This window comes from Acomys russatus, chromosome 31, assembly GCF_903995435.1.
Source record: "Acomys russatus chromosome 31, mAcoRus1.1, whole genome shotgun sequence".
In the NCBI taxonomy this organism is placed as follows: domain Eukaryota; kingdom Metazoa; phylum Chordata; class Mammalia; order Rodentia; family Muridae; genus Acomys; species Acomys russatus.
This window is the reverse complement of record NC_067167.1, coordinates 21,665,722-21,809,900: the sequence shown is the minus strand read 5'-3', so window position 1 is coordinate 21,809,900 and position 144,179 is coordinate 21,665,722. Positions and strand designations below refer to the sequence as shown.

The 144,179-nt window shown below is 44.0% G+C and overlaps 2 protein-coding genes across 2 annotated transcripts; both read right to left on the bottom strand.

The window, feature by feature from the left end:
- Positions 1-26,815: 26,815 nt before the first annotated feature.
- Positions 26,816-124,857, bottom strand: Poc1b (POC1 centriolar protein B). The gene is made up of 12 exons (XM_051139952.1): positions 124,613-124,857; positions 123,901-123,985; positions 105,418-105,589; positions 100,814-100,993; positions 82,054-82,161; positions 81,787-81,902; positions 74,723-74,856; positions 72,352-72,420; positions 71,111-71,263; positions 61,691-61,771; positions 32,411-32,626; positions 26,816-27,409 (listed from the first exon to the last, which is right to left on the bottom strand). The coding sequence occupies exons 1-12, from the start codon at positions 124,799-124,801 to the stop codon at positions 27,305-27,307; spliced, it is 1,608 nt and encodes a 535-aa protein (XP_050995909.1). The 5' UTR covers positions 124,802-124,857; the 3' UTR covers positions 26,816-27,304.
- Galnt4 (polypeptide N-acetylgalactosaminyltransferase 4) lies at positions 121,192-123,626 on the bottom strand. Its single transcript, XM_051139951.1, has one exon. It carries the CDS (start codon positions 123,334-123,336, stop codon positions 121,600-121,602), a length of 1,737 nt encoding a protein of 578 aa, XP_050995908.1. The 5' UTR covers positions 123,337-123,626; the 3' UTR covers positions 121,192-121,599.
- Positions 124,858-144,179: the final 19,322 nt, after the last annotated feature.

Genomic DNA, 144,179 nt, shown 5'->3' with positions numbered 1-144,179 from the left:
CAGAGCCAACAGAGAGACTCTGGGTAAAATCTGGTCCGAGGACCGCTAGCCACCAGCTTTCCCTCTCGTCTTCAGCTATGAAAAGAATTGCATGGGCTGGATGTCCAATCTAGAATTCACTGTGTTCAGCCCTTTAGTTGTCTACCTTTCTGCTATTAAGCCCATTTCTCACCAATCCCCCATACCATGTTCTGTGAGGGCCAGCCACTGCAGACCCTAACATTTCCTATAAACGCATACTTGGTCATTTCCCCACCAATTCTATTAGTTCTGATTTCTGTCTTTATAACTCCAAACTCATCCTTTCCTGTGACCTCACCAGCCATCCCCTGTCACCGCAGACCTTCAGCACTGATCTGTCAATTAATTGCTCATGATGACTGTGTGTTTACTTGTGCTTGGCATTGGGTTTGGTTCTGAGGCTACGCAGGTAAATCCCAGTCATCGCCCTCATGGAGGAGGTCACAGTTCACATGGAAAAAGATCCCATCAAACTGTGGCAAGGGCATAGGTCAAGGCAGGCGTGTGGGAAGACAGTCATCCGCTGGGGGGTCAGAAGGCTTGCTGCAAAGACTGGTGCCAGAGCTGAGCTTTCTGGAGAGGGGAAACACTGAGCAGATGAGGGAAGGTGGGACATACCCAAATGGCATGTGTCCCAAACAACGTTGGTTGGTGACAGGTGGGATGAGCTAGAGTGCCATGTCCTGCTGGAGTATGGAACCTTCACTTTATGAAAATGTCTCTGAATATGGCCATCTTTCCCTACAGTTGAATTAAATGAGCTCTCCCAGGGCCTTTGTTTTCCATTTACTTTTTTTTTCCCCCTGTCTTTGTCCTCTGTGGACCTGTTCTAGTCCCCAGTGAGTTTTCAAGGAGTACTTCTGAGAGTGCTTTGCCAGCTCACTGACCACCTCTTGCCACAGTGCCCTCCATTACCCTCAGGATCTTACATGGCCAGAGACAAATGTATTGTGCTGTCAGCTGCAAGCCTTCCGTCACTGTCAGATGGACCTGAGACCTCGTTCTAACTAAGCACAGGCGTGTGTGGCCGAGTGGGAAAATCATCCAAACCTCACATAGAGACTCCACAAGTCCCCACAGTCTTTCTGCTACTCTTGACTTTTGCCTTTGTTATGATGTGTTACATTTTGAGTTTTAAAACCCCACTTACCGATATGATATTCCTATTAATAGTTCCTTGGGCAATAATATACCAAGCAAGTGTAGAGTAGGAGTTCTAAGTCATCCTGTAGACAGGAAACAATCACTTTTTTTACTAAGATTTAAAAATTGGTGTGGTAGATGCATTTTATTGATTTTTTTTTTCTTCTTCTTCAAGACAGGGTTTCTCTGTGTAGAGCTTGTCCTTGAGCTCACTCTGTAGACCAAGCTGGCCTTGAACTCACAAAGATTCACTTTCCTCTGCCTCCCGACTGCTGAGATTAAAGGCATGCGCCATAACCGCTTAGCTTGATATGGTTTGATGTTTTTTGGTTTTTTTTTTTTTTCCTTGATATGGTTCTTAACTCCAACATTGCTAACCAACACTGGGTGAGTCACTGTCTTGCTGGCTTTAAAGATGGAGACCTTGTGGGCAACAGACACTGTGGTCTGAGCCTTTGAGAGCCTGCTGATTCCCTCTGCTTCACAAAGAGAAGGCTGGGCTCCTGAAATGAGGGTTTAGACATGTGTGCACCTTCCCTGACCTCATATTTCCTGCCACCTAAGTAAACAGACTCCATATATCCCAGTGCTGCCAAATTGCCCTTATTCATGCTCAGTTAAGTACCAAATGCCTGGGCTCAGAAATGGAGTGAGGGAGGAGAGGTAGAAAAACAGGATAGATTCAGAAAAAACAAAAGACGGAGGCTAGCACTGGGCAAAGCTGTTGCAAGGTGATGGCTTTAAAATCACACACACACACACACACACACATACACACACACACACACACACACTGGAGAGATGGCTCAGAGGTTAAGAGCACTGGCTAGTCTTCCAAAGGGCCCGAGTTCAATTCCCAGCAACCACATGGTGCCTCACAACTGTCTGTAACTCCAGTTCCAGGATCTGACATCCTCACACAGATATACATACAGGTGAAACACTAGTATACATTTAAAAAGTTTAAAAAAAAAAAAAAAAAAAAAAGGCACAGAGACTGCTCTTCCAGAGGTCCTGAGCTCAATTACCAGAAACCACATGGTGGCTCACAACCATCTATGTGATCTAATGCCCTCTTCTGGTGTGCAGGTGTACATGCAGGCAGAGCACCACTGTATACATAATAAGTAAATCTTAAAAAAACAAAAAAAACAAAAAAAAACCCACACACGCACACACACAAGGAAGGGAGAGAGAGAAAGAGAGGATGGGAGGGAGAGAGGGAAGGAGGGAAGGAGAAATAAAAGAGTCACTTTCTGCCTCATCTGTCTGTGGAGACTGGAGTTGAGGGGGGAATTGGTTGTGGGGGGAAGGGTAGTGGGGGAAGGGGGTTAGAACCTGTCTTTGGAAAGAAGACAGGAAAATCCTGGAGCTGAGAGACAAGTAGGGAATTTTGGTCATTGAGACCAGTGCTTTTAGAACTCTCAAAACAGCAAACATGGGAACTTCGTTTCTTATAAGTCAAGGAAAGACCTAAATAATACTGTACTATAAGGCAAAACAAACAAACAATTGACCTGCTTTAAATGCCCCAAATCCAAATCTGTTCCAAACATTGATGGTATCTTGATGAGCAAACACCCCACCAAGGCAGCATCACTGAAGACTGAGAGGACAGTGATTTCTTATCCTTAGTAACCAATCAATCCATTTCAAGCATTTTAGAAGATGTATGTGAGGCAGGCATATGTCTGTAATCCCAGCACTCAGGGAGGCAGAAACAGGCAGATCTCTGTGAGTTCCAGGCCAGCCTGACCTACAAAGGAAGTCCAGGACAGCCAAGGCTACACAAAGAACTTCTGTCTCAAAAAAATAAAAAAGCATGTGAATACTTTGAAAAAGTAATCTGCCCTTTCTGTGTTGACAGTTAATATATAACTCACATGAGGCATTTTCTTGTTCATGTTTTCCTTTCTGGAAGGTTCTGGAGAACTCCTCAAAGACAGACACCTTGGCAGCCATGATGTTTTTTCCACCAAGGACTGCTTCGAGGAGGTGCTCAATTCGTGCTTGTTTCTGTTCCCTAGGTGAGCTGCTTCATTCGTTCCCAGTCTTGTCTCCCTCTCAGTCACACGCCCGGGATGGTGGGAGCACCTGAAATGCTTTTGCAGACTTCAGTGGCCTTTCCCACCTTTGAAGACAAAAGGGATGGAACCGGAAGCAGGAGTGCTATTTCTTAACACACCTTGAGATAATTAGAGGACAATGCCTGCATTTCTCAACCAGATGAACACCACTGGGGAGAGTACCTTCTAAATGCCCTTTGAAACACAGCTAAATCCAAGTGGCTAAATCCAAGTCCAAAGCAATTATCCAGCCAAGGTTGTATTTTACAGATAACTTTAAAGTGTTGTTGAAATACTTCCTTAATCTGTTACAAAATACCAATACTCTTGCAGGAGCTTTATTGATATCACCAAACACCACAAACAGAGAAAGTTTGGGAACTCCTGACATTCTTTGGGTAGGTGAATCCTGCAGACAGATACAGGGCATTCTAAATTACCCACTGTTCCATTTCACAAGTAAACACACTGAACGCTGTGCAACTGTGATCGGCCCAAGGTCACAACGACAGTTAGAGGTTAAGTAGCTCGAGTGAACCTGCATCTAGTGGTCTACGGTATAATGAATGTAGGTTTTTTTTGGTTTGGTTTGGTTTGGTTTGGTTTTTCTGTTTAGCTTTGGCTATCCTGGACTCACTGTATAGACCAGGCAGGCCTCGAACTCACAGTGATCTGACTGTCTCTGCCTCCTGAGTGCTGGGAATAAAGGTGTGTGCCACCATGCCCAGCTGAATCTGATTTTTAAAAGAGTATAATTAAACGCCTGCTACACCCTTAGTGTGTGTGGGACACAAAGACAAGCTTTATGAGATCCCTTGCCTAGGAGCAGTCATTCAAATAAGCAATAGGAAACACGAATTAGTCTATGTGTGTAACAGTGTAGACTGGTAGACCCAGTGCCAAGACCCTGGTAGAGAGTGAGATGTCCCCTTTGAGTCCAAAATTTGAACACTGATAACTCAAGAACCAAATAATATTTCCCCAATAGAAATAGTATCAGTCTTTCTGAATTGTTTTCTTTTGACTCAGTTTCCCCAATGGCTTTGTTCATCATTGATTCTTCCCATTAATTTTGTTGCCTAGAATATCCTTTATCTACTGGATGTTCCTCAAAATCTAAATTATATGTATAGCAAAATAATTAACTATACGACTTCAGCTATAGCTATGTGGACAGTTGTGGCAAATAAATAAATATAAAAAAATCAAAGTAGATTTAAAAACTGTATAAATGAAGTCCATCAAAACTAACCTTTGGATCCCTTTCCCCTAGCTGGACTGCCTTGCCTGGCCTCAGTGGGAGAGGATGTCTTCAGTACTGCTGGGACTTGATGTGCCAGGGTAGCTTGGTACCCTTGTGTGTGTGTGTGGCTCCCTTTCTCAGAGAAGGGGAAGGGAGGGGGGAGGAGGAAGGGAGGGGGAAGGGGGGAAGGGGAGTCACTCATGGTTGCCCAGCAAGGCCTTCATGCTTTGTTTGCAAAAGGCCTCCAGGGCAGCACGGCCTTGATCTTTGATCCTATGAGAGTAGGTCTTTGTGGTCAGTTTAAGAACTGTTTAAAATATTACAATCAAGAAGAAACATGAAATTAAACTACATAAAGCCCGTGTCAAATATCGCTAGATGGAACAGCTCAGGCCCGTCCTGGAAGAGCTGTGACAGATGCTTTAGTTTCACAAGTGATCTAATCGCTACAGAGGGTAGCTAATTCTCTTCCCAAAGATCTGCTCCAGAGCTGTTGGCAAACAGCAAACAGTTGACATGTTTGGTCGTTTTACTTGACAAATGGTTTGTATCACACTCCCCCTCCCCAATACCCCCCATTCTCCCCATGCCCTCTCTACATCTCACCCTCTTTGGTGCCTGTCCCTTTTATCCCTCACAGAAGGGTACACACATTCTAAAATCTGATTATCATGAATTTGTTGTCTTTGGACAAATGCCTAGCTGTGGGGAAGAAGCATAGAGGCAGAAGAAGAGAATATTTTACAAAGGATTGGTAAAATTCACTTCATCCAGCCAGTGAGTGGTGCACTGCAGAGCCAATTGATGAAATATCTATGGCCCAGCAAATGGTAGGCTGTGTCCACAGCTGGCTAATTCACAAATCCAAATTCAAAGCACTAGGCTTGCTTGTTTTAGCAACCTGCCTTTTCACGTTCAGGAAGTTTTTATCTAGTATGGGTGTCCAGTTATCTATCAGCCAGGAGAGTTTTGTTTTGTTTTGTTTTGTTTTTCGAGACTTGGTCTCTCTGTATAGCCCAGGCTATCCTGTACTTGCTTTGTAGACCAGGCTGGCTTCAAACTCACATGAATCTACGCCTCTGCCTCAGAGTGCGCCACCACACCGGGCTGAATTCCTACCATTGTCAAGGAAGAAGATGTGTGTTTATGAAACTGGGACATTCAGGAGAGTAATGGATGTCAAGACTGCTATCGAAAGGGGCAAAGTATCAGCGAGAAATGACACGGTAATGTGTGTGTGTGCAGACAAGTGTGCAAAGTCTAAAAGATAACACATGAAATCGGCTTTCAAAAATTATATATAGAAGGTCACATGTAAATAGAGGGAAAAGAATAGCAGCAGATGAGCTTTGGGCTGTGGAGTTCAGAAACGTAAGTATGATGCTAAAGCCAAGGTCCTGGGCTGGGGATCTATGGTAATTGGTAAAGGCCATTCCTTGTGTGTTCAAGACTGCTGGATTCGGTTTAATAATACATGGAAGATACAGCAGACAGTGAACGAGACAACTTGCTCCCAGAGCTATGCTAGCGGGGGAAAAAAATGAATCCATGTTCTGAAATGAAAATGGGACCAACAGAAGGAAACTGTCTACCCCATTTTTAAAAATATTATTTTAATTTTTTTAGGTTTTGCTTTTGTTTGTTTGTTTGTTTGTTTTTGTTTTTGTTTTTTTTTTTTTTAAGACAGGGTTTCTCTGTGTGGCCCTAGCTGTGATTTGTAGAGCAGGCTAGCCTCAAACTCACAGTGATCTACCTGCCTCTGGCTCCCTGAGTGCTGGGATCACAGGCCTGTGCCACCCGATCCAGCGAGTATCTGGCCTTTTTTTTTTTTTTAAGGAAGGGAAAAATAAGAGTTGTTAGAAGGCTAATGAAAATGATCCACTGGGCTGGAGAGATGGCTCAGTGGTTAAGAGCACTGACTGCTCTTCCAGAGGTCTTGAGTTCAATTCCCAGCAACCACTCATAACCATCTATAATGTGATCTAATGCACACTGTATACATAATAAATAAATCTTTAAAAAAAAAAAAAAAAAAAAGAAAGAAAGAAAAGAAAATGATCCACAGCAAAGACAGGAGAAAACTGATAACGAAGTAGACGTAAGCGATTTTGCACGCAAAGCAGTGTAATTGGACAGGCCAGGGCAATGGCCATAGAGAAGCCAGCTTTCCTGAAGCCTCCAGAAAGACTGAGTTAGGGACCTGGCCACACAGAGTGTAAAGTGGGTTGTGGAAACTTCCAGTAACACCTATTTTCTCACAGAAATAGGAAGCACTGCTATCAGTTGAGAGTGGGGAGACTGGAAAAGTGGCAGGAGGAGTTGCCCAAGGAAATGCGATATGATTCCTGGGAAGTGTGAAAGGGGGGAACAGACATTATTCATGACAAGGGGGCAGGGCGGGGAGAAAGAAAAACAGTGTGAACGTTCACTTGGCATTGCTGTGCCTGGGAATTTTCCTTAAGGAAATAATCAAGAATCTTTGCCAAACTGCTCACCAGCAGGATTTTCCAGAGGAGAATGGGTTTCAACTAATTGGCTCTGGCAATTGATTGATTAATCAGCACGGGCTCTCTGCGTAAGCGGTGCACATATTAACATAAAAAGGCCTAAAATGTTGTGGGCCTATAATCCCAGCCACTGAGGAGGCTGAGGTAGGAGGATGGCACAGTCAAGGCTTATCTGAGCTGCAGAGTGAGTTTAAGGCCAGCCAGGACACCCTAGTAAGGGACTGTCTCAAAAATTAAAAAGGAGATGAGGGGCAAAGCTCACTGGTCTCACAGGGCTGGCACACAGGCCACCTGGGCTCAAGCTTCAGTGTAAAAGAAAAAAGATGGAAAATTGACCCTGTATTTAGGAAAAAAAAAAAAAGAAGAAGAAGAAGAAGAAAGAAAACTTCACATCTGTTAAGTGTCTCCATGTTTAAATTTGTTCATCTTTCTTAGCGTGGATGATAGTAGTAGTATGCCCTTTTCTTCTTTTTTTTTTTTTTTTTTTGTGATATATTCTTCTCTGATAAACAGAATAAAAATGTGTAAAGAGACAATATTAAAAAATATTTTGTTTCGGCCAGGCGTGGTGGTGCATGTCTTTAATCCCAGCACTTGGGAGGCAGAGGCAGGCAGATTGCTGTGAGTTCAAGGCCAGCCTGGTCTACAAAGTGAGTCCAGGACAGCTAAGGCTACACAAAGAGACCCTGTCTCAAACAACAAAAAACAAAACAAAACAAAATAAACAAACAAAAAACCCAACCAACCAAACAAAAACCAGATTGTCCAAACTAACAAATGAATAGTAGATAAGTGAAATGAATATAAAAATCACAAAGAATTTTGATTTTATTGGTCAGTTGTCTCATAATCTACATTTATGTGGTGTGTCACCTCTGACATGGCTTTACACAACCCTTGGCCATATCTCTTTTATTTATTTATTAGATATTTTTATTAATTTCTTAACTTATGTGCGTTGGTCTGAGGGTGTCATATCTTGGAGTTACAGACACTTGTACGCTGCCATGAGGGTGCTGGGAATTGAACCCAGGTACTTTGGAAGATCAGGCAGTGCTCTTAACCACTGAGCCATCTCTCCAGCCCAGCCATATCTCTTTTAAATGAATTGGTTACTGAAGTTCGAATCCATGCCTTTTGGTGCAACCTCTTCCACTGGGGTCTCAGGGGTCTGCCGAAGACCATGAGCATGTTTCCAGTGAGCCACTTGCCCTGGAAACAGCTCCCCCGGAATTCACAGTTACGGCACTGCACTTGTATCTCTCTGATCCCCTCCCAACTGCTGTTAATGATTGGATTACACTGGGCACATCTGAAGTTTAAACTCCTCTAGGGTTAGGGTTGGCTGCAAGAAGCAGTGTGGACCAACGAATACATGAGTAGGCCATAGACACACAGCCCAGGGCAAACTCAGGGTTGGATATCACGCAATCACACTGTATCATTTGTTTAACAGCAAACTTGGTACTTCCTGAATGTGTCAGCCGCAACACACCCTTTTCTAATAGGAGAGGAAAAAAAAAATTCCTATTTTTCTTCCTACTCCTAATCAAGGAAATTATTAAGCTGAGGAAATCTGGTCACTTCGGTACTGTACTTTCTCGGAGGTATTATTTTTTTCTTGTTTCTGTTCAGGGCTGGAGCAAGGGCAATTATTACACTGAAGTGGTGACATTTAACCTCGACTCTATTGTGTTAGACATAACTGCTTGGTTTTGATGAGAGAGCCAAGTGAATACGGCCACCAATTCGGGCACAGATTGACCTTGCATGTTCCATGAGATGACATTCTGAAGAGACATATGACTTTTGCCATGTACCTGGCCAAATACATAGATCAATCAAAGGGACATATTGCTGAAACCCAAATTCTACAAAATAATGGGTCGAACCTACAGAGGTCATGAAAGTAAACTTGACTGTAGAATTACTGCAGATGGAAGAGACACCACAAGCAAGTGTAACACATAGTCTCAGATTGCATTCTAGAAACAGAAGGAAAAAAAATATGTATATATACATATATATATATATATACACATATATATTTATTTACTTTCCCCTGTGTATATCAGACCAGTAGGTGAATGTGAATGAAATGGTTGGGTTAAATGGTGAGATTAGGTGACTCTACCATAGGAGTTTCGACTTCCTGCTTTCATTGACTTCCTTTTGGCCTCTACCCAAGCTAGCTCCTGCCTCCGCCTCCCAATTGCTGGGATTATAGGTGTGTGTCACCACACCTGGTTATGTGCTGCTGGCTTTCTGCCAACTGAGGCCCATCCAGGCCTAACTTCTTGCTTTCATAACTGAGCTGTGGTTATGTAGAGTGCTTTCCTCTATGAGAAATGCACATCGACAGCTCCAGTGGCCAGAAGCACCATGTCTCAATTTTCTAATTTTCTCACAAAGATAATGATTGACAGTTCCTCGATACTGGTCAACCAAAGCTGACAAAACCTTAGCATAGGGGAGTTTGGGTAAAAGGTATATAGCAATCCTTTTTATTATTTTCCACCTTTTCTTTAAGTTTGGGGTTTTAAAAAAGAAAGGAAAGGAAGTAGAAGCACTAAGTGTATTTTTTTTTTTGTTTTGTTTTTCAAGAGAGGGTTTCTCTGTAGACCAGGCTGGCCTTGAACTCAGAGACCCACCTGCCTCAGCCTCCCATGCACTGAGATTAAAGGCATGTGCCACCGCGGCCGGCTACTAAATATTGCTGCTTTTTTTTTTTTTTTTTTTTAATAAATGTTCAGTGATTGAAACAAAAATATACCTAAAAACGAAGCTTCTAGAAAAACCATTTGTTCTTCCCTGTCTTGTATCATTCCTCAAACTTGACCCTGGCCTCCCGCCTGGCCTTGCGTTTCAGGGCTGGGTCTCTAAAGACATCCTTGTTAACAAGTCTTCTCCAAGGGGCTATCCACACAGCACCTGGTCGCACGAGGTGACTGTAGTTATAACCTTTCACAAAGGACTTGATCTTTGACCTCTGCATTTTTCTTCTCGCCCATAGCAACTGCCACTTTTCGGGGATAGCGGTCAATTCCAGCCACCAGAGCATGGCTGTAAGGGCGGTCTCAGGTGTCATCATCAATATTCTTCACAATGACGGCTTTGCTTCTGGAGTAGCATCCAACCAGGACCAGCACTACTTTCCCAGGTTTCCACAGCAAGCAGCTGGTACCCAGCAAAAAGGAAAGGCAGACACTTCCCACTTCCGCTAACCGTTCACCCTGCGGAGCCTATTAAATATATCTTAAACACAAGAAATGAGGTGACTTACCCACTGCTGCTAAGAAGGTGCTCACTGTGTTGGGTTCATAAAACCCGCGGCAAATATTTGTCTCCACGGAGACAGACACGCCCAGAAGTGTAGCCGAGTAGACTTTAGGGTAACACTTCTGTCTCAGACGTGTGTACATATCATACCCAGCTGCAGATCTTGCTGAGCTGGACCGTGGCCCCGGAGGCATGGTGGCATGTGTGCCAGGATGGTAAGCCACCCTCCAAGCCAGCCTTCCATGTTCCAGAGCCCAGGAGTGGATCTGGGAGAAAGGAAATTCGAATTCCTGTTCTTGTTTTCTTCTCAAATTCTAATCCCAGGATCTCTTGCTGCTTTTCTTTTTTCTTTCTTTCTTTCTTTTTTTTTTTTTTTTTTAAGATTTATTTATTTATTATTTTGTATACAGTGCTTTGCCTGCACGTACAGCTACAGGCCAGAAGAGGGCATCAGATCACATTACAGATGGTCATGAGCCACTACGTGGTTGCTGGGAATTGAACTCAGGACCTTTGGAAGAGTAGCCAGTGCTCTTAACCTCTAAGCCATCTCTCTAGCCCTCTTGCTGCTTTACACACACACACACACACACACACACACACACACACACACACACACACACACACACACACACACACGAAGGTACAATAATTCTTGGTGTGGCATTCCAAACTCTGGTCCTCATGGGTCTTGGGTTTAATAAGTCTGTATAAGGCTTTGATTCACAACGGAGCTTCTGGTGGGGGAACTTATAAATGTTTCTTATGTTTATAAATGGCTTTAAAATAGCCAATTTGGGGGGCTCAGAGGATAATGCTTGCTTGCCACCAGGCTCAATGACCTGATTTTGCTCCCCGGAACCCACATGGTGTGAGGAAGGCACTGACTCTTGCAAGTTGCCCTTGGGACAACACGTACTTTATCTGCAGAGGGTAACTTTTTCTCCCGAGACTGTAGGTACCAACAGACTGTCCTAGAACACATTTATGTGTGTTACACTCAGAGTAGCTCAGATGTAATCACCTGATACAAGGTAGGACTATCCCGCTTGCTGCGCTCACCTGGGCTGACCCCAGTGGCCTGCTGGGTCTCATTCCTATACTTTGCAATGGGCAAATGGGCGGAGTGGTCTTTGGAAGACCCTCAGCATCTGTATGTGGAGCCAGGGAGCTCTGCACTGTTTTCTATCTCTGGCAACTTGGTCCAGGCCATGGAGGGGTTCCTTGAGTGTAATTCTTGTGTGGGATGGAGAATAAAGAGCTGGGTGGCCTGCTAGGGCCCGACAATGAGCAGATGTCAAGAAGACAAACACTTAGTGATAAACAGTTGTGCAGCACGTGGGGGCCCCACATTCCCCTCCAACACCACCCACAAAGGGAACGAAACAAAAGAGCCAAAAATCCAAGAAGAAGTACTGAACAGGCTTTCCCTCCCTTCTCTTACTCAATGCTTTCACACACTTGAATATATTTTTTTTTTTTTTTGGTCTAGCTCCACCCAAGTTTCCTGTAAATCCTGGCTTTGGCGTTCACTACTTAATGCTGACCTACATTCAGGACACTTCTGAAAGGAACAAAGTTTCCTCACAGCTCCCTCCCTGGAGCTTGAATTCCAAAGGTTATTTTCTTTAAGCCGTAAATCTTAACCTTTTGCCTCATAATTCTGAAGTAAAATCATTTTCAAGACAGGTCCCCACAAAGGGCTAACAACTGAACAATGTATCATTATGACATGATTTCTGAGTGCCACTGGCCAATTTAAACATTTGTAACTTTGCAGGGGTCAGCCAGACTGCAATCACATTTAGGCGTTGGAGTTGATTCTAACAGTAGGCAGAAATTAAATCAAGTCATATATTCCCTCTTTCCCTGCGAAACAACTACTATTAGAGCCAAGCGTGGTGGTGAACACCTTTAATCCCAGCACTCAGGAGGCCAAGGCAGGCGGGTTGCTGTGAGTTCGAGGCCAGCCTGTCCAAGACCCCCAAGGCTACACAGAGAAATCCTGTCTCAAAAAACCAAAAACCACGAGGCCAGACAGTTCTTTGACACATGGGGTTGAGTAGTACACTGGACACATCTGTGCCCTTGGCTCTGCCTACACTCCGAGGAGCTCCCATCCACCCAGGACACACTGCATCCTCATCCTGCGCATGCTCAGGACTACTGCACCACCCATGGACGGTGAAGGTTCCCTTCCCTGCTGCATGAGCTCAGTTCCTTGCCACAGCCCATCCTGGCCTCTCTCCTCCTTGCTTCTTCTCTCCCTGTATCTCCTGTGATCCGGAACTTCAACTTAATCAAACATACCTTTCTTCTTTAGTCTGGGAAATTGAGTTCTCCTTAAACCATTGTGCTTTGAACCCAGGAGTTGGCTTTCCAAGAGGGTTCCGCGATGCTTACGGGCAGCCCTTAGAAGGAAAACGCCATACAAAACTCATTGATTTCAACCTTCATTTTATAGGTGATCAAATAGAAGTTTAAGGACGTGCAAAGGCTTGCCTGAGCTCTCAACGATTTGAGAGTGAGCGGCAGCCTCAGGAAAAGAACTCGGATGGCTTCCGTAACTCTGCCCCATACTTTGCCTTGAATAACCCCATGTGTCAAAGAACTGTCTGGCCTCGTGTATAATTTTCAGATCCCCCACCGGATATACAATTGGGTGAAAAAAACCTACTTGGCATTATGTAAGACTGTATCTGTATTTTGTATAAGTATGAAAACATTTTATTCTGTTTTTAAACTCACCAATTTTTTTCCAGTGAAACATCAGTTTTACAAATTGACAGAATCTACTATTTTATTGGAACTTTGCTAAGAGATGCTAATCAGTTATGAAAATATGTCATTAATGGCAATGCCATTGTATTATTTGAGTTACAATAAAATATATCAGCATCAAAAAAAAAAAACAAAAACAAAAACCGAAACAAAAAAAAAAAGAAACAACTACTATTACCATCACGAGTACAGTGCCTTTTAAGGATTAGATGACTAAACATGGCCCATTCATGGTTGTAGATGTAAAATTTACAGCTCAGTCAGTATGTCAAGAAGTTCCCGGCTTGGGACGCAGGTGTCTGTTATTTCCCTTCTTCTTTTCTCTCTTCTCTGTCTGTCTGTCTCTGATTCTGTCTCTGTGTCTATCTGTCATGTCAGCCCCCTCCCTCCCCCTGCCCCCCCCCCCCCCCCTGGTGTGCTTGTGTGTGTGTGCATGTGTGTGTGTCCATGTGTGCAGAAGCCTGTGGACACCGAAGGTTAACTCATCTCAGATATCACTGCTAAGGTGCTGTCAAACCATCTTCCTTGCTTATTGAGATAGGGTCAACCACTGGCCAGCAGCTTATCCATTAGACTAACCTCACTGGCCGGCCAGCTCCAGAGACCGTTTCCGCCTCCCTCCCCAGTGCTGGTATTATAAGAGCTTGCCACCATGCCCAGTTGGTTTTCTTTGTTTTGTGTTTTTTAATGTGGATTCTTGAGGTTGAGCTCAGGCCTGCAGGCTAACCAGCAAACACTTCACGGGGAGAACCGTCACCCATCTCCCCTAGGCACACCTTTTTAAATGTGAGCTTTTCTTTCTTTTTCTTTCTTTCTGTTTTTAAAGATTTATTTCTTTATTATGTATACAGTGTTCTGCCTGCATATATGCCTGAACACCAGAAGAGGGCACCCAGTTCCCATTAGAGATGGCTGTGAACCACTGTGTGGTTGCTGGGAATTGAAGTCAAGACTTTTGGAGGAACAGACAGTGCTCTTAACCTCTGAGCCATCTCTCCAGCCCTAATGCGACATTTTCAACACCCAACTTTATAACATTATTGAAAACTGGTACTCATATTAACCTAGAACCAAATTGGATTAGCGACTTTTGAGGTCACCTGTGAGCACTAGTGACCTCTTAAAGCTTGTCAAAAGTTGTCAGACTCAGCTGCCTGCAACTTGATGACTGTAATAATTGATTTTAGGTTCATCAGGTAGCTCAGCCTAGACCGTAACTTCTTACTTTTCTAACCAGCTTCCGTTCTGGTTGGTCCTAATTTCCTGGGTTGACATAACTGATCTCTTGCCTTCCATAGTTTTATGTACGTCCCTTAAAATGACCTGCTGCCGCTGAAATAAGCCAAATACATCCTCAGTCACCAGAGTTTAACTGTTGTCAGAGCCGCCCTGTCTCCTGTTCTTCTGAGAGCTGCATGGCATAGCCCAGCTTCATGAGGTGACATCCGTGTCCTCATCCCTTCCACAAGTGCATCATCCCAGTCACACTTCTAAGTTCCTGTCTCAGCTATGCAGCGTCACCAATAAAGGTCAAAGGACAATTTGATTTTTTTTTTTCAAGACAGAGTTTCTCTGTGTAGTCTTGGCTGTCCTGGACTCGTTTTGTAGACCAGGCTGGTCTCGAACTCACAGCAATCCACCTGCCTCTGCCTCCCGAGTGCTGGGTTTAAAGGCATGCAATTTGAATGGGGCGCTGTGCTCTCCAGCAGAGTGCTTGAAAAGTTGAACACATCCCTTTCCATTTTGAGAATGATCAGACTTCTCTACCTGATCAGCCACATGGAAACCCAGCACTACCCAAACATACGAAAATGGACAATTATCAGCATGATTATAGAGGGAATGTAGTGTGATTTCCTATTGATTTTTCTCTCTAGCCTTTTCCATTGGAGCAGATATCAGGAATCTAGCTTTCATTTCAAGTTATTGAGGGAGTGCTGGCAGAACTAAAACCTAATATGTTTGAATTTACTTCCATATATGTATGTATGTATGAATACACACACATGTTATTTCTAACCCAGGACAAATGGCTGAGTTGCCTATTTCGCATATCAAAGCAGACCTCGCTGGCAGGTTCTCCCAGCATCCCTCAGTCCCTACCTGTTCCCGGGTCTGGCTGGCATACCCCACCCTCTCCAGCCCAGGGGCTGGGCTGCCCTTCCCCCAGAGGCTCTTCCCTATGTAAACCAGATGTTTTGGTTATCCTTACTTTTTTTTTTTTTTTTTTAACCTTTGGCCTCCTGACTGCTGCACCTGGCTCCTCCTTTTCCCCTCTCTTCCTGTCCCTCTCCCTTTCTCCACATGGCCCAGCTCAGTCTGGTTATGTCCGCTTTGGACTCTTTCAGATGTCTCGGTCCTAAACTCTCCCTTTTATCTCTAATGAACTCTCTCCTCCACCATACCTAGGAGCAGTCATGTCCTTTCCTTTCCTTTATTTTTTTCATTCAATGTTCAACACACACACACACACACACACACACTCGGCTGCAAGTAATTGAAAACCTCACAGGGCTTAATCCATGGGGACAATGTTTAAATTAATTAAAGGCAGGGTTTTGTTTTCGGTTTTCTACCACAGTCCAAAAAAAATCTGTAATTCTTCTCTAGGGGTCTGCCTAGCATTTTACACAACTCTGCTTAAGACCGAGGGTCCTGAAAATCTTGACTGGCTAGAAGACTTCCCCTCACGCCTCATTAGTAAGCACAAGAGCACAGGGCCTGTCTGAGCCTCAGGGGAGGCTGGGAAATGAGCATCTGGCAAGTGGAAGTGGGTGGTCACAACTGGGCCATGTGTCAGTTTCACTGGTTCAGAATTTTTTTTTTTTAACCACATAAAGTTTTATTATTAAAATGAATGGATTTTCTTTTTGGAGAGAGGGGACAGAATCTGGCCAGCCTTCTGCCTCAGCCCCCTAAATTCTGATATTATAAGCGTGTACCACCTTGTCAGCTTAATATGAAGTTATTATAGTTTGGGAAAATACGAGGAAAACTTCCCCTCATATTGCTATCCAAAGACATTTCTTTTCTTTCTTTCTTTCTTTTTTTTTTTTTTTTGTTATTCAAGACAGAGTTTCTCTGTGTAGCTTTGGCTGTCCTGGACTCACTTTGTAGACCAGGCTGGCCTCGAACTCACGACGATCTACCTGCCTCTGCCTCCTGAGTGCTGGGATTAAAGTTGTGCACCACCAGGCCCAGCTTTATTTAAATAATTTATTCAGATTACATCTCAATTGCTCCAAAGACATTTCTTAATCATCATTTTAACTGTTTTACTCAGATTGCACAGAAGAGGTGGTTTTTTTTTCTTTTTCTACTTAATATATGATTATTAAGACTGGCTTTTTAGCCGGGCGTGGTGGTGCACAACTTTAATCCCAGCACTCGGGAGGCAGAGGCAGGCGGATCGCTGTGAGTTCGAAGCCAGCCTGGTCTACAAAGTGAGTCCAGGATGTCCAAGGCTACACAGAGAAACCCTGTCTCGAAAAACCAAAAAAAAAAAAAAAAAAGACTGGCTTTTTAAAATTGATGATGCCTTTTTATTATTATTTTTTTTTAATGTGCATTGGTGTTTTGCCTGCATGGATATCTGTGTCAAATCCCCTGGAACTGAAGTATACAGACAGGTGTGAGCTGCTATGTAGGTGCCAGGAATTGAACCTAGGGTCCTCTGGAAGAACAGTCAGTGTTCTTAGCCTCTGGGCCATCTCTCCAGCCCTATGAGTCTTATGATTTCTGAAATCCCTTTAGTGTGTTGAAAAGTTAAATATAAACTAGAGATGGCAGCACAGAACGGTGGTTGGAGAAGCGAGCCTGTGCCTTCCTTTGGTTTAAAAAAGTCACTGGCTCTCAACCATCACTGGTTGAGAGCCAGTGACTCTCCTTATCATCATTCTCCTTAAAACAAAGAAGCCAGCCTCACTGGTTGTGCATTTTCAACTCGGTGAGGTGGGGAAAGATGAGCCTCGGAGCACACATGTCAAGCTGTCTGGATTCAGACCAATACTGCAGGCGTGGTCACCGAGACAAGTAGGTCAGGTGAGTTGGAAGTGGCTGCCCATAATATCTCATATTTACTAAAGCTCTAAGCAAACTGTGACATGCAACACCAGGCCTCCCAGCTAGTGACAGAAGGCAGAGATCTGGCTTTCGATAGAAAATGTTTTTTGGAGTCTTCACACTGATTTTTTAGAAACAAACGAACAAAACGGGAACACTAAAGGCCAAATCAAGTGTGTCTACTCAGTTTGCAACTCCAGCTACAGGACAGCTAGGTTGGTCATGCTTGGTAAGGGATATAGGGAACAGAGGTTGAGGAAGTTGCTTGTGGGGCTCCTTGCTGTATTTATTATCTGCTGCACGGTGGGCCTCAGACATTTCTAGCTTTTTTTTTTTTTTTTTTTAAACGTCTTGCCAGTCATTACTTACTCTCCGGACCACAAAGCCCTCTGTGGTCTGAGCTGAGCTTTGATTCGCTAAGAAGTGCCTAGCACCTTAGAAACAACAGTCAGGCCCCTCCTGTTCCTTTCATATGTCTTTTTCCGGCTCACATCTGGATCCACATCAAATCCCACGTCTTTTGCCTTAATCGCTGTTTAAGGCGAAGATGAAAATGATGAAAGTCACAGACAGGTGCTGCCTTGTGCGAGAATGCCACCTGGAGCGGCTGACGCTCTCCTCCCCATCACTCTCCCCTCTTCACACCAAAAACAAGACTCTCTAGTCTTCGCAGGATGAAAGTGGTGCACAGAAGAGGACTGAGCTTTGAACTCTCTGTGTGATTTCTGCCTTTGACACAGTCATTATTAGAAAGCCCCGAAGCAAAAAGCCCCCTGCAACACCAGGGTTCGAAATGATTCATCCGCAGAGACCTTGATATTCAATCCAGGTGTAGGAATAAACACCGCAGCCCTCCTGCTCTGTCCCGAGGCTTGGAAAAGCTTCAGTGAAATTCAATAGCGAAGGCCGAGGCACTTCCCTGACTTTCTCTTTGTTCTACTAACTTTTTATCTCTGAAAAGCAAAGGGATTTCCTCCAGGGATTAAGTAGAGGAAACAACCTGAGGTGGGGTAGTGTTTCATTAGCACTAATTCAGGCAAAAGTATGCTGCAGCCACCTCAGCAAAAATGTCCTTCCTTCCAACCTTGGACTGCTCCCCGAAATCCAGCATGCAGACGCACAAACACAGCCGGCTGACTGAGGTCGCTCCGGCTTTCCTGTCTCCTCGCCCCCCCTCCCGCCCCCAGGAGGATCCTGGGCAAACAGAATAAAGCGGAAGAGAGTCTAACCGGAAAACAAGCCCCCCCCGCCCCCATTATTATTATTTTTTCAAAACGTTTAACATGTACTATTTTGTGGATACTAAATTGTTTTTGAAATAATTTTAAAAGGAGTATGTTTTGGTTTAAAGAGACAGAGGGGATAGACCTGCCTCTCCCCTGGCCCCTCGCCACCCCCCCCCGGCCCCCCCTCCCCGCCTCCTTCCCTCACTCTCTCTCTCTCCCTTAACCTCAGCCCCGGTTCCCGATTTTCTTAGTGACAGCTCATAGATGCAAGTGAACAGGGACCTGAAACAGCACGGGCTGCTATTTGGCGATTTATCGCAAACCTGAGGTCAGGGAAGGATTATGTGTGACAAAAAACGGATACGAATTTGTGTCAAAGAGGGTTGGGGGTTTAACTCAGTGGTAGAATGCTCCCACAGCAAGCGCAAGGCCCTAGGTTCAAAGGTGTCTGTGTGTGTGTCTCATCCATCCCTTGTCAGCCTAAGACTAGATGTTAAGTACGCACTCAGCCACTAACAATTCCTGAAACAGTAACAAAGTACATTTTCGTTGGGGGGGGGGGTGGTTCTTACATTTTACTGTCCAATTTGTCACCATGGACTTGGAAATCTTCGATAATAACTGTAATGGCCGGGTCTCTACCGTAGCCACGTTTTAAACTCTTCCTGAAGTGAAACAAGTTTTTTCTCTTTTCATCAATGATTAATATTCAAGATTTCAAAAAGTCAATTATTCTACTTTTCTTCCATTTTCTTCAGCTCCTTTTTCGCTTGTAGTTACTCTACATTTTAGAGAGGTGCTTGCTTAAATAAATACTTTGGTGACACCCTAGCTAGTTTTATTCATTACACTTCTAATTTCATTTACTCTTTAATACATTTTGAGGCTTAAATATTTACTACGACTTGTTTTCTTCCTCACATCTCCTGTATTAGACATTAAAAAAACTTTGTTACTTACTCTTAGAATATATGGCACATAGAATATTGACTAACATTTTATATCATGTGGTATAGAACACAAAAGTGGTCAATCTATATTTCCTTTGGTAAAAAGGCAAATTAGTTTACACAGAAATGGCTTTGCATAATTTCATATTATGTGCATCAACTAACCTCTACTTTTAAAGATATTGGTAGCCCTAATTTTGCTATAAATTATATTTCTACCCATTTTTTTTATTCATGTACTTTTGATTTTGAAACTTACAAGTTTTTCAGCGATCACTTCTTATTGCCTGGTTACGGACTGAACTTAATTTTGTAAAAAGTTTTGAACCAACCAGGGCTCACTACGGAGCGCTGGCTGGCCTCGAACTCAGAGATCTAGCTGCTTTTGTCTTTTGAGTGCTGGGATGAAAGGCGTGGGTTAGCACACAGGCTAGGGTGTCTTCTTAATACCGCCCCCCCCACACACACTTCCCCCCCTTTTTCTCCACAAGCCATTGACCTATTTTCCTAGGAAGCCGAGGCTGCAACTGTTTGAGTCATAGTTGGGGACAACCCGGTAATCATGCTATTTTCCTAGAGTTTGATGTTCAGTGTACAACCATAAACCCTCTGGTGTGCGAAGTCAAAGACCTGTGACTTGCTAAGCAAGCATAAGCCATCTGGGAAAACAAGCACACCCGGTGCTGGTGGCATACGATCACAAAATCTACTGTAGATCCAGCTAGTTTTTGCTTTATTATTAAATTGGCTCATGGGTTAATTACAATTAACTTGTCCGAACACTTGACTCACCTTTGCTTTCTGGTAGTTAGATACTTCTGTGTAGAGACAGATGGTTTATCTTCCAGTCCCCTTGTATGTGTGAAATTCCTCCCACCCCGGGAAAGAAATGTGTGGTAAGAATCTGGCCTGGCTTATCTTTAGAGAAAAAAGCAGGAGCAAATACTACTTGTTTTATCAAATAACCAAAGGGCTGGGAAGAAGAGTTCCAAGCAAATCTTTTTCTTAATGGTACTTCCTTGATTCGCAATCCAGCTCCCCTCCTCCACTTCCTGTGCCTGCCAAGCTTTCAGCTGGGAGACTACATGGCATTAGTATTCTCAGGAGTTCCTCTGGAGTTCCTCAATGGCTAGCATTTGGCCAGCATCCTAAGGTTTTCTTTGTATGAAATGCTAATTTCTTTTATGTACTTATTTTTGTTGAATTAAAAAAGAGAAACATTAATACAGTATCAACGATCGCACTCCCATTCCCTTGCCTCTTTTTTTTTTGGTTTTTCGAGACAGGGTTTCTCTTGTGTAGCCTTGGCTGTCTTGGACTCACTTTGTAGACCAGGCTGGCCTCGAACTCACAGCGATCCGCCTGCCTCTGCCTCCCGAGTGCTGGGATTAAAGGCGTGTGCCTGGCTCCCTTGCCTCTTTAATCTTGGTCTCTGTTCCTTCCAGCGACAAGGAAATCCTATCACTTGTAAATGGAGACCACAGTGACAGGATGGGCAAACAGCAGAGACAGTTCACAATTACTGAACACTTGCTGTGTGGCAGCTACTGTGTAAGACCATGTCACAAACAATGCATATGACGGCTCTCACCTTTCAGGAGTAAAGAAACTAAGCTCTGTGGATATTTCTCTGCAGGTCACACTCGTAGAGAACGGCCCAGGCTGAATCCGCTTCCCAGATTCCTATTGAGCTATGGAACAGATAGCAGGGTACAATAACGCCCACTCTTTCACAAATACACATAACAATTTTTTTTAACATCAGCTGTTTGTTCAAATTCAGGTCCTCTACTTTTAACTGCTTTGACCCTAAGAGAAGAGCTGTGTTTTGAAACTACCTAAAATGGTGACACTGCTTTATTCACCAACCCACTGCTGAGCTGCTCCTATGAACCAAGTGGCAAAGTCTGCCTTTTGAGAAAGTCAAACCACAGTGCAGAACTGTGGGCCACATTGCAACCTATGTCAGAGACAAGACGCAGAGAGAATGCCGGGGAGGCGCAACCCAAGGGGAAGCCCACGGAATGCAAGGCACTTCAGGGCTTTTGTGTGTATATGGGTGTCTGCAGACGCTGGCTGACTCTCTGGAGCTACAGTTGCAGATGGTTGGGAGCCACAAGACATGGTTGGAAGAGCAGAGAGTGCTATTAACTGAAAAGTCTTCTAACTCCCAGGTGAGCTGCTTTTTTAAAACGTGAGTGTGTGTTTCGCAGCAAAGAAAGTTGGGTCAGTATAGGCGAGGGTAAGAACAAATGGTGAAAAGTTAGGCAAGGCTACGGCTAGGGCTAGGGCTATGGCTAGGGCTAGGGCTAAGGCTAGGGCTAGGGCTAGGGCTAAGGCTAAGATGCGCAGCTTGAAGTGGGAGGTAGAGGATATGGAGAGAGAGGCGAAGCATAATTGCAGAAAGATAAAGGATGGGTACAGATGGTGAGTGCCTTGGAATACTATGGAAAAACCTGAATATGGAGAGTCAGATGATAGTATTAAGTAGTGTGCATGTGTGTGTGTGTGTGTGTGTGTGTGTGTGTGTGTGTGTGAAGTATGTGTGTATGAGTGTGAGTTCGTGTGTGTGTGTGTGTGTGTGTGTGTGTGTGTGTGTGTGTGGCAACAGGAGGAGGTGTCTTCTCCCATAAAAGGAATCCCTTCTCCCCAGTTAGAGGAGGAAACAGGTCCACTATGGGCAGGTCTTCCAATACAGCAAGACAAGCTAGGATCTAACTTTTATGAATTACTAGAGAACTCAAGAACTAGGGGAAAAAAATTCTGTGAACCATGGGAAAGGACTGAGCAGCAGCTGGCCCTGGGCTCTCCCCCAGGGTGAGTGGCCTATCTCTGGAGGCAAGCAACAGCTCTAATCTGTCCCTACACTGCAGATCTTTGGGAAGCCAAACAGTTAATCCTGAAGGTTGGATTGTACCATGGTTCTCTTTCTCCGCAGTCATTATGTGCATTCCCTACTAATTAGCACAGAAATCAAATTTTACCCAGAATTGTTTTTCATATATTCCACCAAGTTCATTAACCCAACTTTTTTCTTTTCTTTTTTCTTTTTTTTTTTTTTTTTTTTTTTTTGAGGCAGGGTTTCTCTGTGTAGCCTTGGCTGTCCTGACCTCACTTTGTAGACCAGGCTGGCCTCAAACTCACAGAGATCCACCTGCCTTTGCCTCCTGAGCGCTGGGATTAAAGGTGTGTTTAAGTCATCTCTCCTTGCTTTGTTCGGTGTGTTAACATAGGGCTTCCCTACGAAGTCCATGCTGGTCTCAAACCTGCAACTTTCCTATCTCAGCCTCCTGGATGCTAGAACTCCTGGAATGGCTCATTAAACAATTTTCTTCTGTACAGTTTGAAAACAAAAACAAAACAAACACCACTAGCTCTAAAAGTTAAAATTAGGAACACTCTATCTGGGAATGAGAAGCAAACTAATCTTTGGCATGCTGAAATAGGTGAGAAGCCATTAGCCTGAGGCAGTGCTGGTACCCAAGCATCTCTGAAATCATACTCCACAAGTTTAGCCAATCAAAAGCCACCTATAAGTGGCAATTGTATGTTACTATTTTCTTTCTTGTTTCCTCTAATACCTTGTAAATGTTTTCTCTGGTGCTGCAGGGTGAAACGCACACATTTTATAGTTTCGTGAGGCTTGATTCTTGAGTTTCTGTCCACTCAAATAAATAATAGCAGTGGGATGGGAGGATGGAAGGATGGAGAATATGTACAATATATATTTGTATAAAAATGTCCTTATATAACATAGTACCATGGACAATGAGTATGCAGAATGCAAAGGAAACCAAACCAATAGATGCTTAGGTGATGGAAAAGCTAATTGACTTGATTTGAATATTCTATATTATACACATGCACTTTTGTATGCCTCACACCTCCTGCCCTCAGGAGGACAAGACAGGGGGGAGCACAAATTCCAGTCCAGCTGAGGCTACCTAGCAAAACTCTGTTTCAAAACAAATAAAAATTAAAAAGTAATAAAAAAAAAGACCAATAAAAAATTTTTACTATGTTCCACCATAATCATTTAATGGGAACATCAAGCTAACAAGAACTTAAAAAAAAAAACAAAAACCAACCTTGAAACCTTCAACATCTCTTAATACAACTCGAATGCGTCCACAAGAAGAATTTATATGCAGCAGAAAGAAAATCCTCTGCAGCATCTGGGCAGGAAGGTCTGAGCACCGCTAGAGTGACTTACGATGTATTTGGTTGAACACTTTATTAAGGAGAAAGAGATGGTCTTAAACGACATGACAAGTTGGTCCCTTTGGTGGTTTTTCCTTGATCCCGGATATCCCAAGGACTCGGGGCCTCTCACCTACTCACATAAAATTTTAGACTCTTGCAATGGTCTGCTCAGGCATTCTCAGCAGCTACTGCACAAGTAGAGCGGAAGGAAACCCCTAAGAGAGTAGCTGTTTTCCTATATCACAGAACGCCTGTGCTGGGCAGGCTCACTTCAATCTGGGCATTGTTCTCAGCTCCAGAGTTCTATCAGGGAAAGGCAGGCCGAATTCCTGCCTGAAAGACAGGTCTGAAGGAGAGACAGGTAGATCAGATAGGAGGTGCTTTGGAGGAAGCCTGGTCTGGGTGTGTGGTAGGTATGTCAAGTGTAGGGAGGGCTCCTATTTCGGTCTGGGAGTCTGGACAGGAAGCTGTTAGGAGAACGCTCTCAAGGCAGAAGATTCCAATGAAAGGAGGCAAGGAGGCCCTGTGGACAGACTGGGGTGAGGGGTGAGGGACATATGCAGATGACCCAGAGAGAAGGACTAGTAGGGTTTGGGGTGGGCAGACAGATGGTGTGCAGTTAAGACTTGGCTTTTCGCCCCGCCTCCCCCCACCCCGCCCTGCCTAGACAGGGTTTCTCTGTATAGCCTTGGCTATCCTGGATCCACTTTGTAGACCACGATGGCCTCGAACTCACAGAGATCCCTCCTGCTTCTGCCTCCTGAGTGCTGGGATTAAAGGCGTGCGCCACCATGCCAAGCAAGACTTGGGTTTTTTAACTGTTCGTGAGATGGGACCATGTTTTGTTGCCATTGGTTTTTAGATAGTCTCTCTTGCTAACCCAGTAGGTCCTCCTGCCTCAGCCTGGTGAACACTCCTGCCACCATGCCTTGATGCTTTGTCGATTCGGGCTTTTCCAGAGCCATGCTAGCCAGCTGTGTGACGGTGAAAAACGGTGACAGGAGACAAGTTATGGGTCACCTGAGGCCATTTATGCAAGAGATGACAGTGGCTTGGATTATCTGGGTGATGGAGGTGGTGAGAAGTGACTGGGTGTGTGTGCTGAAGGGATGAACTGTGTGTGAGATAAAGGACTTAGGATGACTCCACGTGTTGGATGTGAGCAGTGAAGGAAAGGTGGTCACTTTTGAGGTGGTGAAGGATAGGGCTGGATCTCCCAGCAACAGGGTGACCTAAGGTGACATTTGGTCATGCTTATGATAAGGTTGTTTTTGTTTTTCTGGATGTGGTGACTCATGCCCTTTATCCCCACCCCCCCCCCCAAGATTGATTTATTTATTTAATGTATATGAGTGCTTTGTACCTAGAGGCCAGAAGAGGGCGCCAAATTTCATCATAGATGGGTGTGAACCATTATGTAGTTGCTGGGAATTGAACTCAGGGCCTCTGGAAGAGCAGGTGGTACTCTTAACCTCTGAGCCATCTCTCCAGCCCGACTCACACCTTTATCATCAGCCCTTGGGAGGCACAAATCTAAGTTCAAGGTGAGCCAGGACTGCATAGCAAGTTCCAGGCCAGCCAGGGCTCCATAACTGAGACGCTGTTCCTAAAAAAAGGTTTTGGCTTGTGATAGGGTCTCAGGTAGCCCAGGCTGGACTTGATGTGCTAAGCCTCCTGTCTCCCCATTGCCAGGGCTGGGATTGTACATGAGATAGCCCAGCTCTTATCATAGCATCCAGAGAAGGTATTCAAGTCAGGAAGCAGAGGTGCTGATGAGGGAAGGACCAAGAGCTGGGAAAACAAGGGTGGGGAGACCGTAAAATGACCCTCTTGAAAAAGTTTCAGGGTATTAAACTTTTTTGGGGGGAGGTTCTTGTTTGGTTTTTTAAGACAAGGTTTCTCTGTGTAGTCCTGGAACTCACTCTGTAGACCTGGCTGACTTCAAACTCAGAGATCTGTTTGCCTTTGCCTCCTCAGTGCTAGGATTAAAGCCAGGGCACCAGCACTTGGAGGCTAGTATTTCTGTCCCTATCTTTACCTTTTATCAAGCTTCTGTGATGATGAGGGTCGTGTATGGCCACCTCAGCCTGTCAAGAGCAGCCAGAGCTGGCTCAGTGATCTCTAAATGGTGGCCCGAAGGCCAGGAACAACCAGATCCCCTTAAGGTTGTTACAGACACAGGGCACAAGGCCCCTTGTGGAGCGGGTGAGAGCCACATGCCCTAGACATAAGGCCCTGATCACCACTGCACACTGTAGCCCAGGAGAGTACAGGTCAGCATTTCTAACTTCTAAATATTTAAAAGAGAAGACATTAATTAATTATATTTTTTAAAAAAGAGAAGTGTCTTTATTGTTTGAAACATAAAAAGGAGTAAGCAAAAATTGGTACTACATTTCATTTTTTATGTAGTCTTCTTAATGAAGGCATAAAAATAAATAAATGGCCACTTAGTTTTGTGAATACACTGCTTTTTTTTTTTTCCCAAGAAAACTGTCTTTATTGTTTGAAGCATAAAAAAGAGTAAACAAACATCAGAATTACATTTCATCTTTTATGTAGTCTTCTCAATGAAGGTATAAAAATAGATGGCCACTTAGTTTTGTAAGCTCGTAAAAATGTCTAGAGGATCACACTTATAGAGAAGGCACTTACAACATACTGTTTTATCTCATCTTCTAGAAAATAAAACAAGCTCGTAGGCACACAACTGAAACCAACTAGAGAAAAACTTCTCCATGCCCACTTCATTTTTTTTTCTTTTTTTTTCAATCTGCAGATAGAATTTGCCCCTGTTAGACAGATGTGCCTGGCCTCTGTTCTTGATGCTCACAGTCTGCTGCCTTAAAGTGCCTCTTTTCTACTTTGATTTCCATTTTGTTGAAGATAAAGAAACATTCTTGTAAGATCTTTCAGAATGCCTAGCTTATCTTCATTTCAGACCACAATTCATCAAAATAAAATAGATGTTGCAAATTTCTTCTAGCTAATTATAATGTACTTATTCAGCCACCAGTATCCCCCTAGGCAATAACATATGTGACTCATATGCAGCTATATGTATGTCTACTTTTCATCATTTGGCTTTGTAGCGCACTGAAATTGCAAACATAATCTCTGTGGAGCCAGACCACTCAGTGGGTCCCCCTTAACGGAGGAGATACAGACATGCCTCTTGTGGTTCCCACTCCCACAAGACAAGGAAAACCCTGCTCTCTCATGTGAGCACAGGTGCTCATTAAAATAAGTGGATTCTTGCTGCAGAAATTCTGTGGGAGCATCTTTTTAAGGCAGTAAGAGTGTAGTAGGTTTTTTTTTTTTTTTTTTAACCTGAAAGAAACATGAGCCAGCTCAATAATGTGTTTTCTATATTTCAGGTGCTCTTTGAAAGCAAGTGAATGATTTCATCTCCAGGATGTGTTCACCTAAGAAATACACTAATTACCTTCAGGAATTGCCTGAACACGGTCAATCTGAAAGGATTTAACAATAAAATCTAGAGGTCTGCTTACTTTCCTCCTGGGGATTTACATGTCAAATAAAAAGTGACATTTCAAATAATATGGGGGGGGGGATGGGGTGATTTAAACGTTCATAACTTTATTACTGCAATTATACCTGGGAGGAGCGTAAATTGATCCTTGACATTGATTTATGTGTTTCAGTCAGTCCTCAGAAATGACTTGACCCTTTGGTGCTGTTGCTCACCCTCTGAAGGAAGTACGGTAATTAGTGTGTGGTGTGGGTGTGCGGACCGCCTCTGCTACCTTCCTGAGTGTGAACACGTCCTCCTCCACTGGCCGGCGCTCACACGCTCTCCTGGTCAGCTCCTCTGCTGGATGACACTGAAGAGCTTCTGCTGGTTCTCAAGGCAGTCCCTCAGCTTATCTTCTGTTAAGGTCAGGCGCTGCTCCAGGATGGAGACGGTCTGCAGGGAAGGAGACATGCATCAGCGCCCTGGAAGCTCGCCATTGGCCAGGTGAGGGGGCAGCTCCGTGGGAGATCCTTTTTAGGGCTTGGAGAGGCATCATCTGTCCCCAGATGGTTAAAAAATGGGGGCCCAACTTAGTGTGCGGCTGACACCACTGAGAGAGCAGAGCGTTACCAAGTATCGAGGGACTGAAAAGAAAGAGAGAACACCTAACCCAAACCAAACAAAACAACTGATGCCTATGAAGAAAAGGGGACCTAAGGCCAGGCCTCTGGAGAATATTCTTCTTTAAGATCTTCCTGAAGACATAGGGTTAGGGACAATGTCATCTACAGTACTCTAAGCCATAGGTGAGGCTACACATTCCCAGCCCAGGCACTGCAGACATGTCCCCACTGGCCATTTTGTCATAGTCCATCCCATAGTGTGCCGTCCCTACAGCACTATGGACAGATGACTGACGCCATGACTGCCATCAGTTGCCACATCCAGTTAAGGACTCGGCAGCCTGGTGGGAGGACCGAAGGGTAAAGACCATCTAAGCTCTGCTGCTGCTGAGCACACCACGGGACCTGCTGGAGTCTAGCCCTCCTAACGCCTTCAGTGTATAATACATGCCCTCACAATATAGTCGTATGCAAACTATACTAAACAATTGTGATAATGTCCATCTTTTATAACTTTGTATATAATAAAACAAAAGCAACCCCCTTTTTATTATAAACTAAAATGCAGACGAGGAACCCACACAAACCTCACATGTTGCTTAGTAAGTTCCCATGAGCCCAGCTGTCACTACAGCCATGATCTAGAACTTTTCCAGTGGCTTCCAGGGTTTTGTCTCTTACCCTTCTATACCAGCCTTTACTCCTACCGGCCTGAAATCACTTTTTTATGTTACCTTATGATTTTAACTCACACACATCACACCTTTCCCTTTCTTTTCCTGACAGTCAACATTAGCAGGCTCAGGCCATTTGTCTATGACCCAATTAGCACACAGCTCAGCCTACACTTTCCTCTTGTGCAGTGGCCGCAGGGTCCTAACCCGGAGCCACTGGTGATCTATTTTCTCATGAGAGGGCGCGATGGCAATGCTGGGTGTCTCTCCTTCAGTGATATTCAATGGTACTCACTAAAATTCTTTTCTTAATTGGTACACTTTTTAAATAGGAAGATGTTTTTGTTTGTTGGTTTTTTGTTTTTCTTTTATTAAAAGACTTTTTAAAAATATTTATTTATTTATCATGTATACAGAATTTTGACTGCATGTATGCTTGCAAGCCAGAAGAGGGCACCAGATCTCATTATAGATGGTTGTGAGCCACCATGTGGTTGCTGGGAATTGAACTCAGGACCTTTAGGAGAACAGACAGTGCTCTTAACCTCTGAGCCAGATCTCCAGCCCCATTTTAAAGATTTATTTATTTTATTTATTGTATATGAGTGCTTTATCTGCTGAAGAGGGCATCAGATCACATTATAGATGGTTGTGAGCTACCATGTAGTTGCTGGGAATTGAACTCAGGACCTCTGGAAGAGCAGGTGGTGCTCTTAACCACTGAGCCATCTCTCCAGGCCTGTTTTTGTTTTTCTAGACAGGGTTTCTTTGTGTAGCCCTGTCTGTCCTGGAACTCAATCTATAGTGGGCTGGCCTCAAAATGACATCTGCCTGCCTCTCCCTCCCTAGTCTGGGGATTGAAGGCCTGTGTCACCATTGCGGCATAAATAAGAGTTGTTAAAAGAAGGGGGGTTGGGAGCACATTCCCTTATTGACTGACTACTTGGTTATCCAGTAATAGAGCTCATAGAGGGAAGGCAAACAAGCTTAACTGTCACAGCAAAGAAGTGCCTTTGAAGGTAACAGTCATCATTTGAAAGCCTTTCATGTTCCACAAAAAACAGTTTATCATTAAATAAAAGTAATCATGATGCTGATGATGTTTTCTTAAATATTTATTATGTGCCAAGTAACCTTCCAGATACCACACATCCGTACACGCAGGTGTGCACACAGAGAGTTATACATTCTAAAGTTGCTGGTGTGCACATTAGCAATATCTTTAATACTAATTCCGTTATCGGCTACCAAGTCCACTTGATCTTGCTTCTCTCCTCTCTCGCTGTAATAGCTATAAGCCCTGCAGCTCAGGTGCTCACTCAGGCTGGCACAGACTCGCCGCTCTTCTGGAGGCATGCTCTGCCTTGCCTTCACTTCTTTAATATATAAAAGGAAACGACCCCCTTCAAGTTAACAGTAACACAACCATAGAGGAATTTAATGAGGCATAAAGTGATGCATTAGCTGTGAACCAGGTAAAGAGGAGGAAGGAGCCACAAAGGTGAGGAACGGTGAGGGAACAGATTCATTTGGAGAGACCTAAGGAGGACCTGACTGACAGGTGACAGGGAAGAAAGTCCTGTCAACTAAAACTGATCTGGCACCTGAAAGGTCAGTCGTGTCTAAAGGAAAGGAATATCTGGTAAGCACAGGGAGGTCACCCGTAGCACACAATTTCAAAGGAAAAATGCAGGAGTTTAGTATGATTTTTAGTGAACAATTATGACTCCAAAGTCTCCTGTAGTTCTTTCTCATGGTGTATGTCAGAACTCCGAAACCACAGACATGCCACTTAACTTCAAGGGCCCCGAGATGGTGTGTGCATGACAATATGTGTGCTTAATTACCGGTCCTAAACACTGGTGACAGAGGGAAACGGGCCCTGTGGCAGTGGAACTAGGCACTGCACAGTCCCGAGCAGCCCGGTGACAGGCAGTGGAACTAGGCACTGCACAGTCCCGAGCAGCCCGGTGACAGGCAGTGGAACTAGGCTCTGCACAGTCCCGAGCAGCCCGGTGACAGGCAGTGGAACTAGGCTCTGCACAGTCCCGAGCAGCCCGGTGACAGGCAGTGGAACTAGGCTCTGCACAGTCCCGAGCAGCCCGGTGACAGGCAGTGGAACTAGGCTCTGCACAGTCCTGAGCAGCCCGGTGACAGGCAGTGGAACTAGGCTCTGCACAGCCCCGAGCAGCCCAATGACAGGCATAGCCAGCAGTGAGAACGGAGGTGATGTCTATGCAGGAGTTATTTGACACTGAAATAGTCACTCTGGGCAAGAAGCTGACCTCGCTCTATCTCATACCCAAGAGCTGGAAGATTTTTAGTACTATATTTAAGATCCATTATACTTCTTTTTTGCTGTGGTAAAATGGCCTCAAGAGACTGGCTAGGATTTTTTTTTTAAGATTTATTTATTTTATTTATTGCATATGAGTGCTTTATCGGCTGAAGAGGGTATCAGATTACATTATAGATGGTTGTGAGCCACCATGTGGTTGCTGGAAATTGAACTCAGGACCTCTGGAAGAGCAGGTGGTTCTCTTAACCACTGAGCCATCTCTCCGGCCCTAGCTAAGATTTTAAAATAGGAAGACAAACCACCTGCTCTGGAAGAAACTCTGGAGAGAGACACCACACACTGGAAGGCAGAGTATTTTCAGGGAAAACTATAAACTTCAGCAATATTTTGTACTACAATGGAGTTTTTACTTATAGTAATCTATTCTTATGCCATTAAATATTTCTTTATAAATGACCTAATATAAAAATACTATATCATGGGCTGGGCATGGTGGTGCTCACCTTTAATCCCAGCACTCGGGAGGCAGAGGCAGGTGGATCACTATGAGTTCGAGTCAGCCTGGTCTAAAAAGGGAGTCCAGGACAGCCAAAACTACACAGAGAAACTCTGTCTTGAAAAACCAAAAACCAACCAAACAAACAAACCAAACTACATCACAAATTCAAAGGATTCACTTAGAACCAATGGCATTTTTAGCACTGAGTACCACTGTTGTTTGCACAGATGACACAGAAGGCCAGAGAGGAGACATGAATACACACACACACACACACACACACACACACACACACACACACACACACACGGGGCGGGGGGGGGGGGCGGGAGAGAGAGGGCTTCTAAGATACTCTGTACAGGACAACTTAGTTGTTGCTACTCTCTGAGCATCTCCATGCCACCCAAGAACAAGAAGAAGGAGGAGGAAGAGTGAGAAGGAGGAAGAAGATAAGGAGGAGGAGGAGAAATATCTCCTCTGCCCAGCACTCTGGAGGTAGAGGCAGGCAGATCTCTGTGAGTTTGAGGCCAGCCTGGTCTACAAAGGGAGTCCTGGACAGCTAGAACTATAAGAGAAACCCTGTCTCAAAAAATAAAAAAACAAACCAAAACCAAAAATAAATAAATATCTCCTCTGTGAGCAAAATTGGAAACAACCTAGTGGCAGTAGCCACACTAAAACCTTTACTGACATCCTGGAATAGTGTATTCATTACGGTGTAGGCTGCTGTCTCCTCTGTGACATTAGAGGAAGAAAGGAGGAAGAGGAGGAGAGGTCCATACAGTCAGCCAAAAAAGACAAAAGCCCAGTAAATAAGTCTGGAGGCAAGGCCAAAAAGAAGTGGTCCAAAGGCAAAGTTCGGGACAAGCTCAACCATCTTGTCTTATTTGACAAAGCCTCATATGACAAACTCTGTGAGGAAGTTGCTAACTGGAAGTATATTACCCCAGCTGTGGTCTCTGAGAGACTGGAGATTTACAGTTCCTTGGCCAGGGCAGCCCTTCAGGAGCTACTTTAGCAAAGGACTTATCAAGCTGGCTTCAAAGCACACAAGCCCAAGTAATTTACACCAGAAACACAAAGGGTGGAGATGCCCCAGCTGCTGGTGAAGATGCAGGAGCCGATTCGATCAGCTGTACATTTGGGAAAATAAAACTTTGTTAAATGAAAAAAAAAAAAAAAAAAAGATACTGTGTACAAATTAAATTTGCTCAGGTAGCTTAGCCCTTAGTGTCTTGCTAATGACTCATTGTTTGAGTATGCCTTGCCAGTAAAATTCCCCTGCTCGGTTAGTTTCACATCCCACTGTCCCCAGGACTACTCTCTGTATCTCAGCCTTGAGGCAGAAGGTCAACCCACCTGTGTTAAGATGTTGAGCTGTTCCATGATGTGCTCTAGAGCATCAGTCACGGCGAGGGGCACGCTCCTCTGGGTTTCTGAGGGCAGGTCACTGACGTCTTCTGTGTTCTTTTTCACAGTGGCTGATGAACAGTCTAGCATTAAGGAAGGATTCAGGAAATACTCACAGATGTCTTCACCCTTGTCTGGCATGGCTCGACTGGTGTAATCCGTTGTCTTTAATGTCATGGAAATAAACAGAAAGAGTTTGAGTTTTACTTATTTATTTATTTATTTTATTTAGTTTTTCAAGACAGAGTTTCTCTACGTGGCCTTGGCTGTCCCAGACTTGCTTTGTAGACCAGGCTGGCCTCGAACTCACAGAGATCCATCTGCCTCTGCCTCCTGAGTGCTGGGATTAAAGGTATGCACCACCATGTCCAGCAACAGTTCAAGTTTTAAAATGTAAACATATACACTCATATGCATACATAAATATATATCTAACAGTTCCAGATTTACACCGAATCATTTATCTTTTTTATATAATAAAATATATAACTTACATTTACAATAAAGAAACAAAGCTAACAGTAAAGAAAATTTATAAAGTTTCTTCATTTTCTGTGAAATACTTCCTAAATGCCTGTCTGGTTAGGAGTTTTACCATTTTAAAAAATTGCTAAATGAACTTTATTTTCCTTCTGCACCCATTAAGATGACTATTAATGCCCCAAAGGAAAGTAACAAAATACAGCATTACATTCTCTATGATTATTTGTTCATAAGAACGGGCTGCTGACGAGTTTCCTAACTCAGTTGAGCCTCCTAAGCTTAAGCCACAGTTAAGAAGCTAGAGAGCAAGGCTAGATAGTATTTAACCATTTATATAAACAACAATCAAAATGGGGAAATGTGATAACATACTAAAACCACTGGGTGCCAGAGGCTGAATGTGAGGAGAGTAAGGAGACCCTGGCAACGCACATGAGGGTGAGGAAAGCATCCTAAAAGCCCCTCGGGAGTAACAAGTATTCTAAAACCTGTCACAGGAGGGGTTCAAGAGATGGCTCAGCGGTTAAGAGCGCTGTTTCCCAGCATCCACATGGGGGCTCACAAACATTTCTAACAATGCCCTCTTCTGGCCTCTGAGGACACTGCATGCGTGTGGTGCACATTCTTATACAATGCCCATACACATTAAAAAAAAAAAAAAAAAAGTAATCATATAGCATACCTTTGTGAATTTATTAAATAGTAGCAAAGTGTACATGTTAAAAAGTCAATTTAATAGCACATATATTTCCTCACTGAAGTTATTATGAAAATAGAACCCACATGCCTCAGAGGTTTGTTTTGTTTTGTTTTGTTTTTCCCTATTCTTAAAATTCCTGGTTATTGCTAGAGGTCTGGGGGTTTGTTTCTGCAGGTATTTCTGCTGACAAAGTGACTTGTGGGGCTCCCTGACTTCACCCTCTCAGTGATTCTACGGGGAGACCCTGCTGGGCTCATGGCCTCCTCTAGTGTCTGTCCTAGCGAGGCTGAGTCCCATTTGACCTCCAAAGTATATCTGAGTTTTCAAGCAAGGAAACAAGTGCTGAGCAGAAAACAGCCTGTCCAAGGGCAGACATGATATGTGTGGGAAAGAACCAACGTCAAGTAGAAAAGCTCCAGAAGTCCTCTACGTGCAGAACTGAGGGGCAAAGCCGCCACTTTTTGTGATACTCTCTACCATCTTGTAGGAAGGTGAAACTTTCAAATTTCCCTGATACAAAGACATAACTATTCACTGTTTGTCAAAAATAATGAAAACAAACTGAAAATGCACTGTTATTATTATTACCAGCTAGGGTGAGGCCAAGGGCCTTGTGTACACTAAGCTTTGTCTCAGCCCCAGCTCACTACTCTTAATTCCAGCTAGTTTTGAAAGTATGTAGAAGCCACAGCTTTGTAATCTCACTTGGCTCAGTGGACCTGGCTGCCCAGAGTCCTCGTTCACTGAGCAGGTGTTTCTAAAGCGGCCCTCACCTGGAAACAACTCCTCCTCACAGATGGCCTCTCTTCATCTACAACTGGCTCTGCTATCCTGTCTTTTTCAGCCTCCAGCTTTCTGCCTCACTCACTTGTAGTCAGAAATGCCTTGGACCCCTGTGAAGGCCAGGCCTTCCATTCACTGGCATGGAGTCTTCTTTTCCTCCATGGCCGTAAACATCTGTATGTATGACTGCTACTTGTCTATTTCCTTTCCTCTCCAGGCCATCTCTACTAATTGCTGTATCTTCTGGAGCGAGCACCATTTCTAACACTAGCAGTTCTTGGTGACCTCTGACAATGTTAACCTGTCACAAGTAGTTTTCAGTGCTGTCATCAAAAGTGGAAAGCAAACTCTCTACAACCAAGGCAGCTACTTACAAACAAACAAACAAACAAACCGGGGATCATAACATGTTGAAGTGTTTACACAGCCACAGATAATTGTGATGATAACAAGTCTAGCCTTTCGTGGCAAAAGGTCCCAACTTAGGGCTTGATTAATGAGCTTAGGCTATATCACACTGGTTATTAAAAGGAAAACAAGCACCAGGCGTGGTGGCGCAACGCCTTTAATCCCAGCACTCGGAAGGCAGAGGCAGGCGGATCGCTGTGAGTTCGAGGCCAGCCTGGTCTACAAAGAGAGTCCAGGACAGGCAAGGCTACACAGAGAAACCTTGTCTCAAAAAACAAAAAACAAAACAAAAAAAACCAAAAAACAAAACAAAACAAAACAAAAGAGTAAAACAGAGGGTAAAAGGTCATAGGAAGTCAAAGTAATAAAGGAATTCCAATTGAGTCTTAATATCTTTGTTTGGGGACAAAACCCCACCGGATTATCACCACAGAATACATGGTTATGGTAAGAAAAGGAAGCATGCAGGCAGAGAGAAAGAACCACCACTCCATACCCCAAACAAACGTCAGCCAGCCGATGTCAGCCTTTGTGTCAAAGGGACTACAACCTACATACTGGCTGATTCATCTCTACCAAGCAATCCTACCTTTGCTTTTTGTCTGTAGAGAATAAAAATGAGACACACACACACTACAGGATTAAAAAGAAGCCATGCTATAAGAAAATTGAAAAGAAACCATGTTTAAGATTCTGTCCTGGCAAAGTTCACCAAATGGGTGTACAGCACCACCTCTTCCCAAACACAGATGCTGATGCTGGGAGCAGATGCTTACAGGGCTCCACATCATGCCAAGCATCTGCCAGGGACAAACGTGGACACGATATGATGCTTGCTCTGGTGGGAGCACTACAGGCATGGCTGGTACTAAGTCAGCAGGAGAGCCTGCAGACAGAGGACTCTAGAACTGAAAAAACAAAACAAACAACACAGCTGTGGTAGGTTCAAAAAGGAAGGTGCCACACTGCATCCCTTGTATTGCTGACATTTGAGCAGCAGGGAACAGTGATGCATTTGTTGATTCAGTAAACAAGGTCTTCCCATGGTGGGCATCATGAGTGTCGCAGCTAGGAATATGTCATACATGGTACTTCCTTGTGACATCTACAATTCTCCTGGGAACCGTTTACTAAGAAAACATCAGGGCAATCTCCACCTAACTTCTCCTTTGCTGTCAAATACTAAATCTATCACTGTTGTCAAAAACAAGTGGAAAACCAATGCAGTCCAGACAAGGCCAGAATGAACTGGAGTTGCTCAAAGGTCCTTTTCTATAGGTTAAAAGATCCCATTTTTGCTGGGCGATGGTGGCGCACGCTTTTAATCCCAGCACTTAGGAGGCAGAAGCAGGTGGATCTCTGTGAGTTCGAGGCCAGCCTGGTCTACAAAGCGAGTCCCGTACAGTCAAGGCTACACAGAGAAACTCTGTCTCGAAAAACAAAAACAAAAACAACAAAAGTCCCATATTTCACTTAACAAAAAATAGAGTCAAAGGACAAAGCTGCTTGATGTAAGCAAGTCTGAAAGTCACACTCTATAGACAAGTGACCCAACCAATTCTTCAAATGTCACATTAATTTTCATGGATAAGGTATTATCATTTACATTAGAGGATACAAGCTAAATATTTAATTTTTAAATATTTATGTGTATGTGTGTTTGCAATATTTATGTGTGTGATGCGTGCAAAAGCCTAACGGAGGCCAGAAGACTTCAGACTTCTCAGAATTGGAATTACAGATGTTTTTGAATCTGTGTCAACTGCTCAGCCATTGTTCCAGTCCCAAAATATATTTGAATTTTAGTTGGCCTGAAGTTGGCATCAGGAGCCATCCTTATCACTCTTTACCTTACACATTACGTGGGGACTCCCACTTGAACCCCGAGTCTGCTGGTATGGCAATTCTGCCTAACCAGCTTGTTCTAGGGGATCATCAGTCTCTGCGTTCTAAGTACCTGAATTATAGAGAGGGGCCGTCACAACCACCTGGCATTTATGTGGGTTCTGGGGACTCCAAACTCTGGTCTTTATGCTTATACAGCAAGCGCTGTAACCCTGGAGCCATGTCACTGCCTTGATGGGAACCATTAAGCAGAAGGAAAGCACAGGTATCACAGGATGGTAAGGATGTACTGACTCATCAAACAGGCAGGGTAGGCACTAGCAGACCTTCCTGTTAAGTGAGACCAGCCAACCACCTATCTAGTCAAACAAAGTCAGGGACTCTGGTGTTGGAAGAGTAGGCAGAGGGACTGCAGCCTAGCTGCAGTTTTTGTGGGTAAGCACAACTGAGGGACAAGGGGTAAAGAGCATGGATGTGAGGGACCAAGACATCTAAGCTACCCAAAGAGAAGCACAGACGTGGGGGACCAGCAATGGAAAGGCCTGGTGGCTGGGGTCTCTTCTAGGGTTTATGAATCATCAGCTGGGAGGGACAGAGGTAGTTGCCAGAGTGCGAGGCACTACGCAGAGTTTATCATCAGCACAAAGGGTTCAGCCTGTCACTGAGTCCCTCTGAGAACCCTGACAAAGGAAGGATGACTATCCTTCAAAGGTGAATGAGTATGGTTCTATGTGTTGCTCTTTTCCCAAGATCAAGGCCATCTTGACAGGAGTGGATGGGAAACACAGAAAAGAGCAATAGCTTCCCTTGATGAATCTGCACAGGGCTGCACAAAAAATTCATGGTCAATTTCTAAAACTCTTAGACTCCCTAGACTATTTACTTTGAATGAAAAAATCACATGATTTATATGCTTATATCTATACAGACCCATCTGATCAAGTTTGATCGACTTCAGTGCATTTCTAGAATAAAAATTAGAAAACGTTATGTGAATTTTTTCCTCTCCAAAATTAAGTTTACAAAGTTTAGAAAGTCTCCCCCCTCAACTCCAGGTCTTCAGAGTTCTGTGTAGCCCTGGTTGTCCTAGAAGTAACTCTGTAGAATAGGCTGTTCTTGAACTCAGAGATCTGCCTGCCTCTGACTCCTGAGTGCCCGGGTTAAAGGTGCACCACCATACCTGGCTCTCTTTGCCCCCTTTCTCCACAAATTAACAAGTTAATAAATTAGCTAACCAAAAGCCCAAACAACCATATCCAACCATGATGGTTAATTTTGAATGACAACTTCATAGGGTCTAGAATCACCTAGAGATGGGCTCTGGGCAAACCTGTGAGGGATTATCTAGATAATGTAGTTAAGGTGACAAGACCCACCCACTGTAGGGGCAGCACTCAATGGGCTGGAGTCCCAGACTGAAATAAAGGGAGAGAGTGAGCTGATCATAAGTACTCAGGGTTTCTACTCCAGGGCTCTCTCTCCTGAATCTATACTGAGCCTGAGGGGCTGCAGATGTATGCTTTCTCAGTATCCTATGCAATGTGAGCAGTCCCCTCACACTCCTCCTATCATGACTGCCCTACAGCAACAGACAGGCTATGCTCAAACTCAAAGCCAAAATGAACTCTATCCTTAAGTTGTTTTGTTGGGTATTTTGTTTCAACAACAAAACAAGTTAACTAAGAAAATATACCAATAAAACCAACCAACCAGCCAAACCAACTAATCAACAAACCAACCAACCAATCAACTAACCAAAGCAACCAACCAACCAACAATCAACCAACCAACCAAACCAACTAACTAACCAATCAACCAACCAACCAAACCAACCAACCAACCAAACCCGCCAACCTACCAACCAACTAATCAACCAATCAACCAAACCAACCAACCAATGAATCAACCAACCAAATCCACCAACCTACCAACCAACTAATCAACCAACCAACCAAACCAACCAACCAATGAATCAACCAACCAAACCAACAACCTACCAACCACCCACCCAACCAACCAACCAACCAACCAACCCATCAACCAACCAAACCAACTAACTAACCAATCAACCAACCAACAAAACCAACCAACCAACAAACCAACGAACACATATACAAAAGCAGAACAAAGCACATAATACAAAAATGCAAAAAACTTTAGGTATAAAGTTTCACAGATGTCTTGAAAAACACATCCCATAGGGATATCAACTAGGATATCCAAATGATTTGTTCCTTTGGAAACAACAGCTGAGGACACAAATCCAGCATTACCATTGTTTCTAATTGCTATTTTTGTTTCTATAGGAACTGATCTGTTTTACAGGTATGAGTGGGTAGAATACTAGGATAAATGAGATTTATACAAAACTGTTCTTGTACTTTCACTTACCACTATATGATTAAGAAAACAGACTCTATTGTCAGTTACTCAATGGAAGATCCTAATGGCCACCTGATCTAGAAACCTATGCCACAGTAGAGTTATCTTAATTAATAATTTAAGCACTGACTACAGCCATCTGTAGATTGGGAAAGAGGCAGAGTGAGACAGAATCAGTGGCGCTCTCTCTTCTGAACGGACACTGAGCTTCAAGGGCTGCAGATGATGCTTTCTCAACATTCTGGGCAAACACAACACCAAGAAAGCTTCTTGCCAACTTAGCAGGGAAAACAGATGAGCACTGTAAGTCCTGTTGTTAAACCTCAAGGGATTCAGAGTACGGAAGTCATACTTAATCTCTTTTACATGGAATTCCACAGGAACCATGTATGTACCATGCTAATGTATAGGGCAAAAATCTAGAGTTATCATGAACTGTTTTTAAAAGGTATGTATACATGCACAACGGTGGAGTGCTTGCCTAGAACTACTGAGGTTCTAAATTTGATCCCTACCACTGCAAGCAATCAGATAAAAAGGTTCTTCCAAAAGATCTGAGGTCAGGTCCCACCACTCAAGTCAAAGCCCAAAACCACCTGTAATGTCAGCTCCAGGGGATTTCATGCTCTTTTTTGTCTTTTGCTGGCTTGTGCACACATATATGCATAATTTAAAGTATTAAAAACAATATATTTTTACAAAGATATTTTATATTCAAGTACTTATATACTAGAATAGAAGGTGGTGGCGGCGACAGCGGGGCAGGGGTAGGGTGGGGGTGGGAGAGTTGCAAAGCCACAGGCGATTTAGTTCCATTCCTATCACATCTCAGGGATCTTCTCTGTCCATCATTGAGAATTAGTGCAAACAGCAATCAAGCAAGAGTAATAACTCAAGAGATGGAACAGTGAGCCCATTGTGGCACCAGCATGCCCAAAGACAGCACAGAGCCTTGCTGCTTCCTATCAGGTAATACTTGATTTCCTTTTCAAGTCCCAACTATGCTTTTAAAAACCCAGTGAAAACCATACAGAAGCTAGCTGCGGCGGCACATGCCTTTAATCCTAGGACCCAGGAGGCTGAAACGGCAGCTCTTTGAGTTCGAGGCCCGCCTGATCTCCTGAGTAAGTTCCAGGACAGCCAGGACTACACAGCTAAACCATGTTTTGAAAACAAACAAACAAACAAACAAACAAAAAAAAAAAAAGAAAGAAAAAAGAAAAAAGAAAAAAGAAAAAAAGAAAGAAAATAGTATGGAGTAACAAAGCAACACCCTCTTCTAGCACAGAAAACTACGTGTACCTTCCTTGATCTGTGTCCTTTCCTCTGAAATTACTACATTATCCTAATCAGCCCCTTTACTTTTGTCACTCATGAAGACATCCCTGTTAGAACTTCCCATAGTGCTCCATGACTGCTGTTGGTTTTGGTGCTTTTTATTAGTTGCCATCCACAGCAATGAATAAAACTCTGTGACTGTCTGTCTTGGTTACTTTTTATTGCTGTCACAAAATGATCAAGGCAACGGACAGAAGCAAGGGTTTCCATCACTCTCTCAGCAGGAAACAGGCAGCAGGCAGGCAGGAAGCAGGAGACAGGCAGGTAGGCAGCAGGCAGGCAGGCAGGCAGGAGGCAGGAGGCAGCAGACAAGCAGCAGCAGGCAGGCAGGAAGCAGGAGGCAGGCAGGCAGGCATGGTGTTGGAGTAACAGCTGAGAGCTCACATCTCAATCCACATGGGATCCACAAGCAGAGACAGAGCATACTGAGAAAGGGGTGAATCTTTTGAAATTTCGAAGCCTGCCCCACTGACATACCTCCTCCAACAAAGACACCTCCAGATTCTTCCTAAACAGTTCTACCAACTAGGGACCAAGTTTACAAACATATGAGCCTAAGGGGGCCTTCTCATTCATATCAGCACCAGCCCAAAAATTACAAACACTCATAGAATAAAAATGAAAACAGCCAGAGTAATAAGTGCACTGTGCATATAAAAAACAGAGCAGACCAGTACTGGGGGGGGGGGGGCGGGGGCGGAAACCTCATGTTACAAATTATTAAGTTTAGGTAAAATGTATTTGTGAAAAATTACTTCCCAAGCTTGCTTATTCTCTGAGAAAAGTAATATTATTCATTGGTTATCCTTGCAAGCCACTATTTGCTGTTTCTCAAAACTTCTTGTGCCAAAATTAGCAGAAATGAGCTGTGTATTAGAAGTAATTCATATAAGCCACATGGAGCAACTAAACCAAGGTCTGCACATGTGAAGAGACTATCTTCCAGGCTGTACCCGTGTCAGTGCTAGAAGAGGCCGTTTTAAGGCAGGAAGTCATCCAGCCATTTAACAAGGCCACAGTCACACCTGGCAAAACTGTGGCTCATCACTTACAGGACACACATTTTATTTATTGTTCTAGTCACCAGTAGGCACAACATGAACATTCTAGCAGGATTAACAACTCTGTGCTGACTGGCAACAGTAACGTGTATTTAGAGTGCGGTACTGAAACCTTTCCTTCAGTCTATTTATTGTCATTAGGCCACCCAGGGAGTGGAAGCACTCTGTGCGGCCTCAGTATATACAGGGTGCATTATATTAATCATCTTAATTTGCATTTATAAAACAATGAAGTCTTTACCCATTTTCCAAAACCGATACACTCTGGCCTTACTCAGTCACTATAGTGCCTCCATTTTTCTTAAGACAATCAGTAGCTTTTGCTTGCATTTCTGCTAAAGGTGGTATCACCCAATTGTGTGTTACATTATATAATGTGGTGGTTATCTATTTGGAAATCAAGTCACAAGCCTGATTTTACTCCTTTATCTTCTGTGTATTTGCTGAATGACCTAGGACAAATCACTTGACCTCTTAAGTCTCAATGTCCTCATACCTGAAATGGAAATGATAAATTTGGGATACAGTATACAGCTGTTGTGGGAATTTAGGATTATTCTGCAGTTTGTATTAAATTGTATAAGCATCAGTATAGTCATGTGCACGCCCATTCTAAACTCCATCTTTACAGAAAGTGGTTGTTGTACCCTTACCTCTTTCACACAGTTGACAGCTTAGTAAACACTTGCTGTCAAAGTTCTTGGTTAAATGATTACTTGAATGATGAATTAAGTATTTCCTTATTCATTATGCTCTATTTCCCCTCCTTCTTTTCTACCTGTTATGCCCAGCTTCTCAAGTCACAAGCTATTAAAGGGCATGTGGGAGTTTAATACTAAACTAATGGACCAAATTAAATAAACATTATCTGAATCATAAATGAGGTAGATGCTAAGTACATATATTTAAGATGAAAATCCTTCAAGCAAAAATGAAGACATTTTAATTATCAGTTTGTCTGTCACAAACACTTGTGTGTTCTCGCTCACATATGGAGCTTAGCTCAAATTCACTAGTTTTGGGTGTTTAATTCAGAGTTCCAGTAAGTCCACCCATCTCAAAAGAGGCCATTGGGAGAGGGATATATTAAAGGAGGGTGGATAGTAACTCACAGGTAATAAGAACAAAGAGTGTAAAAACTAGGAGTGAAAAGGCTTGAGTGGGGCTGGGGGTGGGGAGGTAAGAGGGAGAGCCAACTAAAATGAAAGGAGTAGGAAAGAGGAATACAGAAACCCACAATCTTCCAACTAAACTAAGATGAAAATAATACATGGCAAATATTTCCCCCTTGGAGCTATGGGTAGTTAAACAAAACCACAATGCTAGGGATGGGATAATGCCTTAGGAGGAGTTGGTCAAGGAAGTCCTAGAAGCCCACAGAAGAATACAGGCTGTTGCCATTGCTTCCGGTGCCCACCAACGATAAGATCCTATGACTGAATATATTACACACCTTGGTTATGTGACATAGAAAAAAAATCAAGCTGAAACAGAGCCAGAAACCTCCTCCCTGATGACTTGCTTTCAGAAGGTGCTGCACAGGTTGCTAAAGGAGAAGAGTCTCCACGCATCAACCTTCCCAGTAAGATGTGCCCATTTGTGTAACAGTGACATGATTGGTACAGGGTAACCAACTGTTGTCTCATTAGATTTGAAGCCCATTTCACAGGAAATAATCCTTATCTGGTACTCAAAATGAAACGACATACGACCTGGGGGATGGGAACTGAATAATGTTGTTTAGCTAAATTGACATAAATTCAAATCACCATATGCACATATACTTATTAATATCTAGTGACAATTACCACTCTTAGCCTTAATTAAAGCATTTATTACTAGTGAATTAAGACCAAATCAGAGTCAAATTCTGAGAATTCAGGGACAGATGAGTGCTCTCTGCTCACAAGACATTTTATAGCATCTCTCCAAGACTTAGGGAATTCTGCATGAGATGGAGCAGGCAGGGCGTAAGCACCGGAAGACAGGGAGAAAGACAATACACAGCCACTGTAACCAACAGTCAACAATGACAGATGGCTGCACTGGGCCTGCACAAGACTGAGCCCATCACAGACAGACAAGTATGAAGGCAACCCAGGGAGCCCTACCCCTCAGGGATGCACCATTTTGGATGGATAGGTTTAGGGAAGGTTAAGAGTCATTAGCTTTGACTGTGTACCCAGGATGATCCCACCAAGCTCCAGTGGATAGCATCAATGCACACAGATGGCCCTGATTAGTCAAATGGCTCATACGACAAAACCAAAGGTCATGACTCTGGGAACTGGAATAGGAGAGGAAGAGCATGAAGTTGATAGCAAGGGAAGCAAAAGGGAGTATGGGAGAGAGTGACTGTAATGTGCTACATGAATGTACGAGACTGTAAGAAACAATGATAAAAAGAGAGATTGTGAGAGGTAGTATTAGGAAAAGCTTCCAATTTCAGTCAGGTGATAAAAATGTACAAATAATTATTAAAGAGTATATATAGTAAGCTTAAAATGACTTAAAAATCCTAGTCCCATTATTTTAACAGACAAATAATAATTTAATTTTCTTTTCCTTTTTTTTTTTTTTTTCAAGACAGGGTTTCTCTGTGTAACTTTGGCTGTCCTGCTTGTTTTGTCGGCCAGGCTGGTCTCGAGATCCACCTGCATCTGCCTCCCTGAGTGCTGGGATTATAGGCGTGTGCCACTACTGCCCAGCAAAATACTTTTCTAACACTGGCAAGGGAACCAATTAAACATTAGGTAATTAGACCTATTAACTCACTGCAAATATGTAACACTTTGTTGATACTCACACTTATGTAACTGAGCCAGGCCTCCTGGTACAGGCCTGCACTCCTAATTCAATACAACCTGGGCTACAAATTAGTTGAAGGCCACCCTGAAGTACTTAGTAAAACACTGTCTTAAGGAACAAAAAAATGGTGGTAGCACACGCCTTTAATTCCAGCATTCCAGTTGCAGAGGCAAGCAGATCCCTGTGATTTCAAGGCCAACCTGCTCTGCAGAACAAGTTCCAGGACAGCCAGGACTAGACAGAGAAAATATGTCTCAACAAACAAACAAAACCACATAAAAAACAACAACAACAACAACAACAACAACAACAAAAACTAGAGCAAAACTTATATAACTAGAGATAGTTGAGAAATCATAAGTCTCCAGAAAGAGCAAGACTCTCATAAGGTATAAAGGTAGTGTATTGTAATGTCTTTTTGTACGTAAAAGATATGTTTTCTCCCTTTCCAATTTTGCTAGTGAAAGAAACTCAGAAACCCAAGGAAAAATTTAAAAATAATGACTTTGATACAATTTTTTTTCAACATAACCATTAGGAAAAAGCCCAGGAATATATAAGATTTGAATAAACATAGAACTCAGGTCCTGTCACAGACACCATGTGTTAAAGGCAATGACTTAGAAGAATCATGATGCACCTTCCCTCTTGCAGGCACATGCACATACGAACACACTCAGACGGTTGAGCAGGAAGTGTTAGGGAGGAAGTCTGACACCACAACGCGGGTTCTTTATGCTCGATGGTCACACTGCAGCTCCACAATGTATTACATAACAGTGTTATCCATAGACGCTGCCTGCTGATCCCCCTGGTGAAGCAGGTATGGTTGAGCAAATGATCTGCCTCAGAGTCACATCACGGTCATTATGAACCACAGTGGAGGGGGTCTCCCTTTGGGGCCTGATCTCTTGACTGACCAGCCAGACTCTCCTAACTGTATTTCTAGGCGAGAATCTTCCTCTTGTCTTAGTGCACAGGGCCATTAAGAACTAGCAGACCTAATTTCGAAAACCTTCCCTCCCATCCCCCACCACTTTTTCTTTGTCATTTGATGACGCAGTGTCCTGTCCATCCACACTCCGCACCGTGTTGGGATTGCGGCTGCAGTTCCCTCCTGACTCTCCGTGTCTACAGCCTCACTTCTCTCAGCCTTTTTTTTTTACCACAGTGGTTATTCTGAAACTCAAGTGTGCTCACTGGTGTCCTGGCTGAGAGCCTTCCGCAGGCTCCCCCAAAGTTCTTAGGGTGACTATAAACACACGGAAGGACCCTGCAGGCACCCATGATTCATCTTCTTCTCTTTGGCCTCATATACAATGGCTCAATCCAAATGCTGTGGCCAACCAGTGTTGTTCAGTTCTCTGAATCCATTCCGTCCCCCAAGCCTTCCTGCTTTTGTTTTGTTTTGCTTTGTTTTTCGAGATAGGGTTTCTCTGTGCAGCCTTGATTATCCTGGACTGGCTTTGTATACCAGGTTGGCCTTGAACTCACAGCGATCCTCCTGCCTCTGCCTCCTGAGTGCCTTTCTGCTTTTTATGGTTGCTCAGTATGCACAGACTTTGTTCCTTTTGTTCTTATCATAGACTTTCTTACAGCTTCAATTTGAGCACTAGGGACTTCTGAGACACTGTCTCTGATGAACTCTTCTGTCATCTGTTGTAACTTTTCAGAGTTTGTGCATGTGCACACTTGCCCGCTTACCTCAGACTCACACACACCACCATTCTCTTCTGTGACCCCACAGCAATGCAGCTATCCTCCACTAGAACTGGGCTCTCCTTTGTACATTTCTACTGGGTGGTATGTAACAGGCATTCAACAACGGCGCTGATTCCTCCACTCACACCTCCCTCTGTTCACTCTCCAACTCACTTCATTCGCACTGGCTTCTCTCTGTGGTACCTCATCCGAACAAGGCTCCAAGAGGTCACCAATAATCTCTGTGGGATTTCTCTGAGACTCCCTGCTGGGGTTTCAGATGTGTTGACTGACAGCACTCTTTTGGAATGTTCTCACCTGCTAGGCTGCCACGACACCATTCTCTGGTTTCAATGCTCCTCTCTGCCCTTTTCTTGTCTCTCTGGCAGGCTACTGATTTTTCATCAAGTTATTTTATTGAAATGTCTCAAGGCCCAGCTCTAAATTTCAAGTAATAAAGTACTGTACTTATTTTAGTTAACACAGTACTTGTCCATATTTTGAGGGCACAGTCTGGCACTGTCACACTTGTATACAATGTATCAGATCTTGGTGGCATATCTGTCACCATGGGGCATATGACATTTCTGCTACTAACCCCTTTTTTTTAAACTCTATTTTCTCTAGCAATCTTCTCTAAGCTTGTTGCTCATTACTATACACTGGCAGAATACTTGCACAATCTTAGTTCTACACTTACCTCTCTTTGAGCTGCATGTATGTGTGGAATCTTGTACACTTGCGATGTGTTGTTATCGCAGAATGACTCACACACATCAAACTTAAGGTTTCCAAATCAAAACTTGGAAAAATTCCTTGCTTCCACAGACCATTTAATCATTCTACAAACTAGAAATCCAGAAATGATCCTCAACACTAGGATCTTCTAACCCATTACAAAGCTTATCAATTGTCCGGACATCCCTCAAATGAATACCGTTCTCCTGATCGCTACTAAACGACTAATTCCTGTTATCTTCTGTTTTCGTCTGGACCACTGATTTATGCTCCTAACTGGCTTTAATGTATCTGCTCATCCACTAGGAAGATTATTTTCCTGTTGCAAAGGACAAAATGTATGTTTGGTCCCTACAATCTTCTCCAGACAGGGTTCATAATGACATCTTAAGCTGCCCAATCTCTGGATTCCTATCTTTTTTCGGTTCCTAGACCAGACCAAGCAGGGCAATGTTTGCATTGGCTTCCATACCCCAACTCTCTCCCTCTAACTCCCACTGAAGCTTGGACCAGCACTTCTCAAACTCTAACCCTGACAACTCTTAGGGAACTTATTGATGATTTGGTAATATTTGGGATGAGACAGGAGACTGCCATTTTGCTAACGTCCCACGTGACAGTCAAGGAAACTACCTGGGAATGAGGTTTTAGGTGTCCACTCCAGTGCCTCTCAGAAGAACTGTCCCGGTTCTCACCTCAGACACTAGTGCTTTGGCTGCCGCTCCAGACTCATCTTCCTGTTGGCTCATGAAACATCCCACGGTAGCTTTTGCTGTAGCCCACACAGTCTCCTACCCCTCAGTGACCCAGTGTCTGGCACATTTGTTTCTTTTGAGAGGAGTACGATCCAATGAGTCAGTCCTGCCTTAGGCTGAGTCACCTTCCTTCATGATGCTGACGGACACCACAGTGTTCATCTCCCTAACCCTGACAAGCACAGAAATCCAGCCCATCTTTGGTTAGCACTGAGGTATTTTCTAATTCTGTTGCAATTCCCTCACTTGAGGTTTGTGGAGCAATGGCCAGAGGGCAATTTCATTGGCTGTGTACTGACATTTGATTTGGTATATACTGACTTTTTTTTATTTTCACAGGCTATTTGGCACTAGTACAGTGTACCAGTACCCCAGATCTCCTGTGCCAGGCACAGGAAAAGCAGAAAAACAAACAAACCAAAACCAAACCAACCCAACCAAACCAACCAACCAAACCCCAACAAAAGCCAGCCATACTGTCAGATTCAAATCTCCAACTTAGTGGGAAGATGGGTTCAAAGGAGGGCATAGACAGGAGGAAGAGCAGGCATTTTCACTACATCCTTACTTTTTGTCATTAAAAAACTATTGCTTCAGCCAGGTGTGGTGGTGCATGCATTTAATCTCAGCACTTAAAAGGCAGAAGCAGGTGATCTCTGTGAGTTCAAGGCCAGCCTGTTTTACCATAGCAAGCTCCAGGCAGCCAACCTACACACTGAGACTTTGGCTCCAATAACAACAGCAACAAATATACAAATAAAAAACCCTAATTTAAGCTGGGTGCTGTTGGCACATGCCTTTAATTCCAGCACTCAGGAGGCAGAGACAGGGGGATTTCTGTGAGTTCGAGGCCAGCCTGGTCTACAAAGAGAGTTCCAGGACAGCCAGCACTATTACATAGAGAAATCCTGTCTTGGAAAAACAAGAAAAACCAAAACCAAAAACAAAAGACACTGATTTAAATACAAATCATTTCTTTCTTTGTCCTTTCTTTCTTTTTTCTTATTCTTTTTTGGTTTTTCAAGACAGGGTTTCTCTATGTAGCTTTGCCTGTCCTGGACTTGCTTTGTAGACCAGGCTGGCCTCCAACTCACAGCGATCCACCTGCCTCTAACAAATCATTTCTTAAATACTTAAGAAAATTCATTTTTCCTATAGGAAAATTATTTTAATAGCTGAATGGAAAGATTAGTGCTTCTGCGTAAAGTAAGTTGTAACAGGGGATATAACAGAAGAGTCTAAGTGACAAAATTCAGGACGGACGGGAAGAAGCAACGCCACTGTTGCCAAGAGAACTGCCTGGAAAGAGTGCTAAAGCGTGAGCTAAAAGCAAACAAGCACATTCACAAACATGTGCAGAGTTTGGATGTGAAGCCTAGAACTGTCACTTCCTTTGACTAATAAATGAGTAAAAATAATTGTCACGCTCAGTACCAGAAAGGAGCGGCTCTTAGTACTTAATTAAATTTAGCAATGCATTTTCTGAGAAAACACAACGGGTCTCTAAATCAGAAGTTTTAAATACACTGTAGTGGGTAGTGGTTTACTTTGAAATTAAAATTAAAACAACCTCTTACAATCTAACAATTTGATTAACTTGTTGCCATGTTTGATTAAAAATCCATTTGGACTGGGGTTGGAGAGATGCCTCAGCGGTTAAGAGTGCTGGCTGCTCTTCCAGAGGACCCAGGTTCGGTTCCTAGCACTCTTGGTAGCTCATAACTGTCCTCTACAACACTACATGCAGAGACTCTGATGCTCTCTTCTGGGCACCACAGGTACCAGGCACAAACATGAATGCAGACAAAACACGCATGCACGCGCATGCACACACACACACACACACACACACACACACACACTGTCTTAGAAATGGGGGACAGATCCTGACATATTAATGTCCAGCGTGTAAGACCGGATGTGAATGATTACTAGGAAAGTAAAGAACAAAGTAAAATTTAAAACACTGTTAATAGGAACCAGCAAGATGGTTCAGTAAAGGAATTTGCTGTCAAGTCTACAAACTCTCGCCAATGGTCCTCTGGCCTCCATGCACAGGCACTGTGGGCTGTATTCTCTCCAGCTTTCTCTCTCTCTCTCTCTCTCTCTCTCTCTCTCTCTCTCTCTCTCTCTCTCTCTCTCTCTCTCTCTCTCTCAAATGTAAAATATTAACACAGTGTTGATATCAGTATGTACTGAACTGTACAAACATACATAGACTTTTCTCAATGTATAAATCTGGAAGGCTAAATATATATATATATATTAGACAAATTCTTCTTTTGTAGTTCTACTAAAAATAAAGAATCATTTTAATTATGTATGATCTCAACATTTAAAAAACAGATTTATTTATTTACTAAGCACACAATATTCTGCCTGCATGTACACCTGCATGCCAGAAGGGGGCATTAGATCACATTATAGATGGTTGTGAGCCACCATGTGGTTGCTGGGAATTGAACTCAGGACCTCTGGAAGAGCAGCCAGTGCTCTCAACCTCTGAGTCATCTTTCCAGCCCCCTGATCTCAACATTTTATAAATTATTATCCCCCAATGCATATTTCCAAATTTAGAGTATCATTTAGACAAATTAGCAAATGTGTGATGCTGGATGACATTTAGGGTGGATGCGTTTGACATGGTCCATCTGAGAGATTGAATGAGCTAGGGTGCATTTTACTGAACCAGAAACCTCACAACAGAACTAAAGTGAACTATAGAATGGGACTGTTCCACCACAGGGACAAAGAAAGACCACTGCAACACACACAGCACTTCTGCAGCCAGTGCAGGAAAGAAACTGAGTCTAAGAACTATGCTACTGAGGAACAACAACAGAAGAAGTGGCCAGCACTCGGCAAATAGCTGCATCTTTGTAAAGGTGCCTCATGTTGGTAGGAATGACAGCGACCACCAAATGTTGTCACGGGCTTGCTGACACGGTTTTCCTCCCAACAAGCTGAGGATATTTATCAAGAAAACAGAGCTCTGTTTAAAAATAAAAGTCAACAGAAAACAGAATTTGCTTTATATAAAGGAAAACACTCTGAAATAATATCATATTCACATCTGTTCAAGAAAAGAAATAACATCTGTACCCATATGACAGTAAGAACACTAAAACAAGAACAGCAAAACCCCAAACACCTTTTGCCCACAGTTTCAACCACAAACAATACCTTTCGTCAACAAACAAAAATGAAAACTGAAAAGAGTAGGAACATGGAAGGTGAACAGTGACAACACCATGGAAGGAAGTGCCCTCATTTTTTTTTTTTTTTTTTTAATGTTTTTAAAGACATGGTTTCTCTGTGTTAGCTTTGGCTGTCCTGGAGTCACTTTGTAGATCAGGCTGGCCTCGAACTCAGAGCGATCTGCCTGCCTCTGCCTTGCGAGTGCTGGGATGAAAGGTGTGCACCACCACACCCAGCTAAAAAATAAAACTTAAAAAAAGAAGAGCTAGAGATCTATTTTGGAGTCTTAGAGGGATTTTTGCAAAGAATTGAAACAAATGACAAAGATAAAAGAATCATTTCCCAAATGTCAACACAGCTATCAAGAGTCAAGACAAAACTGATAAATGAGGAAAACATATTTATAGCTTCCAGCAAAAGGTCAATATTTTGAATTAAAATGACTTAGAGATCAATTTTAAATGAACCAAACAATAGGAAAATGAGAAATGAACACAAAAGACAGCCTGAAAGTACAGATGAGCAGCAAGTCACAGCCACACAAATCCCTAAAACTGAAATTAACTTGGTAATATTTCTCGTTTATCAAACTTGTTAGTGTTAAGGCCAGCAAGATGGCCCAGCACGTGAGGGCCCTTGTCACCAAGCCTAAACCTGCATTTATCTGAGCCCTAAAAAGCACAGGGTAGAAAAAGAGACCTGTTTCCAACTTGTTACACTCTGACTTCGGTAAGCACACGTGCGTGTTCTGCCCTCCGATAAATGCAAGGGGGTTTGCTGTGAGGCTGGGTCTCCTCTTAATGTCAGAAGTTTGACTGCCCAAATGGGAGCTGAACACGGATGACACCAATGGACGCGCCAAAGTGAACAGGGAAAAGTCTATGAGACCTCAGCCTTACACAAAGCACTACTGGCAAGCGAGGGATGCTGAGAGTGGGAGAGGTGGTCTGCTGCGGAGAAGAGTGCAGCAATTAGGGATCCTGAGCCAACACACACGTATGCACAAGGAACACTAGACGGACTGAGTAGGTACTATTTAGGGATATGTATGTATATACACATATTACATACATGCACGTGATAACAGTAAGGAAGAGGGCATGGACTTGAAAGAACGTGGGAAGGGGAATATGAGAGTCTGGAGGGAGGATGAGGGTGTTGGGAACTGAATTCTGATTTTCTTTTAACTGTTGAGCCATCTCCCCAGCCTCCAGGGAATTCTATATATCACTACTGAGAGTAAATATCTGTATACATATTTTAGAGTGAAATTAATGCTCTGAAGCTTTTTTTGAAAGTTCTTATCCTCTGGTCCAACAGTTTCTCATATAGTATAGTGTCTTTCTTTCTTTTCTTTCTTTCCTTCCTTCCTCTCGCCCCCCCCCCTTTTTTTTTTTGAGACAGGATTTCTCTTTGTAGCCTCGATTGTCCTGGAACTCACTTTGTAGACCAGGCTGGCCTCAAACTCACAAAGATCCCCCTGCCTGTGCCTCTCAAGTGCTGGGATTAAAGGTGTGCACCACCAGCACCCAGCTAGAGCATGTTTCTTGATACCACGCCCATCTTTGGAACTGTGCTGGGAAGCAGACTGGCACTTCTGCAAATCACAGGAACTGGTGACAGCAGATGACCCTTAGGCTTTTCGGATGAAAAATCATGAGCTGGAGACCCCAGGTCAGTGGAGACTTGCTCTTCCTTGCCTGCTGTTCCTGTCAACCTCTTCCTGGCACCAGTTCTTAATGATCCTGGTACTTCAGTGCCAGCTGACCGGCATCACTGGAGGTCCGCACACCTCCACGGCGTCTGTCCCCCAGCCTCTGAGGCTGGAGGACCAGGCCTCTTCTCCAAGCTTCTGGATTCTAATAACCTCAGCCTCTTCCTGGAAAACTCTACTTCAATGGGTGAACAATGTCTGCATCTGTATGTTGTATGAGGGTACACATGTGGCTTCTAATTTTTTTCCCACCATCATTTATTCCTTATAGAATACAAAATCTGGAAAGAAAAAAAAAAAAAAAGAATACAAAATTTGTTGCCATTGGTGGGTGTGGCAATCCCAGTACTCAGGGAGACAGAGGCAAGAGCATCTCTGTAAGTTCAAGGCCAGCCTGAACTACAAAGCGAGTCCAGGACAGCCAAGACTACACAGAGAAACCCTGTCTTGAAAAAAAAAAAACAAACAAACAAGCAAACAAACAAAGGAAAGATGCTGTCATAGACGCATATGACACACAGTGATTAAAAGTACATATTCTAAGGTCAAGTAGAGGTCAAAATCCAGTCTCATTATTGGTTGACCAGATAGCTAGACTTGGGCAAATTGCACTGATGAGGTTAGACTATGTTGTAGAGAAACACAGAGAAGGAATTTCGTTGAATAGTTAAACACATTTTCCCTGCTACAAAATGTAAATTATATAAATATATATATTATATATAACAAACTCTTTTCATATGATGTCTAGAGGATTTTTGCTGTGACATAGAAAAACATTAATTTTTTTCCTTAAACTTCATTTTGAACCAGTTTCAAATTAGAGAAATGTTGCAACAGAGTAACAATAATGATAATAATAACAGTGTAGAGTCCCTGATTTTGTCACAACTGTCATCTAGCTGTATATCTACTACACTGGTGCTTCCCCCCACCCCAGCTGTTCTGACAAGGTGCTGGCGTGGTGACCTTGAGTATGACACTGCTGTGTTCCCTGACCTAACTATGGTACTAATACGAAGAACAGCCAACTTAACATTGGTACTCTCATCTAAAGTTCAGTCTACACTGGATTTTTGTTGATTTTCACCCCTTGGTGGCAAGGAACCCAGTCCTTAAGTGGGACAGGCCACTGTCAATCAGATGCTGTGGCAGTGTGCCAGAGACAAGGTTTTCTACATGACCAGCATCAGATAGAGAAACGCACTGTGTTACATTGCATTTAGCTGGTGCTGTTGTTAAACACGGAATTGCCACAGAATATTCCACCTGTTGACATGTTGCCCTTCTAACAAACACCTTTTAAAGGCTACTTGTTTTATGCTCTTTTCTTGTGGTTGTGGTTGTTATAAATAATGCAGGGATAAGCATTCCTTTATAGAAATCTTTGTATTTCTGTCTTATTCGTTCTTTAGGATGACTTAGCCTGCATGCATTGTTCAGGATAGAGCTGAGCAGCATACTTACTTTATCAGCAAAAATTTAACACAGAGAACTTCCTATAGAGGCCTGGAACGTTTGTAAAGATGATTGAGAGCCTGGCAATAAGATGAGATAGGAAAATGCACTGATCAATGACTTTTTCAAGGCTGGAGAACAAAGAAAGAGACTGGATTATCAGATCCTAGACACTCAGAGGGCCGCTGTGAACCGAAACACTTTGTTCCTAAGGAGGAAAGAGGAATGTTCACTAAAAAGACATTTTGGAGAGGAAGAGGAAATGCCTGGCATTCCTTCTCCATCGCCTCTTCAACTTAAAACAAACAAGGAAAGAATTTTGCCACCATAAACACAGAAACCCACCAGGAATTTGCAATGGTTTGGGAAAAAAAAAAAGTTTAAAAGTGCAAAGAGAACCTGAGTCTCGCTTTCTCAAGGGAAGGAAAACAAGATGCTGTGGGAATTAGAAGAAAGTGGAATCAAATTACTCCGAAATATTTGTTAAATGTTAAGTCAAATCGAATGAGCCTGAAGGCTAAGTGCTGGGATTGGCGGGTTGATTTAGCAGTATGGTTCTTTATTTGAGGAGGGGTGAGTGTGCCATATCTTCTATGATGTCTGACTGGCTCAAAAGTAAAAGAAGGGAACTGGCAAGAGACGGAACGGAGAAGTACGAGTGCTGGCCTTAACAGCCACAGTTACGAGGTTGCAAATCTCCCAGAAGGCCCCTTTTCTTAGACTGTGACTTCACAGAACACTAAGTGCAGACGGAAGCGTGCACTTTAGCAGTCTCGCTGTCAAGGAAGGGTCATGACCAACTCCCTTCACTATCTCAGCAGCACCCAACAGCTCAAATCCTCATGGGCACAATGCCCAGAAGGGCAACAGAAAAGGTCACTTTACCCCACAGCCCTACAGGTGGCCTCCTCTGGGCAGGCAGGAAGCTCTTCACGCTGACTTCTAGCCAGGAGACAAGCATATTCAGAGCACTGCCCACAAGCAATTAATTTCCTGTGTGAAAGCTCACTGCTGCTCTTGCATTCCTCTGGGAGCATGTCCGCTCATCTCAGAGGATGTTGCTTTTCCACAGGAAGAGGAAGGAACCAGTTGTCGCTGGCTGTGTGGGCTGAGAGCTGCGGGCATTTTCCGCATGCCTTGGCCTCAGCTGTGGGAACTGGGGATGCAGCTTGGATTCCCTGTCAGAGAGGAGCTGGCAGTGTCATTGGGGCAGAGTCACGGTTTAGAAACACAGTTCTGCAGGAAGTTACAGGCAGAAATAAGATCTGCAACCTCAACACCTCCAGTGCCCAGACATGGGCTACTTTTCTACAAGGATTTGTAACATTACTTTGTCAGGCAGCTGAGAGCATATTATAAAGAATCCTTCTATACAGTTTCCTATTTTAAAAAATACATTTAACATAGAAAAGGGAACCTCTTTTGTCACCAGGAATAAAGAAACAAAACAAAGCATTGGTTAACTAGAACAATTTATATAAATTTCATTTATATACAATTTTGGGTGAATTCACTGAATGTTCTTTCCCTATGTCTTTGAAAGTTACAGAAGCTCAAATTAGGGTGTTTTTTTGGGGGGGGGGAATACCTCAATTAAGTAACTTGGACTTACTGTCATGATTTTTACTGAGGAACAGATTAATTTAGGTGGAAAATGACAACCCTGGCCTGTACCATTTTCCTGCCCAGCAAGATGAACTGAAGATTAAGATAATGAGAGAAAGGATGCCATGTTCCTGAAACACACCAGACATCTCTGTTGTTGCTGTGTTAAACTCAATCTCAAAGTACACATTTAAAACTTCAGTTTTCCCAGCACTTGGCCATGTGATGCGCTTTACCAGCAAGGACTTAACTGGCCTGGGATGTTTCCCCCTTCTCTGTTTCTTCTATTTTTAAAGATGTAGCTGAAAAGAAGAAAATGTGTTTTCTACTTCTGACGGGAGACTTGTGAGGACTCACTCTCTCCTCGTTTACTTTTGTGAAGTATTCACTTTCTATCTCTTCAATACCTTTTACAATTTAATTATTTCACATAATTCAAATTTATAAAGAGGACTAGTTTTAAGATGGTTCTTAAATCTTTTTTAAAAATCCTCTTTTATTCCTGCTACACACATGAAAATCTAACTTTTAGCATCATTATGTAACACAGCACGTTTACTACTGGCTGGAGTAAAAACAGACGGCCTTTAACAAAGGAAAGTGACCTTGAGGCACCGGGAGGCACAGGACAGCAGCCCAGTGGCCTGGCTCCCACCATCACTCTAGTACCTCCTTCTAAACCTTCAGTGCATGAGCAGGATGCAGACACCGCAGGGCCACTGCACAGTGCTCCGAAACACACAAACCCACCGCTTACTAACAAAGCTGGTTTTAGAAATCCTATGTGCTAAACTTACAAATTAAACTTGGCCTTCTAAGCTGTTGCAAAGTTTAAAAACCTTAAAAAGACCTCGACCTACTCCAAATTGAGATGTCTGTGAGTAAACCCGGGAGGGTTAGCACCTGGAAAGGGAACGAAGGCGGCGGGCTAGAGCACCGTGACTTACAGGTGCACCTGCATCTTAAAAAAAGATTTATTTATCTTTTCGTCGATGTGGACGCTTAGTCTGCATGTATGTCTGTAGAGAAGAGAGTGTTGGGTGCCCTGGAACTGGAGTTACAGATAGTTGTTAGCAGCCATGTGGGTGCTGGGAATTGAACCCGGGTACTCGGAAGAGGAGCCGGTGCTTTTAGCATGCTCTTCGCCCGCATGTGCATTTTTAATCTGTCAAAGTTACACATTTTATTTAGAGACATTTGAATGTGCAGCAGACACTGTGTTCTTTCAAATACGTCCTTCCACATCTTTGCTTACATAAGCAGTTAGGAACTGAAATAACTCTGAACTAGTTACACAATGTTGTCTGGTAACCAGGATGTACTGTTGCCACAACACTCGTAGACATATTCTGTCGGCAAGTCTATTCTCCTTGCGTCCACATATGTGTCAATTCAACATTATTTTGTAGGTAGTATGTACCCTAAAGCCCGTGAGAGTGGGCAACCTTTCCCCTCCCTCAAATAGGCTGATGTAAAAAGCTTCGCAAAAGGGAAACCAGTGTGCTCTGCCGAGGCACGTGAATGTAGACGGCACTCAGCGGTGCACTTGCCAGAGCCACAGGAAAGGCACAATCTCCTGCCCCCATTCTGGAACCCAAGACAAGAAAACCACGTTATTTCTCTATCCGTGGCTCTTTGTCCAAATGAGGCTGCGCCACCAGATCGTCCCAGCTGCATGAGATTACTCAGAGCTACACCTTCCTGGCCCCTGGGACAGGAGACAGGGAACCCCACGGCCGACGTCCAGTCTGTCAGGAAATCCTCTTGCTGCGCCCTTCAGAATACCTTGAGAACGCTGCCGTCCATGACCTCCTCCCCTGCTCCTGCCTTGTGTCAAGTCACCACTGCCTGGGCTGATTATCCCTCAGTTTTCTAGTTACTGTCCTTGATCCCATTGCCACCGAACTGCTCCTCCCTCAGATGGCACCTGCCAAGTGGCAAGTGTCCTGAGCGCACTCCTGTAGTCCTCCAGTGCTTTTCTTCACTTTTAAAGTTTTTTTTTTTTTTTGATCCACTATCCCAGTAAGTTTATGTTTTTAATCTGAGATTTGCCTGTTTCCCTGAGTGGGATGTAAGATGGAGCTTTTCTGAACAGGTTTTAATTTATTGTTTCTTTCTTGTTTCTTTAAAGCTGAGAATGGGGAGCGAAATAATGATATTTATTGAAGGACATGGATATATTTGAGCAGGCATCCTCAATAGACATTTACTGAGGGACATGGCTGGATCTGAGTTTGTATCCTTCTAGGATTCGGTCACATCTGCCACCTGCTGGGCAGGGCAATCAATATAAAGGACCAGAACTTGTCAGGTGCACAGGGAAAAGGCTGAGGCAACAGATCACAGGTTCAAGGTCATACAAAGCCACAGCATAGGGAGGGAGGAACAGAGCGGAGGGGTGTGTGTGGCGGGTGTGTGTGGGTGTGTGGGAGGGGGAAGGTTGCAGGGAGGAGAGGAAGGTATGCAGAAGTAGATTACTATGTATTTTATTATCACAGCACACATTTTCAAACATTTAAAAGGAATATACTAAACCTTGCTCTGCTTTCCTGAAACATTACAGTTTCAGAAAACCTACCTATCTCTGCTCTGGCCGGCTGAGGGCTGATTTCTCCTGGAGAAGGATTCTCATGTCCTCTCCAGGTGACTAGTAATCTCTTCTGGAACACGGCCCTTACCAACATTTCCTTGACAATTCCTGACACTTGACACCAGAAACACTGAGGCTGACATTTGTTCCCTCCACTAGTTTCTTATTTTGCCTGCTGAGGGTAGGTGCTGCTGAGGGTGGGTGCTGCTGAGGGTGGGTGCTGCTGAAGGTAAGTGCTATGGAGGGTGGGTGCTGCTGAGGGTGGGTGCTGCTGAAGGTGGGTGCTGCTGAGGGTGGGTGCTGCTAAGGGTAAGTGCTATGGAGGGTGGGTGCTGCTGAGGGTGAGTGCTATGGAGGGTGGGTGCTGCTGAGGGTGGGTGCTGCTGAGGGTGGGTGCTGCTGAGTGGTCTGGAGGCAGCACCTTGCAATGATTCCTCAGGCAGCATTTAAAGAACTGCACATTCTGAGATTTTTTTTTTTCCTATAATGAAACCGTAACTTCTCAGTTAACTATAAGCAATTAATTTGATCTGAAATTCTGCCCCGACTCTAAAGAAAGGCATGCACATTGCATTTATACTGTGCATCGTCATTGTAGCCAGGATAAAGACAAAGACAAAAGGGCAACTCTGTCAGAGTGCTAACTTCATTGTGTTCACATACCTGTGCTACAAATAATAAAACTAATACATTAAAACTTAAGACTAAGCTGGTGGCGGTGATGGTGCACACCTCTAATCCCAGTGCTTGGGAGGCAGGAGCAGGTGTATCTGTGAGTTCCAGGCCAGCATAGTCTATAGGGTGAGCTCTAGGATAGCCAGGGCTGAGATAGAGAGAGAGAGAGAGAGAGAGAGAGAGAGAGAGAGAGAGAGAGAGAGAGAGAGAGGCTGCCAGGCTGTAGGTTGAAGTGTGCAGGTCGATGTGGAAACCAGAGGTCAAATTCAGGTGTCATTGCTGGAAACCATCCACTTTGTCTTCTGAGAGTAGTTTTGCTAAGTTGACCATGTGGTCGGGCTCTCCCCAGCCCCAAGATAACTGCCTTTTACCGCCACACCTAGCTTCATACATAGCTTTAGGGAACTCAGATTCTCCTGTTCACATGGCATGCACTTTATAGACAGTGCATCTCTTTAGTCCTCCCAAAACTTCTACTTCATTCCTATTTCAGGAGAATAGCAAAGAGACTATGGGACATCCTACCCAGTGTAGCCACATCATAGACAGTAAATGCTAAATACAATGTACTATCTTCCCCCATGTTAGGGGGAATCCCCCAGGGGTTCGAACATGCCAGCTGAACCTCAATTGCTGAGCTACATCCCAGACATCCCTAATTCAAGATGTGATGACAGAACTTTGGTCTATTCTATGAAAATATTAAGACTCAAGCTAGAATCCTGAAGAAAAGACTCTTTCAAAAGCCAGAAAACTATATAAGTGACTTGATACAATCAAGATAAAGATTAAGGCATTTGAGAAGATAAGCATTTTGAAACCATGTCTATATGATAGCCAGTACCAACCTTTTGCAGAGAACCATTTGGAGAGGGTTACAGCCAAGCCTTAAATACACAGATTGCTAAGAACTGGTTTTGATTCCCCAACGCATCAAAGTTTCTGGCAGGCATTAGAGAAAGAAGTGCAGTCTATAAATACCAACAGTTACACCGCATGCCTTAATTTCCTCTCAATAGCAAGACACTAGAAGACAGCTACGTCTCCCTTTCATGTACTAGGCAAGTTACTATGGACACATATTCCTAGCCCTTTGTCTTTTGGCATAAAGTCTTACTGTATAACTCATGGTGGCATTAAACTCATACCCTCTTTCCTCTGACTTCCAAATTTTAAGATACATGCCAACATGTTTAGCAAAACTCCTTTTACACCGGGAATCTTTCTTTTAAGCGCATTCACTGACGTCAGCCTGGCTTTGTGACATAAAGACAGCTCCATTGCTCAGCTAGTGCCCTCTCCTCATAGGCAACCACTCTGTTCAGTCTTCCCAGGTTTTATAACAATTGTCATACTTGTCACGCATGGTGCCCACGAGTACCATGTCAATTAGCTGCCTCTGGCTCCTCTGGATGATCTCTGAGGGGTAAATACTCTCTGCCGTAGGTGGTGACAGACCCACCTCCACAGCAAACTCTTTCGGGTTTTGGTTTTTCAAGACAGGGTTTCTCTGTGTAGCCCTGGCTGTCCTGGAACTCACTGTGTAGAGCAGGCTGGTCTCCAGCTCAGAGATCCACCTGGTAAGCCTACCATGCCAGGCCACAGCAGACTCTTGAGCATTCTTAGAGTCTCTGCAAAGCTGAAAGGGTACTTACTGGCAGAGACTATGTCTTAAAAAGTAGATCAAAAATATCTTTAATGATCTGAGATAGTTTCAAGGTCAAGAATAGTAAAGTTTAGTCTGCTGGATATATGGTATGTCACGAAGAAGAAGCTCATGCCACAAGCTTCTTATCTACGGGGTAAAAATGTCAACCCACCGCCGTGTGTGAGGTGGATGGCAAACCTTGTGTCAAATGCATTGAAGACTAGGTAGAGAACTAGCATGTGGCAAGTTTACGCACGCTCGTTAATGTTTGATCTGACCAGTCATTCATTCACGCAGAAATGCTGATGACGCTGTGCCCATGAGCATGGTAGCAGCACAGACACGCTCCCACCAGTGAGTCCCAGCCTTGCCCTTGATAAGGAGCTCCTGCTTGCCACCACATGGCTCTTGTTACGGCACCTTCTCATAAGCAGAGTGTCCTCTGCCTGGCATTCATGCTAAGAGGCCCTTCATAACTAGAGTACTTCCTGGTACAGGCGGAACTCCTCTGCAGTCGATGGTATTCGTGGCATCTACTCAAGTCTATATGTCAGGCTGTGTTTCTTTAAAACCTCACCTACAATGTTCGACTCACTGGACAGTTCAGCGGCAGTGCTGTCAAAGCTAACACACAGTGAGGCGTGCGCTAACCAGCAGGGTTACCTGTCATCTGTGTACTACAGCGAGTGGACTCAGTAGGTAAACGGCTCAAGCTCTGTTTCAGACACTCAGAACGCAGAATATACAGATAATTTTTATAAACAAAATTTCAAGTAACAGTGATACTTTATTTCTGGATAATCCATGAAGAGATTAACAAAAAGGAAGGGAAGGAACCATTGTCCTTAGTTAGAACTTCTAAAGGGAGTCTGCTCTGTGACAGCAGTGTGGGGGCAGTGGCAGCGGGCTGGGGGCAGGTGGTGGGGGGCAGGGGGAAGAGGGCAGGGGGCAGGAAGCAGGGGCAGGAAGGCAGAGGGCAGGGGAGCCAGGGGCAAGGAGCAGGGGGGTGGAAGTAGGGGGCAGGGGGCAGGGGAGCCAGGGGCAGGGAGCAGGGGGGTGGAGGGAGGGGGCAGGGGGCAGGGGGCAGGGGAGCCTGGGGCAGGGAGCAGGGGCAGGGAGCAGGGAAGGGTAATTAGACGGAGTTTGAGGTTTCCAAAGGAAAAGCTGTTCTGGAAATGGTTGCTGTGCCCCCTTGTGGCTGTTTAGAAATGTATAACCGACATCTGTATATCGCCTTGCTGTGATGAAATGCTGGGTTATTCAGCCCAAGTTTTATCACTGCCACACATACTGTGATAAATAATTTAACATTGCCTAAATTAAAGGAAAAATAACTTACTGCGGTTGAATCAAAAGAAAGGACATCCACAACAGGGGGAGAAGAACTCAGCAAATCCATCACCTCAAGTTTTGGATTAATCTGTATGCACACACAAAATAAGTTAAAGTGATATCTTCTATTGTAAGAAATAAAATACTATTTGTAAAAAAACAAAACAAAACAAAACAAAACACTCATAGGCCATTCATACTATATTCTAAAAACAAAGCATATACTTATTGACAAACACACAAATATTGGCAAAATGTGAATTCACTAAACCTACGAAGGTACACAATATTGACAATGTTGAACTTAAGCAACAAATAGTTATTTTCACATTTTAAAAGCAATGTAATTCATCTACAGAGGAACATTAAGTAGAAAGACCCACCTCAAGGGATGCAGAAAAAATCCTAGCCAGTATAGTAAAACAGGAAAAAGAGACAAAATGTTAAGATATAAGAATTAGAAAGGAAGTAATAAACTCATTCAAAATTACAGTGATGGCCGAGGGAGAACTAAACAGAATGTACCTGGGTCCCCAGCTTCACAAAGGGAACCAAAGAGGATGGCTAGCCCCACCCCACACACAAATCCAAATGGATTTCAACATGAACTTAAAATATGGGCAGTATCAAAAGAGCCTGTGTAATGCTATAAAGCTGAAGATAATTCCCCAGACATTAATGGGAAAGACTAAGACTTCAGTGACATTTTTAAAAAGTCTCAAGAAGTGGGCTGGAGAGATGGCTCAGAGGTTAAGAACACTGCCTGTTCTTCCAAAGGTCCTGAGTTCAATTCCCAGCAACCACATGGTGGCTCACAACCAAATCTGGTGCTCCCTTCTGGAGTGCAAGTGTACATGCAAGCAGAACACTGTAGACTTAATAAACAAATAAATCTTTTTTTAAAAAAGTCTCAAGTAAACAGAAAGCTGTACACAGATAGTTTGGAAGCACTATAGATGGGAAATAAACACAGTAGGCGTCAATGGCAACATTAGTGAATACACAAGGATGACTGACAGTTCTAAAATCTGGCCAGGTCCACGGACCCCTGACAGGCAGGATAGGCAGGATAGGCAGGAGGGAAGCTGAACCCAGAATGTGATGATCAAACTGTAAAAGCAGCAAGAAGGAACAAATACGATCCTGTTATAACCAGAGGTGGAGAACGGCATCTGAAAAACTGAAAAAGCAAAACCATAAGGCAGGGGGGAAACGTGTCGGTGAGCACGCCTAATGTGTCAGATGTGTTTAACCGGGCCTATCATAAAATGAACACTAAGATAATGGAACAGGGGGAAATATCTAAAAGCCATACAAAAGCTCGTACACAGAAATGTAGAAAACAGACATCCCATGGGAAAACAATCTGAAGAAATGGAAACCTAATGGCTAATAAACACAGGGCTTTGAAACAGCATGAATGGCAAACTCTACGGCGGGACCTAGCTGTAAGGTCAAGTCACTGAAATACAACACAGCAGCTCCTACCGAGCAGGACCCGGCCCTGTACAGCATATAAATGTAGCAACTCATGTCATATGTACTTCTCAAGGCTTCTTATATGAAATAAAAAGGCAAGTTACAGAAAAACATACTCAAAACAACCTTATTTACTCAAAAGTTTCAAACCATTCAGTAAAAAGCAATATTTAATTATAGATTTGAAATTATGTAGGTAGTGAAATTATAGAAAAGCGGGAATGGTTTTCTGTATTGGTGACTGCCTCTGAGGGAAGTTATTTCAAAGGCCCCAAAACAAACCAAATACAATCCAGTCGCCCTCAGAGAAGTAAGCCAAGGACAATATGGGTGGCTGGACCTTATAGCACACCAACAGTATAACATTCAGTGCTTAGGAGCCCAGAAGAAACCTCTAGTTCATTGCTCAATCACAAAGGATATTTATGAAGGAAACACAGCTTAATACATCTTCTCAAGCAAAAAATAAAAACAAAACAAGCTTTAGAAAACAAGTCAGAAAGACAGGGTGGGATAAGGAACCTATCCCATACATGAGCAGGGCATAGGCGTGCTACAAATGAACAAAAACACAGGGGCAGGAAAACAGACAGACAGACTGGAGTTTGACAGGCTCAAAGAAACTTGGAAAACAATGAGGCTCGAGTCTACAGTGCTTTAGAGAGGTCCACCTGGGAGACATGAGACACTACTAACGTCTGTCTTAGTGGGCTAAGCCCCTGGAAAGAAGGACAGAGTGACCTCTAAAGTGCTCAGGCTTGATGGCCACAGCTGTCGTTATAATTAATACACTTATTTATATATTTGTATGTGCATGTGAGAGCGCATGCACTCTTACACATGTGAGTGTGCCATGGGCATATGTGTGGAGGCTTAAAGACAACTTGTGAGACTTGGTGTTTTCCTTCTACCATGTGGATCCCGGGGTTGGACTCAGTTGACAGGGTGGGCTGCAAATGCCTTTACCTGCTGAGGTAGTCTGCTGGCCCGGTTTTGTTTTGGGGACCGATCCTACCATGGCTATGGACCACACACGGGCCTCAAACTCCTGTTCCTCTTTCCCTTCCCTCCCAAGTGTTGTGATTACAGGCTTGTGTGACACCACACTCAGTCCTCTGGCTGCAGATTTAGAAGTAATAACTACGTCTTATAATGCTGCAGCCAGTTGTGTTAGTGTGAAGGCGCACAGCTGGAAAACACCGTGAAGCGGGGGTGGAGGACACCTGGCCCAGTTGGCCAACACCTCTTCTGCCTTCCCGCTGTTTTTGAGCGCAGGACAGAGACCTCCTCATCCATGTCTGTGAGGTGGGCTGACTTTTTCCGTCTTAGGTGAGTGGGCCAAGAGACATTTTACTCTTTTCTCTACTGCCACCTAGTGTAGATATAAAAATGGCCACCAACTTGGGTTTTCTTCTGAAATAGAAACTGCTCAGAGAGTTTATGCCACAGACTAGAAAGAATAAACACCTCCTGTAAGAAACTTTTGACTTCCTACAAGTTTGGAATTTATGTAACTAATAGTTTTTTACCACACGGCAACATGATTGCTGCCACCTAAATCAAGTGGCCTTGAAATGGAGTGGGGCTGAGAGGCTGGGTTCTCATCAACTAAACCAGGGGACAACTCCAGTACTGTTGGCTACTACTCACTTCAACCCTCATGTGGCTAAAACCATCACTGATTCTCAATGCTTGTAGCACTATTAAGTAATTTACGTAAAGATATGGAAAAGTGTTGTATGGCGTTAGGTATTCTTATTACTGTTGTTATAATTATCATGTAAGTGCCCCAGGACATTTACTGAGGACAAAACAGTATAAACATAGACTTCAGCTAGAAATAAAATACGGAATTGGCAGACAGGCAATTATATTTTTGTTCTCAATGGTAATAGTTTTAACCTTATCCGGATATTAAGGTAAAGACCTGATCTAAGATTTGAAGATTTATATCGATTACAACAGAATTTTCAACAATGAATCATGGGCAGGCCGTCATAAAATATTTAGCTAAATAAAAGGATTGCTCTGTCCTGCTAAGTAACATATAGAATTTCATATGCAATTTATAAATTATGGTATAGTCAAGTGGCCATTTGGAAGTTGAAAGCAATCAAGATATTCACTTTATTAACAATTTTGACTTAAGTACTATCCCTTTGAATAGTCCGTAAGTCTAGAATGGCTGTCTGATCCCCCTGTCTCACAAGGGTCTATCACCATCTCTTAGAAGGTGGTCTGGTTTTCCCACTGACTATACAAAAGAGGAGTGGACAGTGCCATGCAAATGTAATATCATGAACACTTTTTGCGAGGAAGTTGATTTTTTTTTTTTTCTTTTCTGGAGCAGTACAGTGCAGTTTTCTCTCGTGGCAGGTTGACGGGGTTGACAAGAACTACTACTACTAATGTGTACAGGCTAGGTGAAGGCGCGCATATGAAAGCTAGGCTTCCCCAACAACATGGGAAGACACTGTTCTCATGCTTGATTTTAATTAGGGTGGACGGCTTCAGCTCCACATCTCCAGGGATCAGAGGACGGGATACAGGACGGTGTTCACAGGGCTAGGCTTCTGTGCACCGTGACTTCCTTCACGTGGCTCCCTCTGGTGTATTCTCAGAGCAATTTGACTGTCACCCCTCCATCTATGTAAGAATTAGTAATTTACACATCTAGCAGAGATAGCAGAGATCTGAGATGCTGCACGGTCCTGATCTTCATACAAATAAAGCAGCTGAGGCCGGCAAGCCAGTGGGCTTTGCAAAGGTCAAACAAGTTTACCAGAAGGTTAAGAAAACATACTAAGTATATACAATGCTTGGTTTTGGGCCCCAGAAAGACACACATGGTATGTAGTCACTTATAAGTGGATGGTAGCCAGAGAGGACAGGATAACCATGCTATAATCTACAGACTCAAGTAACCGATGGGCCCAAGGGGAACACTTGAAATCTCCCTGAGAAGGGGAAATAGAAATGTATGATGGAGGGAGAATGCAGGATTAGAGAGGGGGTGAGGAGGGGAGTAGGAGGGATCAAGGAGGGGGACGATCTAAGGAAGAGAGTACAGAGAGAGGCGGGGACTGGAATCGGTGGTGGTGCGGCATCTTGGTAAACCTATGTCAATGGAAACTCCCCAAAATCTATGAGGCTGACCCTAGCTAAGACTCCTGGCAATGGGGGATATGGAGCCTGAACCAGCCATCTCCTGTAACCAGAAAAGACTTCCAATAGAGGGACTGGGACACCAACCCAGCCACAAAATCTTAGATCCACAATTTATCCTGCCAACAAGGTAAAGATAGAGGAGAAATTGACAGAATGACCACCCAGTGACTGGCCCAGCTTGAGACCCATGCCACGAGAGAGCGCCCACCCCTGACACTAGTAATGATGCCCTGCTATGTTTGCAGACAGGAGCCCAGCATAACTGTCATCAGAGAGGCTTCCTCCAGCAACTGATGAAACAGATGCAGAGACCAACAGCCAAGCATTAGGCAGAACTTGGGGACGTCTAAGAAAGAGGGGGACAAAGAACTGAAGGAGCCAGAGAGGTGAAGGACACCACAAGAAAACACAGATCCAACTAACCTGGGCACATAGGGACCCACAGAGACAGAACCACCAAACAGCATGCATGGGATGGACCTAGGCCCTTGGCACATATGTAACAGTTCTGCAGCTTGGTTTTCACGTGGGACTCCTAACAGTGGAAGTGGAAGCAATATCTGACTCTGTTGCCTGCCTTTGGATCCCTTTCCCCTAACTGGGCTGCCTTGCCTAGCCTTAATAGGAGAAAATGCCCTTAGTCCTGCTGCAACTTGGATATCATCCAGGGCGGGATGTTATCTATGGGTGGCCTCCCCTGTTTTGAGCTTTTTCTGTGGAGAAAGGGAGGACCGGAGTATGGTGGGGAGGTGAGAAGGGAGGGAAAGCTGTTATTGGGATGTGAAATAAATAAAAATATAGCAAGCTGTAAGTCATAGGGAGTTGATACTGCTCTAAACTAAAAAATAAAACACCCATGGAGAAAGAGAGAGAGAGAGAGAGAGAGAGACAGACAGAGAGAGACAGAGAGAGACAGAGACAGAGAGAGGGAGAGAGACATGAGAGATTACTTCAACACTATTTGTAAAAAATGATAGTTTTGTATTTTCTTTAAATTCTGAGCACAGAACGTTTTCAGTTTGAAGTACTTCTGAAGTAATGTAAACGCACCTTCCTAAAGCTTTGACAGAACATTTAACCCACAGAATTATTATAAAGCATAGTTTATCATGAATGGAACAATGCTTCTCTTCTAGTCTACATCACATCTATGTGAAAGTTTTAGTTTTAAATTAAACCAGTTTTTCTTTCTGCAAGGGATCTATATATTCATTAACTTGAAGACTTTAAAAATAACTTGATACCCAATGACTCTTTTTATAATGCTAAGTATATGCTTTCTACAAAAAAAGCTATATTTTGCTTTACTGTGAGCTTATTTTTAAAGTGAGGTGATTGGCACTTTACACGCAGAATGCTTTTACTTCTCTGGCACAGCATCTGCAAGTGTTTTATAGAAGTCAGCCACACTAGATAGTTAGCTCAAACCGGTGACTTAAACAGGGCACCAAGGCCAACTTCCTCGGGGCCACCCAAAATGTTAAGGCACATTCTCTGCATTATGCTCAGTGCAACTGGCCGCTAGTTTCATAGCGAAAAGGCAGCTTTTAATAGAAATGTAAGTGCTCATGTGAGAGGCACAGTCGAGAGCGTCTTTGCACAGCCTGGGTCATCCTGACCGAACCACACAAAAGAGCCTGGCTGGTTTCAGGGCTCTCAACTCAAGAGTCAGAGCAGTCAACTTGTTGACATTTTAAGGTCTAGCTCTCTCAAATGGACCAGAGCTGACAGTGAATCACAGAGTAAAAGGCTTGAGAGCACAACACCAAGGAAATACCACTCAATGGTGACCTGTAGCTCTAGTACACACTACTGGGGTGACAGCCATGTAAATGACAGGGCCAAGGGTTTCTACAGCCTGGTCTTGCCAGCCACGCCATAGAAATGCTAAAGTAAAAGCCCCCAAGGACCAAAAACTAGCTTTGGTAACACAAGAAAAGGCCACTCAAGGGAAAACACACACATACAATATATACACATATGTATACACAATATATACACACATGTGTATACACATGTGTATATATTGTATGTGTGTGTTTTCATGTATGCTTGTATGTATGCATGCACACACACACTTATTTTGTATGGAACATATGATCATAAGAGGCCAACAAATACACTTAATAACTGCAGTAACTGAGGAAAAATTACATTCTTGGGCTAGAGACTCAGTGGTTAAGAGCACTGGCTGCTCTTCCAGAGGACCTAGCACGCACATGGCACACTCACAACCATTTATGACTCTAGTTCCAGGGGACCTGACACTCTCTTCTGGCTTTGAAGGGCACTGCATGCACATGGTGCCCAGTCACACAGGCAGGCAAAATACCCACACACATGAAAATAAGAATAATTATTTTTTTAAATATATATAATCTTTTGTTCAAAGAATGAAAGGAAAAATAAGGGCTAGGAATGTAACTCTGTGGTGGATCACTTGTAGCATGTAAGAGTCCTTGGGTTGGCTTTCCAGCATCAAACATCTGTATGCATGCACACACGCAGGCATGCACGCAGGCACTCATAAATGATGGCATAGCATGAACATTTAATAAAGCATAGTGGTTTAATACGCAGATGATTATCCAAAAGGATAAAAGGTATAACAAAAAACTGAAAATCAACCCTCCTACAAGAAACAAGAGTAGAAATATCCAAATAGGGTGGATTAGACAAAATAGAAGAAACAATCTCCTAGGTATGGTAGAGTCCCAGAATTGGGGATAATGACTTTGAGGTCACTCTGAGGTTGTGCTGAGACCTCAAACAAAGCACCCGCTGCCCTCCCCACCAACTTAGGGTGTGCATGCTTCAGGGGAGGATAACAGGAAGGCCCGAGGAAGACCAAGAGTGATGAAAGCAAAGCTAAACTGACTGAGGTGGGGAAGAGAAGATAGGACAGACTGAGCTGGGCTACTGTGCCTCAGCACTCAGCTGCAGAGGCCTCTGACCTGGCAGGCAGAATAGGAGTTCAAGGTCAGCCTCCACAACACAGTGAGCTCAAGGCTAGTCTAAGCTACATGAGATCTCATCTCAAAAGCCAAAACCAGAAAATGTAAGAAAGCAAAATAAATACTCTAAAACCCAAGCTCTGTAATGACAGAAAAGTAAACTCACATGAGCAGGGAGACAGTGATTTCTGGTATCAGCTCTCAGAAGAGAAATAGACTTAACAAAGAAGCGTGCAACAGTGTGTGCAGGCATGAACGTGCAGAGCCCCTGGGTCCAGATCCGCTGGCCCTGATGCTCTCCTGTGGGACTGCACCCTCTCTGTTCCAGACCATTCCGTTCTCTAGTTCTTCCACACCATGCTCAGCGCTCTGCCCAGTTCTCTATGGTTGTGGGGGAAGTGGGGGACTGCTTCTGATATGAACTCTGGTGCCCCCAATTTGATCACTTCCCCTTGGTGGGAGGCCTGGTGGCTCACAGAGGAAGGGGAAGCAGGCTATCCAGATGAGACCTGATAGGCTGTGGTCATATGGTGGGGGAGGAGGTCCTCTTCTTTTTTTAAAAAATTAAATATTTTTAAAAAATTTTACATATATATTTATATTATTACACATATATACAATAAACTACCTACAGCAAGAAGAACCATGAAACAATCAGGAATTATATAAATTATATAAATGTTACATTCTTAGTGCTTTGGTTATTTAGCAACCTTGAAGAAAACATCTTTCCTATTTTGGTGCGTCGAAAATTCCAAATGTAAATCAATATTTATCATATCTCATCATTATCAACTTAAAACATCTATCTAAAAAAACAAACAAACAAAAAAAACCCATCTATCTAGACCTAAAAATATCTTAACCCCTAAACAACTAAGCTTAATTCTAAAATTTTCTGTCAGATGTCTAGGGGAGGGGAATAGGGTGGAAGATACAAACGAGAGGATAATAATCAGGATGTAATCTGAATATATTATAATAAAGTAAAATAAAACAAACAAACAAAAAGGGATCACGTAAGACAGCCTAACATGAGGTAAGGATTCAGCAAAATAAATTTTTCTCAGAAGGAAAAGAACTTAAATTGATGGAGTAAAATAAGGGAATATGCCAACAAATGCCTTCTATTCAACAGATAATTATAAAAAGGCTCTAATAGTGGCTCATGTCTGTAATCCTGGTACTTGGGAAACTGACACAGGAGGATTGTTGTTGAGTTCAAGGTCAGCGCAGTACATAAAGTGAGAATCTGAGAAACTACTCCTAGAAAGATAAAGTATTTTAAAAAATTCATTTAGGAAGAAAGTGTGTGTGTGTGTGTGTGTGTGTGTGTGTGTGTGTGTAAGTCAGAGGACAACTTGTGGTAGTCAGTTCTCTTTCCACCATGTGGCATCTGGGGGTTGAACTTAAATCATGTCAGGCATAGTGTAGCAAGTGCCTTTCTTTCAGGCCTGTAAAGGTAAACACACACACACACACACACACACACACACACACACACACACACACAGTAAAACATTCCTGGAAATGTGCTTCAGTAATTGTTATACAAAGCCTGTCTTTCAGTCCTATTTTCAGGGTGCTCATAAAGTGACTGGTTAGGAAACAAGTTCAGACTCTGAAGCTGATAGATTTATCATTTCTATTGCTGTCAATATAATTTTGAGCTTTATTTCCAAGCCATCAAGAAATGTACACACTACTGAACACCATGGTTTGTGGCAGGACTGGATTTTATGAAAGTGAGTCTAATTTTATGGCCCGGGTCCACCAGCAGCCCTGCAATGCTGTGAATGGAGGATAAATGCGCACAATACACTCACCTCAACAGTCTCCCTTTTCTTTTCATGGAGATGTGGTGATCGTGGGTAGATGTCAAGAAGGTGTGGCGGGGACTCAAAGTGCAATCTTTTGAGGGTTCTTTTATTCAGATCTTTACCATGTGATTGAGTAAAGTTAGTCCTCCATACCAAGGCCTATAGAGTCAAAGGTGTTGGTAGTTACTGACTTTCATATAAACAATAGAGCTGATTTTAAAAAGTCCAACATACAGAATTTTTCTGAACAGTCAGGATGTGTGTAGAGCTACACACGCCTGCCCTTGCTCTTCAATAATTGAGGCATGGCAGGGAGGGGATGCAGCATTCCGAATAGCCTTCATACCTGACTTTAAATTCCTACTTTGATCTGGATGAGGCAGGACATGTACCTGGGCAGTAGAGGCAGGTAGATCATTGTAGGTTGGAAGCCAGGCTGGTCTACCCGGTGAGTTCCAGGCCAGTTAGTGGTACACAGTGAGACCTTGTCTGAAAAAATACTGCCACCAAACCCAAACTAAACCAAACCAAATTCTTATTTAGGTAATATTTTAGGAACTCAAAACCTCTCTCCCTACTCTTCACCAAAAGCTCCAGACCATGCTTTTGACCTGACCATTCATCTTATTTAATAATCTGGCTATGATTGACTTTTGGTCATCTCATGTAAATGTAGATTTGCCTCATCACTGACCTACATATAGTCCTCAAGAGGGTCAATATTTTACTAACCAAGATATACAGACAAAATCTTAGGCAACAACTCAGGTAAAATGACATTGAAACTGGGCATTCAGTAAATGTCAACTAAATGTATTATTTAGCATAAAATATAGCAAGACAATATATCTATGGAATTCTTTGTGATACTCAATAGCTGTGATCTTGGAACAGTTCCTTTTTTCTTTTTTGTTTTTTCCAGACGGGGTTTCTCTGTGCAGCCCCGGCTGCCCGGGAACTCACTTTGTAGACCAGGCTGGCCTTGAACTCACAGGCCAGGCGTCTGCCTCTGCCTCCAGAGTGCTGGGACAAAAGGAGTGCGCCACCACTGCCTGGCCAGAATTCTTAAAACTGTTCAACTGGAACTGTCTCAGCAATGTGACAGTAAACCTGTTGCTAAGTTAACATAAAAACCCACAGGCAATCGTCTCATCATACACGAACTAGCTAGTGATGAGCACCCTAGTACAGTCAAAGATGTCTTCGTAAGAATCAGGTCCTGCGAATAAAACGAAAGACGTACAGACCTGCGCGTCTGCCCCGCCGGATGCAAACAGTTCTCCATCCTTCGAAAACGAAACACTATAGACAGGTCCCTGAGAGATAAAGGGAGACAAAGAGAAAAGTATTGGGAGCGGGTTTCCCATGGCCCACAGGACTGAGTGCCACCTCTGCGCTACACAGTGAGTGACTGGTGTCTGAGGGACACAGCAGTAGCTAACAATGAATGGTGGCTGAGAACAAGCAAGTAATGATGGGAAAAAGAAGGAATGGCCCTTTTCTCCTTTAAAGAAAAGCTTGCGCATGTATAGGCTGGTTTGACATGCTAGGCCTTTTCTAGCTTTCCGGTGTGTATTTAACCAATTACTAATAAAAACTGAACAGTAACTATGAAGTGATCACTTCCTGACCACAGTGGGCTCTACTGAGAGCTCTTGAGAGTTTAAGAGCAGGACACAGTAGGAGAGCTCTGAGTAGTAAAACAACAGCATCCCAAGCACGAGAACGATCCACTGGAATACACAGAGCAGGTGGAGGCTAGTGGGATGCCCTGAAATTATCTATCAAGACATGAGTGCTTAACCCATTCCTGAGACGTTAGATATCTGTACTTTGCATGTGGTCAAGGTACATAACCCCTCAGTCCATTAGGATGGTAGGAATTATTTCTCATCTTGAAATGGAGGCATTTGTGTGTTTTAACATATGCTTAACGAATACGCTAAGCTTTGGAGAAAACACTTTGCTTTATTCAAGAACGCCCTGCATTATGCTCTGAATGTGACCTGTCCCCCTAGACTTTTACATTTGGACACTTAATCGCAGCTGGTGGTACTATCTGGAAAGGCATGGAATCTTCAGGAGTGGAGTCCTCCTGGAGGAGGTGCGTCACCACGGGTGTGCTTTGCGGTGTCATAAACTAGTCTCACTTCCTGATCTCTCTCTCGCTCTCCTCCCCGCCCCCCACCCCCGCACGGCTTCCAGACTACCAATGCAACGTGACAGGCTGGCATCACGTCCCTGTTGCATGACTTCTGTGCATGGTACACTGTATCCTTCTGGAACTGTAAGGGAAATAAGCCCTTCCTCCCTTCAGCACTTGTGAGGGTTTCTTACCACAGCAAGACTAACCTGCCCGCCATGCCACAGACTTAGGCTGTGCAGCTTCATAAACATCTTCACCGCCAGATGAGAAATGCCATCTGTGTGCAGAGCGGTTTTCTCCTAAATGCTCTCTATCTTTTCCCTAATTATGTAGCATTACTTTATAGATATCTCAATATCAATATCCTCTGGCCACTCTTCAGAGATTGTATTTATTTGCCCTAAACTCGAGTGTCTGCATGGGGCTGAACTGCTTCTGCTCTGCCCTAACACTGGCGTAGAACAGAGGAGCAGAGCAGGAAGTTGGGCAGGACAGATGAGGCAGAAAGACGCCTTATCTTCTAGACCAGGAAGCCCCTTCAGGTCTATGAAGAGCTTGTACTCACTTAAAAGAAAATACTCAGTGTGCAAAGCAGGAAACAAAGAATTTGTTCTAAAGAGTTTACAAATTTGAATATTTACCCACAAGCGAAGAATAGTTTAACAGACATAACAGACTTTAAATGCATCAATCTCATTTCCCTTAGTTCTAAACCAGTTGAGATATAAGACAAAAGAGTAAGGAACACTAGAGCCGAAATGTCAGCTTTCAGCTTTCTCCCCAGTGAGTTTGTTAAAAGAGGATATGGCTGATCTGGCAGGCAAGCGAGTGTTATATGCAGAGTGTGCCAGGCGTGGTGGCCCAGTGACAGGCAACACAGGAAGAATAGCTGCACAACGGTTAGCAGAGGTGGTCGGCTCTGATGGCTGAATTGCTTTTGAACTCAGCAGTCAGGTCAGTGAAAGGAGAGCCGGGGAGAGAAGAGTATCTGAGCTAGTGAGCCAGCATCAGAGTGGTGGGAAAGATAAAGGAAGGATCCCCCTCCATCTAAGCGGGCTAGCCTGTGCTATACACTGAGAGGGCAGTAGTACTTAATGCATGGCAAAAGTCATTGGATTTAAGAACTGCTTCTAGAGATTAAAAAGTTAGAAGTAGGAGCTGGAGGGATGGCTCAGAGGTTAAGAGCACTGATTGCTCTTCCAGAAGTCTTGAGTTCAATTCCAAGTAACCATATAGTGGGTCACGACCATCTATAACGAGATCTATTGTGGTGTTCTCTTCTGGAGTGCAGGTGTACATGCAGGCAGAAAATTGTAAACAAACAAACAAATAAATAAATCTTTAAAAACTTAGAAGTAAAAAAAAATCAAAGTATAGGAGTAGCAGCAAATGCACATGGTTATTAAAAAAATAATAAAGGGATATAATAAAGGGAAGCAAACTTTAAAGTATATCTCATTTAGTGCCGATACCGTATGTCCTTGAAATGTGTATATGAGTCTTCCCTCTAGGAGATCCAGAATCTTCAGTGTTCCATCAGAAGAGGCAGTGACAAGGTTGTTCCCCAAAGGATGGAATGACAGACAGTTCACGCCGCAGCTGTGAACTAATTTGTAGAAAATAAACACAAAAAAATTTCAGAAAGCAATGGGATCTTTAACATCTTAGCTGCTTAGCAGTTTGATATAGCTGGCCATCTTTATGACTCTGTTGATGTTTTTCAGAGAATGATTCTTAAGTTCAAACACCCCTTTTGCTTTGTCAGCAGCTTTACTGTGAAAACAAAGATCAGAGGCAGCATCTCTGTAACAGCAAGATCACCAAAGTTCACTGAAGCAAGTTAAGTAGTCTGACATCACATGGCATGAGGCCTCCAGTTAAATGGGACAAACTAACTTCAGAAATAAGGATGTGTCCCATAAAGAGAATCTTACTGGGCACACAGCTATCAAGTCTTGGCTGTATTACCAAAATAATTAATAGCTGATTATTATCGGCTACTATGCGTTCCCTAGTTTAGTCTTAAATTAACTTTTAAAAAGCAACTGGAGGCTTGGGACGGCGTGTGGTGGCGTAAGTGAAGGACAATCTGTTCTCAGGTATGAGGACTCACTCTGGCACTGCCCTTCCAATAGGAGGCAGCATAATGCAATGATCAAAAAGTATGTTTTTTTTTTAATACACTGTTGTCCCAAAGTCTTAAGTTGGTTCTACCAATTTTCTTATGTTTAAAATGAAAGAACTAATGATACCTATTAAGAACAGTGTAATGGGAGACACTGTCAAGAGAACAAAGCGACAGCCTACAGACTGGGAAAAAATCTTCACCAACCCTACATCTGACAAAGGTCTAATATCCAAAATATATAAAGAACTCAAGAAATGAAACACCACCAAACCGAATAACCCAATAGAGAAATGGGGCTTGGAACTAAACAGAGAAGTCTCAACAGAGGAATTTCAAATGGCTGAGAAACACTTAAAGAAATGCTCAACCTCCTTAGTCATCAGGGAAATGCAAATCAAAACAACTCTGAGATTCCATCTTACACCCATCAGAATGGCTAAGATCAAAAACTCAAGCGACACCACATGCTGGCGAGGATGTGGGGAGAGAGGAACACTCCTTCATTGCTGGTGGGAATGCAAACTAGTACAGCCACTTTGGAAATCTATCTGGTGCTATCTCAGAAAAATGGGAATAGGGCTTCCTCAAGACCCAGCTATTCCACTCCTTGGAATATACCCAGAAGATGCTCCAGCACACAACAAGAAAATTTGCTCAACCATGTTCATAGCAGCCTTATTCATAATAGCCAGAACATGGAAACAGCCTAAGTGTCCCTCAGTAGAAGAGTGGATAAAGAAACTGTGGTACATATACACTATGGAATACTACTCAGCTATTAAAAACAAGGAATTCCCGAAATTTGTGGATAAATGGATTGAGCTAGAAATGATCATGAGTGAGTTAACCCAGAAGCAGAAAGAATCAAATGGTATATACTCACTTATATCTGCATACTAGCCCAAGGGACATGTCCCACGAAAGCCTTCACTTACCAGGAAACTGGGACAGAGGGGAGGGCATCCTATTGGGACTCTAAATGAGAGACGCATGGGAGAATAGCAAAATAAAAGGATACAGAGGGTCCTAGAAATCTACAAGTAGAACAATATGATAGGCAGATTTGGGCCCAGGGGTCCCGCTCAAACTAAGGCACCAGCCAAGGACAATACAGGAGGTAAACTTTAAACCCCTTCCCAGATCTAGCCAATGGTCAGAATATTCTCCACAGTTGAGTGGAGAGTGTGATATGACTTTCTCACGTACTCTGGTGCCTCACATTTGACCATGTCCCCTGGAGGGGGAGACCTGGTGGCACTCAGAGGAAGGACAGCTGGTAGCCAAGAAGAGACTTGATACCCTATGAGAATATACAGGGGGAGGTAATCCCCCTCAGGAACAGTCATAGGGGAGGGGAATAATGGGAAAATGGGGGGGGGGGAGGAATGGGAGGATACAAGGGATGGGATAAACATTGAGATGTAACAAGAATAAAAAAAAAAAAAAAAAGAACAGTGTAATGGTGTATTTTATCTGCTACATAGAAATCACAGAACGCACGGAGGAATAGGTAGATACTATTTTCCTGTGGGACAACGATGTGGTTTTCGTATGTATCTAGTATAAACTAAGAAAAGCACTGCCGCCTTCCAGCGTTAGTGCACTCGCACAGAAGGAAGCCGCTTCCTCTAAGTCAGTTAGCCCCATTCATTTGGGCTTACATTATCTTACATGACTGATTTTTCACACAGTGTAGGCAACCAGAGCGTGAAAACTCTGGTTTCCACAGTAACTTTGTTTTTTACAGACCCCGAGTCAGTTTAAAAGTTCCTTTAAGAAGACAGATGGCGTGGGTGGCATGACACCGGACCCCTTTCTCTAGTTCCCTTCCTAGTGTGGTCACACTGGCTAAACCTCACTCGGCTTTTCAGCACACTTCCTCTCTCCCTAACTGGCATTATGGGAATGTGCAGCCAAGCTGAGCTTTTCGGAGCTGCCGAGGCCCCAACACTTCTGCCCTAAAACTTCTGGTTACAACTTCGTCAAGGTGAACCAGGATCAAAGATGCCTTTTTGGTATCATCCACTCAGGCAAGCCAAGCCTGGATGGAGAGGGGAAACTGGGGGTTCCACAGAGCTGCTGAAATCACTTTTATTCCAGGAACCTTTTTTTTATCTCTTCCACTTTGGCTGTGTCCTTGGCTTTCTGCTTGGATCTGGTGAGGTGGAGCAAGGAATGCTTGGCCTCGGCAGGCCCTGAGTGCTGACCTTTAAGCTCTTCCAGTCAGTGTACCTGGGCCCTGCCCTTTCTTTTCCCTCTCGGCTGGGAGACTGTTGAGCTGTCTGGGTTCCTTCTGAATCTGAATTCTGAGGTTCCTTGTCTGCTGAGTCTTTAAACCACGTGGGGACTTTGCAGTATGACAGGGATGGCCAAGTCCTGTAATTGTGTCTTGGTAAGTGGTAGGGGGTGGATGCAAGGTCCCCAGTGCTCGGGGTACCTTACTGCGGTCTGTACGGTCAGAGAATAGGAAGTCTGCCATCTTGGGACTGCCCTCCCTTGTCTTCTGTTTCTTTGGTGGTTTATCTAACGCTGCACACAACTCTGAATCACCTAGGCTGTCTTTGTCTGCCGTGTTGTTATCTTTACACTAGAGTCTATGATGATTGGCTTGATGGACACTGTTGGAAGGCTACAGCAACAACAGTCCAGTTGGAAACTGAGTAGAACAGGCAAATGCTGGGGTCTGACCTACTCTGGGTGACTAGACTTAATGAGGTGTCAGGCCACATGCTGTGCTTTGGTCTCAGAGTAACACCAAGGTCTAACACCCTCACATAGACATACAAAACACCAACAAAAATAAAAATAACATTTAAAAAAGAAGTAATTTTTGGACTGCAGATGTAGTAGAGTTGCAAGGCCCCGAGTTTAATTCTCAGTACTAAAACAAAACAAAACAAAAAAACAAAAAAAATCGTACAATTACTTAACTTCAAAAGCTTTAGAAAATGTGTTTCAAAATATAAATGTGTCTAAACAAATTTCTAAGGTCAAAAGTTGTGGCTCTCTCTCTCCCCCTTTCCTCCTCTCTCTTCCTCTGTCTCTGTCTCTCTCTCTCTGTCTGGGGGTACCCCTCCCTCTTCCTTCTCTCCCCATGCTCATATAATAAACCTTGTGTACTCTTAAAAAAAAAAAAAAGAAAGAAAGAAAGTTAATGCACTGTTGTAAGAACAGAACTGAGTCCTCTGATCCTCTGTATCTAAAGCAGCAAGGCTAAAAAGAAAAAAAAAAACCCCCCGAAAAAAACCCAAAAAACCACACACACACACACACAACAAAAACTATTGTTCTGCTCTTAGTAGCATTTACAAGAAAGAACTGGGCCCAGGACAAAGCTGTGTTTCATTGCAATCACTGTTCTTTCTGTTGATGGTGTTAAGTAAGTCAAGGTTCGCACAAGGAACTGCTGCAGTTAAAGCCCTCAAAGCCATCACTTTACAAACGACTATCTAAAAGCAATTCTATTACAATTAGCACCTTATATGTCTCTGTCTGGAAATGGATAGGGTGCAGGTCACAGTTTCATCAACATGTACAAAATGCAGACTTAAAAACATGCAAAGTGACCGGGCGTGGTGGCGCACGCCTTTAATCCCAGCACTCAGGAGGCAGAGGCAGTCAGATTGCTGCGAGTTCAAGACCAGCCTGGTCTACAGAGAGAGTCCAGGCAAGTCAAGGCTACACAGAGAAACCCTGCCTATTCGGGTCATCCTTGCTCGGGGTCAGGGTTAGAATGCTATGCTAGTGAATAGCTTCTCTGGCATTTCTCACAGCAGACTCCCTGTTCCTCTGAGTCTTACAAAAATCCTTCCGGGCCTCCTTCTGGAATGATCCCTGAGCCTTAGGCCGAGGAACTGTACTGTACATGTACAAGCAACATCACACAGACTAAGCAGGTTGTAGTGATGATTTTCGGAATGGACACACTGGCCCTGAGTCTGAAAGAGAATGAGGGTTGGGTGGGGTGCAGATTTCACAGGAATGTTTGTGTTTGAAGTCAGGAAAGAGAAGAAGGAAATACTGTAATTACAATCTCAAACAATTATAAAGGAGACAAAATTAAATGGAGCTTGTATATAAATGTAGTCTGCTATTGATAAATCATACCATTCTTTTAATGGAAACGGAGTTAAATGTATTTCTAAGGAGAGAATTCGATGTCTCGATGACCATAATGCTGCCATAATACTGGATGCAATAAAACTACCAAGGCTGCTCCCTTTTTTAATAAAAAGATTTACTTGTTTAAAAAAAAATGTTATACTTGTATATATGTAAGGGCACTGAGTATGTGTGCCGTTTCTGTTGAGGCCAGAAAAAGGATACCAGATGCCCTGGGTTTGGAGTTTGGGACAGTTGTGAGTGTCACAGCTCCACTACAGAATCAGCAAGTGCTCTTAGCCACTGAGTTATGGCTCTAGCCTCAAGTCTTTCAACTTCTTGCAAAATTCTAAATATGACTGTTTCTAAGACTTTTGGTTCCCTCAGTTCTGATCCTTGTCCAAAGTACTTAGAATCAAAAACAAAAACAAAAGACCCCAATATTTGCTTATTTTTTAATCTTGTATCTCTTTAAATATTTGCTCTTGTTGACAATGATGTGTATTTTCCTCGTAAATTTTGACTGTTTTCCGCTAATATGCCACATAAATACAGCTTGTAACACAGTAACTTAAGTGTTGCCAAGGTACCAGGATGTCACCCACAGGACAGACAGAATTAAAGTTAGAATGGATTCCTGCCTAAGGGCCCTCTCTGCTTATTTACTTGATTTTGACCCCAAAGGGGAAGGAAAGCAGTTAGGAAGCCTTCTTGACACTGGCTCCTTGTCCTACTTCATCTTTCCTCCTCTACCTGACACAGGATCGGATCACATCAATGGGGACAGCTCTCATTACAGTGACAAGGGACAGCTAAGATCAAATTACTGGATGACTAATTCGTGATGCCTTCAGACAAAAATTGTTCATACATAATGGGGGATGTCTTCCAAAATACAGTCACGATAGGCACAGTGGTACATACTTATAGTCCCAGCATTTGGGAGAGCAAAGCAGGGGGCTCATGATTGGGGCCAGTCTAGGCTGTATATGAAGACCTTTCAAAGTGAACAACCAAAATTTAGTCACTTGTGTGATCTCTTCCAAAAGCTAATAAAACTAAGGGATGGCATGGTTGCTGGACATCAACTCCCTTCCACTAGAGTTCATTCTTTAATATTTTTTACGTTTTTTTGTTGTTGTTGTTTTCTTCAGAGACAGGGTACCAGGGCTATCCTGGTACTTGCTTTGTAGACCAGGCTGGGCTTGAATGCAGAGATCTGCCTGTCTCTGCCTCCCGAGTGCTGGTGTTAAAGGCGTGCGCCACAGCCACCTGGCTAGAGTCCATTCTTAATAGTGCATACTCAGAGTGACTAGCCAGGGAGATGACTCCCTATAGAATTTCCTTTATTAGGTTTATCTTGGCTTTGGATCCTAGCATTTTTCTTCATGTTGGAATCTCAATTTTTAGACTTAAGCATCTGGCTCATTTTGCGTAGATGCTCTGTCATCACAGCTTGTTCTCTTCTCAAGCACTGGTTTATTATTGAGGCAAGAAAACCTACAAAGCCAGACTGGCCAGACATGCTAATTCCCACAAGGTTGAGCAATGCCTAAACACAAGGAGAAACTGCGCACTCAGAGGCTGCTTTTGCTGAACTGTCGACTCCTTATTTGGGCCACAAGCAACTGAAAGCAGGATGAAAGCCTGGGATCTCTGCCCTTGCTTTGTGTCCGTCTGTCTGTCTGTCTTCTTAACTATGGCTAAGAACACACACATAAACAACACGTGTCCTAAACCTGTAGTCACCTTGGATCCCTGGAAAAGCAAAACCTCCCAAGACAGACCAAGTCCCCAGATGAGGGTAATTATCCATGAAGGTGCGTTTCCTGGGCAGAAATGACCTGAAGGAAGGAAGCAGATGCAGCCCTCAGCAGTGGAAGGCAAAGGACGGTCTCAGTCTACCATACAGAATCAGAACCAAGGCAACCGCAAGGAAACCTGGACCGGGCCTGCCTGACTATGCACACGTCCTTGAACGCTGTCTCAGCTTTTCCTCTGTTTAAGGCTTGACAGCTCCTCTCACTACTATAAGACAAGCTAGCGGGTAACTAGTTTCACTCCCCAACCCAGCCATACTCAATACACTTTCTCTCTCTGCTTTTCATTAAAATGTAAACTAAAATAAAAATCTTTCTCCTTTCTTTCTCATCTTGATTCTTCTACTGGTGGGATAAATCAGCTATTCTGCTCTCCAGCTAGCTCAAGCGCAGCCTGAGGCCCATGTAGAGCTCTAAACCACACTACAGGCCTTTCCCATGGGAGCCATTAGACAGGGAAACTTCTTTCTGGTGGGGGAACTGTTACCTTGGTAGTGCTGGAGTAATTTGTTCAGTCTTATGTCCCAAATTTTCACAGAGTGGTCAGAGCCTGCTGAAGCTATGCATGTACCATTAGGGTTAAAGTCCACAAAGTTTACAAATCTAGGAAGAAAGAATAGGACAGCTTGGCATCTCAGTTCCTTACCTTCATCTAAAAGTTCGAGTTGTTGATATTAAGATATTGATACTGTTGATAACAAAATATCTCCGTAGCAAACAGATCCACATAAATGTACAGAGAGAATGGACTTACCCTACGGCATCCGAGAAGTTATTAACGCACTGCTTACTTGCAGTATCCCAAATTTTAACAGTTTTATCCTCACTGCATGACACAATTAATCTTCCATCAGGAGAGAATCTAGAAACAGAAGATTCTGTATGTGAGCAGTTCTGGACAGTTACCACCACACACCTCCATAACACACACACACACACACACACACACACACACACACACACACACACACACACACACAGAGTCAGGCTCAATTGGTGAAGTACCAGAGGCCACTGGCACCACACTACATGGATTACATAGCAAAGTTAACATTTTGCAACCAATATCTTTTTTTCAAGACAGAGTTTCTCTGTGTAGCCTTGGCTATTAAGGACTCCCTTTGTAGACCAGGCTGGTCTCGAACTCACAGAGATCTGCCAGCCTCTGCCTGTGTCTCTGTGAGTGCTGGGACTAAGGGTGTGCGCTACCGCACCAGGTGCAACCAATATCTCTGCAACCAATATCACCATGGCAAACACTGGAGACCCTTAGAAGACCACACATGTCATATAAACCAACCCTGCTCCTTTTGTCTGTTTCTGTTTATAGTAAGTAATTAAATTGGTTCTGTGGCTTTCCTAGAGGTTTTGACTCAACTCTGCACTCCTTCCAAACCAAATACCTCATATTTTAAAATATTTTAAAAAGTACACTTAGAGTTTTTTTTTCCCCAATTTTTATTTTCTACCATTATATATATGATTCAAGAGATGTTTTTTCTACTTATCCCACCAGCCTGGTAGTGGAGCTTTGGTTAAAAAAAAAAAAAAAAAAAAAAAAAAAAAAAAGACCGGTAGGGTGAGAATCAAAATGTATGTGATATCAACCTAATTCCCAAGGCAGGAGGCTTCCTGGGTTTAGACTGAAAGCAGTGGCTCTACCATGCCACCTCACCAGCTGGGTGCCCCATGCAGAGGTGGGGTCCCTGGGGGGTGGCGGGTGGGCAGATAACCCTGTCTACTGCTTACACATTGTTTTCCGCCTTTATTCTTCATTTGTAATGGTTACTGCCTTTTAAAGTCAGAAGCGCTGAAAACAGAAATGATGAGCCAGGCAGAAAATGAAGTTTAGATAGTTAAGAAACCACACACAACTTTTTTTTTTTACTGGTTATATTTTAGCAGGAGCTAAGCCTAGAAGGTACAAAATTAGCCCACGGACCAGTGACTATAAGCACGCTGTCCAGAGTGCAGATATCAGCTGAAATTTCAGTTGGGTGTGGAATATAATTACAGGGTTTATTTTTTCTCGGCACTCCTAACTTACTTTTATTTTTGCCCGCATGTATGTCTTTGTGTGGGTGTAATTAGTCCTGGAACTGGAGTCACAGACAGGTGTGAGCAGCCATGTAGGTACTGGGAATTGAACCCAGGTCCTCTAGAAGAACAGGCAGTGCTCTTAACCACTGAGCCATCTCTCCAGCCCCCTAACTTAATCTTAAGGGAGACCTAGAAATGATTCTTCATGACTGAAACCCTGAATCCTACACTTCTAAATTCATCACGTAAAAAAGAAAAACAGAAATGTTATTAAGCTCTGTGTGACATAATCTCTTAAAATGCATGAAAATACTTCAAAATCTTTCATTCTTAGTAGTTTTCTATGATTTTAAAAGGACAGGTAGCCAGGCGGTGGTGGAGCATGCCTTTAATCTCAGCACTCAGGAGGCAGAGGCAGGAAGATCACTGTGAGTTCGAGGCCAGCCTGGTCTACAAAGAGAGTCCAGGACAGCCAAGGCTACATGGAGAAACCCTGTCTCGAAAAACGGGAAAAAAAAAAAAAAAAAAAAAAAAAAAGACAGGCAATATCTTGCTAATCTTTTCCTCCAAAAAATACGTGAGAAATACTCAACTATGGGGAATAGTATAATATAAATAAACCTAAATAAAAATAACAAAAACCTTATCTGACATAGACTTGGGAGAAAAAACTGACTCATTATCTTCATGGAAATAAACTTTTCACAATAAATATAAACTAATGTAATTTGCATTGCTTTCTCTTCCTGCTGCTGAGACAAGACCTCACTATGTATCCTTAGATCAAGATGGCTTTGCCCTCATAGAGATCCACCTGTCTCTCTCTCTGGAATGCTGGGATTAATGGTGTCCACCATATCCAGCTTCTGTGTTTCTTAATAAGCCTGATTTTTTAAAATTACTTAATATAAAAATCTTAAGCAACAAAAATGTTTTTAAGAGATGGAGTTATTCCTAACATTTTGAGGAAGTAATGATAAGACATTTAATCAACTAGAATGATCTAATCATAAATCACTGTATTATTGCTGTTGTCATTGTTATTATTGTGGTGCTGGGGATCATAGCTTGGGCCTTGTGTGTGCTAAGCAGGCACACTTCCACTGAACTATATCTTCATGACACTAGTGATCAAACCTATCACCACCATCACAACATTTATCTTACCCACATTTATTGAGGCCATATACCATAGAATGGTTTTTAATACTTCACCTGTGGAAATGAATTTAATATTCAAAACAATCCCCCAAAACAGGTACTACTGCTTGTTTCCAGAGGCAGATGAGTAAACTGAGGTACACAAAGGAGTGTGGTGGCTTGAATGAGAATTTCCACATTTCAAATTTCAAAAATCAAATACACAGCCTCATGTATTTGTTCACTTAGTCTCCAAGTGGTAGTACTGTTTAGGGACGTTTAATAAGTACGGCCTTCTTGGAGGAAGTGTGCCAATGAAGGTGGGCTTGGAGAGTTAAAAGACTCATGACATTTTTTCCAATCAGCTCTCTCTGTTTCAGCTTGCTGCTCTAGCTGCCATGTCTACTGCCTAGTGTCATGGCCTGCCAACATGGACTCTCAACACTGCACATCTGTAAGTCCAAGTAAACCCATTCTTTTGTAAGTAGTCTTGTCACAGCGTCTTATCACAGCAACCGAAAAGTAACTAATACAGAACTTGGTACCAGGAGTGGGGTATCATGTTTGGAGGAATACTAAAAGATTCTGGAACTGCGGACTAGTGGTGTGTTTTAATCTATAGACAGAGCTGGCTGGTTAATGAGCTCCAGGAATCTCCTCTGGCTTCTTCTATCCAGTGATGAGATTACAAGTATGCAGGTGGCTTTTACATAGGTGTGAGGAGTCAAACTCAGGCCCTCATACATGTGTATCAAGTACTTTCCACACTGAGCTCTCTTCCAGGCCCACCCCAAAGTTTTAAAAAGGAAGGAAAACACGAGGCAGTGTTCTTGTAATACAAGTGATCCTTTTAATAACTATCTATGTTGAGGCGTTAGGGGCAGAATTGGAAGGGAGGGTATAAGATTTAGATTTGACTGAAACATACTATATGCATATGGGAAATCTCAAATGATAAAAATGAATAGAAAGAAAAACTACACGTGCTGCTATGGTTGTTATTAGGTGTTAAGTAAAGCAAGCATGACATCTTTTCTTGCGATGTCTCTTGAGGAACACAGTCACTCATGAAGTCACTCAAAGATTAACAGAGCGCCTGCCAGTGCCTAGCATGGTCCTGGATGGCAGGGATGTAGCTGAGGTGAGATACAAGATTTCTCCCAGGAAGCTTTCGCAGTTGGTATACATATTGATGTCAGGAGATACTGATTGGTATCAGGAATATTTTTAACAACAGCAAAATAGTGTATCACCAGAAGGAGCGAGCGAAAAGCAGTTTAAAGAAACATGTTACTAAGAAAAAGCAGGTTCTCTTCAGTAGCAAGTCTGGGAATGACTTCCTGGTACTAGAGATATGAAGGATGTGTGTGTGTGTGTGTGTGTGTGTGTGTGTGTGTGTGTGTGTGTTTGGGGGGGGGTTGGGGAAGGGGAGAAGGGGGAAGGAGGAAGCTCTGAAGCCCAGGAGGTCAGACCTTTCCCCTCCCCTCTCACTTTAATTCCTGAATGTGTCTCTCCTTTAAGAGGTTGAAAGTGGGCGTGTTTTGTATCTCCTTCTCTCTTTGATTTTTAATCAGAGTCATGAAAATTAAGTTAGCATCCAAAAGGCAGGCTTCTCTTTGTCATGACTTCCGTGAGGGAAAGTTAGGACTTTTATTTTCAAGGTTCAAACAACATCTAGCAGGACTGTTAATTTTTAAAATGTTCAGAGTGCCTAGACTGTATACTGAGAATTAACAGACTACTGAGTCTCAATGCAGTTCCACCCAGCCAGCTTTTAAGACTCCAGGCATTACTCAGCGGTGACTAACAGCTTCTCAGAACAGCACTTGACAAGTTCACTCAAAATTATCGTTGAATCCCTTAATGATCGCTGGCACAGCAAAGGAATGAAGACATTTTAAAGCTTTTCTCAAGAACTTGTTTACAGGTCTTTGAGAGTAGCCCAGATTAAATAACAAGCTCTCTTTAACTTGGGAGTCTACGGCGTTTCAGAAACCATATAAAGCTGCATGTCCACATTTATACTCAAGAAGCTGTTTTCCTCGGGAATATTCCTTGCTTTCTTATTTGGGTGGGGATGGCAAGTCAGTGCACACGAAGCAAGTACTTGATCACTGAGCCACAGCCACAGCCTTCTTCTTTGATAGGATTTATGCTTACACTCATTCTAAGGGTGTGGGTCAAGGCAACATTTCTATTTCCTTAAGTGTTAAGAAGAGAAGCCACCTGTTGACCGGCCATATTAGTAGAATTCCTTCCTGCAACCACCGAGAAACAAAAATCAAGAGAAGAAGGCATAAGGAGAGTAAGCATGGCATCAAGCAGTAGTTAGTTGTTAGGTCATGTGCCACCTGCATGCCCCCTCCTGGGATCTTTACCTGTAAATCCCACTGCCTTTGTTGCATCCCCTCTGAGTACCATGAACATGCCTCCAACACTCTCCTCCACTCTCTGTGCTTATCTCCCTCCCCCCCCCCCCGCCATTCATCCTCCTCTCAGGAAATAATTTCTGTACTCAGAAACTGCGCTCATGGTTGGTTTCTAGTTTCTGCCCATGTCTTCATTTTTCCTCCATGACCATGGTCTCCTCCAACTGCGACTGGCACTTTTCTCTCAGTCTACAAGCAATTGAAGTAAACTTGAAATCTTAAATCAAAGTGGCTCACTTTCTCCCTCAAAATGCTTTGGTGGCTTTGCACTGGCTGTGGGCAGAAGTCTGACATCCTGCCTGCTGAGTGGAGGTCCCCAGGCCTGTGTCTCCTAATCTGCACAGTGGGATTTTGCTGGCACTGTAGGCATCTTCTTTCGGGCCTTGCTCCTCCTCACGAGCTGTCCTGATGCCCGACCTAACTGCTTACCTCACTGGAAAAAACAACTGGGGGCCAGGGAACTAGGTCGGTAATCTTTAGACCTTCATTTTCCCTCCTTCCCTGCAAATCGAATGTCCCAGCTCTTTAGCAGGTCACCTGCTGTGGGCTCCCTTCCTCTCTGCTCCCATCCCCAGCCAATCACTCAGCTCTTCTATAGCCCCCCTCAGGACCCCATTCCTCTGTCTTAGCCTCCAACATCCAAATCTACAGATTCTCCGTGGGAACCCAGCCGCTGGCCACCATCCACCCAAGAAGCACACAGGCAGAGAAGCAGGTTTGCAAGTGTCAGCTCTTCACTCTCTCTCCTGTCTCCAAACCCAAACCTCCCAGTTTCATGCCCAGCCCTGTAGCTGATGACCAGCTGTAGTCTCACCTCCCTCTCTGCCCCCATTCCCAGGGGACTAAGTGGCACACTCTGCTTTCCTCACACTAGTGGAACCCCAGAAATCCTCTTCTAGCCCACGTCCATCTCTAAGTGTCAGCTCTGGATACCAGGAAAACACATCTTACTCAAAGCCCCCAGTGCGCATGTCTGGCAGGTTCTCAGACGCATTCCATACAAGGCAACCCACAGCCACTGTACTCTCCTAAGAAAGGACAATAGAAACCAAGGAACTGAACACCTACCAAATAAAGACAAAACCAGATAACAACACCTAGAACTACAAGTATCCCAAATCTAGATGCCTAGAAGCCAGCATAAAAACAGTAACAGCCAGGACAATGTGTCTCCACTAAAGCCTAGCAACTCTACTACAGCAGGCCCTGAGAAATGCAATATATCTTAAGCCCAAGAAAAAGACCTTAAAATAGCCTTCAGGAATATGTTAGAGGCCCTGAAGCAGGAAGTAAATAACCCATTATAGAAACCCATGAGAATGTAAATAATTCAAGACTTGCAAGTGGAAATAGAATCAATAAAGAAAACTCAAACTGAGGGAAAACTGGAAATGAAAAATTTAGGAACTTGAACAGGAACCTCATAGACAGAATATAAGTAATGGAAGAAAAAAGAAGACAAGATAAATAAAAAAATGGATACCACAGTCAAAAAAAATATTAAGTCTAAAACAATCCTGGGACAAAATAACTAGGAAATTGGGGACACTATGAAAAGACCAAGTTACAAATAATAGGAATAGAGAAAAGAAATGATATCCAGGTCAAAGGCCTGGAAAGTATAACCTAAAGAAGATGCCTATCAAAGTAAAAGAAGCATACAGAACACCGAATAGGCTAGATCAGGAAAAAAAGTTCTGTTGGCACATAAGAAACAAAACACTAAACCTACAGAAAAAAGAAAATTAAAAGTTCAAAGGGAAAAATATCAAATTGCATATAAAATCAGACCTATCAGGATATCACTTGACTTTTCAATGGGGACTCTAGAAGCCGGAAGGGTCTGGGCAGATGTTCTACAAATTCTGAGACTGCAGATGCTAGCACACATTACCATACCCAGCAAACATTCAATCACCATAGATGGAGAAAAACACTCCCTGGTAAAACCACATTTAAGCAGTACCAATCTACAAATCCAGCCCTATAGAAGTCACTAGAAAAACTTCAGCCTGAAGAGGCTAACAACACCAGGAAAATACAAGGAATAAATAATCTCAGACCAGCAAATCCACAAAAACAAAACCAAAAACCACTAGTCCTAATATATACAAATAACAAACTGAGAAAGAAATCAGGGAAATAACATATTTCACAATAGCTTAATACATTATAAAAATCTTGGGGTAATTCTAACCATGCAAGTGAAAGACATATATGATAAAACCTTCAAGTCTTTGAAGAAGGAAATTAAAGAAGATGACAAGAGTGCCTATCGGTAGGATAGTATGGCCATCCCATCAGGAGCAATCTATAGATTCAATGTAATCCCCATCAAATTTCCAACTAAATTCTTCACAAAACTTGAAAGGACAATTTTTAGCTTCATATGGAAACACAAAAAATGCAGGAGAGCCAAACACTCCTGAAGGTTTAAAACGGGGAGGACAGACCCACAACTGGCCATCTCTTGTCACCAAATAAAACTTACAGTACCAGGAATAGGTTACATCTTGGCCAAATGGGCCCCATGGGAACCACCAAACAACCCAGGCTACTGTCAAGGCTATTGATGGCTCTCAGCAAGCTGACAGTGAAGCCCTATTGCTGAAGACAACACTTACATAGCTCAATGAACACAGAAAAGATGAGCTGGTGCCTACCTGGAGCCTGCATCCCCACAGACTAGTATTCATGGTACTGTTAGGGACTCTGCAGGCTATGAAAGGAGAAAGGTAAACACCAACCCAGCAAACCCTTCAATCTACAGGAATGACCTGCCTGTAAGATATGCCGGTGCAACAGTGCCACAAGGCTTGTGGGAGTAAGCAATCAAACTTTGATTTGAGTTAAGGCCCACTTCCTGAAATGGAACCCCTACCCACGTTGCGTGGATGGTGAAGAACCCGAGACTAGATAGGCCAGGATTCTAGGGGAAAAGCAAACACTACTGTTCTAGAAGCACAGCAATAAAATGCCTCCTGAGGCCATTCTGCTGTACCCATAGATCCGTGTCTTGCTCAGCCAACATCTGAGAATGTCCTTCAGTAGCAGATGGGAATAAATACAGAGATCCACAGCCACACACTAAGCAGAGAGCAAGACGCCTTGGATTATTCAGTCCTGAAAGGGATGGCTTCAAATCCCTCGCCTCAGGGCACAGGGAACTCTGTGGAAGAGGAAGCAGAAAAAGCATAAAGGATACCAAAGAATCAAGGCCTTTTAGACACAGCAGGCTAGCACAGGTATAGACTCACAGAGCCTGCAGTAGTCTGCACAAAGCCTGCACAGGTCTGCACCTGATGGGGTCCTAGAGCTGATGGTAGAAGTGGAAACACCCCACCCCGACCCTAGTCCCTAACCCAGAAGCCAACTCCAATTGATAGCCATGAGCATATGAAAACTCAGTTTTCTCCAATAGCGTCTCAGTGGGGAACAAACCACTCTGAAGGGTAGGCTCATGCTCCACAGCAGATGCTCAGCACAAAACAAACTCAATGGCACTGCTGGAGCGTCTTTGCCCACAACCTTAAGTCAGACCAGTTTTTTGGTTTTATTTTTCCTCTTCTACCTTACAGCTCCTTGGTAGATACACTATGGCTTCCAGCTTTGGTCTTTATGGGATTCCTGAGTATGTTAATGTGTGTGTTTCTGCATCTATATGCGTTTTCTTTGGCTCATTTCTTGTTTGGTTGTTTTGTCATATTCCGATTTGCTATTTATATATTTTATTATCATTTCTTAGATGCCTGCTTGTTTTCTAACAGAGACAGGCAGGGTGTGGATATGGGTGGGAGGGAAGGGGGAGGAACAGAGGGGAGGGGTTAGCTATAGGACAGGAACCATAATCAGCATATATAAATGAAAAAACCATTAAAAACACACACACACACACAATAGACCTTATATATCCTTCAAACTATCTACTTCCTGGCCACCTCATCAATACTCCCCCAAACTGTTTAGCCTCCCAGGACAGTCTTACAGGGGCACATATTCATATATACACTGCTCTCCCGGCAAGAGCCTGATATCTGCCTTCCTAACATAAGAGAGAAATCTACCTCACTCACTCTTCTAACCCCACACAATGCGCCACTGAATATTCCCCAGTGAGTTCCTATGAAAACAAAAAAGAAAGAATTGAGACAAATTCAGTATTATATATAGTCGATGAGAGCTGATGTTTAGAGTATTTTCAATTCATTGTACAAAAATATTAAGTGTACTCAATGCCATGAAACTGCATGTATGAAAAATTGTGAAAGTGATCAGACGGTTGGGCTCAGTAATTTTTCTAACACTATAAAGACTGGAGAAGTATTATGTGTTTGGTGAACATGGTGCTTCAAATTCCCACCTCATGCTGGGCTTGCAATACAAGATAGAATACCATGTCAGTGCTGGGCAGTGCAAGGACCAGCCAGTGAGCCAGGGAAGTAAGTGATGCTACAGCATAGTGTGCTGCCTGGTAAGAGTGTCCGGCAGATGAGGCATGCTGCGTGTGCTTCCAACATATTGCTTCTAACTTATGTTAAGGCAGGTTTATAATGATACAACGCTATCAAAAGGCAAGAAGCATCTAAACAGTTTATGGCATACACACACACACACATTTTATTTATTTTGTTTTGCAATTTATAAGCTCAAAAAAGTAGTTGGAATAGCAACAACTTAAAAATTAGAGGCAATTTCTTTTACTGCTAAAATTAATGCTGGAAACGCAGTAATACTGGAAAACTCTCATTTTCATTCTTTCTTTTTTTCAAGATAGGGTTACTCTTGTAGTCCTTGCTGCCCTGGACTCGCTGGCCTCAAACTCACAGAGATCTGCCTGCCTCTGCCTCCCAAGTGCTAGGATTAAAGGTGTACGCCACCATACCTGGCTTTTCCTTTTCTTTTTTCAATCATCCTTTTCCCTTTTTTATTTAGCCCAAGACCACAGAATGACACCATGATCAGTACGGATTTTCTCCCTTAATTAATTATCTCTGGAAAAGCCCTCAGATACATACTCAAGGCATGTGCCATAACCAGCCTAGATATTTGTTATAAAGTGCACTCAAGCTGACAACTAAAACTGGCAGTCAGCACCCACTCCCATAAATGGGAACATACTCATTTCTTGTTTTGGACAGTATAACTCCAGGCTCTCCAGCTGCTGGCTTCCAGGACCTATTCCAGTGGCCTCTCAGCAGGTGTGCAAGCATCTGGCACACAAAATTTATATCATTGTCATTCCTGGTCCCACTTGGACTGAGTCAATGTTATCAGCATCTTAGGGGCTTCAGCCTTCAGATAATGGGTTGTGGGTCTTCTGAGATGCCACAGTCAGATGGGCCACATCGCTAACACATCTCCTTTCCTGTATCAATTCACATATTCTATTGGTTCTGTTTATACAGAGAACCCTAATACAAGTAAAGCTGTGATTACATATCTCCGCACAAACATCCTTTATAAATGACAAACAGAAAGCTAGGAAAGTTATGACCAGGAAAATAGTAGTATAGGACATGATAAATGACATTTTTCAAGCTCAAGAAATGACAGCAGATGGAAACTTGGATCTATACAAATGAGCAAAGTATGCTGGAACTGGAAACATGGACACAAAATGTAAAAGTAATTTTATTTCTTTTTTTTCCAGATAAAACTGGCTGCTTAAAAATCTGGGCTTTTATCATGTATACAAGTAAAACTGCCAAAAAAGTGAGTAATGGGAATAGACTTAAGTAAGTTCTAACATTTTGTCTAAAATATTATAAGATAAAATGTTATATTGTTAGAGGAAGGTCCAACTGTGTTTTCAGATGCTGATTTCAGTGCCTGGGGATCTGGTTAAACTATCTCCTGTAACCATGTGATGTAAGGAATGCTCCCCAATTATCCCTGACTGGCTAGAATAGAAGGAGGCGGAGTTTTAGGGCCCAGGCTTGGAGGAGGGGATGAGGTAGCAGGAAGACAGGAAGCTGTAGAGATAGGAGCCCTCACAGAGCACGATGGTGGTGAGCACGTGGCTGTAAGGACAGACTGATGGAGCAGAGCTGCCTGGGAGTCATCAGATTGACAAGTGATTGGCTTTTATGTGGGCTTTAAAGGCACTAGGATTGGTACTGGGTTTAGAATCTGCCCAGCATAGTGCTTACAGGTTAAAAATAAATCATGGACTCTGAGTCAGTTTGGAGAACTAGCTGGTCAAAGAAAACTCCTGCCATATAATAATTTACTGTATTAACTAACATAGAAAGCATAATTATTTATATTATATTATATGTTACAGATTATGTTAAGGATACATAATCAACCTCTAGATGTTACTAATGAGCAAAAAATAAAAACAAAAACAAAAAAACAAACAAACAACAGTAAATTTAAAAAGTCAAGAAAGGAGAAAAAAAAGGGGGGGAACCAAGAAATATTCAACTGAAAAGGCACCAGGCTAATCACAGATGCTGCCGTGGGGTATGATAGCTCACCTCTACAATATCAGTGCTAGGTAAGCTGAGGCAGGACAAACATGAAGTTAAGGCCAGTCTGGGTATGTAGTGAGACCTTGTCTGAAAACAAAACAAAACAAACAAAACAAGGCCCAAACTGCAGGTGTAACTACTTAGAAATAAAGTAACTTTTGTTGGTCAGGTACACAAAATACATTAAATAAATGATAGTCGTTACCTTAATACCATTCCCCTAAATTATATGCAAATATACATAATGACTTTTGAGAATCCCATAATAGTGACTACAGTATAGCCCCAGGAGGAAGAAATGGAACACAAGAGCAATTGATGGTTGATACGTTTTGATACCTCACTATATAAAGGAGGTACCTCAGTTGTATTCATTGTACGTAGCAAAGGATTGAGGGTCAGAAAGGTAAAGTTATGGGTTACTAGTGAGTCCGTTCTTGTAACTACTGTGCTGTCTCTCTGCTCAAGCCAGCTGATGGTACTGCATCCCTGATGGAGGGATTCTACTTCAACAGGAAGAAGGTGCCCAGCTACAGCAAGAGGCAGATGGCCATAGCAGCCAGCATGCCTGTGTCTTGGCTACAGGGCTATCCAGCCAGCAGAGCTGCTGATGCTGTGTCCTTGACACAGGCGCATATGAGACTCACTATCTGAATGAGAAATCTACTCCTGGAGATTTTCCCAGCAAAGCCCTCTTGCCTTGGCCCAGGTTTCAGTAAGCCGCCTTCTGTATAGTACTGTGACTTTGCTGGCAAAGTAAGAAGGCCCTCCCGCAGGCATATGAAAGGTCTAGGCCCTCTGCAGCGGGCAGTGCCATCATAAATACCTGAGCTGCTTCTATTCCAGACTGCTAAATGTTCAAGCATGACTCAGTCCCTGCCATGCTCTCACCGCAAGACAGACAGACGTGAGGACTTTAAGCCTTGCAGGCCTTTTCAGTCCTGCTTTAGGACAACCTCGTCACGGCTATAGTCTCAAAGGAGCTAATTCGAACAGTCTGGGACTGAGTGGCTCTTAGAGGTTCCCCTCACCTCTTCTGTTCTAACTGCAGTAAGATAAGCTAAGGGTAAACTCTGGGTCTAAACAGCATCTGTCAGAGTGCTGCAGATTACATCTCAGTTGTTATCCCATCCCTTGTATCCTCCCATTCCTCCCTTCCTCCCATTTTCCCCTTACTCCCCTCCCCTATGACTGTTCCTGAAGGGGACTTCCTCCCCCTGTATATGCTCATAGGGTATCAAGTCTCTTCTTGGTAGCCTGCTATTCTTCCTCTGAGTGCCACCAGGTCTCCCCATCCAGGGGACTGGAGGATAACCATTGAGATGTAATATGAACAAATTAATAAAATTTTTTAAAAAAGAATAAGAAAACTGAAGACTCAGGAAAAATCATAAATGTCGGAAGCTTGGGGTGGGAATAGGGAATAAAGAACAAGAAAACATAAATAAGATTTATTGATGGCATGGTAAAAATATTCTGAAAGCTAGATTTGGTAGTAGTTATATAAGTTGGCTAAAAGTCATAGAACTGTACTAAAAAAGCATATGAATTACCTAGCATATAACTTATATTTAGTATAATTGTTTTTTTAAAATAGAGGAATACGGAGGGTTAAAGGATTAGGTGGGGAAGGGGAAGAAGGACAAAGAGAGAAAAGGTTAGTTTGTAGGTAAACAAAGGCTAAGGATGCATAGCAAAACCTTATGGAAGCCTATTATAAGCTAATTTCAAAATAAAACTTTAAAAAAGAAAAAAAAAAAGAGTCCTGAGAGCACATACAGGGAAAGCTGCCAAGAAGTGAAATTCATTCACTTTCACCAAGTACTTATCAAGACATATTCTTCTGGGCAGGGAGGACCCTGCAGTTTCATGAGTCACTGCAAACAGCATGTAAACACATGACGTTTAAACAGTCCCTCAGAACCGCGGTCCCAGCACCACAAAGGTATTCCACCACAGTCGGGAGTGAGTAAACACCTAGTTAGTCTGAACAAGACTTGACCTAAAGGTCCATGGAATAGGTGGAGCTGCATAAACGCCATGTTCAGCATGCACACACAGTATTCCTGAGTTTGTATTAAAGGCTCACAAAAATGACCGAGCCCCAGAGAAGCTCTTGATACTGCCCCCAAAGTTATGTGAGAGCTGGGACCAGCCTCTGCCTATACTTGATTCATCCATCCCATTTCTACATAATATTCTGAGCCCTCTTTAGCCCGTACAGACAGCAATTCTCATACTGTGTGGGGCTGCCTCAAATGCCCACCTTCCAGGTACCCACATCACTAGCCCCTCTGCTCGGTTGGGTCTTGGCTCCAATGTCACACTAGTATGTGTGACTTCTCCAACCTCTGTGTGTCACTGTTAATATCCTTGCTGTTTGTCTCCCCTTGGCAGGAGAGGCTCTATCGGTGCTGGGTTTCCCTGTTTCTGTTTCTCTCATCCTCACAGAATTTAGAACAGTGCTTGGCAAGAGAGCACAGCATAAATAAAATGCCTCTAACTCCAAGTCTGTCAGGGAAGGAGGGCCATGCGAACTGACCTAGGCATCACCAGGCTCGCGCAGGGGGAGTGAGAAAGCCTGGTGGAGGAAGCAATGTAGAGCAGAGCAGAGAGGAAGGCTGCAAGCCCTGGGTGAGAGCAGCAGGTGCAGACACGCAGCACACACAGCTGCGCTCTGGAGCAGCGCTGCACAGCTGTGTGAAGGCAAATGAATGGTGAAAGGGACAAAGAGGGACAGGCTGTCACAGAAGGCAAAACATACGGGCCTGGGTAAGGAGTCACACCGAGGTCAAAGCTGGGAAACAGCATGGTCAGACCTGCTTTTGACAGAAACAGTAACAGGTGTAGAGGGTGTGTGTGTGTGTGTGTGTGTGTGTGTGTGTGTGTGTGTGTGTGTGTGTGTGTGTGTGTGTGTGTGTGTGTGTGTGTGTGTGTTTATGTGGTGTGCGTGCATCTGTGCATGGTATGTGTATGCGTGCCTGTGTGCATGTGTGCGTGTGTGTGTGTGTGTGCGCGCTCAGAAGATTGTGTAGCATGGAAAACATTTAAAAGATGACCCTTAGAAGTTTCCACAAGGCCATCAGAACACAGATCAAGGAGTGCCAGAGCGAGGCTAAGATGGCAGGCAAAAGAACAACAGAAATGAGACAGTAAGCAAACAGAGACCATCTGGGATTGACACAGAAACAAAGACTGCAGAGGAAATGTTACCAATACTGTTTAAGTAAAGAAAAAAAAAATGAGAATGTGAGTAAGTAAAAGACAATATACCATTAAGGAAGAAGGAGAATGGTTGACGAGCGAACAACTGAATAGCTTCCAGAAACCGTAAATGAAGATGTAAAGAATCTGATTCATTTAAAGAGAGGCTTGGCAACTTGGAATACATGTCTTGAGGAGTTTCCCAGGATGCTGCAGAAAGAGACAAAGATGTGGAAATGCTAATAAAATGTAAAGCGATACATAAAAAAAAAAAAAAACATGAAATGGTACATGTGGTAATGTTCTAGAAGTAGAAATTTAAGAAGAGATTGGACAATGCGACCTAAGTTGTCTGGCTGATAAAAGAATCCTCAATTACAGAACAAACAGCAGATCCTCATCCAACCCCTGAGAACAGGTGCCAGCCACAGGCTCCTAACAGAAGATCAGCAGTGTGTCTTCATCAGCATTGCAGAGAGATAGTCACTGACAAACCAAAAGAACTATGCCGAGCGAAGCTGCACTTCTGTCTCCTGTGTCACTGACAGGAAAGCAAGACAGCAGCACTGCTCTGACAATCATCTGGGAGCTTCTTGTACATGTAAACAAATAGATTCTTTCTTTGGGAAAAAAAAAAAGTTTCCACAAGTGCCAATGATACTCAACGAAGGCCTCAGGAGTAGTTATGTAGGTGCTCTGACTAGAAACTGAACATCCTCATGCAGGCTCTGCTTCCGCTTCGGAATCATCTACAAAAGCATCTCTTATGTACAAGAGCAAAGGCCGAGCGGAGTGTGCCCAGCAGTGTTCCCAGGAGGCACCTGTCTGCCCAGCAGGCTGTTCTCCTCTGACCAGTATTATGTTGGAGTCAGGTCTTGGTCCGTGGCCTCTCTCAGCAACCACAGACCTCAACCTAAAAAGGAGGACAGGCCACTCCAGAAAGATGGCTGTGCAGCACATCACACAGAGAGATAAAGGAAGGCTCAGCACTGCTACTGGGCACAGTAAAAACCCGGGCTTTCCACCACGGTCTCTTTTCTCACTGAAAAAGGGAAGAGCATTTTCCCAGGATCCTGCGGGTCTTTCCCTAACTGGCAGTGCCCAGCCGGAGAAAGCCAGTCCAACAGCAATGTTCAGTCCCAAACACCATGAACTTCTGTTTCTCACTCTTACAACAGCCTGTCAAGAAGTGTCCGTAATGTGGCTGCGGGCGGGGTAGCAATATGATACAGGTAGGCATATAACTATTGGAGCATCTTGTCCCACACATTTCCTGTCTAACCACATCCGGTAATAACGCTCCTGAGAGTACACTAGGTCCCTCAGGCCACACTGCTTTTCTCCTGGCTTCCTCTGGCCTCTTCCCACTGAAAACATATTGTGGGCCCTCTGCCCTTCCCTCGCCTCAGCTCTGGAGCCCATGGGTCTCTCCTGACATCCCGTCACATAAATCTAGTTCAATACCTCACTCACACACCCCCGCATTCTTTTTTGTATCATTTTCCCACAAGCCACAACATTCTATAATAATTTAGTTTCTTGAACTCAAAGGTATTTGGGGGGAGATTTTTGTTTTGTTTTTGTATTTTTGTTTTGTTGTGGGGAATCTCATATTGCTTTGTTTAGGCTTTTTTTTTTTTTTTTATCTTACGGGTCTTTTGCTTATATATTGTAGCTTCTGGTTTGTGTTTTCATGGGCTTTTGGTATGTATGTTTTGGTATGTTGGCTGCAGCAAAAAAGTAACTGAGCTTTTTTAAGGAAACACATTCACTGGGCATGATGGTGCAGGCTTTTAATCCCAGCACTCAGAAGGCAGAGGCAAGCAGACTGCTATGAGTTCAAGGCCAGCCTGGTTTACACAGCCATTCCAGGACAGCCAGGGCTATAACAGAGAAATCCTATCTCAAAAAACCGTTTAAAAAAATGGGTGTGTGTCTACTTCTGGCCAAAGCAGCCATTTTAGGTATCTGACTTGGCGAGAGCAAACAGCCATTTCTCACCACTAGCTGAGGGAATGGGCGAAGGACTCTACTTAGGCCTGAGTCATGTCTGACCTTTTCTAAGAGAAATAGGGAGAGAGAGGCTTCCCCTGGGCATGCACTAAGCTGTGAGGATTTAAGCTTGGAGGCAGCAGTAGTCTCAGTACGAGTGTGTTTGAAAGAACACAGCAAGCAGGCAGAGGCCCAGAATCGCTCCTAGTTGTGCCTTGCTTAGTGTAATGTTATTAAACGCATCAGGCAACTAACTAACCACTGCAGAGGAAGACAAACAAATGTATCTGAGTTTTGACACTATTAAATAGGTCTTAGCTTTAACTCTCTGGAGCCTACTTTCCTCATCTGCCAAAGCATGCCTTCCTTTCCAGGCAGCAAATCCAACCCTGCTTGATATTGCTTGGCCTAGGCAGACTTTTGGAACCCCAGGAAAGCCTCCATTAGCCCTTCACTCTTTCACTCTTTCTTTCCTAAAAAATCAAAAAACCAAGACAGTGCCAGGCTGACAACACTGCCAAATGTGGCTGCCAGCTGGAGATGTGGCGCGGACTCTTTGAGGCACGGCTGTAGTGGCCAGTGTGTGCCTTGGTGGTTGTTTTCCAGCAGGACACCCCTTCATCCAATTCTCAGTTCAGGTTATCTACTCAAAGGCTTTTCCTTTTTACAAGCTGTAGCCTTCAATGGTTGAGGCTGTGCTCCGAGGTTCCTTTCCTATGGTCTTCTCTTTAACTGTGCACACCTTCCTCTCCATTGCAGATGCTTTGTCTATGCTCTCCTTGTCCGAAAATTTTCACTTGTTCACCGGCCTTTCCTCACCAAGCAACCACCCCACTTCTGGCTCCCATTTTTCTGTATTGGTTACTTTTCCTTGCTGGTTTGACCGAGGCAAGTCAGGGATGGAAGGGGTTCTTTCGGCTCACAGTTGAAGGGGCACTGTCCATCGTGGCAGGGGGGTCACGGCGGTAGGAGCAGGAAACAGCTGGTCCCACTGCATCCGTACTGGAGAAGCTGGTACCCAGCTAGCATCCTTATTTTATCATGTGCGAGAACCGAGCCCACAGAACGCCGATGCCTATAGTTAGAGTGGGGCCTCTCGCCTCAATAAAGCCAAGCTAGACACTCCACAGAGATGCTCCCACAGGTTTGTCTCTTAGGTGGTTCTAGACCTCTCTGGCCAACAATAGTCATCACTACACAGCGTGCTGCCTACCCCATCACTAAGTAGGCTGGAGAAAGGAACGTGGTCTCCCCCTTTCCCCTTCTTCCAGCATCTGCTCCTTGCTTTCCTCAAACAGTCACCAAGGCTCTCATCTTCTCTGAGACACCTCCTCAAGCCTTCCTCCTTCCTCCTCTAGGCCTCTGCTTGGAGACAGGCTTCTCTGGGAGGCAGCCCTGAACATCCTTTGTAACAGCATGCATTGCCTGACTGTACAGTGTAAGCTCCATACAACAAGGGATTCTGATGGCTTTGCTTATAAGAGATCCCAGCACATGCAATGTTTGCTGAGAGAATGAATGAGAGTGACCCCAGTCCCTTGTCTGGAGGTTGGGGGAGTTGAATACAGTCTGGAGTGGGAACTGAGAGAAAGAGAGGAGACGGGGAGCGCATTCCCTTCTGAGCTAACATGTTCTCTAACCAACCGGATGACCTGGGTGCCACAAATGGCCTATCTAAGGTTCACAAAGTTCTTTGAAGAGACAGACTTAAAAGGTAGGAAAAAGAGATTTGAAAAAGTAAGGAGATTTGAGCTCACAGCTGCAAGAAAAAAGCCCACCAGAGATAGTGTCATCTGATAGCAACTGACACCCCCCCAATCCCCCTTCACCACCACCCCCACCCCAGATGGGATTACTAAGAAAACAGACACTTCCCTGAGCAAGTGCTGAACAAAGAGCACAAAGAAAGTTAAGTCATGGGTGGTTTTGGTGCCCTTTTTTGTAGTCTGTCACCCTTTGGACATTAGATCCCCTTATGTTAACTAGGATCCCCCCTGCTTAGGGGGCATTGGGAGAAGAAAAACCTATAAAGAGACCCTAGGCCAATGCTCTGGGGTCACTTCCCCAATACCTTTGATTTGGTGTCAGTTGCGATCCAGCTCAAGCTGAACCATGAAAGATTCCTCCTGTGTTTACAGTGGTTTTGAGTCCTTTTGGTTCTTTTCGGGGATCTCAAGATCTGGGCAACATCTGGCGCAACAGGGACAACACGGTATGGAGAACCGTTTGCACTTACTTGGCGCAGCGCACCCAGTGTGTGTGTCGGTACAGGGAGTAAAGAAAGCGCTGACGGTACATGTTCCACACTTTAATGGATTTGTCCTCAGACGCTGTAACCAGGAACTGGCCATCAGCTGAAAAGTCCACACTTCGAACTGGGGCTGTGTGTGCTTTCAATTCGGAGGCCTTCCCTTTCCTGAAAACACAGTTTGACAGTGATAAGTTACTTAATTTAATAGTTATTTACCACACAGAGTTATAAACTCAAATAGCTTAATGCTCAGAAAACCCTAAAAAAAAGTATGCGAAGGCCATGTGTTGTTTCAGTCCTCACTCATACTGTTGTGCACTGGATGGGTTCATGGAAACCACAGCTGGCACCTGCTGGAGAGAGACTGCTTACCCCCCAAACCCCGAAATGCACAGCGGCTTCTGTCCTAACAGGACTTAGACAGTGTTCTGAGTCAGCCTCTACACGGCTCTTCCAGCCACTTCAGAAACAGCCATCTGGAGTTTAAAGATGTCTCAATCTAGGCTAAGGCTGATTAAGGTTGATGGCCCCAAGGCAAAAGTTTGAAACCTTGCCACGTGGCTTTCTGTAAGCTAACTAACAGTCCGGGCTGGGAGGAGGTTTCCTCTGTGCTACACGCCTTTATACAAAATGTCTCTTGAGAGCCCTCCTTCCTCCCACTCCCCGTGCCTGTGCCGCCTATACTGAGCGGCACCAACTGCTGAGGCCCCGGTGTGCACCTCCTGCCTTGCTAACCTCATGGCTGCAATCTTGTACTCATGAGCAAAGCAAAAGTGCTTTGAAAATTTATGTGCACATTTTTTCTTAACTGGGGAAGGAGAAAAGATAATAGAGCAAAGGAGAATATAGTGCGAGGCATTGTCGGCGATCAAAATCTTTTAAAAATAGACGCAGGCTGTTAACTCTCTGGAGAAGCCCTCACCCACATGTAAGGGTGCACTGCCTCTTTCCCAAGCAGCACTCCCCTTAAAGAGAGCTAAGTTAAAAATCTCTGTCAAAAGCCTCGGTTCTGCTTCATTTAAAAGAAGAGGAAGAATCTCAGGCTAAGCGGCACTGGGTTTCAAGTTGAATGCTGGGAAACTCTGTGTCAGGGTTAAGCTTTCAAGGCGTACACTGCACTATAATGAAGATCTGGTCATTTTTGCATTTAGAAAATCACTTCGTACATAGAACATGGGGAGACTGCCACAACGCTTGGAAAAGATGAGACAACAGAATTCAGCCAGACATCTGGCCAAAGAGTCTCAAATCTTAGATGTTCGCATGAGAGCCAAACACCAGTAGCTCAGCCTGTATTTGCCACCGTGGGACTGCAGCCACAGCAGCATGTCTCTGCCGCAGGAGCCCAGAGAAGCTATAGGCATTACGTCAGCAAAGCCCGTGGTTGCCACCTCCCTTCTTACCACCCCAGCTCTGCTTGTCTTCCAGAACTAACATCCTTCCCGCCCTTCACCTACATTACCGCAAAAGCCTCTTAATCAGTCTTCCAGCTCTAATCCGTCCCCACCCCCCAGTCACCTGCACGCTGTGCTTGTCACTTGGTGAGAAGGTAATGGCAAGCCCATAAATCCCAGTGTATTTGTGTCACTGGCTCCCTCAGCAACGCCCTGAGCTCACTAGCAGGATATCCTGCCACTGAGCTGAACTTTGTACTCTGAGCTGTCACAGTGTTTCAGACACACCTGTGCCTCTGCATTTTCGAAGCTTAGGAAGACCGCAGACCCCTGGCCAAACCACTCTGCTCCTGACCTGCCTGAAGGATTTGAATTACTGTAGTAGACCCTGAGACCTAAAAGCTAAAATATTTCTCTCGTACTAGCCAGTAAGCGTTCTGAGGTCAGGAGTCTCCTCACCCATCTCTGTGAGACCACCACTTAATGCAGGGCAGGTCCACAGAAAGAGTTCAACCACCAAATACTGACTTTCACTGGAAAGTCACTTCAAGGCTTTGTAGACTCAGTCTGGCTTGCCTATCCAGTGATCTATAGCAGCAAATATGACTTCGTCATTAATTTCTATCACCAGTCATATGATAATACATATGTAATAGATAACATTAATATTAAACATCCAGGAGAGGCGATTGAGGACTACTTCTGTCGATTTTCAAGGGGAGCTCTTGTGAGAAGAAACCAGGTACAGCTTAGCTTGCATTTGCTCAATACTAAAGCCAATAGCCCTGTCATCCGCAGTGACCAGGAAGCCACGGCCAGTCAGTCAATATCATCAAAATAAGCCCTTCACTTCAGTCTACACTCCACCTGGCCAACTGAGCGACAGTTCTAGACATTTCTAGGGTGTGCTCTGGCCGGGCTGGTCCACTCCGGGTCCTGCTGCACAGGAAGCTCGGCAGACACCAGGGCAGTGGAGATCTTGTACTGTTTGCCCAGCTGGTTGGTACACGTGGCGCTGGTCTGATTTTGACTTATTCTGAGCAGCCTAAGTGACACTGTGCAGCTCAGTGCCTAGGCCTTAACGGACCCAGCAGCTTTTGCTTTTAGAACTCACCTGTCATTCTGCAGGAAAGTCTAGGCTATCCTACTGGGCGAGAGGGCATGAGAAAAACCAAGGCCCCAGACTTGTGACTGAGGTCCATTCTTTCAGCCCAGCCACCAGCTCACGGCTGTGTGGGTGACCTTAGGCAATACCAAGTGGGGGAGAAAAAAAAACCCCAAACACCTGCAGCATAAAAGGAGGGTGACAGTTTCTGGATTAAGCTCCTCGGTCTGAGGGATTTTAAACAGTGGCAGGTAACTAATGACTGAATGTAAGTTCCCCGTTGCTGCAGCTCTTTAAACAACGAACTAGACCTCAACGCCCAAAGCTAAGGGTTTTAAAGCATGCTTTTCTCCTTGAACCCTAAGACCTCCTCTTCCTCCCCTGGCTTCCCCTATAATCCAAGCACATTTTCACGTCAGTTCTCCTCAAGAGTTTTCACTTCTGTCAACTTTTCAGGACAGAGTTTCCCTCGGGTGGAGGCAGAATAAAGCACCCAGGGGCAGGCCATCACTCGTCAGCTTTCCCTCTCTGTAAGTGCCCAGGCCTGGTTAGTAGTTAGACACTGCAAATCAAAGCCTGCACCAACAGAATCAAGGGCAGAGAGTGACAGGACACACAGCAATCACAGAAAGGTACTGGAGAAAGAGGTGGGGTGGATATGTGATACAAATACAAGGACGGCTGAGCGGGGACAGCAGCCAAAGCTGCTGGTGGGAATGGCGAGGAAGTTTGAAAATGCACGTACTTCTTATTAAATTTATCTTATATATCAGTGCTGCAAGCTATTTCATGATACTTCAGTTGTGTTATAAATTTGATGAATCAGGTATTATGTGCCTTACCAAGAGTACAGTTAAATCTGTTGATGATAATGATTTTTAGGTTAAAGGTAAACATAAGATTCAGAATAAAGACTAAAAGAAGAAATATAGACCAAGACGATGAAGGTGGTGAGATAGTTAGCTTCAACTGTAAAGTTGATGAGATCCAGAATCACCTAGGAATCAGGATTCTGGGTGTGCTTGTAGGGGTTTATCCTGACTAGGTTCATTGAGGTGAGAAGACCTGTTCACTGTGGGTGGCACCATTCCCTGGGCTAGAATATTGGATTGTATGGAAAGGAGAAAGCGAACACAAGCAATGGTCCTTTTCTGCTCCCTGATTCAGTACAGTGTTACCAGCTGCAACACATTCCTGTTTGCAGTACTTTGCAGCCATGATATACCATATTCTTGAACTGTGAGATACAATAAAACCTTTCCTCTTAAAAAAAGAAAGAAAGAAAGAAAGAAAGAAAGAAAGAAAATGCACGTACTTAAAACCTAAAAAGTATCCTGACTCCAAAGCTTTTTTTTTTTTTTTTTTTTTTAAAGACAACAGACAGGCTTCTGTCAGAAAAGCATCTAACAGAAGATCTCTTATCAAAGAGCATGACTTCAGCAAATGCAATGATATCTATCAGTCAATCAATCAATCAAACAATAACATTGGCTTTTCAAGACAGGGTTTCTCCATGCAATCCTGGCTGTCCTGAAACTTGATCTGTATATTAGGCTAGCATTACACTCATAGATCCACCTGTGTCTGCCTGCTGAGTGCTGGGAGTAAAGGCCTGTGTCACCACACCCAGCAATGATTTATTTTTTGTCAGAAAATTTTCAAACAAGAAAATCCTAGAGCTCTGAAATGAATGATAACAATTCAAGCGCAGGAGTGTCGATAGGACTCCAAGGGCCCCTAAGATCCCATGACTGAGCACTATGAGGTTAATAAACTGAACTTTTGATATATGTCACTGTGTTTCTTTCAGGTTTACAGATATTTCTAGCCATCTCTCAAAGCTTCAGATATACTGTGCATATCTCCAAGTCAAAAATTATATATATTTTTAAGGACCTAATTTTGAGTTTAATTTTTGAGAAACATGTATGAAATAGTTTGTCTTTAAAACCAGGGCAATATACCACTGTGCCCAGTGAGCACAGCTCACGAGGGACTTGAGGCATCCCCACGAGGTGCATTAGGAGCAGCCAGGCCTCAGCGGCCTCCCCAAGTCCAATGCCAAGCTTACCAGTGTTTGCCCCTCTTACCTATCAGGAACCCAGAGTCTCACAGTTCTGTCTCGTGAGGCGGAGGCTATTAAGTTTCCTTGTGGAGAGAACTGCACGCTGGTTACCACGTCCTTGTGGCCCACATATCTGTAAGCTCTAGTCTGTGGCTTCAAGTTCCACAGCATGAGAAAGGTGTCCCACGAAGCTGTAGCTGCCAGGGAAGAGAATAGACCAGTGTCTCATCAGTAACAAGGTGTGAGTAACAGAGAAGGCAGGCGCTGCAGGTGATGGCAAAACTATTTTATTATTTAAAGATATTTTAATTTTATTATGAATATTCTAACTGGGTCATGTCCTGCTACCCAGCAGGGTATTAGCCCCAGTGTTCAGGAATGGCTCGCTCCGAGAAAGGAGCACGCTGAAATCATTCTGCCTCACTCTGGGTGACTGGAACTCACTTAACCTCAGGGTTTCGGAGGGACAGATGAGCTACTTTTAAAGAACTATGTGAAAATGAGTTCACGTGGAGGCCATAGCATCATAAGGAGCACTGACATGCCTTTGCCTCATCCCTCCTGTTAATATTTTGTCTGTATGTCCTGGTGCTTCTCTCTGCGCATGAATGCGTGTGTAAGCAGAAACAATGTCTTCTTGAAAATGCACCGTGTAATCATGTCCTCTTTATTCCCAAAAGCTTTTGTGTGCATTCCCTAAGAATATGGTTACTCTCTCATGAACCCACAATGCAGGTAAGCCTGGGAAGTCCGTCACCCACCAAAGGCACTCTAACTTTGTCAACTGATCCAGAAACGCTTTTCAAGCCAGGAAAGATGACCACAAAAATCTGCTCCTGCTCTGGGACTTTATGACATTTGACGATTAATCAAAAGAACTCTATGTCAGACATCAGCTTAAAGTTTTTTAAGTGAAGGAAAAATGAATGGGATCAATAATGGAAATAAACTCCTTGACAAAGAATGAACAAGCAACCCTGAGGAAAGGTGGATTTAACTCAAATAAGTTCTGTTCTATACACATCCCAGAACAGCCCCAACAACAGGGTTTAGGTCACTGAGAAAAACAGCAGCTCTGTAAACCTGCAACCCAGTGAGCATCACTGACAGGAAGAGGTAGGGCCAAGCTTTATGAAGTTATGGAAGCCTTGTGATTACCTCCGTGACCATAGTCCAGTGAGCTGCCAGGGTTTTGTTTGTTTGTTTGTTTGTTTGTTTTTGAGCTTCTAGGTTTTAAGCCATAATTTTATCCAATGCCTTTCCTTGAAGAAGAAGAAAGAGGAGGAGGGAGAGGAGGAGGAGGAAAAGGAAGAGGGGAAGAGAGAGGAAGAGAAGAAGATGGTGGTGGTGGAAGCCAGGCATGGTGGCACACACCTGTAATTCCAGCACTCAGGGAGGCAGAGGCAGGTGGAGCTCTGTGAATTCGAGGACAGCCTGGTCTACAAAGTGAGTTCAGTAAAGTCAAGGCTACACGCAGAAGCCCTGTCTCAAACAAAACAAAATCACAGGGCAAAGGGGGAGTACAAAAAGCTGATGCTCTACCACAGCTCATCAAATTGTAAAATATCTGCACCAGGGTCTGTTTACTGGGGATTAACGTTGCCAAACAGGGAAGAACACTGGCCCCTCAAGCGCTTGAGCACTATACCTAGGACCCTACACTCGTTCTATGTAATGCTGTAAACAGGACATACAAGGGACAAGCAAGACATAACCCGTTCCCTCTAAGAAAGATCACATATAATAGCAACACACTTTAACATACCATTTACATATGTCAGACATGGTGACGGAACGGTCTATTCTGGGAAAGGTGGGTGAAATGATCTAGCTAAGATGGGCAAAAAGAGGGCATTCTGAGTCGGAGGAACTCCACTTCATCTTAGCTAAAAAGCCTAGAAGCAATTTTTGTTGTCATTTTTATTTTTAGACAGGGTTTTATTTCATAGCCCCAAACCTGCAATCTCTCTGCCTCGGCTTTCAAAGCATTAGGGCTGCACGCACCACTGTGTGGCAGAAGGGGCGCATGTGTGAAACACGAGGAAGATGACCAAGGCACGCCGAGTTTATAACTGAGATAAGCTAAGTCTGCTTAGACAAGATATATAAATTACTCATCATAAATAAAGAGAACACAGTTTATGTTAAAGTAAAATGAAAATAATTTTGTTCCTTAAACAGAACTCACTGTTAGCAGGGAGTGGCAGCACATACCTTTAACAGTACTTAGAGGAAGAAGCAGGCAGATCCCTATGAGTTCCAGGCCAGCCTGGCCTACATATGAGTTTCAGGCTAGCCTAGGCTGCACAGAGAGACCACTATTGAAGAAAGAAAACAAAAACCACTACTTTGCTGAGCATGGTGGAACATGTCTAACTCCAGGACCCTGGAGGTAGAGGCCAGCCTGGATCCAAACAGTAAATTCCAGGTCAGACTGAGCTACATGGGAAGGCCGTATCCCAATCAAAACACACACATACACACACACACACACACCAGAAACACTTGGTGGGGAGGGAGGGAGACAAAGCCACACTGCTAACCAAGATAATGCATGCTTGTATCTACGATGTATACACACTCCAACAGATAACAAAGTGTACTTAGAATCTACAAATATCACATAAGTCAGTAAGAAAAATGCATATGACCCAGTAGAAAGGTAGGCAAAGGGTTAAATAGATGCCTTATTATAAAAGAAGATAAACCACAGGCCCCCCCAAAAAAAAACCAAGAAAAGGTGCTCAATTCTGTCAGTCATCTGGAAACCACAGTGCCACCACACCCTTACCAAATGTTTACCATGAAACAGACAGTGGATTTATGAGGACATGGGCCGAGCAGAATGCTCCCAACATGCTGGTTGGCATCTGAAGTGGCATATTCACTTACCATCTCACATGCCAACCAGAACACACATACATTTCACAAATGACATGTTGGCATCTGTAGCAGTACTGTTCAAGGGACCCCAAACTTGAAACTCATTACCCATCAAAACAAAGTAGATACAGTCATGCTATAGTCCTCCTCACGTGATGTGTAAAAAGCGAAGTAATTGCCTGGTGTGGTGGTGCACGCCTTTAATCCCAGCACTCGGGAGGCAGAGGTAGGCAGAGGCCAGCCTGACCTACAAAGAGTGAGTCCAGGTTACCCAAGGCTACACAGAGAAATCTTGTATTGGGCAGGGGGGGGGGGGGGGGGGAGTTGCGGGGGGAGAGAAAGAAAGAGAGAAAGAAAAGAAAAGAAAAGAAAAGGTAATTAAAGTAAAGAAAGAAACTTCAGCCAGGCCTATGTGGTAAGGCTTGACTACAGGCTTGTAGTCTTACTAGGAGATGGTGGACCTTTAAGAGGTGGGACCTAGTGTGAGGGGTTAGGTGATAGAGGAAGAGCCAGAAGGGATATTAGGCCAGGGGCCCTTTCTGTCTGTTTCCTAGTCACCAAGATTTCCTGTCATGTGCTTCTGCTGTGACATACTGCCTTAGCGTGGCCCGAAAGTGACAGAGGTACTTTGGCCACCAACTGACACCTCGGCAACTAGAATCCCAAACACACTTTTCCTCCTTGAATTGCGGATCACAAGCGTTTGTCATAGTAATTCAAAGCTGTTCGTTGACCGAGGACTGGCTTCACAGGCACATCCCATGGGAAGCAGAGAGCATAGGAAAGAAATCAGCTCTGCTGTCACAGTTTGGAGGGGATGGCGATCTTACCAGGTCTGAGGCTCGGAAAACTATGGGGTGTGTTAAAGAATTTGATGAAGAAAAGCAGAAGGGTCCTGGCTCCAAGGAGCTTAGGACACTCTAAAGGCCATTTAATGAGATGGGACAGACCAGGACAGGAAGGGGTCTAGAGCAGTGGTCCTCTCCTTCTTAACGCTGCGACCCTTTAACACAGCTCCTCACGCGGTGCTGACCTCCCCCAGCCACAGAATTGGTTTTGTTGCTACATCATAACTGTAATTTTGCTGCTGTTATAAATCATAATGCAAATTTTTTTTGAGACAGAAATTTGCCAAAGGGGTCATGACCCACATGTTGAGACTCGCTGGTCTAGAAGCAGGATGGTGTGGGAACTAAGGGTTTGGTCAGAGATAGTCAACTGGAGAAGCTAATCAGACATAAGTGGGAGTGTCCGGTAGGGAGTGTGTATAGCTCCCTGGGGACCAAAAAGATGTCATCACTCCCGTGTGACGGCTGAAAGGTTGTGCTGCAGAACGAGGCGTGAGGCCTGCCATTTATGACACACCAGAAACAGAGATGCCCCAGTTCCAAGTGTTGCTTGGTATACTTTTCCTCCTGCATTTTAAGGAAACAAAACACAAAAACCACTACTAATGAATTAATTTTTTTTTAAAGATGGAGCTGAAGAGATGGCTTAGCCACCAAGAGCACTGGCTACTTTTCTAGAGGGCCTGGTTCAGTTCCTAGCACCCACACGACAGCTCTCAAATGTCTGTAAACCCAGCTCCAGAGGAATTGACTGCTTCACACATGCATGCATGCAGGCAAAACACCAATGCAAATAAATAATAAATCATTAAGAGGAAAAAGAAAACAAAGAAAGCAGGGCATGGTGGTGCATGCCTTTTATCCCAGCACTTGGGAGGCAGGGGCAGGCAGATTTCTGTGAGGTGGAAGGTAGCCTGCTCCACACAGCAAATTCCAGGACAGCCAAGGCTATGACATAGAGAAACTTAGTCTTGAAAAAAAAAAAACAACAACAAAGGAAAAATATTCATACTAATATGTAGACAAGCATTGGATCTCTCTCCTAAATTCCCTCCCTCTTTGCTCTGTCCCTGTCATCCTCCTCAGGTCTCAGTTAGCCCGAGCTGACGACAGACAGGCTATGAGCCAATAATGACCTTCAATTCCAGCCTCTCCTGCTTCCCAATTGCTCAAAAGGATTGGGATACACGGATGTGTGCGAGCTCTCCCAGCCCTTCATCTGTTTCTTAGTTAAGAACTACTCTAGTAAACTTCAGTGCCATTATGGAAAAATGGCTTAGGAGTATGGATGTCACAGTTGGACCTGTGACCCTAGAATTTGCTTTCATATATTTCTATGGAACTACACCCTAGGTAAATATTGCCACATCACTTAAAGTGTCGAAGCTTAAAGTCTTTATGATTCTACTGTTCTATCTTAAGACAAAATGCCAAAGGGAGAATGTTAAGGAAAATGCTAGCTACTAATCTAAGAGAAACTTACATATATAAGTTTACACACACGCACACACACACACACACACACACACACACACACACACACACACACACACACACCATAATCCAAGACAATCCATTGTTTGAGGAAACTCTTGTTAGGACATAGAGGAGCACAGTCCACCACTGAGGGAAGTCAGGGCAGGAACTCAAAAAAAAAAAAAAAACAAAACCTGGAGGCACAAACCAAAATGGAGATCATGGAGGAACGCTGCTTAGTGGCTTGCTTTCAATGGTTTGCTCAGCCTGATTTCTCACTGTACCCAGGGCCACCTGCCTAGGAGTGACACTGACCACACACCCTCCCATACCAATCAACAAGCAGGGAAATGCCTCCCAGGGATGCCACAGGCCAACTGGACGGAGGCAAACCTTCAGCTGAGGCTCTGTCTTCCCAGCGGACCCTAGACTGTGTCGAGCTGACAACAAAGGACCGCACTCTCCTGTCTCCAGCCCTGCTTTGTCTCTGGTGCTGAGATCACAGAACACTGGGGCGGGGGGTGCTTTTTCCCACACTGACTGGAGGGCGCAGCAGAGGCTTTTGTTGTTGCTCTGCTTTGCTTGGTTTTGGTTGGCTTCCAGGAACGGCATCACTCTGCAGTCAACCTAAGTTCTCATCTTTCACCACGTGGGGCTGAGGCAGGGGAATTGTGAGTTCGAGGCCAACTAGAGGTGCATCCTGGGATACTGTCTCAGGCAGTCAAAGCTGAAAAAAAAAAGCTGTTTTCTAAAACTAAATGGCATTTTTTGTGGGTGTTACACAGTATCTCATGTGTCTTTTTAGCTGGTAAAATCAGTACCCAATACAGAACTTGAATACAATGAAAGACAGTGACCTTCCTTCTGCTCGATGGCCGCGGCCTTCTTTCCTGGAGGATGACCACAGGGAATTCTATGTGCTTGAAGCCATCCGTGTGCGCATTCCTGTGCCTTCTGTGTATGGGGGACAACAAGGGTTTGCACTGCTGCACTCTGCTCCTCCCTTTCCCCTCCCACTCAGAGCATGCTGGAGCTTTTGTTTTGTGAATACAAAGAACTGTCGTGCTCTGCTTCCCTCTCTGGTCTTCGTAGATTTTAATTTTTGTAAGTCCAAGCCTAGAGAAAAATTATAAGACAGTACAAGAGACCCTCGTACCTTCTTTCCGTACTAGGTTTTGTCATGTCTTCATGTCTACATTTTGTCTCTATAGAAATATCTTTAAACATGTATACTTTTCCTTTTATCATTTGCAAGGAAGCTAGAACTTAAAGTAATTCACTACTAAGTCTTTGTCCCTACTGAACCTCATGTTGCAGTTTGGTCCCCAGGTAACAGTGTTCATAAGGGGTGGGCTTTAAGAAGTATTTGGAATCCCATGGGTTTTACCCTCCAAATAGATTGACCTGCTCTGTATGTAGAAGGTATCCCACAGGCAGACACTCTTTGAGAGTGTGCCTAGTAACTTCTCAGGACCCCAGTCTCTCCAGCCCACATCTGGTATTGCTCAGCAGTGAGACCCACTGCATGCTGTTCATTTTTCTGCTATCCGGCAGGGAGAGTGTGGCTAGGAAGAAAGCCAAGGTTTTGCACTCTGGCTCAATGCCTGAAAAAGGTACATTGTGTACTGAATATTGTTTCACAGTTGTTTTCAGATTCCAATTACTGTCATAACCGAAGGGAGAAATCTATATACTATCACATTGTGTAGCTATCCTTCAAATTCCTTAATGAAATTACCCTATTTAGGTTGGTTGCAATTTTGTTGGTTTTTTTTTTATATGATGTGTCTATGTAAATGGCACGATTATCATATAAAACACATCATTCTGATAAATCTGTAGAATAATTATTGCTGAGTATAAGTCAGAGGAAAAATACTAAAATCTGCTCAAGAGGGCCACATCCATATGTATCTTTAAAAACATTATTATTATTATTATTACATGTGGATGTACGATGTGCAATTTATGGACACATGTGTCCCAGGGTGGCTGTGGAGAACAGAGGATAACTCTGTGGAGTTGATATCTACTTCCACCTTTATGTGCTTCGTGGGACTCGAATTTAGGTTACAGGGCTTTCCTGACAAGCGCCTTTGCTTGCCCAGTTATCTCACTAGCCCCATACCTATCTTTATAAATTTAAATTAAATGGTCTTTCAGCTCATTTCATTCCATGGTCCAGAGGAGCCTGTAATTCAAACTACCTTCCTATGAAAAGCCCTGACTTTTGCACAAGAAGTTCTTCTACATTTTCTGCTTCTGTCCTTTGCTACTCCAAGGTTGCAGGCCCACACTCTGTACATGCTCCTGCATTGCCAGCATGGCCTTTGCACCACAAAAGAAAGCAATGGATTGCCTGCCTTCCTTAGGGAAAAATAAACAAGGAAACCTAGAGAAATTAATGATAAGGCATTCTCTATCAGTCATTAAAAAGCTAAAATGTAATCCTTAGGTATACACATTTATAAGCCCAAATGGAAGAGGGTTGCGCAATAAAATCACGGTATTCTAACCGGAACTACAAAATGTAAACAGATTAAAGTTTCAGAACTTGTTTGCACTATCCAGGCACTGAACCATAGTTTAAGTAATGGACCTAGTTTAAAATTTCTCTCCCCTGGATGAGGAAAAAACAAAAACAAAAAACAAACTTCTGATATCTAAAGGAGCTGTGGGTGCTTTTAAAAAAATAAAGTTTAATAAAGGCAGCCTGGAGAGAGAGACAGAGAGACAGAGTCTGGGGTGGGGGATGGGGTGGGGGGGGGGGGGGGGCGGGAAAAAGAAAGATACAGATGAATGTATTCCACCACGCTCCGTCCTTGGTTTCCTCCAAGTATGGACCAGAAGTTGAGCCTTAAGTCTCTATGTTCTGCAATCATGGCATAAACTTACACTCCCATAGTGCTTTGCATATTCCCTTACTATGATTTATCTTCTCCCTAAATGTGACCCGTGGGCTGAGAAGCACGGATACAGGATCTCCCTTACAGCCAGACATGACCTTAGCCACTTCACGCTGGATCTGACTGCTTGGGGACACCGAGTCTCCTGAAAGCCTTGAAAGCCGCTTCCTTTTTCCTTCACAGTTTACCCTCTGCTGGTCATGGCTGCCTCTCTGCTCCAACTCAGAGCACAATTAGTTTATTCAAGAGTACTGCCCAGGTACTGAGGCTGGTGAGCTGGCATGATTGGTAAAGTGTGCTTACCTTGCAAACAGGAGGGTCTAAGTTCAATAACCCCAGAAGCCATATTCAAACAAACAAACAAACAAACAAACAGGCATAATGACATACACTTGCAAGGCCAGAGCTGGGAGGCTTCTTAGCCAGTTAGGCAAATTGATGAGCTTCAGGTTCAGCAAAAGAGCTGAACTGTCTCAAAAAGTAAGGCTGGAAAGAGACTGAAGAGAGACACCTGACACCAACCTCTGGCCCTCAGACAAAATGTGAGCATTCATACACCCATACACAAACCTACCTAGTAAGTACACATCACTCACACACACACACACACACACACACACACACACACACACGAAACTACACAAGGTAGAAATGGCACCTGAGGAATGATATGGAGGCCGTCCTCTGGACTCCACAAGTGTGCATATGTGTGCTCCCCCTCCCAAATAGTATCTGACTTATAAGACATGTGAGGTGGAGGAGAAGTTGAGCACATGTTAAAAAAGGCCTACTCTCTCAGTGAGGCACTCAAGTGGAGATCAGGCCAAGAAATCACATGCACTCAGGTAAAAATGAAATTAAAAACTACTTTTCCCTGTAATTGAAATAGATTATTTTCTTATACACTATATCCTGATTACATTCCTCCCTACCTTCTCCTCTGGGTCTGAGATATATATATTTTAATCACTTGCGTGTGTGTTGAGTGTGATGGCTAGCAACTGTAACCTGCTCACTGTGCAGAGAAGATCAGTGTGAAATGGGTGATCATGGGTTTATAGTGTATAGTATAAAGTATAGGAATGTTGCTTGCATACTGCCCCAGTCTGCCTAGCAACCAATGATGTCATTACCTACCTACCACTAGGCCTGCCCCAGCCCAGGAGTATATAAAAGGACAAACCCATCTCATCTCTCTATCTCATCTCATCTCATCTCTTGCCTTCTTTCTCCTCCCTCTCTTTCTCTCTCTCTCCTTCTCCCTCTTCCTCTACCCCTCCTACAACTATAATGAACTTCTCCATAGCATATCCACATGTCCACATATGTGGAGCCACTCCCCAGGTGTGGCTAGGGATCGTCACTGGGCCAAACATTATCTCAGAAACTCCAGAATGCTTGGATTTTGCCTGGAGTCTGTGAAGGGATGAACGTGGGAACGGTGAGTTACACACTGAACAGTAAGGCCCATCTGAGAGGAGGGCTCAGTGAAGAAGGTGAGCAGGCAGAAGAGTCTCGAGCTGAAGCTAGGAACAGCTGTGAGGAGGGAGGGCAATGCCTCATGCTAGGCTTTGACCATGGGTTTAGGAAGCAGGGGCTTGGGGTCTGCTACTGACATCATGTGCCATGTGTCCACACAGCAAGAGGCATGGGAGAAAATGTCTGAGAAGGCTCCTTACTCCCTTAGTGTTTGCTCTGTAGGCCCAGCTGACTCCTCCCTTCACCACAGATGTCACCTTCTGTGTCATCCTGTAGTTTGACATCCTTCCAGTCTTTCTGACTCCTTGCCCGTGTCTCGATCTAGAGCTCAGAGCTAGGAAGGAATCAGGCATAGGCCACTCGCTCTCATTCTGTTGTTTCTTCCCTGACCACACCCTTCCTGTAACTTTAAATACCGTGTATCTACTTACGTCCTAAAGCTCTCTGAGCAAGCCCTCAGCCTAGCTGCAGGATTATCTCCGCGTACACAGGATGCCTCTTCTGAGGGGACTTCTGTAAAAGCTCTAGAGGACTTTACTTTTTTGTTTCCACGCAGTAGCCATGATGATAAGTTTGAGGCCTAAATCAGATCTCAAAATCACCAAACACATTCCTGTTTTCTCTGGCTGCCATAACAACTTAGAAAAGTAAAACAACAGAAGTTCGTTCTTCGAAGTTCTGAAGGCCAGAGGTCAAGGTGTTGGCAGACAAACAGTCCCTCCAGGGGCCCTGGGCCCTCTCCCTCTGTGCCTCTTCAGTGACTGCCTCCTCTTATCTGGCTTGTTTGTTTGGATTGGGGATAGCATATCTCTATGTAGTCCAGGCTAATCTAAACTCTGGAGAATCCTGCCTCAGCTTCCCTTCCGATTACAGGCGTGAGGGTGCACACCTGGCTGTCAGCTGTCTTTCTCTCGCCGTTGACTCTGCTCCCAGGCATGCCCCTCCCTCACAGAGGCCCTCCCTCAGCTCTTTCAGGGCTGCATTGTAGGCATGAGCTACTGAGTGTTTCTTTTCTAAAGGCTCTTGTCACAGAATTCACTATGCCTCAAGACCATAAATCACAACTATAGGACTATAGAAACCGTTTTGTAGTTGCCGCCCTGCTCTCCCCACACAGCAAGACACATCACAGGTTCCAGGGACTAAGATCATTGAGGCAAATCATCTGTAGGGCCATCAGCTGCCATTTTCCTGCCTATAGCCCAAGTCCTACCTAAGCTCTAGCTGCCTGTCCCACAAGCCCATCTCTCTGTGGCTCCCTTCGTGTACTAGGTTCCACCCTTTACTTCTCCAAGACAAGGCCTTTCCCACCCTCGACCTTGTCCTGTACTGCTCCTTTCTTCTGTCTCCAGGTAGCTGACTTCCTGTTTTGGGCTTCAACTAAATATCACTTCTGGGGACAGTTATTCCTTGACCTCTACCGTTTCGATCGCCACCACCATCCTGTTCCCTTTCCGCGGCGCTGACTGCTCCTTTGTTCCACCGTAGTGGAGTTAGTTACACAGGGATTTGTGCGTTTCCTTGCACATATTTGTCTTTCCCACTGGACTATGAACTCTTCATCTCACTTTGGGAAACACATCTGTTTTGTTCTCGTGTGCATATATATTTAGAGCGCATGACAGCATCTTGCACACAGAAGCAGAAGCTAAAGGGTCATTAAGTCAACAGTCCCTCCCTTCCCCCTTTTGAACTGGTTAGAGAACTGCAAATAAATGACTTAGAACCCTGAGCAGACAGCACAGGACACCTCTTAGCTATTAAGTGTCACCGTGCCTCGCCTAGCCTGGGAAGTCATAAAGCTGAGTAGAAGGAAAAGAGTGTATCTGACTGTTATTAGCAAATTATAAGTAAGGATGTTCACAGCCATCCATTCTGCCATGCTACAGCTAATATGACTAAGGCATTCCTTCCCCCTTTTGTACTCTCCACCTCCTAGCCAAAGGGACAGATGGTAGCTTCTCAGAATTTCTAGGAAAAACTGATACAAACTGCCTTTTAACCTTTGACCTAACACTAAGTTGGAGGATTAACACATACATTACAAAAAAAAAATCTCTTCTTTAGGACGCCTGGAATTTCCCAGCCTCTTTTTTTTCTTTCTTTCTTTCTTTCTTTTTTTTTTTTTTTTTACAAGATTTTATTTATTTACTTACTATGTATACAGTGCTCTGCCTGCACACACACCTGCAGGTCAGAAGAAGGCATCAGATCACATTATGGATGGTTGCGAGTGACCATGTGGTAGCTGGGAATTAAACTCAGGACCTCTAGAGGAACACTCAGTGCCCTTAACCTCTGAGCCATCTTCTCAGCCCCAGCCTCTTTTCTTTTCCACAAGTAATTTTTAAATTGAGATATAATTTGTATACCATAAGCTCTACCCTTTACTACCCAGTTCAGTATGTTGCACCAAGTGGAATCAATCGCTCAGTCCAGAATGTTGTCATGACATTACCTTTCTTCCCTCCAGCCAAGAAAAGAAAAAGTCTCCGTTAGCAACCATTTTCTGTTCCTCCCTCTCCAAAGCCCTGGCAACCATGAAGGCAATGCATACTGTGTGTTCAGTCTTCCTTTTTACATTCATGAGACTGAAACCCAGAGACACAATCTGATTTGCAAAGCTAAGAGTTAGCCGGGCGTGGTGGTGCATACCTTTAGTCCCAGCTCTGTGGAGGCAGAGGCAGGTGGACCTCTGTGAGTTCAAGGCCAGCCTGGTCTACAAATTGACTCTAGGACAGCCAAGACTACACAGAGAAAGCTGGGGGAAAAAAAAAAATCAGAGCTGACACCTGTTCATTTTGTTGTCAGCTTGACATAATCTAGAGTCACCTGGGAAGAGAGAGCCTCAGCTGAAGGTTTGCAAGTATGCAGGGCATTTGTTAGGAGGTGGAGCAAGAGGATCTGACGTTCAAAGTCATCCTTGGCTGCCTGGCAAGTCTGAGGACAATCTAAGATTCATGGGACCTGTCTCAAAAGAAAACACAATCACTCGAGCTCCTGGTGAAAAGGGACGACACACTACGGGCAGGGAAGGGTGAGGCTTCAAGGGTTAGGGGACACATTTTTCTTCTCAGCCCAAGACTTTGAAGGGAGGAGTGTCCATGTGCCCAGGAACTACTTGTTTCCCTGAATAGTCACAAAATGGGTCCCAGAGATGCTTATCACTGCCAGCTTGTTCATCTGTAGTTAATGTATCATAGTGACGACACCACTTCCTTACTGGCTAATGGCATCTTACACAGTCAGCAGGAAACCTGACTTTTTTATACCTTGTCTGAACCTTCAAGTAAGTAAAATAATCACGTTAATGTAACTATCATACCACCATCCTAAATGTGTAGATAGGAATATAATTCTATAGACTAAAGTCATCAGAAAACCCCTTGCAAAAATAACTAGGCATACCTTTTATTGCATATCTTCACCCACATTACAAAAACCATTAACAAAAAGAAACAGTTACTGCTCAAAAGACTGCACTCTGAGCCTCAGCTTTATGCTCATGAAAAAATATCATTAAAACAGGAATTCCAAAAGACAAGTCAAATCTAAATTTTATTCATTAAAATTGAGACAAAATAACTAAGAGCATACAACTCGAAAATAAATCTGTCTTTTGCCAAGAACATTTCAATCTGCTAACATCAAAGCACAAGGAAGAGCCTGCTATTGGATGAGTAAAAACAGTTTCCCTTACAAACTAGGTATTTAAAGTTATAGAAATCCTCCTGATGACTATATTATCATTGTTTAAATAAAAACAACTGCTAAAATGCTGATGTAGAAAACCTAGCCATAGGATTGGTCAGTAAACAACAAAATGAAAAATCCTTGCTCATCAAACATTTTCTTAACATTTAAACATGGAGACTCACTTACAAGGTAGACCCTTAACTGTCTACAGCAACATAGAGAACTTGGGTAAGTGACAAAAAGATTGGAAATAAGTAAAGGAATACTTGCATGTTTCACTGTGGTATACTTTTGGAATGAAATTGGAACCTGCCTGCATATAACACACAACTCCAGTTTCCTTTGCTATGTTTCTATCCTGAGTTTCATTCTTCTGAATTATGGATATAAATAAATTACCAGCCTAAAAAGGGCTGACGAGTCATAACCACTTATATAGAGAAAAGAGTAAACACAGAATTAAATACTCTAGTCTTAAAAGCCTCCTCTCTTTTGATAGGGGCATCAAGATACTAAATAAAAGTAATTTTATAACTGTTACTAAGTAACAGTAAAAAGTTCCAAATTGCATCCATTTTAATTCTCTCATAGGATAGGGGGCTGACCAGAACAGAAAGACAAAAAGAAACATTTTGCAAAAAAAAAAAGTTAAAAAAAAGAAAAGTTTTCAAGAGGATATGGGCAAGGCCAGAGTGCACTTCTGAGTTTTCTTCTGAATGAATATTTTATATATTTTCCTTTAAACAACAACAACAACAACAAAACAACAACAACAAAAACAGGGCCAAGCATTGCCCACGGAATCTAGACAAGTCATCAATAAACTTCAAGGTCATTGGATAGCTTACAGAAAAGTAGTAACAGGTTTTCTTCCTAAGAGCCAATGACGAACAAAACAGTCACAAGTACACACAAACTTTAATGTTTTGAAATGGTCACCCTAAACAATTTACTTAAATTCAGAATTTACAATGTTCTCTCTCTCCATCCAAACTCTCAGGTGAAGACCAGAACAAGTTTTTTATGAATTCCCGTTGGCTCGTTCTCTATGGAAGATGCATTTTTCATTTCAAAGTCAAGAAACTAAGACTCACTCCTAAAATTGGTCTGTGATTTCTGAATAAAATGTTAGTAAGAAACCAGTAAAAAAATGTCTTAAAACATGTTTACTTCTGAAATAACTTAGTCTGGGAAATATTTATATTCTAAGTCAAAGAATTACTTTGAAAGTTTACAAAAGTTAAAAAAGCAAAAGCAGTTCAACAACTGTCAAAATAAAACGACTATAAGACTAACTATAATAACATCCACTGAGAGACCTAGCATCTTCAAATCTGAACACGGCCCAGCTGCTCAGCAGCACCTATGCTAAAAGGAAAGACACCAAAGTGTTCCTAGGAATCGCACGGCGTGTGAGTAGAGGGCAGAGGAGGGATGCACAACTGACCTTCAGATGGAAAAGGATCCTCAAGAAACAAGCCAGCAATTCAGAAGGGGAAACTGAGGCCCAAACAAGATAAGCAACTCAACAGAGGTCATCCTTCCACTGAGCTATTTATTCAACTCACAGTAAGGGCTGCTCAAAGGCCAGGCTGTCAGGTGATGACAGTGAGCTCAAAGGCAGCCATCAACAATTACCAGGATGGTCTTTTTTTCCCCCCTTGTAATCTTAAGAAAAATCCTCCAAATGCCCAAGTCAGCAAGAACTCTTGAGGGACAATCTTTGCAGAACTGGGCCCACTTTCAGTTTCACACATTTCAGTAAACACATCTGGGGTCGGCTTCAGAGAGGCCTCAATTGTGTTTACTTTGAATGATTAAGCATTAACAAAGGCAGGCGCAGTATTCTGAATGGGTCTCCTTCTAGTACTAGTGTATTCACAACTTAAGGACATGGGACCAGAAAATGCCCTGCACTCACAAGTTAGTTCCCAGAGGACAGGTACCGAGGCAGTGATGTGAGGTATCGACGTAAAGGTCAGTCAGTTCAGAACCGAGGAACGGAATGCAAATGTCTCACCATCTCATTTTGACAGAAGTCTAGTTTTCTGAGATATCTGTCTGTCAGAAAAGACCCCCCAAACCACCTGTGGTGGCACACACCTGTAACCCCAGTACTTGAGAGGTGCAAGCAAGACTCGGAAGTTCGAGGCTAGCCTGGGATGCCTAAGATCTGTCACAAAAAATGATCTCCAAACTTGCATTCAGACCAATACCCTCTTCCAATGAAACATCTACAGACCTCAGGCCTTTTTTTTTTTCTTTCCAGATCACATTTCTCTAACTTTTATTTCATCAAAGACAAATTTAAAGACCTCAAATGTAATGTGCTGACTAAAGAAATTCAAATCTTATGTAATCAATAGTAATAATAGCTCTAAGTACACATTCACAAGTTTTGATTAAAAAAAACCAAAAAAACAAAACAAAACAAAATTTAAAAAGGACATGTAATGAATTTCCAGATCAGCATGAACCATACCCCATTTTGTTTGGATTTTTATGCTCTTTGCTATTAAGCCTTGCACTTAGGTGTGCGTTTCCTGGTGCTGTGGATGAGACTCAGGCTCGTGTGCACACCAGCCAAGTGGCCTACTGCTGAGCTACACTCACAGCCCACACTTAAGTGTCTTGTGCATATCATTTCACAGCAGCTTTCTTGAAAGAGAAGTCGGAGACCATTATCGACCAAGCTTTTCAATAAAACAACCCATGAGGAAATAAAGGCACTTTGAGATGTCGAGCAGCAGGTGTTCTGGGCACCCAGTTTCAGAGTGAGATCCCAAAGGAACCACGGCTTTGCAGCATTCTTACAGACAGCTGCTGGGTGACTTTGGGTAAATTAACAATCATCTCCGAGGCACTTTGATTGCCCAGAGCCCACAGTCACCTCCGAAGAGAAGGTGCTCTTCTATTTGTCTATTTCTCAAACCTCCAGATCTGATTTTTATCAAGGGCGTCACAAGTCTTCATCTGTACACTAGGGCGGCCTTCAGATGTCCGGTAAGCACTGAGGCACAGTCCTGTGTGAGGGTGAAAAATAGTTCCATCTTCTTTGAAATGCCAAATGATGTTTACTGGGACCGGGAGCCCATCTTTGGGACAGTTTTGCATCCCTACGTAATCCTTTTGTTCAGGGACCTCTGCACATAATTCAGTCACAGAATTAAATCTGATTTCTTTGTTTGAAGTGTATTCAAAGAATTGATTGCCTCCTTGGCCGTGACATCCAAACAATGACAGGTTAGCACCTGTGGGGTTGTTGTCAGGAGCATTATAATCTAAGCACTCGGAAGAGATGCCCATACTGTGGATCGCTCCATGCCAGCCGGGTCTGTCCTCTGGGACGTGTAAGTTAGAAAACACGTTTTTCAGATACCAGTCAAAGCTCTGACACTTGAGCCGTTCCCTGAGCAGCTTCCTTTCAGAAATATCACCGTAGGCCTCTTTCCTCGCTGGAGGGTTTCGGTTATAGAAATGTTCTTTGTAGTCGTCCATCCACACTTCGGCTGCCCTAGCGGTGTTCTGTAGGAAATTGGGGCGAGCATATGGTGCCCGCTTGGGAAACACGTGGCCCACGTGAGAACATGGGTGGATCTCCAGTTTGCCACCACACTGCCAAACCCGGAAAGACAGCTCAAGGTTTTCACCTCCCCATACTTCCATGCCAGTGTCATAAGTTCCCAGGTACTGAAAATACTTCTTGCTGACAGCAAACAGTCCTCCTGCCATGGTGGGTGACCTGATGGGGTCAATTCGTGATGTCCGCCTGTCTCTTTCATGTTTGGGGACGGAATGCCACTGGAATGTTAACCGCCAGTCAAACCCACCAATCATGGGCTCCCCAGTCTGCATGTAGAATTCAAAAGTATTCCAATCAATAGTATCGATAACAGGGCATACGATGGCCGTCTCATCTCTACTAATCCTTTCCAAGAGTGGTTCCAACCAACCAGTGTTACACTCACAGTGACAATCCAGGAAAGTGAGGACATCCCCGGTGGCAAAAGTGGCCCCGATCAGGCGGGCCCGGACCAGTCCCTCTCTCTTATTTGTTCGAATCAAGCGAACTCTTTCGAGATTGCTGATGTAAGCTTCAAGTTGCGCCTTCAAATAAACTCTGTCACTCAAGTCATCCACCAAGATGATCTCCTTCAAAAGCACCGCAGGAGAAGTTTCTAGAACACTGTGAATGGTCCGAAGCAGAGTGGACCAGGCTTCGTTATAGAAGGCGATGATAACGGAGGTGGTAGGAAGCGACCTGTAGTGGAACTTCTTGGATTTACACTCATACATTCTTTTATCCTCTATGTGGCGGTGCAGGGAGATCCTGTCACTGAGGTAAATGTTGATGGCGTATCTCTCAATGAGTTCTCCTTGCTGCTTCAGTTCATCCTCGTTGAGCTGGAGTTTGCTTGCTCTCCCCCATTCGCCAAGGGCATGGGAATCCGCAGGGGGCTTTCTATAAACAGGCTGAGACAAATCCTCTTCCCTTGTCTCAAGGTCTGAGAGCCGCCTTGGCCCCAGCTCCCTGGCATGGCCGGCTCCTGAGGAAGCGTACAAAGTGGAAACCGAGAGCTCCACTAGCATATAAGCCAGCGTTAAAAGTGCCAGCAGCAGGCAGCTCTTGCCTGCCCAGGTCCACCTCACAGCCATCCGGATCCTCACCGGTCGTGCGTAGTAGTCGCCACCACCGAGCCAGCACACCGGGGAAGTGCTGCGGAGCCTGCAGCTGGAGTTCCCGGCTCAGGTAGGGGCGAACTTCCGAGCAGGTCCCTCCTTTCATGTAGGCGCTCGGCTCCTTCCTTCCCGGCCACCGGAGTTTCCCAGGGGCCACTTGAGACCCCCCCTCGCTCCTCGGCCTCCGGTGCAGCTCAGCTAGTCGGTCCCCACTTCCTCCTGCTCGCCTCAGAACTTTTCACAAACTCTCCAGCCAATACTCTACCCTCCCCCAGGCCGATCACAAACCCCTCCCCTTCCCACTCACTCCTCCTGGTGGTTAGAACACGAAAGTTGTCCGTCAGGCCCAGATTAGCAGCACCGGTGCAGAGCAGAGCAGGGACCTGGAGAGGCCCGGCGCACCCCATTGCGCCTGGCTCCCTCAGATAGGGATGAAGGAAAGAAAGGCTTTCAGCCAAGTGAGGTTTGGTTGCTCTCACAAAAGGGAGGTTTAAAAAAAAAAAAAGAAAGAAAGAAAGAAAAAAAAAAAAAAAAACTTACCAAGTTGTTTGCAGTTGGGGCTGAAGTCCACGGAGGTGATCGCAGCTTTGTGGCCTTTAAAATCACGTTCCAGAACCGGGTCCGCCTAGGAACGGAAAGTTGTCAAGTTTGAAAGCAGGTGCAGAATTCGAACTCTCCGAGGTCACCGTTGCCTGTCCCCAGGGCCGAAGAGAACATCGAAAGAGGCGCCGGAATCCCTTCCCCGCAGCAAGGCTCTGACGCTGCCCCTGCCCCCTAGCCGGAGGGGATCCCAGCCAGAGGAGGGGCCCCCAGCCGGAGAAGCCTCTAGCTGCAGGGGACCCCAGACGAAGGAGCCCTCAGCAGCAGGGGACCCCAGCCGGAGGAGCCTCCCAGCTGCAGGGGACCCCAGCCGGAGGAGCCCCCAGCTGCAGGGGACCCCAGCCGGAGGAGCCCCCAGCAGGAGGACCCTCTAGCCGGAGAAACCCCCAGCTGGAGGAGCCCCCAGCCAGGAGGGGACCCAGCAGGAGGAACCCCCTAGCCGGAGGAACCCCTAGCTCAGGCTCCAGATCGAGCCGCCGAGGGACCCGCCCACCGCGCCTAGCGGCAGGTGCACTGCACAGCTTCCCGCGCCCTTTAAACCTCCCAGGTGATTCTGACGCAGGCACGCCGCCGAAGCCCGCCGGAAAGTCGGGGATCCCGGAGCGGGCCTCCGTTCAGCCCTGAGCGCCAGGATCGCGGCAGAAGCGCCCACCTGCCCAACTTGGGCACGTTGCTCCCGCTGCGAGGAGCTGAGCGAACCGCCGAGCTCCCAGGGTGGGTGTCCACACTTGCCTCCGCGACCTGCCGGGCTATGCGTGGTCCCTCCACCCCGCCAACCTGGCCCGACCACCGTGGGGTCGGCTCTGCCAGAGGCGGGGGACCTTACCCGGGCAGAGGCCATGTGGGGGAGCGGTCGGCGCCCCGGGCCTGCCGGAGCCAGGGAGGGGCGGGGATGAGAGGGAGAGGGGGGAACCGTGCGGCTCCCGGAACCGTCAGCCCCGAGTGCCTGCGCCTCCCGGTCACTACAACAACGGCGGCCCAATCAAAACCCGCGCTCCAGGCGTGGCCAGACGAGCCCCGAGATGCCGCCCGCGCTGCACACAGCTGACGGTCTGGCGGGAGCGCGCCGCGGGGGTCTACCGCACCCAAGCAGCGCAGCCCGCGCGCATCGGATGAAGCGGACCCCCGGGTTGGTGCCGGGGAGCCGGTGGTAACCTGGGGAGAGATGTAATCGGTGGTGGCGGGACGGATGTGAGCCCGTGATCGATGCAATCAGAGTTCTATTACACCTTAAAGAGACCGCGCCCAAACCTGCTACACATTGTGAAGACCAGAGGGACCCTTGCTGAGCAGTCAAGCATGTTTCTTTAACAGTGCATTCAGAGGCACTAAGTTCCTGGCGAAAGATTTAATTTTGTTTAGTTACTGCTTTCCCACATGGTATAGATACAAATGCTGGCAGCACGTGATGGATGAACATTTTACTCAAATGTTCACCCCGTTTTTATTTATTTGTTGTATGTTCTATTCGCATCCGCTCATTTGCATATGCTTGGTTAAACTCACACTTATTTGAAGTCGTCCGAAGACTTGGAAACATGCTTTAAAGTTACTCCGCCATATGGCTACTATAACGGTTTCCACTGTAGGCTTTCTTACACATAGTAACATTTGTGCTTCAGCAACACGAGGTTGGTAAAGCTACAAAATGTTGTCGATGGCAGTTTATAAAAGGGAGGCCACATCTAGATGGTTCTTCGCAGCCCTTGACAACAAAGAAACGACAGCAATAAACTCTGACCTGAAGCATAAAGGCCTCAGCTGAAAATTATGTATGGAGCAAACATTCTTGGCAACCAATTGCCATGATAACTAGTAAGATACATGTTCCATGTAAATGAAGGTGTCTTAATTACAGCTTCTTAACTGGCTGTATAGTGATTGCATTAAGTCGTAACCACTATGTAGCAATTAAGTTAACAGAGACTGACTCAATACAGTATTAGTTTGACACATGGGTGGTTGTTAAATATCTGTTGTATGTTTGACCCCAAGGGCTAAGCTTTGTTGTAAACAAAACAACCCCCAAAAGGCCAACGTATTTTTCCTGTCCTTAAGAACTTGCTATTCTAGGACTGGGATTTAGCTTAGTTAGAGAGTGCATGTTTAGCAGGAACTAAACCCTTGCTTCTGTTCCAAGCTGGCACCAGTAACTATAGCACCGGGGAGTTAAGAGGTAGGAAGAACAGAAACTCAAGGTCGTCCTTGGCTACATTGTGAGTTTGGTGCCAGCCTGGGCTAAAGGGACTAAGCAAACAACAACAAGAACCTGTCCATATTTCTAGCTTAAGGAGTCTTTAGTATATTTTAGTATGGTTGATACTGAGTGAGTTGCCAGAGATGCTGATTCAGCAGATATGAGTCAGGCCCTAAAGCCCTACAGATATACCAGACTCACTCCTTAGGTGCTTGCAACGGGAGTCTTGGCTGGCTGTGTGCATGAAAAATGTCGCCCTCAGAGAGGGAATGGCATGTTAAGAGTTTGTTTGTGATGGAGGGCAGCAATGTAGTTCAGGGATAAGACAGCTTGTTAACAGATATAAGAACATGGATTTGATCCCAGCACTCGCGCACACAGAACCAGCCCCTACTCTCATGTATGTGGGGGTTGGGGGTAGGATGAGAACGGGTACCAGCAACCTGTGACTTTGCCATTCTGTGGTTCAATTCTTCAAAATGTGTAATGTTGGATGCTGATCAGAAGGTGAAAATGGCATAGAGCATTGTGGGAAACAGTCCTGGCAACGACTCAGAAATTAAACAGTGTACTGAAGATTCAAGACAGTGAGCAAATGTCTGCAGTCACCAAAATTTATAACAGCATTATAATCTGCAGCCAAAACCTAGAAACTAGAAAAAACTAAGTATGCAAGAGATGAATAAGTAATAGAAATCTTTATAAATGAAATAAATATTATTTGGCCATAAAAGCAAAAGCAAATTTTGGTATATGTAAACTATATAATAGCTGCAAGCAAGTAAATAAGCCACACACACAGTGTGATTAGAGTCCCATTAGATTAGCAGAATAAGCAGGTGCTTGTTTCTTGAATATTTGATCACAGTAAAATACTCTAATGTTAAACGAAGGAAAAACCAAGGCTCCAGGATCTCTCATAGCTGTGTCTTGGGCACCGAAGATTAAACTGAAGGAGGTTGGAGAGATTAACTCAAAGGAAAAGACGACACAAGTCTAAGATGTTTTCCTAATTGTTTAAATACTATTTTTAAAACTTTTTTATTATTATTTAGTTAATTTATTCAGATTACATCTCAATTGTTACCCCATAACTTGTATCCTCCTGTTCCTCCCTCCCTTCTACTTTCACCCTATTCCCCTCCCCTAGGTCTATGACCGAGGGCAACCTCCTCCCCCACTATGTGGTCACAGCCTATCAGGTCTCATCCTGGTAGCCTGCTTATCCTTTCTCTGAGTGCCACCAGACCTCGCCACCAGGCCTCCCACCAAGAGGAAGTGTTCAAATATGGGGTACGAGAGTTGATGTCAGAGTCAGCCCTTGCTCTCCACACAACTGTGGAGAATGTGCTGTCCATTGGCTGGATCAGAGTAGGGGTTCAATGTTTACTGCATGTATTGTTCTTAGTTGGTGCAGTAATTTGAGCAGAGCCCCCTGGGTCCAGATTAAGTACTATTTTTGAAATCTTCAATTATCACAAAGAATTTTTTTTAAAGATAGGTAAACCAGAAAGCTAGGAAGCAAAGCAAGTTATTTATGGAAGCATCTATATTTATCACTGTAAACATCCCTATATCTATAGTAGATACTGCACAGCTTACTGAGTTCTTTTTGTATCAGTCATGAATTGCCATAATATTGCTGTGTAACAACTGTAAGGGTCATTGGCGTACACAACAGGACTGTTATTTAGTTCATTAGTAGACAAGACATACTTAAAATAGATGAAGAGATAGGCCCTAGGGTATAGGCTGCTACTGTTACTTTACTAAATGCTCGTGTTGTGAAAGTGTCTTCAAAGTATTTATGTTTATACCCTTAGGCCTGGTCTGCTTGCTCTCAGGTTGGTCAGGGAAGTGGCTTTTTGCAGTCGGCAGCAGCCAATGCCGAGTCTTGTCAGTGCCAAGAATAAGAGGCTATGAGTGCTCAGTCCTAAACAGAACATCCTTATCACACCCCACGCCGCCCCAAGTATTCAGGAATATCACAACAGAGGAGCCAGAGGATAAAGATAAAGAGTGCTCTCAAGTGCAGCCTCCTGGCCCCACCCACCCCCCAACTGGGCTACTGCGCATGCTCAGCAGCTGTCGTTAACCCACACAGAATCAAGCTGACCCAAATTCTAGCTTAGATGTAGGTGGTGCTCTCTAGACCCCGCCCCCAAACTGAGGAGCTATTGGCAATTGGTAGCTACAGGGAAAGGAAGGGTAACTCTAGCCACTCGTTGGTTTCCCATGCTCTAGTGGAAGGCCCCACTTCAGACACCTAACAACCCTCTTCTGATTGTAGAGTCCTGAGGTCTCTAGTGTGATTGCAAGTTCCTGTTTGTTTGTTTGTTTGTTTGTTTTGGGATAGGGCCTCCGTGCATAGCCCATATTAGCCTGAAATTCCAGGTTCTCTAGCTTCTGTCGCCCAAATGTTGGAATAGCAGATAATATGCCTTGTGATTGCGCGTATATTGTAATTATACAAAAAGTTGTGTCATCATTGACTGGTATGGTGGCTCAGAGTGTAAAGGCACTTGCTGTCACGCTTGACAGCCTGAGCGGAAGGAGAACCAACCCTTCGGTTGTCCTCTGCCCTCCATGTGACCTTCATGACAGGTTCATTTACTCCCCCCACCCCCCAACCCCCGCCCAGTAAAAAATTTTAAATTGCATACTAGCCAAGGTTTTAATAAGCTTCACAGAGGTAAAGGCGTAATCTCTCACTCCTATTCATGCCACGGCCCTCGTTTGTTGTTCTAAGCTGTCCCTCCTGTGGCCCTTTTCGTCTTTGCTTTTCTCTTCCTACCCTTTCTGCCAGCAGCAAAAGCTCATTGGTAGACTCGAGGAAACATAGCCAAAGATGAGAGAAAATGTTTCTTACCCTCAAACCTGCGTGAGTTCATGTAACCCGCTTGCTACAGTGATTATTTCGCACTTCACAAAATGTCCATTTTAGCATCAGCCTGGAAGCAGCCACAGGCAGAGCAAATCAATAGTTGTAACCCTACAAGGTATCACTGGAGACCGCGTACTAGGCAGGGCAGAGCAGCCTTTAGCCGGCTCCTCGTTTTCAAGTCTCCCTCAGAATCGATAGTAAATTGTTTTCAGTGTGGCTCATTCCTAGGTTAGTGGTGTTCCACTTTGGACATTCAAGCACTTAAGTGGTGCCACCTAGTGTTCACATTGTTGCATGACTCTTGCATTAAACAGCTGTTTATGGGCAGTGGTGTTGTTTTCTTGATATAGATGCTCTCCCAAACTGTGGGAGACTACCTAGACAGGGAGAGCACGAGCTCAGTGCCAATGAGTGAATCACTGGCCACATTTTAGAAGGCGGAGAAATGATCTGCTTCAGTCAACACAGTGCCTGTGTTACCAACCATATCCGCATATGCGTTCCTGTCTCCTACTCTGTCCCTCTGACTCTTGCCTCAGAGGTGACTAAATGCTCTGGATTAGACAGGTTGTCACCCTCTGTTTCCTAGAGTATTTCCATAGTCTTAATGTTCAAGGCTTTCTCTTTCTGTCTACCTTGTTTACTGATGACAGATGCATCAGTACAGTTGGCCAAAAGTACAGATTTCCTGAAGCCACGTACCTCCTCCCCCACTCCCAACCAGAGGTTTTGATAGTGGAAGTCTAGTGTGACTCACAGAAGTCTACGTGTTGGAAAGTGATTAGTTGCGTTGCCATTCGGGAACTCTGTATACTGGGGTATGGGTCTTTAAAAACCACTCAAGCCAAGTCCTTTTTTTCCCCCCTCTGTTTAACCACATATACCCTGGGCCCAATACATAAGCCATTGCTACCCAGTACGCACACCCAGACTCTGGAGGCTTCGCTGGGCGCTTCCTGAGGTGAAAATGCTTGTGCCACGCTTTCCAACTCGCACATGAAGAGACCCACTCAGGACCCATGTGTTTATGTAAGGTGATTTTCCCCCAGCCCCGGTCTACCCCCTCATAACACATAAGCTCTATCCCCCTTTCTGTGTGTTGCCTTACTGTGTTATTTATAGCTTCACCAGGCACCGACCATGTTGCCGCACTGTATCTGCGTGATGCTGTGCATCTACCAGCTGCCATTGTAGGGAAGGGCCAGTAAAGACAGAGCTGGGCTGAGTTCACCTTGGTACCACACTGCAGAATCTCAGCCCCTGAACAACGGTAGAGGCCTTAGCATCATTTAAAGAGACAGGCTACAGGAAGTGATTAGTGGGAAACCAACCACTGCAAATTTAAATTGTGTAAAGCTGTGAACAGTCCATAGTGATCGTTGGAAAGATGCAGGTGCCTACGTGGTGACCATCTTGTCGCCATATAGCCTCAGATTTACTGAAGACATTAGACTGCTCTGTGGAAATGTTCTCAGAAAAGATTTTATCGGAGAAGGGGCTTCTTAATAATCATTTTAAAAGTCATGCTTCACAAGGGTTAGCTCATAAACACACAAAGAATGATGACTGATGAGAAAGGAACTTCATTTAGGGATGACCAGGTCCTGGAATTTGCATAACTAATGAATATGCTAAAAAAGACCTAGTGGGTTCTAGAATCCTGCCTGTCTCTGCTTCCCAAGTGTTGGGATTAAAGGCATGTGCCACCATGCCCAGATTAGAATCTTCTTAACAGTTAGTTACAATAGATTTTCAGAGTTCTACCCTGTTTATAATTCAGTAAGTCTGGAATAAAGCACCCAGCATATTACAGTATACCAGTGCAAATCTCCAAACGGAATGCTTATGCTACAAGTGACCCTACCCTTTCCGTGAAAACCAGCGGGCTAAACAGAAAGTAGGGCAGGGGAAACAAAATAGAATAGCATTTGCCGGGACCAGGAGCAAGTAGGAAGAGGGTATTGCTTACCGGGCACGGGGTTTCAGTCTGTGGAGATTAAACCATTCTGTAGGTGGATTGGTGACGCTTGTACAACGTGACAACACTCTACGGCACCAAAATAAAATCGGTCAAAAATGTTCTACGCCTTTTGCTACCAGAACAAGGGAAGAGGGAGGTGGGTGGCGGTGGCACACACACCTTTGATCCCAGCACTGGGAGACAGACGCAAGGAGTTTTCTGAGTTCAAGACCAACCTGGTCTACAGAGTGAGTTCTAGGACAGCCAGGCCTACACAGAGAAACCCTGTGTTGGAAAACCAGAGGCGGGGTAGAGGGAGAGGGAGGAAGGACGGATGGAGAGAGACAGAGACGAAGAGAGAGAAAAGAAAATAAGAGAAGGAGGGAGAGAGGGAAGGAAGGAGGGAGGGAGCAAGAAAAAAAGAAAGGAGGAGGGGCTGGAGAAATGGCTCAGTGGCAGAGAACTGGTTCAATCTTTAACACCCCTGTGGTAGTTCACAGCTGTCTGTGACTACAATTCCAGGGGGTCTAATGCCTACTTCTCATATTCGTAGGCACCAGACACACACATGTTACACAAATATACATGCAACAAAACACCCATCCGTATAAAATGAAATAAATACACCCAGCAAGGGGGGTGCTATAAAGAACAGACTTGGTTAAGGTGTTATTCATAGGATGAATTAATTACAGTGGGGGAACAGAGTGAGATTCTGCCCTGCTGGAGCAGTGGAAAGAAAAGAGAGAAAATAATAACAAAGAGACATATTTGTGCACGTGTGAATAGAAATGAAGCTAGAGGCATAATACTTGGTGTGCTGTCCTTGGTCCTGAACCAAGAACACCTCTCCGGAGATGGTTGTCATTTATCCTGCTAAATTGGCAACATTTTATTTGCCAATTTTTAAAATTTCTGTTTTATTTAAAAAGCCTCCATATAGATTATAGTTTTAATATTTGAACACATTACTAAAGGCATTTTAGCTTTCGAATATCTCAGTAACAATAGTCACATTTTATTTATTTACTTATTTATTTATTTGTTTATTTATTTAGAGACAGGGTTTCTGTGTAACTTCGGCTGTCCTGAACTTGCTTTGTAGACCAGGTTGGCCTTGAACTCACACAGATCCTCCTACCTCTGCCTCTGTCTCCTTGAGTGCTGGGATTACTGGTGTGCACCATCACACCTGAGTCTAGAGCCACATTTTACTTAACCAATCTACTTAAGATATATATATATATTCATGTGTGTATGTGCATGTGTGTCTGTCTGTGTGTGTGCACATATGTGAAAGTCAAAACAACTTGTGAGAATTAGTTTTCTCCCTTGTGTATTTTAGGAATCAAACTTGGGTTATCCAGGCTTGGCAGCAAGTGCCTTTACCCTCTGAGCCATCTTGCTGTACCCAAGTAAAAATTTTTTTCGTGTGTGTGTGTGTGTGTGTGTGTGTGTGTGTGTGTGTGTGTGTGTTATTTTATCAGTTTCAATAGGTTTCCACTAAAGAAATCGTCTCCCTTTTCCCACTAGAAAACCACATAGATGGAATCTCCTGTGTATTGTATGGATGTAATACATGTCAATTAAAAGACCTATGGCCTATAGCTAAGGCAGGAAATAGAAGGCGGGACATCCAGTAGGCAGAAAGATTCTGGGATAGGCCAGGCATACCAGATTCACCCAGCACAATATGAGGAGGATGGATGCATGGTACCTGAGCAAAGATAACCAGCCATATGACCAAATGTAGTTCAGAATAAATGGGTTATTTTAAGTTATGAGCTAGTCAGAGAAGAGCCTAGCTTATTTGTAAAATTATTTTTTTACAAATAAATTATATTTGTAAAAATATTTTGAGTCTCATGAGTCAGTTATTCCAGGAGCTTGGGGTCGAGAGGAAAAACCACGACAAAGCATGCTTGCCTTCCCTTTCCATCCTAATTAAGACAGGACATTGCTACGTTGTTAGTGAGACATCAGTAGGACTTCCCAAATGACTATATAGAAGGCATGGGAGAGAACATGGGTGGGGTGACTGTCAGGTCTTCTTGAACAACATGTCTAGTTGGGCTTTGTTGTGCCAGGAAGTTTTGCTCCTCTGATGCTTGTCTCCAGAACCATTGGCACAACTCACTTTGCTTTCCTTCTTACATCTCCTCTGAATGCAGGGTTTCAGTCTCTCTCTTTCTACACTTCTATTTATATTCAAAAGCTTGTGCCTTCCAGCTTTAAAAAAAATGACAAATAATTCTTCACCAAAGAAGATACATAAATGGCCAATAAGTACACGAGACAACTCCCATCTTATCTCTTAGGGAGATGCAAACCAAAACCACAATGAGCTAATGCCTCTCACCTGCTGGAGGAGTTACCATCACAAAGAGCTGATAACAAAATCTGGTGAGGACATAGAAAGGCTGATGTGTTCTGATAAGTTCCTTCCGTGGGTAGAAAGTGGTACAGTAACTGTATCTAGGAATGGCATGTCTATGTCCCGAGGAAATGTCTCTAACTTTTGTATAATGGCTGCAGGTCCACAGACTGTATTCATTGGTTCCTAAAGTAGTCAAGCATTAAAAAAAAAAAAATCACATAGCATTTAAGTAAGAACTCCCACTCCCAGGTTTCTGTTGGTGACAATCAGACACATCCATCCATCCATCCGTCCATCCATCCATCCAGAAGCAGACCCTTGGTCATAGCAGCATTACTCACAATAGTTAGAATCAACTCAAATGTCTTTGAACTTATCAGTAGCAAACAATATGAGGTTCATGCACACATGGGAATACTACCTGGGGAATAAACAAAGAAGTACTGGTTAATACTACAATGTGAGTGAAGCTTAAGAACATCATGTTGATAAGCTGGTAGCGATATATGATTCCATCCATAGGAAATGTTCAGAATGAGAAAACCATAAATAGAGAAAGTGGGTTGATGGTTGTCCCAGACAAGAGGAGGAAGGAATAGGGAGACACTTTGTGATGGTTATTCTTGGTTATCAGCTTGGCTATATCTGGGGGAAGAAAAACAAAAACAAAAATGGAGCACATCTATCTGTGAGGGATCTTTGCTTAATTTGAAGTGGGAAGATGCACTTCTAATCTGGGTCTTTAATCCAGATCTTTTGAGCTGGGAAAACCCACCTCTGGGCCACATCTGCTGGAAGCCTATATAAATACATAGGAGAAGGAAGCTTTTGCTCTTTGTCTACCTGATTTCATCTCATTAGCATTAGAGCCCACTTCTTTAGAATCTCAGCCCCATGAACTGAGCAACTATTGAATTCTTGGACCTTCCAATCATAGGCAGAGCTCTGTCTCTGTTTCTGTCTGTCTGTCTGTCTGTCTGTCTGTCTGTCTCTCTCTCTCTCTCTCTCTCTCTCTCTCTCTCTATTCTATAAGTTATATTACTCTAGAGAATCTTGACTAATATACACATCCAATGAAAAGTGGGCTTCCTTCTGGAATGTTGAAAATGTTCCAAAATTCATAGAGATGTTTTTGTATCTTGGTGATTGTACTGGAAGCTACTGATTCTAACAGTTAAGAAAATAAAATATGACTTTCTTCAAAATAAGAAAAAATAATCACTTGTTTCTTACCAGAATGCACACACACACATACACACACAAGTTACTTATTAGATCCTACTTATTAATGACTTGGTTTTCAGCTCATGCTGTGTTTGGAAAGCAATGGAACCTCTAAAACAGCAGTTCTCAACCTGCGGGTCTCAACACCCTGGGGAGGTGGTTAAACAACCCTTTCACAGGCCTAAGACCATCAGCAAATACAGATTACAATCCATAACAGTAGCAAAATTACAGTTCTGAAGCAGCAAAGATAATAATTTTGTGGTTGGGGGTCACGACAACATGAGGAACCATATCAAAGGGTCACAGCATTAAGGAGATTGAGAGCCTCTGGTCTAGGAGGTAAGGTCTAAGTGTTGCAGTGGTGGAGGGGGTCCTCAAATTGCATTGTGGGACCCTCATCCTCTCCTTTCTCTTGTTCTGCCCATAAAGCTCTCCACCACATGTTCCCCACCACGGTATACCGCCACGTTAGAGCCCCAGATCAACAGAGCCAATTGAGCACACATTGGGAAGTCCAAAACCATAAGCCAAACCAACATCTCCCATTTATAAGTTGGCCTTTTCTTCCTGCAAACGGGCCACACAGTTGTATTAGACACTGAACATGAGTGTGACTACACACACACACACACACACACACACACACACACACACACACACAGAAAAACCATTTTAGTAGACCCCGTGAATAGCAAGTAAGGCAGAGGGAGTTTCCAGAGGCAGTTGGGGTGTTCTACCTCAGTGGCATCAGTTACCTTGGATGTGCTTATGCTGTCATTACTCTATTGATAATGGAGTCACTGCATAACAACCTCAGGTTTATTGGGTGTCTTTTTAGATCTGCCAAATCCAGCAACTCTTGACTGTCGTGGAAGCGAGAAGAGCTGGAAAGCATGCCTTTATGCACAGGGGGCAGCTTCTGTTCACTCTCAGAAAGTATTTCTAAGACATACACAGTCCCAGCGATAGCAGATTCCTGAAGTTATCATGATAAGATGGGAAGCCAGATGCTTAAACATTTCCCTAATAGCAAAAGGTGTACGTAGAGTTGTAGATTTTTTTATTATTAAAACAGTGGATTGCAGGAGTAATTTTTCAAAGAACACTATGCCTGTGGATTTTGATAGTATTTACATGAGCCATAAAATAAGATGCTTTTTCTCCATCCATATACTGAGCATCTTGAGCCCCAGGCATTATGGGGTCGGCTATGGTAGTGATACTATAATAATAATGGACTTGGCTTTACTTACCACCGATAGGCTCGTTAATAGATTCTTGAGTTGAACCTCTTCCTCCTTAATCCGGTTCCTGACTACAGCAAATCAAAAGTTACTCTACAGCCAGGAGAACCAACCAAGTTTGTCTCTTGAGACAGAAACAGGTGTACCTAGTGAAGCTGAGTATATGTGGCTCCTTCCTCCGGACTCTCCAAATAACTTTTCACATGGGAGGATAAGGAAAGCAAGAGGTCAGAGGTCAGAGGTCAGAGGTCAGAGGTCAGGTTAGCTCCTGGGAGGAAGCCCTTCCACACAGAAACATGAACTAGATCAATGCGAGTTGCTTCCTAAGTCAGCTGGACTTCATTCTTGTTCCTTCAGATTTGTTTTTTCCACCTGACTCAGACCCTGGCTTCCAGTGTCTGTAGTTCAACAGCAGAGATTGATGAAATCAGTCAAGTACATCAATATGCGGCCAGTACTTCAAGGAGCATCTGTGTAGGATCGGCCACTTCACTAGGGAATGCCACCAACTGCAAGGCACATTGGTGCATTAGGGACTCTTCCTCCCCCCACCAACCCCCCCTTTTTTTAGGTGTCTGTTTAGGCCTCAAGACAGTAGGTGGCCTGTTCTCCAGTTCTGAGGGGAAGGGATAAAACACGAGGCAGGGCTTCCAAGCAAGACGCAGCAAATCGATTGCTTTCCGTGAGTAGAGTGGAGGAAAGTGACTGCAATGCTCTGATGATGCAGAAAGATGAATTTTTTTTTTTTTTTTTTTTAGGTTTGTATGGTGGTTTCTTGTCTGCTACAGCCAGCGTATCTAAACTAGTTTACTTGAAGACACTCCAGACAGCGGAGGCTTATGTTGAACTCTCTGCAGGCGGAACTGTTTCAAGTCCGCAGCTGCCTGGGACAACATAAGATGGTTAAGCCCGGCCTCCAGCAGAGCCACCTTCTTCATGTCTGTAACACTAGAAGAAACCGACATGGTGCTGGGACAGCCGTGCCAACTAGGCAGTCTGGCTGAAGGTCAGCAGTTGGTGGGAATAGCGCAGGCAGGGGCGGAGGCTGAGGCGAGTGTTCGAATTACAGAGAAAACCACTTAAAAAAAAAAAAAGATTAGAGGTGACTGGAGGGTGTCTTACTGTTAGCAAAAGCACACAACAGGCTGGAGTCTTCTCCCCTCCCCCATATACCTCGCCAAGACTTCATCGAGTGATCCTTTGAGTCTGAATGAACAAAGGAAGAAAATAATGCAGTAATTGAGTTGGCTTTTCCTTCACATAGGACCTTATGCAGCCCAAGCTAGCCTGGAACTCCCTGAGAAGCCATGAATGACTCTGACCCCCTGATTCTCCTACCTCAACCTCTCAAGTGTTGGGATTAGAGGTTTGCGGGACTACATTGTACAGTGCCGGAGATGGAACCCAGAGCTTCGAACATTCTAGGCAAGTAAACAGCCATGCAAACTGCATCCTCACCTGTTTGTTTTGGTAATTGCATCTTATATATGTTTCATCATTGTTCTAGTTAGGGTTTCTGTTGCTGTGAAGAGACACCATGACCACAGCAACTCTTATACAGGAAAACATTTCACTGGGGCTGGCTTACAGTTTAAAGGTTTAGTCCATTATCGTCATGGCCGGAAGCATGGTGGCATGAAGGCAGACATGGTGCTGGAGAGGTGGCTGGAAGTTCTACATCTGGATCTGTAGGCAATAGGAAGAGAGAAACACAAAACCTGGCCGGAATATTTGAGACCTCAAGCCCCCAAGCCCCCACTGCCCCCACCCCTTCGCCTCCCCAATGACTTACTTCCTCCAACAAGGCCACGCCTCCTAATAGTGCCACTCCCTATGTCCTGATGGGGGCCAGTTTTCATTCAAAGCACCACAATCATTAACCACAAATGTTAACCTATTTACTTGGTTAAAAACCAAAAAATCCTATCCCAAGCAGGCTGCAGTGGTGCACACCTGTAACCCCAGCATTCTGGGAGACAGAGGCAGGCAGATCTCTGAGTCCGAGGCCAGCCTGGTCTACAAAGTAAATCCAGGACAGCCAAGGATACACAGAGAAACCCTGTCTTGAAAAACAAAACAAAACAACAACAACAACAAAAACCAAAATCCTATTCCAGACAGACTCAGCTTGCAAGTGAGTTGGGACGTAGCTTGACTAAATGTATAACTCCGCCTCCTATGTCTGCCCTCCCGGTATATCTCCGCCTCCTATGTCTGCCCTCCCGGTATAACTCTGCCTCCTATGTCTGCCCTCCCGGTATAACTCCGCCTCCTATGTCTGCCCTTCCTCTTTTCTAGTTTCTTTCTCACACTAGCAGTTTGCTTAGTGAAAAGGCGACTCTCGGGGACAAGCGCATCTGTGTGTGTCCCCTCACTTTGGAGGGGACAACGTCACTTCCCATACCCTATAACAAAAATGCCGAGCAAAACATCGATGAAGAAATCCCCACGGCTAGGGAAATGTGTGTGGGCTGAATTAGGTATTATTAATTATCCTAGTCACAAAATGTAGTTAAACAACCCAAGGTCTTTATAGATGCCAAAGAAAAGGTGAAAACAGCCAAACATATGACAGCTGCTTAATAGCAAAGAAGTCAATCACATAAGCAAAAATGTGTACTGTGGTTAGGAAGGACTGCTCAGAAGACAAAGCCCTTCAACCAAAGGCTTTAAAATGGAATGTGACACGGGGCTAGAAAGGGGCCAGAGGGAGAGCAGGTTATATAGGTGTTGAACACGGGACGCCAGGGCCTGGCTGCTGGCTGCTAGGGGTATTCTTGAGAATCTTGTGATATAGGCAGCATGCTTACACTGTGGGAAGTTCAGTAATTGGTTTATTGAGCATGGGGTACCAGGACGGTAGGAGGGATATATGACTTAGGTCAAAGAATTTGGATTTAGCCTGGTGGACATGGTGGCACACACCTTTAATCCCAGCACTTGGGAGGCAGAGGCAGGTGGATTTCTGTGAGTTCAAGGCCAGCCTGGTATACAAGGTGAGTCTGGGACAGCCAAGATTTCACAGAGAAACCCTATCTCAAAAAAGAAAAAAAAAAAAAAAAAAAAGAGAGAGAGAGAGAATTTACATTCAGGATCTGTAGAACCTGCTTAATCCATGGGCTATTTACAAAGAAAGGTGCAGTTGTGATCAAGGGACACAAAGCTGAGATAGAACGTACTCCATGAGGCTAGCCTCACCAGGAAGTCATTTCTGTACCCAGGGAGCAATCCCAAAGAGCCAGGAATGCTAGAGCGTGTGGATTTGCACGAGAGCATCTGTGGGGTTTGGTAGAGGAGTTGAGAGAAATAGCATCCTCCAAAGATGCCTCTGTTGTCAACATGGGTGGCTTTTACTGCTTAAAATCAAGCTAAGGGGTGGAGGGAAAGAAAGCTTCCCAGTGAAGCCTTCACAGTCACCATCCCGAAATACAGAACAAAGCAGAAAGAAGTAGAAGATCTTGTAGGACAAAAAGAACACAGAACAAGAGAAGGAACAAACATTGGAGGAACCAACAGAACAGCAGCACCCATCCTGGAAGTGGTAATGGATCAGAGGTTTGGAGCCCTACTGTCCCCTAGAGGGCGCTCCTAGACTTCACTCCTTCGGGAGGCGGACCTGGAATGCCCATGGGCTCAAGGAAGGAGCCTTTGCCTAGGCGCTGTAGCCAGGGAGAGTAAAGGGATTGGGTCTGGGGTTGAGATTTACCACACTGGGACTGGTGTGTAATAAAGCCAGCTCTAAGTATCTGGTGTCTGCTAAGTTCCTGACTTCCATTAAACACACGTCATTGAGATACGTACAAAATAATTGTATTACCGAGATGAAGAGAGCCTGAATTCAAACCGCTCACATATGGCTGCTCCCTGCACTGTTTTGTTCCCATACTACTGGGTTAGTCAGCTGAGTCAAAGACTTCCTCTTCTTCAAGGGTTTAACAAAGTCAGGGAAGGATCTATAGAAAGTACATATAGTGGAAAAAAATGTACAAAGAACCCAGAACACTGGCCAGCGCCTGATTGCTCATGTTGCATACGGGTGTGCTGCATCTCTACTGACACACTGACGGTCTTTGGAGCTCTTTTAGCAGGTAGGGAGCCAGAGCATCCAAATCAGGGGCTTAGCCAAGGACAAGGGCACCAGGAACGCTACCCACCAATGTGTCAGCAAGGGCCAAGGCAGCAGAGGCAAAAAGAGGTTCTGGAAGATGGCACTTGGTCCAATTCAGTTTTCGAATTTGAGCTCAAAGTTCTAACGGATAAACTCAGGGTGGATACCTGACCCCATATGTTAAAAGAGACTCTCAGATGGTAAGAATGGAGTAAAGGAATGCTGGGAGAAACAAGTCATGTCTGCCTGGATGGAGAGGGGAGGAACACGGTACTAGACCAGTGTCCCCTCACTTAGAATGTCCAGGACTCAAGGTCCTGATAATAGCTACAGATAAAGGTAACAATGCCAGTTTGTTTAGAGCTGTCCCGGCTTTAGCACCAAATGACTGCATCCTGGAAAACCCCTTAACTTTGGTGCCATGATCCAGTTTCATAAGATTTTTTTTCTCACTGATAATGAAAATAATAATGATGATGATGATAATGACGACGATGATGATGATAATGAGATCTGACCAATAAAGATCATTGTTTTTGCCCTGGCCAGTTTCAGCATGTGAAAACACATCTTCCTTGGGCCTGTTGTATTCTTCAGATTTCCCTCTATTTCACAATAGCAGACCTCTGCCCTTCTTGCAAGCGCTTTACCTGCTTAGCTGAAAAGCATTCCGTATGAGGAGAACTTATCAGAGGTGTGGGCATGGTTAGCACAGAGGTGACACATGCTGAGGACTCATCTCAGGACAGTTCCTTATCACTGGAGGTCTGCTGTAGGGGCTCTGGAAGGCAATGCTGCTGCTGGTTTAGCCAAAGCTAAAATCACGCAAGACAGGTCTTACTGGCTGGCACCTGGAACACTGCCTGGACAGTGGCAAGGCACAGATGGCAGAGGAGGAGGGCATCAAAACACCTGGCCTTGATCCCCCTCTGCTCTCTGGCTCCTTGCCAGGATCTCCATGCAGAGAAGGAGAGAAAGCAAATGGACCAGCAGGCCTAATGGAGGACAGTGTCCCAGGTCACAGAACTTGACAGGAAGACTCAGAGAACGTGTCTAAGAATAACGATCCCAGGTTACCCTCTTGTCGCTCAGCTTCCATTCTGGTCTCTCATTTAGCTTTAGAAACGCAGGTCCCAAATACAAGGCAAACAGTGTCATCACCTCCCATCACTGATAGGGATGGAGGCCAGCCAATCAGATCCCTTCCTGGATCCCAAACTGCACGATAAGTCATCAGCGAGATGGAAGACATCAAGGGAGGGAAGGAAACAACTTCCCACTAGCCCTCATCTGAGCAGGTCCAATCTGATGGCCATGGCTTCTTTGTTCTCCTCCCCACCCCATGATTCCTGACCCTCAGTGGCTACCTTGGCAGGGTTTCTTATAACATCCCAGTATCTCCATTGTTTCTGCAGTTGCCTGTTCACGGTGAGTATTGGGCACACAGTATAATAAGTCTAAATATGGCCACTCCCATTCTATAACAGCAATTCCAATTTCTCCTTGATAAGAAAAATCAAACACACTGGCCTATCCAGATGTTACCATTGTTTGTTCTTGACCAAGGGTATGAACAGCCTGAAAGCGACCTGGGGGCATTCTCGTGGTTCCTGCCTTCTTGAGCTAGTCATTTCCCAACAGCCCCACTTGTAATGCCACCACACTGGTGACCAGGTTTCAGCATAAGAGTTTGGAGTCTAAAACTGCTCATAATATGGATGCCAAGAGGAAACCTCACCTACAGCAAGGCAAGAGACCATTATGGCTGTCTCCGTCTCTAGCTGTTTGTGTGTATATTCTCTGGGAGACCGGTATGGGATGCAGATAGCCTCTTAGAAGGTCATCATACACCTGCTTTCAGATGACCTTGATAGCAATCTTCCAAGCCTTGGATAAATCGACCACCTCATTAGCCACTCTCTATAAACGGAAACCACAAGGTATCTCCTATCACATGTGACTCACCGTACTCACTTCCCCATATCCTGTCCACGATGAGATTTCCCTGTGACTGTCAGGACCAACCCAGAGAGGTACCTTCTGAAATCTGGCAGCGTCTCCTTCGTCTTCCTCAGCAAGTGATCACAGGAAATTCCCCATGACATCAGAGTCAGAGTTGGAGGGAAAGTTGGGAAGCAGCAAGGAGCCTGAGTCATCTGCTTATGCAGAGAAGTGCTGAAAATAGAGCCGGAGAGGTGAGGGGAGGCGGAACAGCAGTTCACCCACACATGTGCGGTTCTTACCCTTACGTTAAAGGGAAACGACTCCTTAGCAAGCCTCCTTTTAACTGTGAGAAAAATCCTGAGAAACATAAAAGCTTCAACATTGCATGTAAACGACACAATGAGAGATCATGCTAGCATACGGTGACGTATTTCAGATAGTGTATCCTACAGTCTTTATGAAATAACACAGAGACCTAAAATCTAGGATTTTAGATTTTGGCTAGGAAGTCTTTATTCCGCACCCACCCCCCACCCTGCCCCACCCCACCTCGCTCGTGTCTCTGTGTCTGTCTCTTTCTCTTTGTCTCTCTCTGAGTGCTGGGATTAAAGGCATGTGCCACCGCAGCGGCTCAGTTTGAGCTTTTGATAAATTTCTTTGGCTTAAAAAAAAAGTCCATGGCGGCGGGGGCGGGGGGGGGATGGAAAGATGGCTCCAGGGTTAGGAGCACTTTCTGCCCTTCCAGAGGACCTAGGTTTGGTTTTCAGCACCCATCTCAGGCAGTTCATAGCCACTTATAAGTCAGTTCTAGAACATCCAGGATCCTCTTCTGGCCTCTTCTGATGTGAGCATAATATGGTGAGAGGTTACAGGAGTGAAGTTACAACAAGTTATACATTTATGGTATATATGATTTTATGTACACCAATTCTATATGACAAAATGAAATGTATTCTACTGATGACGACCTAAATATTTCCATAAAATAGGAACTAGATGAAAAAAAGTTCATGAAGTACTGCACAATGGTGTGCATTCTTCCAGCTGAATCACCAGTCTAGCAGAGATATTTATCCGAATGGCTAGAAGACAAGGAATTGCTTTAAATACTGTCTAGCTATATGGCGGGGAGGGTGACAATAGAAACAATCAACCCATTCACAAGACAGTTATTCACCAAGTACGGCAGACAGTCATGTAGACACTTGAGATTCCATGAATGAGCAATACAGACAGGACGACATACTCAAGCTGATCCCTTGTGAGTGGAGACTTTCAATTAACAGCAACCAACAAGCAAATTACAAGGTACATCGGAAGAGAATAAGGGCTACTCAAGAAAACAAAGCAGCTAATGGGGGGGGGGGATACAGGACACTTGTGGGGAAGATTGCAGTTTTAAATGGGATGTTCAGGTATGTGTCACCTAGAAAGTGGTCCTTAGGCAAAGATGTGATGGAGAATAAGTCAACCATGTGAATTGCCAGGGAAGACTGAATGGGGAGGCAGGAGACCAAGTTTAAGGCACATGGGCCAGTATGGTTAGGGTAAGGTAGCAGGGGATGTAATTGACTTGAGGCCACACACTCAATATAGGGGAAGGCAATTGTAGACTTCTATATTTCTTTTTTTGTTGTTGTTGTTGTTTTTGTTTTCAAGTGGGGCACTGTTGTGGTCTAGATACAAAATGTCTCCCACGGACCCATACGTTTGAACACTTGCTCTCCAGCTGTTGAGGCTGTTTCAGAATGTGATCAGACGTTTAGGAGGCAGAGCTTTGTCGGAGGAAGTGGGTCACGACCATGGGGGTCACTACCACTTTACAGTGTGGCCTCACTTTCTGTCTGCTCTCTGCTTCCTAGCTGCTGAGGCAATGTGACCAGCTGCCTGGTGTTCCTGCTGTCGTTCCTGCCCTGCCATGATAAAATGCGTCTTCTTAAACTGTAACCAAAATAAGACCTTCTTCCTTTTAGGTGGCTTTGGTCAGGTAGTTGGTCAAAGCAACAAGAAAAATAACTAGTATAGGCACCTTGACAGGAGTTTGAGCAAAGGTGCAGCTTGAGATGCCTGGCATGCATCGAAGCATCTTGGAGGAGTTTTGCTGATAGGTTGAAGAGGAGAAAGACAGTCCAGATAAGAGGCCATTTTTTAATTATTTTTCAAGATTTAAAATTCTTATTTTATGTTTATGAATACTTTGCCTGCATGTATGTATGTACACCATGTGTGCCTGATATCCATGGAAAAGGGCATCAGATGCCTTGGCACTGGAGCTACA

Coding starts and splice junctions, on each gene's coding strand:
- Galnt4 (XM_051139951.1), bottom strand. CDS start 123,336: ATGGCTGTGAGGTGGACCTGGGCAGGCAAGAGCTGCCTGCTGCTGGCA.
- Poc1b (XM_051139952.1), bottom strand. CDS start 124,801: ATGGCCTCTGCCCGGGTAAGGTCCCCCGCCTCTGGCAGAGCCGACCCC. Junction 123,986..124,612: donor AACGTGCCCAAGTTGGGCAG/GTGGGCGCTTCT, acceptor TTCCGTTCCTAG/GCGGACCCGGTTCTGGAACG. Junction 100,994..105,417: donor AGACTCTGGGTTCCTGATAG/GTAAGAGGGGCA, acceptor CTGTGTTTTCAG/GAAAGGGAAGGCCTCCGAAT.